Source organism: Pristis pectinata, chromosome 20 (assembly GCF_009764475.1).
Source record: "Pristis pectinata isolate sPriPec2 chromosome 20, sPriPec2.1.pri, whole genome shotgun sequence".
In the NCBI taxonomy this organism is placed as follows: domain Eukaryota; kingdom Metazoa; phylum Chordata; class Chondrichthyes; order Rhinopristiformes; family Pristidae; genus Pristis; species Pristis pectinata.
In genome coordinates, this window is record NC_067424.1 from 35121105 (window position 1) to 35265283 (window position 144179).

At 49.5% G+C, this 144179-nt stretch overlaps 2 protein-coding genes across 46 annotated transcripts; one reads left to right on the plus strand and one right to left on the minus strand.

Moving 5' to 3' along the window:
• The first annotated feature begins 7629 nt into the window (after positions 1-7629).
• LOC127580681 (ras-related protein Rab-44-like) lies at positions 7630-115132 on the plus strand. Of its 45 annotated transcripts, none has more exons than XM_052034382.1 (47): positions 7630-7665; positions 15765-16023; positions 17803-17914; positions 21084-21255; positions 24011-24157; positions 26720-26810; positions 29080-29175; positions 33133-33317; positions 33807-33864; positions 35136-35290; positions 35896-35953; positions 36992-37023; positions 37860-38067; positions 42743-42909; positions 44533-44590; positions 48818-49002; positions 49757-49814; positions 51276-51460; positions 51954-52011; positions 53623-53807; positions 54188-54245; positions 55130-55314; positions 55999-56056; positions 56609-56775; positions 57863-57920; positions 60180-60364; positions 61141-61198; positions 64334-64518; positions 67867-68098; positions 69142-69308; positions 70466-70523; positions 71320-71504; positions 73411-73468; positions 77185-77369; positions 81934-82132; positions 83690-83874; positions 85550-85727; positions 88627-88811; positions 91051-91249; positions 91833-92017; positions 97178-97325; positions 100289-100418; positions 102721-102802; positions 105115-105229; positions 109512-109613; positions 110635-110711; positions 111202-115132. In XM_052034382.1, the coding sequence occupies exons 2-47, from the start codon at positions 15793-15795 to the stop codon at positions 111287-111289; spliced, it is 6153 nt and encodes a 2050-aa protein (XP_051890342.1). In that variant the 5' UTR covers positions 7630-7665; positions 15765-15792; the 3' UTR covers positions 111290-115132. The 45 variants fall into 45 exon arrangements, with proteins under 45 accessions (XP_051890342.1, XP_051890341.1, XP_051890345.1 ...); XM_052034381.1 differs by having other exon boundaries at positions 7648-7790; XM_052034385.1 differs by having other exon boundaries at positions 7648-7790; positions 67867-68065.
• A 16641-nt stretch (positions 115133-131773) lies between these two features.
• Positions 131774-133518, minus strand: apof (apolipoprotein F). Its single transcript, XM_052035113.1, has one exon. It carries the CDS (start codon positions 133394-133396, stop codon positions 131774-131776), a length of 1623 nt encoding a protein of 540 aa, XP_051891073.1. The 5' UTR covers positions 133397-133518.
• Positions 133519-144179: the final 10661 nt, after the last annotated feature.

Genomic DNA, 144179 nt, shown 5'->3' on the forward strand with positions numbered 1-144179 from the left:
CGTGCCCTCAGGCGGGTATCTTCTACCCGATGGAAGAGAAGAGAAGAGAGAATGTCCCGGATGGGGGGGGGGGGTCTTTGATTATGCTGGCTGCTACACCAAGGCAGCGAGAGGTAAAGACAGAGTCCAAGGAGGGGAGGCTGGTTTCTGTGACGCACTGGGCTGTGTCCACAATGTTGTGTCAATAAATATCGATATTTCTGAATGTCACGGACCTATCTACATCAGCATTAAAATGCATGGAAATCAGCAATTAAAAATTGAAGAACACTTCAGAACAATTAACAACATTGAAATAGATAGAACAATTTAAAAAAAATTACATTATTATTTGTCGTAATTCATCACAACTGTCTCCCTCAAGGGTGGGGCAGGAGCTGGCAAGTGATAGGCGCATCCAGGTGAGGAGGGGTGATTGGCCAGGTGGGAGGGGTTGCGACAGAGGCTGGGAGGTGGTACGTGGAGATGACAAAGGGCTGCATGTTATGGAATCTGATAAGAAAAGATGGTGACAAGTGGAACAAGCTAAGGGAGAGGGATGGTGGTCAAATGGGGACGGATTAGGGGACGGCGGGAGGAGTGTGTGGCCAGATAAGGTGGGTGGGGGAGGGGGAAAGAAACTGGGTGATGGGGTTTGGGGGGGTGGCATTGGAAAGAGGGGTGTGTGTGTGTGTGTGTGTGTGTGGGAGGACCTGCGTAGATCAGAAGGAGAGAGAAAAGTGACAGAGGGGGAGCAGGTTACTTGAAATTGGAGAATTAGATGTTCATGCTGTTGGGCTGTAGACTTCCCAGGAGGAACATGAGGTGCTGTTCCTGTCTGCCCTCGCCCTGGCAGTGGAGGGGAGGCCGAGGACAGACAGGTCGGTGTGGGAATGAGGAGGGGAATTAAAGGAGCTTTCAACCAGGAGCTCCCGATGGCCGTTACAGAGCACAGGTGCTCAGCAAAGTGTCTGGGGTAAAAATAGGGGGCGATGTGGGAGGGAAGGGTTAGATAGATCTTAGAGCAGGATAAAATGTCGGTACAACATTGTGGGCTGAAGGGCCTGTACTGTGCTGTAATGTTCTATATTCTATTAAAACACCGAGGAAAGATTGGGCAGACTGGTCTGGTAGCGGCTGGAATTTAGAATATGAAATATATGCTTTAGTTAAAGGTTTTCAAGCTTCAAAGGGACTGATGGAGCAGATGTGCGACAGGGAACCAGAGAACGTGGTTTAGTTTAGAGCCAAGCCCTTCAGTAGGGTTTGGAAACTGATCTGCACAGAAAGGGTGCAATTGCAAACTCCACACAGACAGCACCCACCCCTGTAGTGGTTGATATTGGATCAATTGTTAATTTTATGTCTCGGGGCTCCCCGTGACTGCGTGGGTTTCCTCCGGGTGCTCCGGTTTCCTCCCACGTTCCAAAGACGTACGGGTTAGGAAGTTGTGGGCATGCTATGTTGGCGCCGGAAGCGTGGCGACACTTGCGGGCTGCCCACTGAACACTCGACGCAAAAAAAGATGTATTTCACTGTGTGTTTCGATGTACATGTGACTAATAAATCTATCTTATATATAAAAAAATCATTGAAAACCATGGACAATTAAGGATATGGAGAAAAAGATGTGTTAGTAACATAAAACTCAGCAGGAGTAAACCACCTGGCTCTTTGAGCCTGTTCTGTTACTCATCGAGTTCATGGCTGGATTCCCTTAGTATCCAGAAATCTTTCGATCAGTTTTGAATGAACTCAGTGACTGAACCTCCACAACCTTCTGGGTTAGTGAGTCACAACCCTATGAATGTGGAAATATTTCTTCATCTCAGACCTAAATGGTCCCCCCCCCTTTATATTGAGACTGTGCCCCTTGGTGCTAGACTCCTTAGCAGGGAAAACACCCTCCCTGCACCCGGCCTGTGGAGCTCTGTAAGAATTCCGTAAGTTTCAACAAGATCTCCTCTCATTCTTCTGAACTCTCGGGAATACGGGCCTCGTCTACACAATCTCTCCTCTTGCAGCATATCTGCCACCCCAGAATCAGTCTGGCGAATGTCTATCACGCTTCCCCTGTGGCTGGTATATCTTTTGGTAGATAAAACCAAAACTATACACAATATGCATTTTTTGTCTCACCAAGGCCCTATACAATTGTAGTGGGTGAGGTTAAAGATCAGCCATGGTCTCACTGAATGGAATAAAACAGATGAGAACAACTAAATAGACTGCAGAAAATTGTACAACTCACAGTTTCATGGTGCAATGAAAAGCTGATGTTGGGAACAGCTCGGTAAATCATATAAACCGCAAGGAAAGATCTAACGTCCATCCATCTTTGCAGACAATCTTGCAATGCAGATCGAAGACAGAGGGTTTGAGGTAGCCGGTGTGAAAAAATGAAGGAGACACTGACTAGGAAGGAGGTGCATTCCAGTGAATAATCACATCTAGGACCTGAGGTGTCCTTCACATTCATTTTATGAGTTGTGTGGCTTGAACGGGATCTTGAAAGGGGCAGGGTTTCCCTATAACAGGGCACTGTGTGGTTAAAGCAGACACTGTTTCTAAGTCATCCAATAGCTTGGATTAACTGCTGCATTTTCTCACGTATCCTGATACTTCCTCACAAGACAGAAGGAGGCCATTTAGCCCATCGGGTCTATGTTGGTTCTCCGAGCAATCCCATCGATCCCACTTGCCCACTTATTTCTCTCTAACCTACTCCCTCTCACGTTCTGATCATCCCCCCCACCTCCTAGTTCTCCTGACTCCCACCTACACAAGTGGCAATGCACAGTGATCATTTAACCCACCAATCCGCACATCTTTGGGATGTGGGAGGAAACCGGAGCACCCGGGAGAAATCCAAGCGGTCACAGGGAGAACGTGCAAACTCCACACGGACAGCACCTGAGGTCAGGATTGAACCGGGGTTGCTGGGACTGTGAGGGAGCAGCACTAACTGCTGCAACCAATGTTGACAGGGACGCTCATGCATGAATGCCCCATCTGACTTAAACCTGGATCCTCGGTAATGGATCTGTGTCAAGTGAGGGGGGCAGTAAGTATAAGCTTCAGCCCCAGTGGTGGGATGAGAGGAGCTGTCACTCGGAGTGAGTAGTGCTCATAGTTCACAGTGGACTCTCCCACAATGGCCGCAGAGCTGCTGTCACTCATGTTGCACGGATCTGGTCAACACTAGTGACCACACCCTGAGCTGCAAACTTGCAGCTGACAGGCTCTCTGTTCGCACACAACAGCCAACCGTTCTTTGTGGAGAGCAAGGTGTTCCCCAGTCGCACGCCTGTCCCAGGGAATGGATGGTCTGCTCCCAGTAAGACTGGAACCACACACAAAACGCTGGAAGAACTCAGCGGGTCGGGCAGCATCTGTGGAGGGAACTGGACAGTCAACATTTTGGGTCGAGACCCTTCACCTGGACTGGTAGTGCAGATGAAGGGTCCTGAGCCAAAACGTCGACTGTCCATTCAACACACAAAATGTTGGAAGAACTCAGCAGCTCAGGCAGCAGCTATGGAGGGAAGGGGACAGTCAACGTCCTTGCTGCCTGAGCCACTGAGTTTCTCCCGGGTCATTCTCTCTTCTCCCCTCTCCCATCAGGCGGAAGATACAGGAGCTTGAGGCACATACCACCTGGCTCAAGGACAGCTTCTATCCCACTGTGATAAGACTATTGAACTTTGCTTATATGTTGAGATGGATTCTTGACCTCACAATCTACCTTGTTTGACCTTGCACCTCATTGTCTACCTGCAGTGGACTTCCCTGTAGCTGTGACACTTTACTCTATACTCTGTTATTTTTTTACCTGTACTACCTCAATGCACTCTGTACTAACTCAATGTAACTGCACTGTGTAATGAATTGATCTGTACGATCAGTATGCAAGACAAGTTTTTTACTGTACCTAGATACAAGTGACAATAATAAACCAATACCAATGTTTTGTGTGTGGCTCCAGATTCCAGCATTTGCAGTCTCTGGTGTCCCCAATAATACTGATCTGTTCCCATTGTGGAATCTCTGTCCCAGAGGAATGGACAACCAGCTCCCACCAATACTGATTCATTCCCGTGTGGAATCTCTTGATTCCTTAATGATCCTGGGTGATGGTAAACCAGGTTCTCATTGGCTTTGTCTGGGACTGCGCGTTGACCGAGACTCCAGGCATCCTCTGCCTGTGCTCTGTGGAAACGTTCACTGGGTGCTGTAGCGCAGGTGTATCAGTGCTGGCTGGCACAGAAGTCTGGTCCATTTCTGACGTGGGCACGATGCCCTGCTGGACCACATAAGCTCCTGTGCAATGCTGACAATGGGTTCTCCCATGTTCTTAGGCAATCCCTCAGGTAGGCCTTTGGCAAGTCACCATCTGGATCCACCTGTCGCCGCCAGCTCCTGCTCCACCCCTTCCCTTCACCTCTTTATACTGTCTGTCTCCCCTTTCTCTTTCAGTCCAGATGAAAGGTCTGGACCAAAAACGTCGACTGTCTATTTCTCTCCACCGACGCTGCCTGACCCGCCGAGTTCTTCATCATCTTGTGCGTTGCTCCAGATTCCAGCAGCTTTCCACGGATCCTCTCCCACTGTTCTTTGGGGGGAAGTACCTCTTCCACCAGGGAGCCAGCACGCCAGCTTCCCCTGCCCTTGTATCAGAAGGCTGCTTCTGATTGGGGTCAGGCACAACGAGGAGGTCCAAGTCCTTCTCCACCGCCTCTCCCTCCCTCCTCCTCTGCAGGTGTGTGTTGTTCCTGTGTAGGAAGTGGAGGAGGGAGGGTTGTTTGTCTTCCCCCTGTGCGCTTCAGCGTTGAAGATGCAGATGGGTATGTTTCTGGGGAGTGTGCATGGCACTTTTTATCGGAGCAGGTCACACAGCTGCTGATGCACAGAGGCAGAATGATCTGTGTCAAGAGGGAGGGATGAATGTTCAACATCGAGAACAAACTTGCACATCGGGGAGAACTGGGGCTGCGTCAGGGCAGGTGGGGAGGGGAGGGGAAAATGCAACCTCTGAGCCCCGGAGAGACCCTCCATTCTGCTGAGTCTGTCGTCTGCCCTGCGGCTTCGGAGACGAAGGGGAAGGGGTTGTTATTTCAAAGTGCAACATTGATATAGAGGTCTTCTTTGATTTGTGTCCATGTCTGTGTGTGAGAGAGCATGCACACGCATGTGTGTGTGCATGGTGTGTGTGTTTGCTGTGTGTGTGTTCTGGCACTTTGTGTGTGTGTGAATGCTTGCATCTGTGTGTCTGAGAGAGACTCTGTGTGTGTGCATGTGCGTTTTTGTGTGTGTCTGTCTATGTGTATGTGTGTGAAAGGGTGGGTGTTGGATGGGGTACTGTCTATGTGTGTGTATGTGACTCTGTATGTGTGTGTGTGTGTGTGTGTGTGTGTGTGTGTGTGTGTGTGTGTGGGACTGTGTGGGTGTGTTTGTAGGTGTATGTATGTGTGTATGAGTGTGGGACTGTGTGTGTGTGTGTGTGGGACTGTGTGGGTGTGTTTGTGTGTGAGTGTGGGACTGTGTGTGTGTGTGTGTGTGTGTGTGTGTGAGTGTGGGACTGTGTGTGCGTGTGTGTGTGTGTGTGAGTGTGGGACTGTGTGTGTGTGTGTGTGTAGTTGTAGCTGGCATGGCCCCACAAGCGCTAGTCACCTCCCTCCTCATCTCCCCCTCGTGCTCAGTCTCCGCCCCTTCCCTTCCCATGCCTCTGCTTCCCATTTCGGTTTATAAACCCTCAGGACACATTCCCGACAGCGCTATGTCTCGCTGGAGACCACTTTCCAAGAGGGAGCACCGACATGCTTTATCAATGTAAGGTGCTGTCAGATGCACCAACTCCAATCTGGAACGTGTCACATTGCACAGAGGGAACCACAGGGCACAAACGTCACACTAGGACTGCAATTCAAAGCTGCCCCAGCCTGTGCTGATAGGCATTGCCCAAAGCGAGCTTCACAGCACTGGATCAGTGCTGTTACTCAAGAGCAAATGAGCATCTCCCCTTACACCTATCTTCTGCAGAACCATTGGGTTTAACTTTCATGGGTGAGATACCTCCAACTGTTTTAATAAGCAGCTGTAATATGGCTGTTTCCTGCGCTAAGTCACAGACCCACAAGCTGCTATTTATTCTGAGTTAAGTGTGAGAGGAAGGCAGGCTGTGAGTTAACTGAGCGATTAAAATAACCGAGCTAAACCCTTCCAGTCTTGACCAGGTGAGGCCAGTCCCAGACCCAGTCCCAGTCCCAGTCCCAGTCCCAGTCCCAGTCCCAGTCCTGGTCCCGGCCCCGGTCCGAGTCCCAGCCCCAGCCCAAGTCCCAGCCCCAGCCCCAATCCCAGTCCCGGTCCCAGTCCCAGTCCCAGTCCCACTCCGAGGTTGGAAATAGAGATCTTTTCACTGTTAGCAGAACACAACTCAGATATTAGCACAACAGAAAACACCAGGAAATGACCACAAAGGATCACAGGAAATCAGATGGAGACAAGTGTGTTGTTACGTGAGCGCCCTGTCCCACTCATGACTTGCTGCTGTGTTTCCAGCGGTGGTTCATCTGGGAGCAGATTCCTCTCTGTGCTGGAGGGTTGTGGGTTTAAGTCCTACTGCAGTCAGCTGTGCCTCTTATTGCTGGTTATCTTCCAGCACTGGTTTCATGCTGGCCTGTCGCTGGTGCCGTCTTCCAGACGAGAAGTGTTCACAGGTGGTGCTGCTGAAGGAGAGGGGAAGGATTTCCCCCAGTGTCCTGCCCAACACTTATATCTCTTACAGAGTTGCAAATGGGTGTTAGTTACTAACACGCTGCTGTTAGTGAGCCTGCTGTGTGTCACTTGGCTCCTGTGGTTTCTGCATTGCAAGTGTGAGCACTTCACTGGCTGTGGAGGGCTTTGGAACATACAAGAGCTTTATGAATATGGAGTCCTCTATCACAGCTCTCAGTGAACAAATGCACCGCCCTTGTGTGTGAGGAGTTGTCGGACAAGCTCCTCTCCAGCAGGTCGGTGGAAACCAAGTGCTGGCGGCCTGGAATGGTGGGCTTTCTTCACTGCAGTCTCACCAATGGCCTGGCCTCTGCCTTTGTCCTGTGGCAGGCTAGTCAATGGGATCTATGCATCAGCATGCAGGCAACAGGCGATCCAGCGGCCCACTCTGGTGGGAGGAATGTACTCTATGGCACCTGTCCATCCACACTCTACTGGACGAGTGTACAGTCCCAGGTACTCCAGAGACTCGACCATCCACACTCTGGTGGACGAGTGTACAGGCCCAGATACTTTAGAGATCTGTGCATCCACACTCTACTGGACGAGTGTACAGTCCCTGGTACTCCAGAGACCCGACCATCCACACTCTGGTGGATGAGTGTACAGGCCCAGATACTTTAGAGATCTGCCCATCCACACTCACACTCCATACACACAAGTGTACAGGCCCAGGTATTCTTTGGGATTTCTCCATCCCCACTCTGATCTGAACACAAAGAACTGGTGACAACAAATCATAACCACAACTGATACTGCCCTTCCCCCTCCTTCACAGGAAGTGTCACTGGCTGCCGTGGTTATTGCTTAAACTCAACTTGATAAAATCAACGGAAAAACTGATGCAAGTCATGACTCCGGCATTTCTCCACAGCACAGAATGCACACAGAGGACACAGAGCGTGCACCAGGGTAAGCACTGCTCCTGATTGACACACAGCTACTGGACACACTGCCGCAGTTCCAGGGAGAGAGAGAGACTGCACTTCTTGCCTGAACACATGACTGCGTGTCCGGGGAGCATGCGTGTGCACTGAGTGAGTTGTTCTGTGTGTGAGTATAAGGACCTGTGCTGGCGTGTGTTAATGCATGTATGTTTGTTGAATGTGTATTTATATGCATCCGTGTGCAAGTTAGTTGTGAGTGGCTACCTGCTCTGTGCATTTTTGGCAGCTGGTTAGCTGTGTGTGTCATTGTTGAATAGTAGAGGGTGTGTGTGTATGTGTGTGTGTGTGAGGGTGGTGCATGTGCACATGTGTGTGCATATCAGTATGCCTATGTGTGCATATGTAATATGTCTGTGTGTGTGTGTGTGTGTGTTAATAATTCCAGATATTGAATCCTGATGATGATAGCTATTTGGGTTCCAATGGCGATGTTTTTTGTTGGGACCTGTCAGTAGGCCCTACAGATGAATCCTGTTAATCAGGTCTATTGGACCCCTTGGTGATTCCCATTGTTGGGACTTGTTGGTGATTTCTGTTGTTGGGGCCTCTTGGTGATTCCTGTGTTTGGGGCCTGTTGGTGATTCCTGTGTTTGGGGCCTGTTGGTGATTCCTATTGGTGATTCCCGTGGTTGGGGCCTGTTGGTGATTCCTGTGTTTGGGGCCTGTTGGTGATTCCTGTGTTTGGGGCCTGTTGGTGATTCCTGTGTTTGGGGCCTGTTGGTGATTCCTGTGGCTGGAGCCTGTTGGTGATTCCCGTGGTTGGGGCCTGTTGGTGATTCCTATTGGTGATTCCCGTGGTTGGGGCCTGTTGGTGATTCCTGTGGCTGGAGCCTGTTGGTGATTCCCGTGGTTGGGGCCTGTTGGTGATTCCTATTGGTGATTCCCGTGGTTGGGGCCTGTTGGTGATTCCCGTGGTTGGGGCCTGTTGGTGATTCCTGTTAATGCCAGATGTGGAACCCTGGTGTTGATTCATTTCAATCCCTGTCAGTTGGCCCAACTGTAAACTATTGTTATTTCCTGCTTTTGGCTATCTTTGAATTGTTGACGGATATCTTAATGGTATTGTTCAATATAGTCAAACATTGAGTAATAACACCACATGATTCAACTGTTAAAACTCTGCAAAGGAGCCACCTTTTTTGTATATTAATCTGCAAGGTTTTTCACTGTACCTCGGTACAAGTGACAACAATAAACCAATACACCATCGAAAACAATTGGAATACAACACAAGGTTCTCCAGGGGATATTATTTCTTCTCCTTAACTTGGATGAAAACATACAAAATGGATGATCAAAAATGTCCGATATTAGCAACAAGACTTCCCTATATATAACTTCAGGCTGGTGGTTTCTAGTTGTGACACCGCTCAGTTTTTGCAAGGACACCACCTGGGTAGCACTGCGATGGTAGGTGGTAGCGCTGCGTTCTGAGGTGTGTCCACCTTCTCTGTGGCAGTTCCAGCAGAGGGTGAGGACCTCAAAGTGACAGTCTCAGCTCCGGCCTCGTGTTCTTCTATCTGTCTTCCTCCTTCCGACCGTCTGTTCCTGCATCACCAAGTCCAGGAGCCCTCTCTGCCGTGTCTCCCTGCCAGTACCTCAGCAGGTGTCTGTTCTGTTGTAATATGAGGGCTTTCTGGTGGTGAAACATTTGTCTCAACTTCACCCCCACTAATGCTTTCCAGTCCTCCTTTCACCGCCTGAACTGTCAAGCCATTTGAGGCTGGGTGTACACACGCTTGACTCCTTTCTTATCTTTACTTTTGACATACTGTGTCATACACTCTGTCCATGGTGGCTCACCACAGCAATTGCCCCACTTGTTTCCCAATGACCTATTCTTTCTCATTTGCCTAACACTCCCCCCCCCGCCCCAGATTCTACCACTCAGAGGCAACTTATAGTAGACAGTCAACGTACCAACCCACTTGTCATTTGGGTTCCCCCGAAAACCCGCGCAGTTGCAGGGATAGCGTGCAAACTCCATGCAGGCAGCGCCCGGGGTCGGGATCAAACCCAGGTCTCTGGTGCTGCGAGGAAGTGGCTGTACCCGCTGCACCACTATGCCGCCTGTCTGAGGAAGTCAGCAAGCTCAGCTCTAGAGAAGCTGCCTCTGTTGTCTCTCAGAGGTAATTCTGGAAGCCCACGTTCCACACTCTCAATTCTAGTCTGAGATGCGGCCGTTTCCATGAGAACTGCTTCTTCCCATTTCAAATGTGTAGCTTGGGCACTTTTCCAATAAATGGGAATGAGTGGTGATCCACATTAATATCTCGAGCACGATGTGATTGGTCAAGGCCGTGGGTCAAGATGAGTCACCGATAAGTTCTTGAGCCTTTCCTGCCCTTGCTTTTGTCTCTCCTCTGCGCTCTGGTCGTGATGGTCTTGCCGTACACACATGGCCTTTCCACGAAGAATACCCTACCCCTAGCAGTCCAGGTGCAACATCGCTCCACACTCAGATGAGGCCTCGATGCAGAATGAACCGGTCACTCATCTCCATTCTCCACACGGTGTGACGTCACTGCGCGAAGCCTGTAGCCAACGCATCACAAGCACGGCTTCCCTGATTCGCGATGAACAAGGACCCATGAGTTCACCGGCGGGCTTGTCATTCATCTCTCGTGAGGAGGCCTTAATTGTGTGCCAAGGAGCGTCCGTCTGAGCTGAGCAGTCCAACTCTGTTTAGTCGGTGAGGTTTGGTGCATCCGGCACTGTCTTGGCCTTGTCCTCAACCAACTCCGTCCTTATACCCCAACTCTGAGGCAGCAGAGGCACACTTGTCTTTCCTCAGCTGTACTCCTGCTCCCCAGAATGGAAGCACCTCTCTTTGGTTCTCCTTGTATTTCAGTTCAGGCTCTCTACCCTGGAGGGATATTTGTCTCTCATGCCTCAACCTTACCTGAACCACCTCCCTTAACTCATGTTGCTCCCTACAGCCACGAGCTACATAGAACACAGAACAGTCCAGCACAGGAACAGGCCCGTTGACCCGCAATGTCTGTGCCGAACATGACACCAGATTAAACTAAATCTCTTCTGCTTGCACTAGGTCCATTTCCCTCCATTCCCTGAGTATTCATGTGTCTACCTAAAAGCCTCTTAAACGCTGCTATCGTACCTGCTTCCACCACTACCCCTGGCAGCTTGCTCCAGGCACCAGCCGTGCAAAAAAATTGCCCCGCACATCTCCTTTCACTCTCTCACCTTAAGTGCACGTCCTCTAGTACTTGCTATTCAGTCGATACTCTGCCTTGTGTAAATGTACCTGACATGGACCCAAAGCACTGTCTCTTTGAAGTCACCCTTTCTTTACCTGCCAAGGCAGGTCTCCATCTTATCCTGCCCAGATCCTCACCCCTTTGAAATTATCCTTCTTCCTACTAAGTTTCAAGTCAAGTTGAGTTCAAGTGGAGTTTATTGCCATATGCACAGGTACAATGAAAAACTTACTTGCAGCAGCATCACAGACACATAGCATCAGAGACACAACATTCAACTAAATAACATAAATTATACAAAAATTCTGTAAGAAAGAACACAATTAGAATAAAAATGACCAATGTAATGCAAAGCGGTCATAGTGTTCATCTATAAGAGGCGGTTCCTCAGGGAGGTGATGTCCATCATTAAGGACCCCCACCATCCGGGCCGTCCCCTTTTCCCAATGCGGCATCAGGCAGGAGGTACAGGAGCCTGAAGACCCCACACCTCAAGGTCCATGAACAGCTTCTTCCCCACTGCCGTCAGGTTCTTAAACCAACTGATAGAAAACTGATAAGCTGATAGAAAAATAGGGGAGCTATGTGGGAGGGAAGGGTTACGTGGATCTTAGAGCAGGATAAAATGTCGGCACAACATTGTGGGCTGAAGGTCCTGTACTGTGCTGTAGTGTTCTATGTTCTATGACCTGAAAAACCCTAACACTGCCTCGGGCTATATTTCCCTCAACTTGTACTAATGTTGTTACATATATGTTTGTTTTTGTTTATGTTGACCTGTAAGTTATGTGTAATTTACGTTAATTGAAATTAATGTGATTTGTCATGTCTGTAATATACTGTACTGCTCCAGCAAAAAACTAATTTTCATGCCATTTATACCCTGGGTATGTACGCCTATGGCAACAAACCTAGAATTGGAACTTGAGCTTGAATCTCGTTGCTATACCGAGATAGTGATTAGGATTGTGCAGGTTGGTTGATGCCCACCCAGCTTCTGAAATATTTGAAGTATTGCATCCACTTTCACTTTTATTGGCTGCCAGGGACATGTTGCTGAAACAAGAAACTACTTTTCCCCTTTCTTTATCAGAAGTCACAATTATTCTCTGGCTTTCAACAATTTATATGCAGTTTGCATGTAACCCAAGGAACCCAGGGCTACGAGCCTGACTCAAATGCAGTGTAACAGGGACCCAATGATCTGTTTTAATGATGTTGGTAGCAGGATCAATATTGGCCAGGATACCGATTAGAACTCTTTATTCTTCTTTTTTATGGCGCTGCATTGCGGTTTAAAAGTATCCGAGAGAGCAGTCTGGATATGTTTTTAGTAATTCACTTAGAGGAACGGAGTTGACGACATAATATTGCTCTGTTTCTATTGAGAAATTATAGTGCAGTTTTTTTTCTGTTTTTTTTAAAAAAAATTTTCTTTAGCTCGATTGGTTTGATATATTGTTTATAATTTTTCTTATTGTTTTGGGAATTTTTTTTCTTTCTTTTATATTTTATAATAAATCCTTCTCTTTTATATTGTATTCATTCACTAACAGATTGTTGGATCTACAGATTTCTTTCATACTTTATTGTTCTTTATGATTATCCATGTCATGATTGTTCTCCTGATCTCTTTGTATTACATGTATAAACATTGATATATTAAGCTGCATTAATTTGAAAACTAATAAAAAGATTGATAAAGAAAGAAAGTAATTCACAAAATCACAAGACAAAGGAGCAGAAGTAGGCCATTCAGTCCATCGAGTCTGCTCCATGAGCTAAACTAATACTATTCCTATCTAGCCCCAATTCCCAGCTTTTTCCACAAATCCCTTGATACATTGACTAATTAGATACCTATCAATCTCCTCCTTAAACACCCCCAATGATTGGGCTCCACGGCTGTGTGTGGCAAAGAATTCCATAATTTCACTACCCTCTGGCTAAAGAAATTTCTCCTCATTTCTGTTTTAAACCTGTACCCTCTAATTCTAAAACTGTGCCCTCCAGTCCTGGACTCACCCACCAAGGGAAACAACTTAACCACATCTACTCTGTCCAGTCCTTTCAACATTCTAAATGTTTCTATGAGGTCCCCTCTCATTCTTCTGTACTCCAATGAATACAGTCCAAGAGCCGACAAAAGCTCATCATAAGTAAGCCCTTTCATTCGGGGAATCATCCTCGTAAATCTTTTCTGAACCCTCTCCAACACCAGTACATCCTTCCTAAGATAAGGGGCCCAAAACTGCACACAGTATTCCAAATGAGGCCTCACCAGTGCCCCATAGAGCCTCATCAACACTTCCTTACTTTTATACTTTTATACCTCTCGAAATGAATGCCAACATAGCATTTGCTTTCCTTACCGCCGATCCAACCTGGTGGTTAACCTTTAGGGTATCCTGCACGAGTACCCCCAAGTCCCTTTGTACTTCTGCACTTTGAATTTTCTCCCCATCTAGATAATAATCTGCCCGTTTATTTCTTTTTCCAAAGTGTACAACGACACATTTCTCAACATTGAATCTCATCTGCCATTTCTTTGCCCATTCTCCTAAACTATCTAAGTCTCTCTGCAACCTTCCTGTTTCTTCAATACTCCCAACTCCTCCACCTATCTTGGTGTCATCTGCAAGCTTAGCCACAAAACCATTTACTCCATAATCCAAATCATTAATGTACAAGGTAAAAAGAAGTGGTCCCAACACCGACCCCTGCGGAACACCACTAGTAACCGGTAACCAACCAAAACCCTGATCATTTTATTCCCACCCTTTGCTTTCTGCCAACCAGCCAATGCTCCACCCATTCCAATATCCTACCTGTAATTCCATGAGCTCTCATCTTATTAATCAGTCTCTTATGTGGCACCTTGTCGAAGGCCTTTTGAAAGTCTAAATACACAACATCTACAACTTCTCCCTTATCCACCCTACCTGAGATTTCCTCAAAAAACTCCAATAGGTTGGTCAAGCAGTATCTTTCCTTCACGAAATCATGCTGGCTTGGACCTATCTTGCCTTGCACCTCTAGGTATTCCATAACCTCATCCTTGAGGATCGATTCCAATAACTTTCCCACCACAGGTGTCGGACTAATAGGTCTGTAATTTCCTTTATGCTGCCTCCCACCTTTCTTATACAGTGGAACTACATTTACGACCCTCCAGCCCTCCGGAACCATGCCAGAGTCTATTGATTCCTGGAAAATTATCACCGATGCCTCCGCAATCTCTAAAGCCACCTCCTTCAGAACCCGGGGGTGCACCTCATCTGGTCCGGGAGACTTATCTGTCTTTAGTCCATAAAGCTTCCCTAGCACCTTCTCTCTAGTAATCTTGACTGAACTCAGTTCTATCCCCTGAGACCCCTGACTATCAGGTATATTGCTGATGTCCTCCACAGTGAAGACTGATGCAAAATACTCATTTAGTTCCTCTGCCATCTCTTTGTTATCCATTATAATCTCTCCCACACCGTTTTCAGTTGGTCCTATATCAACCTGTGTCTCTCTTTTACTCTTCACATACTTAAAAAAACTCTTAGTATCTTTTTGAATGTTATCTGTCAACTTCCTTTCATAATTCATCTTTTCTTTCCTAATGACCTTCTTAGTTTCTTTCTGTAAGTTTTTAAAAGTTTTCCAGTCTTCCGTTTCCCCAATAATTTTTGCCTCCTTGTATGCCCTCCCTTTTGCTTTTATTTTAGCCTTAACCTCTCTTGTAATCCACATTTGTGCCTTTTTTCCATTCATAATATTCTTTTTTCTTGGAATATATCTATCCTGCATTTTCCTTATTTCTTGTAGAAATTCCATCCATTTCTGCTCTGCCGTCCCTCCAACTAGCTTACTTTTCCAATCAATTTGGGCCAGTTCCTCTCTCAGGCCACTGTAATTTCCTTTGTTCTACTGAAATATTGACACATCTGATATCAGCTTCTCCTTTTCAAGTTTGAAACTGAACTCAATCATATTGCGATCGCTAGTTCCTAATGCTTCCTTTACCTTTAGTTCCCTAATCACCTGAAAGATGGAAGTTCTGGTGGTGGAGCAGCGAGGTTAGGTGTTCAGATCCCCGGATTAGACCTTGATCTCAGGATCTTCCATGTTAGCATCAAGACTGATGCCACCTGAGCCAAGTTTACAGTCAAGCCATCCTCCATTTCCTCTCTGCTGCTCTCAGTTGCAGCTGCTTGAGGTAGGATACCAAGTGAAACAGCTTCGTGTCTAAGGTATGAACCAGCAGATTCTTTACACCTGAGCCTGCTGTGGAAGTGGTTGTGGAAATAGTCGGCCTTTGCTATTTTAGAGGCACGACAATGTATAGCACAAAAATAGGCCCATTGACCATCAACCACCCATTTACACTAATCCGACATGGATCCCATTTTCTTAATTCTCCCACATTCCCATCAACCCTCATATTCCGCCACTCACCTACGCACTAAGGACAAGTTACAGCAACCAATTAACCCACCAACCTGCTCATCTTTGGGATGTGGGAGGAAACCGGAGCGCCCCGGGGGGGGGGAACCCACGCGGTCACAGGGAGAACGTGCAAACTTCACACAGACAGTGCCTGAGGTCAGGATTGAACCCGGGTCTCCAGCACCGCAAGGCAGCCGCTCTACTCGCTGTGCCACTGTGCTGTCATTTTGATCAGGCAGATCTTGGTTGAACACACTAATATTTTTCCTTAGTTAATCACTTCTCAACATATTTATGGAAAGTGCTTTTTTTTCTCTTGTACCCTTTATATAATCCAATTAATAATTTGCATTGAATCACACCGGTTGCTCACCACACAATCAACTCCCTTTCTCCATCTCCCACAAAGGTAGGAAGAGGAGGATTGGTCTGATGGGATGGCAGACCACAGGAGCCCCACTCCCAAAGCCAGGAAGTTCGCCAGGGATGCGCGGAGGACAGCAAGGCGCAGGAAGGGGCTTCCTGAATTCCAGGATCCCGAGGTCGAGGAGGACACACAAGCGGAAAAGTGGAGCTCCGGAGAAAAGTTTATAATGGAGAAGGTCCATGAATTCTTCCAGGAGTGCGGTGGGGGTGAGCGGGGTTTCATCACGCGGGAAGACATGAAGGTAAGAAAGACCGCATCCTATCCACATTCCAACTCCTACCCTGGAGTCACGGAGACCTGGAGGGATCCAACATAACTCATTAAATTAAATTAAATAACTCATCAACACCAAAGAATAAGAGGTGCAGAATTATATAAATTAACACATGAAGTTATTCGAAATTCAAAAAACAGCAGGCACCAGAAATCTAAAATAAAAACAGAAGATTTTGGAAGTACTCAGCAAGGTCAAACCATTTCGCTTTTTTCTTTTCTACCTTCTGGGAGAAGGTACAGGAGCCTGAAAGCTCAGACATCCAGGCTCAGGAATAGCTTCTTCCCCACTGCTATCAGACTCCTGAACCACTTCCCTCTCTCACACCCCCTTCCAGATGAAGGACTCTCAACCCAAAACGGCGACTGTCCACTTCCCTCCTTAGGTGCTGCCTGACCCGCTGAGTTTCTCCGGCTTTTTGTGTGTTGCTACCAACAGTGGCATTCTGTTAACTTCCCTCATTACCTCTGTACCTGCATGCCAGTCGTTTGTGAACCATGCACTCCATCGCACGAATCCCTCTACAGCTCAGAACTCCACAATCTCTGAGCATTTAGGGTAATATGCTTTTTAAGAAAAATTCCAACAAAATTTCAATTTTCTCCACATTGAGACTCAAATTGTCATATCTTTGCCAACTCACCTAACCTATCTATATGCTGTTGTGGCCTCATTTGTCCTCTTCACAGCTCACTTTCCTACCTATCTTTGTGTTGCCAGCTAAATTTAACAACTATTCCTTTGTTGCCTTTATTGAGTCAATTCCATACATTGTAAAAAGTTGAGGCTCCTGCACTTATCCCGTGACACACCACTTGCTACAACTTGCAACCCAGAGAAAGGTCAATGTAACATATTGCCTTCTCGAAATCTTTCACATCCCCTTCACTGTGGTGCTGCCACATTCTCGAACCTTTAATCCTACCTCTTCCGTTACTGTCACTTTAGCATTTCTTTTTGCTCTACTTCAGTTTGCAACACGATACTTTGCACCATTCAGCTACTTTGTGCTCATCAATGTATTTATTGTTGTATTTAGTAATACCATGTACACTGTTTACTCCATGACCTACACACCAGCAAGGAATTTCATTGCACAATTTATGGCAATAAAATAACCTGAGTCTGAATCTGAATCTAAATATAGTACAACCACTGGTTCCCCCTTATCTACATAACTCATTGCCTCTTCAAAGAACTCCAATAAATTGAACAGACATGATTTCTCTTTTACAAAACCATGTTGGTTTTGCCTGATTACTTTGAATTTTCTAAATGCTTTGTATGTTTTTGTCTATGTGTGTGTGTGAGTATATGTGTGTGTGTGTGTGAGTGTGTGTATTTGTGTGTATGTGTGTGTGAGTGTGTTTGTGTATGTGTGTATGTGTGTGTGTGAGTGTTATGTGTGTGTATATGTGTGTGTGTTTGCAACATCTGTGCATATGCGTGTATGTTTTTCAGTGCATGTCAATACATTTGTGCGTGTCTATGCATGTATGCATGCCTGCATATTTCTGTGTATGTGGAACCTGCATTTGTGCAGGTATGTGTATGCATGTGTGTGTCAGAGCATGCATCTACATATGTGTGTATACCTTATTGTTTCTGTTTTTGCAGCATCTGTTTTTGTGCGTGTGTCAGAGCATATATCTATGCACGTGAGCATGCCAACGTGTTTGCCTGCGTGCATGTCTCCCTGTATGTGAATGTGCACTTTTTTACTGCTGTGTCTTTTTCAATCATCAGAAGCTCCAGCAGAAGTTTCCTTTCAGTTCTGAGGAGCTGGAGATGGTGTTCGATAAACTGGACGTTGACACCAATGGCATCCTGACCCCTGAGCAGCTAACTAAAGGACTGAGTAAGTTCAAAACATAAACTCTGCAACCTGCCCTTGGATGGAGCTCCTGTGGGTCTGGGGGTGTGGGATCTGGAATACTAGATACACAAAGGTGTTGTGCAACCCTTGGATCTTTCACTGTTGTAGGCAGCACCTGTAGGTGAGTGCCTGCAGGAGAGATGTTTCAGTAAGTGCTCACTTGACGCTAGAAATGTTGGGCTCTGATTAAAGAATAGCTCTTCCAGCATAACTCCCCTCGCTCCCACACACAGTTGTTCTCCCCTGGTTCGAAATGGCCAATAGCACAAACCAATCCTTTATCGAAGTGGGAAATCTTGTTACCCACTGCGAGACCTGCCCCACGTTCCCCACACATTCCGTGAGTCTCCCTGCCGCTCAGTCCCATGTTCCATATCAACACTGTAACCACACACTGTGCACCCATCACCCACACTCGCAACACCTTCCACAGTCCCATCCCTCGACCGACACCCTCACACCCATCTACTCCAGCCCCAGCCCACTCACCCCTCAACTACCCTCCCAACACCGTTCCCGCTTCCTCATCTCCACTCCCACCACACTCACTCCTCAACTCCACTTCCTGCCTCAACCCCTTACTCCAGTGTGTGAGCAGTGAGGGGGGTGTGGAGAGTGAGGGGGTGTGTGGACAGTGAGGGAGTGTGTGGACAGTGAGGGAGTGTGTGGACAGTGAGGGAGTGTGGACAGTGAGGGGGGGTGTGGACAGTGAGGGAGTGTGTGGACAGTGAGGGAGTGTGTGGACAGTGAGGGAGTGTGGACAGTGAGGGGGGGTGTGGACAGTGAGGGAGTGTGTGGACAGTGAGGGGGTGTGGACAGCGAGGGGGGGTGTGGACAGTGAGGGGGGGTGTGGGCAGTGAGGGGGTGTGTGGACAGTGAGGGTGTGTAGATAGTGAGGGGGTGTGTGGATAGTGAGGGGGTGTGGACAGTGAGGGGGGGTGTGGGCAGTGAGGGGTGTGTGGACAGTGAGGGGGGTGTGGACAGTGAGGGTGTGTGGATAGTGAGGGGGTGTGTGGACAGTGAGGGAGTGTGTGGACAGTGAGGGGGTGTGGACAGTGAGGGGGGTGTGGACAGTGAGGGAGTGTGTGGACAGTGAGGGGGTGTGGACAGTGAGGGGGGTGTGGACAGTGAGGGGGTGTGGACAGTGAGGGGTGTGTGGACAGCGAGGGGGGGTGTGGACAGTGAGGGGGGGTGTGGGCAGTGAGGGGGTGTGTGGACAGTGAGGGTGTGTGGATAGTGAGGGGGTGTGTGGATAGTGAGGGGGTGTGGACAGTGAGGGGGGCTGTGGGCAGTGAGGGGTGTGTGGACAGTGAGGGGGGGTGTGGACAGTGAGGGTGTGTGGATAGTGAGGGTGTGTGTGGACAGTGAGGGTGTGTGGATAGTGAGGGGGTGTGTGGACAGTGAGGGGGTGTGGACAGTGAGGGGGTGTGTGGACAGTGAGGGGGGTGTGGGCAGTGAGGGGGTGTGTGGACAGTGAGGGTGTGTGGATAGTGAGGGGGTGTGTGGACAGTGAGGGGGTGTGGACAGTGAGGGGGGGTGTGGGCAGTGAGGGGGTGTGTGGACAGTGAGGGGGTGTGGACAGTGAGGGGGTGTGTGGACAGTGAGGGGGGTGTGGGCAGTGAGGGGGTGTGTGGACAGTGAGGGTGTGTGGATAGTGAGGGGGTGTGTGGACAGTGAGGGGGTGTGGACAGTGAGGGGGGTGTGGGCAGTGAGGGGGTGTGTGGACAGTGAGGGGGTGTGGACAGTGAGGGGGGTGTGGACAGTGAGGGGGGTGTGGGCAGTGAGGGGGTGTGTGGACAGTGAGGGTGTGTGGATAGTGAGGGGGTGTGTGGATAGTGAGGGGGTGTGGACAGTGAGGGGGGGTGTGGGCAGTGAGGGGTGTGTGGACAGTGAGGGGGGGGTGTGGACAGTGAGGGTGTGTGGATAGTGAGGGAGTGTGTGGACAGTGAGGGGGTGTGGACAGTGAGGGGGTGTGTGGACAGTGAGGGGGGTGTGGGCAGTGAGGGGGTGTGTGGACAGTGAGGGTGTGTGGATAGTGAGGGGGTGTGTGGACAGTGAGGGGGTGTGGACAGTGAGGGGGGTGTGGGCAGTGAGGGGGTGTGTGGACAGTGAGGGGTGTGTGGACAGCGAGGGGGGGTGTGGGCAGTGAGGGGGTGTGTGGACAGTGAGGGGGTGTGTGGACAGTGAGGGGGGTGTGGACAGTGAGGGGGGGTGTGGGCAGTGAGGGGGTGTGGACAGTAAGGGGGGGTGTGGACAGTGAGGGGGTGTGTGGATAGTGAGGGGGGGTGTGGACAGTGAGGGGGGGTGTGGACAGTGAGGGGTGTGTGGACAGTGAGGGGGTGTGGACAGTGAGGGGGTGTGTGGACAGTGAGGGTGTGTGGACAGTGAGGGCGGGTGTGGACAGTGAGGGTGTGTGGACAGTGAGGGGGTGTGTGGACAGTGAGGGAGTGTGTGGACAGTGAGGGGGTGTGTGGACAGTGAGGGAGTGTGTGGACAGTGAGGGGGTGTGTGGACAGTGAGGGGGGGTGTGGACAGTGAGGGAGTGTGTGGACAGTGAGGGGGTGTGGACAGTGAGGGGGTTTGTGGACAGTGAGGGAGTGTGTGGACAGTGAGGGGGTGTGTGGACAGTGAGGGGTGTGTGGACAGTGAGGGGGTGTGGATAGTGAGGGGGGAGTGTGGTGGGACTGTGAGAGTGGTGATGAATACAGAGCAACACACAAAGTGCTGGAGGAACTCAGCCGGTCAGGCAGTGTCTGTGAAGGGGAATGGACTGTCAATGTTTTGGGTCGAGACCCTTCATCAGGACTGGAGAGGAGGAAAACTTCTTCAAAGTCAAATGGCCCAGAGGAAGGGTCTCGGCCCAAAACGTCGACTGTCCATTCCCCTCCACAGATGCTGTCTGACCCGCTGAGTTCCTCCAGCATTTTGCGTGTTGCTCCAGATCCCAGCATCTGCAGAATCTTGTCTGCCCGTGAATACAGATCATCTGTTTACATAGTTATCCTGAATGATGATTGCTTGGATTGGATTGATTCGATCCACACACCCTTAGGTTGACGAAGGTTTGATTTGCTGCTTTGAGACCACTGCGACGTCCTGTGGAGACGTTGCCTTTGAACCAAGCCACGTCTGTTTCTCCTCTCATCGTCAGGCCACTTCCTCAGCGACCAGAAGGAGGACGCGGGTGGTGCCCATCTGAAGGATCCTCCCGAATCCCTGTACCAGTCCCAAAGCCTCCAGCAGCAGGTGGAGGCTGAAGATGAGGAGAAGCAGCAGTTTGCCGCACTGATGGGAAAGCTGGGAGCCGGTGCCATCTTTGAAGAGTAAGTGGGTAACCCAAGGGCTCCTCAGGCAGGTCAGGGCTCTGGTCAGTGACCGGGAGCACTTCCATTCTTTTCCAAGGGACAGATAATCCCCAAAAGTGGAAGAGTTGTACGGCAGTGACCCAACTGTTCCAAAACTCCAAATATTGGTGGGTTCCATCTGGAAAGCTGACGTTATAATTAGCTGTAGTTTTCCACAGAAGATCTGCTTAAGCTTGGCCTGGGGTTTGCTCATGGTGTTATTAGAGAGCATTATTGATGGTGATCACAGGGTATGACGAAAGAGACCGGGGATACCAGTCTGTTGGGAATAGCACGGTGACAGTGGTGGTGTGAGATACTGTGTATTGTAGTGTGAGTGAAGGTCTGGTGTACAGCACATTGTTACGCTAAGCAGTTGGGGAATATCACACTGGAACAGTGGGGTTGTGGTGTACATGTTAGCCAAACAGGGGGGTAATGGGGGATATCGCAGTGTAACAATAAGTTTGTGGTGTATATCATTGGAGAACAGGGAAAGTGTGAGTATCAATCACATTATAACACCGAGGGCATGGGGAATATCACAATAGAACTGTGAGGATATGGATACCACTGTGGGTACCAGTGAAGGTGTGGGGCATTTCAATGTTATTATGTGATATTCCCCAGCCTTCTCCCGACAGTGTGAAGTGCCCCCTTCCTTTCAGTGTTATACTGTAACATTCCCCACATCTTCACTGTCACAGCTGTAGACAGCACAGAACCAGGTCCTTTGGCCCAACTAGTCCACAACAACAGTGAATCCTATCCATGCTAATCCCATTTGCCCTTATTAAGGCTGTATCCCCTTACACCTTTCGTATACAAGTGCCTTTTAAACATTATAGTTGTATCTGCCTCCGTCACCTCCTCCGGCAGCTCATTCCATACAACCACCTCTCTCTGTGTGAAAAGCTTACCCCTCAGTTCAGTGTGCTATTCTGCATTCCATCATTGACATTCCCCACACTCTCACCCTGCGGGGTGATGTACCCCACTCCCTCACTGCTCTACCATAATAGTTCCCAACACCCCCAATGTTATACTGCGACAGCTCTTCACATCCTCATTGTTACACTGATGTACCCCAGTCCTTCAACAGGGTATGCTGTGATATACCCCAATAACAGTGTGGGGTTCATTATGGTGTAAAAGTGAAAGAGCAGGATATATCATACTGTAACAGAGAAGGCATGGGGATTATTAGTGCATTATTTAATATGGGATTATATATGGGTGTATATATTTTTACATTCATTTTCAGGATCTGGATGTCGCTGGCAACATCAGCATTTATTGTTCATCCCTTGAGAAGGTGGTGATGAGCTACGTTCTTGAACCAGCACTGTCCTTCTGGTGAAGGTGCTCCCACAGTGTCATTGGGCAGGGAGTTGCCGCTACAATGAAGGCCCGGCAATGTACATCTTACTCTCCTCCAACCTGCTCACCTCTCACTTCAAATCCTTGTCCTCTACTGCCCCTCCAGACGCCACCAAAACTTTCTCACCAGGGTACCTTCACCAGTGTTGTGCATCAGCACCAAGTGACTTCTCATCCTCAGTGACTTCAACCTCCATCTCAATTCTCTGTGCTCGCTCCTCACTCCAAACATTGCCCTTTTATCTTCCCTTAATCTCTTCCCCACTTCAACTTCCTAACCCTTATTCCAGTTCATCTCAAGTGCCCTTGGTACCCCCTTTCATCTCAGTCACAGTTCAGGCCAACTCACTCAATATGTGTTGGCTATGGACACCTCCCATTTCCTCCTGGCATCACTTCCCACCCATATCCCCTTTCACCTTCCTCACTTGCTCTGTATCCATCCCAGAAAAAGAAAACACATCTGTCAATAACAACTGCATCTTGCAAGCTCCAGATGCCCAAACTTAGACCCTTTCACCATGACATTTCTTGCAGTTACCAATACCTCAGTAATACCTCACCTCCACCATTGATGCCCAAGCCCCCATTAAACAAGGTCGTCTTTTCAGCCTAGCTATTCCCGCTCATTCCTGCTCCTCATCCACAAATAAAACAGACTTCGGTGGATATATTGGATATTCATTTAACCATCCACAGTCAGATCTGCTTGGATCACCCAAAACATTGTCCTCTTCTGCCCAAACTGCCTGTTATTCCATGATTATACTAGAACGCGAAGACGCCAATGGCTTTTCATCTCTACTGCAGTCAGTTTTCGTAAAGAGTTGATATCTGCATTCCTCTAATTCTGGCCTGTGTAGCAGTCACTGTTTGGTTTTGGTATTGGCATTGGTTTATTATTGTCACTTGTACTGAGGTACAGTGAAAAACTCGTCTTGCATACTGATCGTACAGGTCAATTCATTACACAGTGCAGTTACATTGAGTTAGTACAGAGTGCATTGAGGTAATACAGGTATAAACAATAACAGTACAGAGTAAAGTGTCACAGCTACAGAGGAAGTGCAGTGCAATAAGGTGCAAGGTCACAACAAGGTAGATCGTGAGGTCAGAGTCCATCTCATTGTATAAGGGAACCGTTCAATAGTCTTATCACAGTGGCCCTCAGTTCACCATTGTCTGCAGTTCTTTTTCACTGAACTGTATTCTTCATACTTAGTTACATCAGCGTGTTTAATGTGGGATACGTGGTATGTTGAAGTTTACTCGGAGAGCGGGGGTCAGTTAGTGATTCCACTGATTCTCTCTCATTATTTGTCCATCTCTCTCTCGGTCTCTCTCTCTCTCTCAGTAAGTCAGAGATCTGGAAGCTGTGGATCCAGCTTCGACGTAATGAACCCAACCTGCTCGGACACCTGGAGGACTTCCTGTCCAAAGTAACTGGTCAAATTCAGGAGACTCTGCATGAGAAGGAGGAATTGGAACGGACCCTAAAAAAGTGAGTAAAGTCTCACCAGCTACAATCTAAAAATAAAGGGATGCAGATGTCAGAAATATGAAATAAAAAACAGAAAGTGCAGGAAATGCTCAGCAGGCCAGGCAGCATCTGTGGAGAGAGAAGCAGAGCTAATGTTTCAGGTCAATGGTATTTCTTAAACCTGAAACGTTAACTGTTCCTCTCTCCATAGATGTTGCCCGGCCTGCTGAGTATTTCCAGCATGATTTGTCTTTATCTCACCAGCGTTCAACATTGTCCCACCTCAGTCTTTTTCTCCACCTTATAAATGTTTCTCTTCTTAATTGTTTGCTGCATCTTTGTGTGAATTGGAGAACACACCTCAGGGAGTATGTATCAACTTTGCAGAAGATGCTGTTTAGGTTCACCAAGATTACAGAGAGTCACAGAGTTATACAGCATGACCCTGAAGCCCAACTCGTCCACACTAACCAAGGTGCCTACTTGAGTGAGTCCCATGTGCCTGCGTGTAGCCTATACCCCTCTAAACCTTTCCTATCACGTACCTGTCCAAACGTCTTTTAAACGTAATTGTACCCACTTTACCGCTTCCTCTGGCATCTCATTCCATATACCCACCACCCTCTGAGTTAAAAAAACTTGCCCCCTCAGATCCCCCTTAAGTATTTCCCCTCTCACCTTATACCTATGCCCTCTAGTTTTAGACTCCCCTACCCTGGAAAAGGACGGTGGCTGTCCACCTTATCTATGTCCTTCATAATTTTATAAACCTCTGGAAGGTCACCCCTCAGCCTCCTTCGCTCCAGGGAAAACAGTCCCAGCCTGTCCAGCCTCTCCTTATAATTCAAGTAGTAACATCCTTGTGCATCTTTTCTGCACCCTCTCTGGCTTAATCACATCCTTCCTATAGTCTGGTGACCAGAACTGCACACATTGCTCCAAGTCTGGTCTCAGCACGAGGACCTAAAGAGTTAAACTAAGCCTACAACTCTTTCATTTTCCTGAGCTTAGAAAATGGATGGATAAGGTCATTGAAGTAACTGCTTAATTAGTTGGAATGAAATAAAAACACTCTGATTTTAAATTTCTGGTGTCAGCAGCTTTTGTGTTTAACTACTCGGACCCATTGGATTCAAACACAGCCCTTCCTCTCTCTCAGGAAGGGCTGCCTGTCTATTCAGTAGTGGTGGGAGTGAGCTCTCTGTGGACCACCACTGGTTTAACATAGAAACAGGTATCCACGGTCTTTTGTTTCCATGTGGATTTATCATGCTTTGAGACCGATGGTTATCTGAGATAATCTACAAATGGTGTTAGCTTTATACCCAGATATCTGTGTGTTTTTAAGACAGAAACATAAAAGGTAGGGACAGGAGGAAGCCATTCCACCCTTCTAGCCTGCCCAACTATCCTATACAATCATGGCTGGTCCCCTACCTCAATACCATGTTCCCACTCTCTTCCTGTGCCTCGAGATCCCTTTGGGCCTTGAAATGTATCAATCCCCCTTTCACAAAAACCTGGCCTGTATGGGAGCCACTTCCAGAGATTCTCCACCTTCACCTCGTCTAAATCTCCTGCCTTTGAGACTGTGACCTTCCCCTCCCCCCTTGTTGAAGACCCCCAGCCAGGGGAAATATCCTCCCCACATCCAGTCTGCCCATCTCCAACAGCAGATGGTACCCAGGAGCACCTAGGCCACATTGAGGCTGAGGCCTGACTCGGAAGTTGGGGAGCAATGAACAATCTGCTGGAGGAACTCAGCAGGTCGAGCGGCATCTGTGGAGGGGGGGTGGTGGTGGGGGGAAGCCCTGCACCAGGACTTAGTTGAACCACCAAGTTCCTCCAGCAAATCGTGTATTGCTCCGGCTTCCAGCCTCTGCGGTGTCTTGTGTCTTCAGAGTTAAAGATGTGGTGATTGTACATTCTATCCACTTTTCCTTCATCTGTTTCATTCACTCAAACCTCCCATTGGTTCAGATCCTGAATGGTCCTCTGATAGATTATATATTCCGTTCACTTTTCCCACCGGGGAGAATGTTGTGGTAAATGACACATGACACTCCTTAGTGGCTGATGCACAAGGCAAGAGCTACAATGCATGGGTCTCACTGTCCCTGGGCAAGGAAAGGTGAATCTCAGAACACAAGGGGTGAGCGGCCCACACAGGAGAATGGATTATGGTAATAAACTGAGGATAAATGAGGAGCTTGCTGAGGCTGGAGCTTTGTCGAAAAGCAAGCTAACTGCAGATGCTGGAGATCTGAAATAAGAAAATGTCGGAAACACCCACCAGGTCAGGCAGCATCTGTGGAGAAGGGAAACAGAGTTAATGTCTCAGGTCAATCACGCTTCATCAGAACATCATGGACCTGAAATGTTACCTGTTTCTCTTCTCCACAGATGCTGCCTGATCTGTTGAGTATTTTCAACACATTGTCTTTCGATTCCTGTTACTACTTGCTATAGAAAGCAAAGCGTTGTTTGAAAATCTTCTTTTAAAACCCCAAAGGTCACAGCTGGTGTGAGATTGCCAGATGTTGGGACCCCTGTCCAAAACTGATGTCCCTTCTTGTTCCTCAGGAAGATGGTGGAACACAATGCAGATGTGCAGAGACTATACGAGGAGATGGAGCTCCAAATCAACAACGAGAAGGAAAGGATTGAGACTGAAGTGAGTACTGCAAGCTGCCAGGCTGAGCCTTAAGTAAGCTCATGAATAGACCTAGCTCAGCCACAGCCTGGGCAGTTGGCTGGGGGTTGGTATATATAATTAGATATCACCACATGTACTGAGTTGAGTCCTTACTGACATCCAGTTGGGATGTTAAACAAAGTCAACAATGGAATGAAGATATTAGATCTAATTGGTCCATTTATTCAAACCAATGCCCAAGTCAAAACTGATGCATTAATTAATTTCAGTTAAAGGGAGGGTCCTTAAAGATACAGTTCATTGACGGTTCTAAAGATTAAGAAAAAAGTTAATTTTTTTTACTTGTATTAAACTTGCGTTATCAAAAATCTGGTCAAAAACACAAGGTAGCAAAGAAAGATAAAAGGAACCAAAAGTCATTTTCTTGCTCCCATTTTGAGAAATGATTAACTGGTCCAATAAGGGGCATCTGATCAGAGAAAGTTAGAAATGGGTTTCATACCTTTTAAAGGCGTTAAAATGGCATTGTTTGTCGTTCTAATGTTGTTGGTCGAAGTCCCAGGTGATCATCAAATGTAAGAGCCCCAGAAACTGTATGTAACTCAACACTGCATCAGTTTGAGAATGGTCCACTCTGTTGATGTCTGTTGATCACTGGTTGCAAACCCGGCAACTGGTCATTGATGTGACCTGCCACAGTACAAACACCACTCTTCCAGCTACTGGAGAGTGATGCTGCTTAAAGCACATGGTTGCATTAAATGGGAGAAGGAAGGAGTTCTTCCAAGGTTGTGGAGGGACTAGGACATGTTGGTGGAGAACAGACCTAAAGTGGGCTTGATCTTTGTACAAGGGGGCCACCATGAGTAGACACTCCTGCCAGGAAATTGCTAGGGAGGTCTCTGTAAGGAGGAACATTACATGGATGCAGGTTACGATTTCCTGTACTTTGGAGAAGCATGCAAGTATAGCAAATCCCTATGCAAGCTCCATTTGGCTAAAGCAGAAGTATAGGTATTGGTATTGGTTTATTATTGTCACTTGTACCGAGGTACAGTGAAAAACTTGTCTTGCATACCGATTGTACAGGTCAATTCATTACACAGTGCAGTTACATTGAGTTAGTACAGAGTGCATTGAGGTAGTACAGGTAAAAACAATAACAGTACAGAGTAAAGTGTCACAGCTACAGAGAAAATGCAGTGCAATAAGGTGCAAGGTCACAACAAGGTAGATCATGAGGTCAGAATCCATCTCATCTTATTAGGGAAACATTCAATAATCTTATCACAATGGGGTAGAAGCTGTCCTTAATCCTGGGGGTACGTGCCCTCAGGCTCTTGTATCTTCTGCCTGATGGAAGAGGAGAGAAGAGAGAATGTCCCGGGTGGGTGGGGTCTTTGATTATGCTGTCTGCTTTGCCAAGGCAGCGAGAGGTAAAGACAGAGTCCAAGGAGGGGAGGCTGGTTTCCGTGATGCACTGGGCTGTGTCCATAACTCTCTTGTGGTCCTGGGCAGAGCAGTTGCCATACCAAGCCGTGATGCATCCAGATAGGATGCTTTCTATGGTGCATCAGTAAAAGTTGGTGAGTGTCAAGGGGGACATACCGAATTTCCTTAGCGTCCTCAGGAAGTAGAGGCGCTGGTGAGCTTTCTTGGCCATGGCATCTACGTGACTTGACTAGGACAGGCTATTGGTGATGTTCACTCCCAGGAACTTGAAGCTCTCAACTCTCTTGACCTCAGCACCATTAATGTAGACAAGTGCATGTGTAGATGCTCAAGTGTGGAGCTTGGGTGCAGCAAACTTAGACTTGTTGTCAAGATCAGCAGACTCTTTCTACCCCTACTCCCCTTTCCCAATTGCTTCCCACTTACATCCGTGCCTTAAGCACAATCTGCCCTCAATGTCCATTCCAAGTTGCCCAGAAAAGGTGGTGGCAGCCAATTCCCTTGGTCCATGGGTTGATTGGCCATTTTGGAGGACAGATCAGGGGCAATCATGTGGCATGGGACATGGACAAATCTGAAGCCCAGACTGAACGAAGACAGTAGTTTGCTTTCCACAGAGTTTATTAAAGGGGTGAGAATGTTCTCTGAGACAATCCAACAGCTTCACAGACAATTTTTGCGGTAGCAGCCCTTTATTATTTGTTGAGTTCTCAATATTATGGTGGGTTTTCATCTCATGCTCTCTGAATTATTAGTCTAGAGGTGTAACTATTCTTTTACTGCACTTTGTACACACAACCAATCAGTGACGGTACATCTTCCGCCTTCCTTTCAGAGCGTTGTGAAGTTCCAAGCCCAGGGGCAGGACCTACAAAAGGAGTTAGACAGCAAACAGGATGAAGTGCAACATCTGGTTCAGATGCAGACACAGGTAAACCAGATGTGTATCCCAGGTGCTACTTCACATGTTATCTTGCAGTGTGTTCCCGCCCTGCATCCCCACCTCCAGATGAGGCTCATAAACTGGGAACTGCTGTAAGTTCTGCCAGCCAAAGACAAGTGGTTAGCTTGGGCTGGAAAATCCTTCGCAAAATTCCAAAAGGGATTGAAAACAAAAAGCAGACTCCAGATGCTGGAGATCTGAAACTTAAAAAAAAGGCATAATGCTGCATAATGACTCAGCAGGTCAGGCAACATCTGTGGGGAGAGAATGACCTTTCATGAGAGCTGTTTCTCTCTCCACAGCCCCTGCCTGACCTGTTGAGTATTTGCAGCATCTGCTGCTTTTACTTCAGATGTCCATCAAGGGCAGTTCTTTTTGCTTTGCGGTCACTGAAGTACCATAATGGCCTTGAAATGGTGGCGATAGTGTGATCCCCATGATGGGGGCAGTCCAAGCCTGGGGCCAGGCTGAGCTTGGATGGCAGGAGGAGGACCATCCACCGGGCATTGGGTGGCATCTGCCTGGACTGCAGTGGAGCTGCAACCTCTGCTGTTAGACAATGCACCAAGGGTGGCTTCTGTCTGCGGACATCCATTGACAGGATGTGGAAAGGAAGGGCTTCAGGCTCTGTACAAAACTATGTGCAAGGTTGGAGCTGCAGAGCCTCATGATCCAGCCAGCACTGGTTATAGTGGTATTGGTTTATTTTTGTCACTTGTACTGAGGTACCATGAAAAACCTGTCTTGCATACCGTTCGTACAGATCAATTCATTACACCGTGCATTGAGGTAGTACAGGGTAAAAGCAATAACAGAATACAGAGTAAAGTGTCACAGCTACAGGGAAGTGCACGGCAGGCAGACAATCTTTGCCTGTACCCTGCCTGAGTGCTCAGGGACAGAACTGCACGTGACCGCGCTCTCTGCAAAGCCAACACGAGTCCCACTTTCTCCTCTGCTAATGTCTATTGACGCATCGCATGCAGATCCTGCCTCCGAATTGCTCTGTCTGCCAGGGTGCAAGCTTGGAATGCATACGGGAGAAGCAATGACATGGTGTGTTGCCACCTTCCTCCTCTCAGTTGGCACAGTGGCGCAGCGGGTAGAGCCGCTGCCTCACAGATCCAGTTGCCCGGGTTCGATCCTGACCTTGGGTGCTGCCTGTGTGGAGTTTGCACGCGCTCCCTTTGACTGCATGGGATTCCTCCAGTTTCTTAGAACATAGAACAGTACAGCACAGGAACAGGCCCTTCAGCCCACTATGTTGTGCTGAACTAATTAAACTAGTAATTAAATGCCTGACTAAACGAATCCCTTCTGCCTACACAATGTCCACAACCCTCCATTCTCTGCACATTCATGTTCCTATCTACAAGTCTCTTAAACACCTCTATCTTATTTACCTCCACCCCTACCCCAGCAGCTCAAACCAGGCACCCACCCCTCTCTGCGTAAAAAAAACTTGCCCCGCACATCTCCTTTGAACTTACCCCCTCTCACCTTAAGTGCATGCCCTCCCACAGATGTGTGGATTGGTAGGTCAATTGGGTGCGGGGCAGGAGAAATGGGGAAGGGGGCAAGTTGATGGGCAGAGGAAGGAGAATAGATTAGAGGGAAGTGTGGTTGAATGGGGCTGATGGGATTTCTCTGAGAGCCGGCATACATGGAGGGTTGAGTGGCCTCCTCCTACGTTGTAGGGAAGTAGAACGATTATATAAGGGTAATGAGTCAATCTGTAGAGAGCAGCTTGCAATGAGTCGCCACGGTCCGGCGCTGTCTTCCTGTGGCTCCTCATCCAGCTGGGAGTACCTGCCTACCCGAAAGGAGAAAGGCACAAGGGCATGGTGACGGAGGGGTGAGAAGGAGGGAGGTGGTCCAACCTTCTGGTCAAAGACACGATGGGATGAGGGGAAAGCGGGAGCTGAGGAGGAGGACTGGATGTGCGCGGGCCATTTATACACAAAGGCCTTCGATCCTCCGCGCCCACGGGCCCTGCGGCAGACAGGTACGCCCAAGTAAACGAACCCGTGGCCACGCTGGAGCCTCAGCCCCTCGGTAGGCCGCTGGTCCAACTTTCTCCTGCTAAAGAGAGGCAAGGGTGTTAGTGCAAGCACTGCGCACGGCTCACTAGCTGCAAGTGTGTGTGAGGTGTTGGATGCCCCTTGCGCTGGCCGCTGCTGTTGTCGACAGCGATGGGGGCTGTGTGAGCGCAGCACACTGAGGTTCTCAAAACCTCCCCCAGTGCTCCTTCTCCACCTTGACCAGCTGTGGGCCAGAGATTTTCAGGACACGGTGGGGTTGTCCAATTTCTTTGCTCTAATCCTGTTCACTTTACAGTACTGCTTGGTACTTCATACGTGAGGACCACTAACCTTCAAAAAAAAACACACACACAAAATAATATGGCAGGATAGCAGAGTCTGTGTCGACACTAAACCTGAGGAGAAATTATTCAACCCTAGCAACGTTTGTCAGGACTGCTCGGTGGGAGGCAGTAGGCAAGGAACCCTGTGCCTGAGCCCACACGTGTGTGAGTCAGTGTGGACACGTGTGCCACTAACACCTGAGCGTTAACACCCATGCAGCAGGGCCTGGTCTCCTTGAATCTTCCCCTGGTGACCCCTTCCCACGACAGAGCTCAGAATAGGGGTTCTGCTTCAGGAGACCGGGGGTCGGTTAACGAGGGAGCCTGCCCAAAGTAGCTGACCGAGTATAACTAGGGTCTCAGTGCTTGGGCATGAGGGAGGTCACAGGCATTGGCTCTCTTGCCCTCCTGTGTACCCGCTGCCTTGCCCTTTAAACTGGCGACCCCTGCCCCTGCTGCCTCAGTCGGGCGGATGTGGACGATGGAGTTCCCGAGCTATGACAACAGGACAGTGCTCAGACCAGCCGGCTGTTGAGATTGTCTTTGAAGGTCCCTGACAAACTGAACTTCATACAGTGCAGTGAAAGCTATCTGTGTCATGTCCTTTCATGTAGGGTAGACATTACACAGCAGCCGCCATACAGGCTTCACGGAGCAAGGGCTTGATCCAATGGTACGGGGGAACCAAGGCAACTGGAGACCCAAGCCCTGCTGCATTGGGCGTTAATGCTCACACATTAGTGGCACGCGTGTGGTTGCAGCCTGGTATGTCCACACTCACTCACACATGTGTGGGCTCGTCCACAGGATTCCTTGCCTACTGCCTCTCACCGAGCAGGCCTGACAAACACTGCTGGGTTGAATAATTTCTCCTCCGGTTCAGGGTCGACCCGGACCCTGTTTTCCTACCACATTATTTTGCACGTGTGTTTTGAAGGTTAACGGTCATCAGGTATGAGGTATGAAGCAGCATTGTAAGGTGTACAATGTAGCGGCTAGTGTAACGCTATTACAGCGCCAGCGACCCGGGTTCAATTCTGGCCGCTGTGTGTAAGGAGTTTGTACGTTCTCCCCGTGTGTCTGCGTGGGTTTCCTCCGGGTGCTCCGGTTTCCTCCCACATTCCAAAGACGCACGGGCTAGGAAGTTGTGGGCATGCTATGTTGGTGCCAGAAGCGTGGCAACACTTGCGGGCTGCCCCCAGAACACTATGCAAAAGATGCATTTCACTGTGTATTTCAATGTACATGTAGTAAAGAAATCTTATCTTACCTTATTATTTTGGCGTGAGGAAGGCCTGATGCAGTGGGATGTTGGGGCACTGGATCAGGGCACAGAGGTCCAAATTATACCTTCAGAATACCGGGCAGTACGTAGAGTTGTGGAGAGTAACATCACACAGATAAGGAGCAGTCAACAACTAGAGGAAAAAACATAAGATTGAAGGCAGGATGTTGGCTCAGTTACTGGAACGAAGAGATCGAACACAAGGAAGGGTCTTACTCCCATGAACCTATCCCAAGATTGAAGGATGTCTCCAGGGTTATAATCACAAGCTTTCCTGTCCTTCCCTCCCCTCCAGTTACAAGCGGAGCTCGCGTCTCTGCTCACGAAACAGGACGAGACCACCAATGAGAACCAGGAGCTCAAACTGACCAATCAGGAGATGACGTTGCAGCTGGAACAGCTCCAACAGGAGCTGCGGGAGGCCCGGGATCGGCTGGTGATCGTCCAGGAGGAGGCAGCTCACCGGGAGGAGAAAAGAGGGTGAGGGACCTAAAAGGGAACTAACCGGGGCATTGGGACTATTGGGGGTGTTGCCAGAGCTGGTACAGACTCAACAGGCTGAATGGCCTCCTATGTTGTAGGGGTATAGGAGAGAAACACAAAAGATATGAAAGAGATGTTGTTCAATGCTGCATTTCCTCAGTCTATGCCCACTCACCCTGCACTGTGGGTGCACACACCCCACACACTGCGCATACACCTCCATACTGTGTGCACATACCGTTCACACACAGCCCACACACCATGTGTAAACCTCATGCTCTGTGCACACACTAACATATCCCAGACACCGTACACAGGGACAGTGTGAACAGACAGACCCTGATGCACTAATACAGTGCACTCCTGTGGAACAGTGGACTTGGTCAGGGATTTGAGACTGAAAGGCAAATGAGAGAGGAAGTCTAAACTTTGCTGCTGGCAACCTTTCCATATGTCAGTGTCATTGATGTTCTCATCCTGTTGCAGAGAGTGGGACCAATCTCTCGGCAAAGAGGGGCCATGTTCGGAAGAAGCTGTTCAGCAGGTAATGAGGGGAGGTCACAGCCGGGAAAGGGACACGTCACTCACTGCCTACTTAAGGATGAAATCTGGTCTACAGCCAACACATATTGGGGAGAGCAGAGAGGGCCCATTATTCCTGCATGAAGCAGCACTGCAGGGAGGTTGATTATTGTGTGAGGCTGATCTGGATGTATCCAAAGTGGTGAAATGCTGGGGCAGTTGTTGAGGGTACAGGTGTATATGATCCAAATTTACCTTCACACACACAGAATGTTACACAGTCAGGACTGTGGAGATTTACACAGCACAGTTAGCAGGAACTGGGCCTTATCAAGAGTGCAGTCAGTGGTGCACCTTTTAGAGCTGCCACCTCACAGCGTCGGAAACCCAGGTTCGATTCTGACCTTGGGTGCTGCCTGCGTGGAGTTTGCACGTTCTCTCTGTGACCGCATGGGGTTTCCCCCGGGTGCTCCGGTTTCCTCCCACATCCCAAAGACGTGGGGGTTGGTAGGTTAATTGGCTGCTGTAAAATTGCCCCCGTTGTATAGGTGGGTGGGGAGGACCTGGGGGGAGTTGATGGGATAGCGGGGAGAGTAAAATGGGGTCAGTATAGGAATGGTGTATCACGGAATCATTCAGCACAGAGACCCTAGCGACCCACCTCGTCCATGCCGCCTGTAATGTTTATCTACGCTAATCCCATTTGCCTGCATTAGACCAGTATCACTCCCAATCCAAGTACCTGTCTAAGTTACACCGACTGTGCATCTGCCTCCACCATCTCTTCTGGCAGCTTGTTCCGAGTAGCCACCACCCTCTGTGTGAACTGCTTGTCCTTCAGATCTCCTTTAAATTTCTCCTCACTCACCTTAAATCTGTGCCCTCTAGTTCTCGACTTCCCTTCCCTGGAAAAAAGACTCTATCTATCCTGCCTATGCCCCACATAATTCTATAAACCTCCACACGGTCACCCCTCAGCCTTGTGCATTCCAGTGAGAACAAACCCAGTCTGTCCAATCTCTCCTTGTAACTACAGCCCTCCATTCCCAGCAACATCCATGGGCGCTTGACGATCGGTGATTGGTGAGGAATCAGTGGATGGAGCGACTGTTTCTGTGCTGTGTGAATCTATGACTGCAGCAAGGGCATGACACTGATGCCAGGATGTTGGCTCATTCCTAGAACAAAGAGATCAAGTGCGAGGAAGGGATTTGCACCCATGAACCTATCCCGAGATCTAAGGTAGACTGTGGTTATCCTGAGGTTTGTCACCACATTTCCTCCCCCCTCCAGTTACAGGCGGAGCTCGCGTCCCTGCGCAGTAAACAGGATGAGACCAGCACTGAGAACCAGGAGCTCAGAGCGACCAATCAGGAGCTGGAGACGCGGCTGGAGGGGATCGGACAGGAGCTGCGGGAGGCCCGGGATCGGCTGGAGGGGAAGAGAGGGTAAGGGACTTATACAGGTCTTGCGTGCTGTACACTCATCCTTCAACCTGTGTGTACACGGGACATGGTTTGCATGCACATACCACATGTAGCTCTCACACTCTGTGCACATACTACACAAACACATTTGCACACACCCTGCATGTTCTATGTAAGCCTCAAGGTCCATGTAAACACTGCACAGATACAGTGGAACATCCCGTACTCTATACATACAGTATACACTTGCAACAGTACAGTGTGTCCCCTCATGAGAGTAGAAACAGGGGACCTCATGGAACAGGTCCTTCAGCCTACCATATCCATGCTGACCATCAATCCCATTCACCAGCACTTGCCTTATAGCCTTCAATACCTTGGTGATTCAATCGCTTGTCTAGATACTTAAATGCTGTGTGAGTACCTGCCTCCATCAGTGTGTTCCAGCTTCCCGCCACCCTCTGCATCAAAAACCTCTTCCTCATATCCCCTCTAAATCTCTTACCCTGGTCAGGGACTTGAGACTGAAATACAAGTAGTGAGAAGATCTAACAAGAACGTGCCCAATGAGCCTCTCACTGCCACTGCCTCTCCCACATCTGCCTGACCCTTTGGTTTTATTACAGAGAGTGGACTCAAACTCCGGACAGTGAGAAGCTGCACTCTGAAGAAGGCGATCAGCAGGTAATGAAGAGTGGGTAGAGCTGGGGAATAGGGCAATTCCCCCTCTGTGTGTTGGACAGTGGACAGTGTTCTGGTGTGCAGTGGGGGCTCTCATTCCAGTGAAGCTCTTACTCAGTTAAAAAGGTGGAGGCATGAATTCATCACCTATAAGAAATAGACTGGTTCTAAATCAATGAAAAATTCTGTGGACTTTTATGAGGACTCAAACTAAGAGTAAATCACTCATAAAAGACTACAGTAAAACTCTGTTAATCCAGTACATTCGAGACTTCCCTCATGCAGGACCAGCAGATGTTATGGATTATTGGATGTTATTCCTTTGATAATCCAACACATTTCTAATTCGGCTTTTTAAGATATTACACAACAGAATGATAAACTTTCCAGTGAATGCAGTAAGCTCCAAGTGAGCGTAGGAATCAGGGCCCTGGTGGCCTGAGGAGATTGTGATGAAAAGTGATCAACCTTTGTTCCCTTCTCCACAGGTGAAGCCCTGACTAATGTGTTAAGGTACTGTAGCGTAGCGGTTAGCGTAACGCTATTACAGCATCAGCGACTTGGGTTCAATTCCTGCCGCTGTCTGTAAGGAGTTTGTATGTTCTCCCCATGTCTGCGTGGGTTTCCTCCGGGTGCTCCGGTTTCCTCCCACATTCCAAAGACGTACGGGTTAGGAAGTTGTGGGCGTGCTATGTTGGCGCCGGAAGCATGGCGACACTTGCGGGCTGCCCCCCAGAACACTCTACGCAAAAGATGCATTTCACTGTGTGTTTCGATGTACATGTGACTAATAAAGATAGCTTAATCTTAATCTCAAGTGGTAGAGATGGGATCTGTAGGTCAGGCTTTGAGGGAGGCCAACATCCCATAATTAAATGGCAACACAAATTGTGCTGTTTTGTGGAGAGCTCAAGTTAAATCTTCTTAAAACAGTAATGGAGCCATCGCAACTGCTGAAATGAGAAGGATGGTCAACGAGTAGAAGCATTCGAGGGACTGGGATCTGCCTTTTAGTTTATAATCACTAGCTTTTCCTTTCAGGAGGCAAGACGGAGGAATCTAAAGTCCGAAGAGTAAGTGATGTGTCTCTTTCTTCTAAAACCCTCCCCATTAAATAGAGCTGCCCTTGGCTGTGGAATAACACAGAGAGACAACTGACATTGGTCTCTCAGTGTTTCCAATATTACAGAACAGAAACAATTCATTCAACGAATCAGCTGCTCAGGCTCCTGTTATTCACCGCCGGCACCTGTAGCCTTTGGCTGTGTGAATTTCAGATCTCCGTGGTGTGAAACAGTCCTTCGTGTTTCTCTTCTGGGTCAGCTAGCTCTAAGATCACACCTCCTTGTTCTTAGAGTCACAGGGAGCTACAGCTCGGACTCAGGCCCTTCAGCCCACTGAGTCCGTTCTGACCATCAGCCACGCGTTTACACTGATCCGACATCAATTCCACTTTTATTCTGCCCACATTCTGTCAATTCCCCCCAGATTCTACTACCTACCTACACACTTGGCTAATCAACGCACGCGGGGGGAGACCAGAGAACCCGGAAGAAACCCACCTGGTCACGGGGAGAACGTGCAAACTCCACACAGACAGCACCCGAGGTCAGGTTCGAACCCTGATCAGTGGAGCTGTGAGGCAGCGGCTCTACTCGCGGCACCATTGTGCAGTGCACTTCATTCCCACTCAAGAAAACAGATTGTCCTCCACTCTGTTACGTCCTTCCAACATTTAAGCACATCAATCAGATCAACCGTTGGCCTTTTAAAGCGCAAACCACATTTATACTCCTGATCCTCTTAATTTAACCCCTCAAGCCCTGGAATCCTGCGAGCGGAGGCAACTGCTGCCTTCAGACTAATCCAAGTGCCCCGTTGTTTTGTAATCACTGTACCCTCTCGTCAGCCTTCAGTCCGGACAGAGAAACCTGGGCCACATAAGTCGCATCATCTCCATTGAAGAGGAGCCTCTGCCTCAGCAGGATCCTGGGACCCATGGTTCAGTGATCACCAGGCAGGAGGTCGGTGTGAGGGCTCTCAGCGGTGGAGATGCCGTCTTTGAAGAGGCAGCTGGGCCCCTGTGGAGAGATGGAGCAACGGATCCAATCGCAGAGGTAGAAAACGCCGGCCAGCTTCTTTCTCCGCTATTAAGCCAAATGGGCGGCACCTCCACCAGCTTTTAAGACACAAATGCTCACCCCAGGCTCCCGCTTGACTTTAGATGTAGAACACAGAATGCAAAACAGTACAGCACAGGTACAGGCCCTTCGGCCCACGATGTCTGTGCTGACTGATCTACCAAATTGAACTAATCCCACTTGCTTGCACGTGGTCTGTACCCCTCCATTCCTTGATGTTCATGTGTCTGTCTAAATGCCTCTTCAGCTCCACTAACACTGGTATTGGTTTATTATTGTCACTTGTACTGAGGTACAGTGAAAAACTGGTCTTGCATACCGAGCATACAGGTCAATTCATTACACTGTGCAGTTACATTGGGTTAGTACAGAATACATTGATGTAGTACAGGTAAAAACAATAACAGTACAGAGTAAAGTGTCACAACTACAGAGAAAGTGCAGTGCAATAAGGTGCAAGGTCACAACAAGGTAGATCGTGAGGTCAGAGTCCATCTCATTGTATAAGGAAACCGTTCAATAGTCTTATCACAGTGGGGTAGAAGCTGTCCTTAAGCCCGGTGGTACATGCCTTCAGGCTCCTGTATCTTCTACCTGATGGAAGAGGGGAGAAGAGAGAATGACCTGGGTGGGTGCGGTCTTTGATTATGCTGGCTGCTTCACCAAAACAGCGAGAGGTAAAGACAGAGTCCAAGGAGGGGAGGCTGGTGTCCGTGACACGCTGGGCTGTGTCAACAGCTCTCTGCAGTTTCTTGCGGTCCTGGGCAGAACAGTTACCGTACCAAGCCGTGGCTTAACTTCCAGCTGTCCAGACTTTAGACTTTTCCCCAAACCTTAAACTCTTCCCCAGCCCCCTGCTCCCCCAACTCTCCCATCCTTAAAGTCACTCCTTCCAACCAAGCTCAACTTAAGGTGAGAGGGGAAACCTTAAATTTAAATTTAATTTTATTAAATCAAATTTAATTAATAAAAAAATAAAATTAATTTAAATTTAAAACTAAAACCTTAAGGTCAAACCTTAAATCAATTTAAGGTGAGAGGGAAAAGATTTAAAGGCAATCTGAGGGACAGGTTTTTCACACAGAGGGTGGTGGGTGTATGGAACGAGCTGCCAGAGGAAGTGGTAGAGGTGGCTACAATTAGAGCATTTAGAAGACATTTGGACAGGCGCATGGAGACTAGCTCAGGAAGGAACCTTGGTCAGTAGGGACAAGTTGGCCTGTTTCCATGCTGGAAGGTTTCATGGCTCTAGCTCCCGAGATCCGGAGGTGGGAGGCAGCCACTCTTCTAGCTGTGCCTCTCCGTTGGCTATGTGACAGGACACAGCAGAAAGAGTAGAGAGAGTGAGCAGGTGAGTCAGAGCAAGAGACCGCGAGCAAATGTTCGCGAACGTATGGAGTGTTGGCCTTCATTAGTCGCGGTATTGAGTTCAAGATCCATGAGGTGATGTTGCAGCTCTATAGAACTCTGGTCAGACTACACTTGGAGTATTGTGTTCAGTTCTGGTCGCCTCATTATAGGAAGGATGTGGAAGCTTTAGAGAGGGTGTAGAGGAGATTTACCAGGATGCTGCCTGGATTGGAGATGAGGATAGGTTGGCTGAGCTTGGGCTTTTCTCTTTGCAGAGAAGGAGGATGAGAGGTGACTTGATAGGGGTGCACAAGATGATAAGAGGCATAGATCGAGAGGACAGTCAGAGACTTTTTCCCAGGGCGACAATGGCTAACACGAGGGGACATAATTTTAAGGTGATTGGAGGAAGTTATAAGGGGGATGTCAGGGGTAAGTTTTTTACACAGAGAGTGGTGGGTGCAAGGAACGCACTGCCGGCAGAGGTTGTGGGGGCAGATACATTAGGGACATTTAAGAGACTCTTAGATAGACACATGAATAATGGAAAAATGGCTATGTGGGAGGGTAGAGTTAGATAGATCTTAGAGCAGGATAAAATGTCAGCACAACATTGTGGGCCAAAGGGCCTGTACTGTGCTGTAGTGCTCTATGTTCTAAATAATGGGCTGAGTGATTGGGAGTCAACGAACTGAGGATCAGGGAGACAAGGGAACTGGTCGTGAATGTATTTTATCAGAAGATTTACTGATAATTGGTGAGTGCAGTCCCTGCCGCAGTATTTCTCTTATTCACTCTCTAAGGTAATAGAAAATACCTGGCCATTTATTTATGGAACCTTATTTATGAAACAGCTTAGAGTCAGCAGGCATCCTTATGTTTGCTTTCTTTCCAACAATCTCCTTCTGGAACTTTCTGCCCCAACACTGGAAGGTGTCAGTCAGATGTAACGTGTGGGTGGGGGTGTTGTCAAATGAACCTCAGTGTTAAAGGAATTGTCCATGGTCTAATATTAGATAAGGCACATATGTTACATCTTTAAATAAAGAAAGACAAAAGAAATTCAAAACATCCAAAGACCTATCCAGTTCCCGTGTGCTTTATTTTGGAGCAAAATCCTTCTGGGTCTGGTCCCGGCTGCCTGTGGTTCTCCCGGGGAACTGCAGTCGAGCTGTGGTGTCCTCACTCTGCAGGGTCAGTGCTGCCCCCTCTGGTGTCTCCACACGGGCTTCCATCGACCCCCTTCATAAGATAAGATAAGATAAGATAAGATAAGATAAGATAAGATAAGATAAGATAAGATTTATTAGTCACATGTACATTGAAACACACAGTGAAATGCATCTTTTGCGTAGAGTGTTCAGGGGGCAGCCCGCAAGTGTCGCCACGCTTCCAGCGCCAACATACACGCCCACAACTTCCTAACCCGTACGTCTTTGGAATGTGGGAGGAAACCAGAGCACCCAGAGGAGACCCACGCAGACACGGGGAGAATGTACAAACTCCTTACAGACAGCGGTGGAAATTGAACACGGGTCGCTGGCTCTGTAATAGCGTTACGCTAACCGCTACACTACCGTGCCTGCCTGAGATGGCTCCTGTGCCCCACTGATGGGGAGCACCCTGCTCCGTCAGGACCTCGTGTGGCCTGGGCTGTGGTGTTGACTCGGCTCTGCCTTCCTCCACGTCCCGCGTCAGCCTGGTGCGGGCCCGGTCCTCACTGCCCCTCCAGCTCTCTCTGGTCCAGGTCTTTGCCTCCCCTGATATAGTGCTGAGTCCAGCTCCAGTTGTCTGCCTGCACTTTTGGTTCACTCAGCCTTCGTGTTGTTGGGAGTGGAGCTCAGGTTCATCTGCTCACTTGTCACTGCCCAGGACAGTTCGCTGTCCCTTGGGTCAGGGTACTGGGGGAGGCCAGGATGCTCACAACTCAGTGACCCTCGTACCAATCTCTGGGGAACTCCACTGTACCCCTCCTTTCACAAGGTCTCACTCCTCTCTGCTTCTCACGTGTCTGATTGCCGATGCAGGCTGGTTTAGCCCCTTTTATTCCATGGCCTTCAATCCTGACGACAAGCTTGTTATGTGGCTCTTCATCGAATGCCTTTCAGAAGACTATACACGGCGGATTTCCCTCATCAACCCTCTCTGTTACTTCATCATAAATCATGTTCATTAGATACAATTACTAACATAGGATTAGTACAAACGGGTGGTTGATGGGCAGCATGGATTTGATGGGCAGAACAGCCTGTTTCCCTTCGATTCTATGACTCTAATTTGCCTTTAACAAATCAGTGTTGCCTTTTCCTAATCAATCCACACTTGTGCCAACTCTGTTCCTTATTATTGTTTTTTGAACCCTTCCCTCAAACGGGGATACACTGAAGGTGGTCTGTGGTTACCGGGTTTATCTAGGCATCTTTTATTTGACTAAATGTAAAACATTTGCAACTTTCCATTCCCCGGAGCCCCCTCTATCCCTCTAGAGGTTTGAAAGGTTGCGGCTAGGGCCTCTACAATTTCCCTCCTTTCTTTCCTCTGCATCCACGGTACATCCCATCTGGACCAGGTGACTTATCCACTTCAAGTAACATCTCAATAGAACCTGCTGTCTCTTGGCCATGTGTTATCTCAATTAGAGAGCGATCAGTGCCTGAATTTGGTATTTCAATTCAGGGATTGTGTCTAAATTTCATAATTTCATCAACCAGCACATCTGACAATGTGTTGCCGTGTCTCGGTTATTCACTCTCTGAGGTACCACTGTCAGTAACCTGGAGTCAACCAGCATCCTTAGAGTTGCTTTCATTGCCACAGCACTGCTTGGAACTTTCAGCATCATCGTGTTTCTCATCTAGATTCCAGCAACCACAGTACTTTGTTTCTCTACCCCCTGGAACTTTCTGTCCCAAACACTAAAAGCAATTATTGATATGAAACAATATTTGAATTTTTTAAATTTAAATTTAAATTTTATTTACCGTGTGGTAACAGGCCCTTCCGGCCCAACGAGTCCGCGCCGCCCATTTTAAACCCAAATTAACCTACCCGTACGTCTTTGGAATGTGGGAGGAAACTGGAGCACCCGGAGGAAACCCACGCAGTCGTGGGGAGAACGTACAAACTCCTTACAGACAGCAACGGGAATCGAACCCCGATCGCTGGCGCTGCAATAGTGTCGCGCTAACTGCTACGCTACCGTGCTGCCCCAAAAAAAGAGGAGTGGCATTAATGGGATAACTATTGTTAATGGATTGATGCACGTGTTACATCGAGTTCTGTGTGTTCCTCCCTCCTCCAGTTACAGGCGGAGCTCACGTCCTTGCGCAGTAAACAGGACGAGACCAGCACTGAGAACCAGGAGCTCAGAGCGACCAACCAGGAGCTGGAGATGCGGCTGGAGGGGATTCAACAGGAGCTGCAGGAGGCCCGGGATCAGCTGGTGATCCTCCAGCAGGAGAAGGAAGGGTAGGAGACCCTGCAAACATTGTACGCTCCATGCCCACAGACTGCACAGTGTGTGCGTACCTCCCACGTTGTGTACACACACTGGACACTGTACACAAACCACACAAATGGTTCACACATCCCACACGCGCCTCACATTGTGCACATCCCTGCAGACTGTCTGCACAGCTCACGTTACGCACGCCGCAGTTACGTTGTACACTCCGGGTACACCGTCCACACAGAGAATGGTGAGCCTCACACCGATTCAGTGGGTGACGAGTCTGCAGGAGTCCCTGCTGAAGGGATGCAGAGGACTTTGTTCTGGAATTTGGTGGGGAAATCTAACACACCACCAACAACCCCTACCCGTTTCCCTGTCACTGAGGGCCTGGGTCTGATCAGCCAGGATCATATCAGGTGATGGGATGGGCTTAAGGGGCCAAGTGGCCTAAAACCCTTCCTATTTTTATGTGTTCTCTCCCCATCCCCAACTAACTCAGAGCGTATGGGGAACGTTTCTGGGCCTGTACTCAATGGAGTTCAGAAGGATGAAGAGGGATCTCATTGAAACCTACTGGATACTGAAAGGCCTGGACAGAGTGGATGTGGAGAGGATGCCTCCATTAGCAGGAGAGTCGAGAATCCGAGGGCACAGCCTCAGAATAAAGGGACGTCTCTTTAGAACTGAGATGAGGAGGAATCCCTTCAGCCAGAGGGTGGTGAATGTGTGGAATTCGTTGCCACAGAGGGCTGTGTAGGCCAAGCGTATTTAAGGCAGAGATTGATAGGTTCTTGATCAGTAAGGGGGTTAAGGGTTACGGGGAGAAGGTAGGAGAATGGGATTGGGTTGAGAAAAAGAATCAGCCATGGTTGAATGGCGGAACAGACACGATGGGCCGAATGGCCTGATTCTGCTCCTATATCGTATGGTGTTATGGTGACTTCAGACCGCAATCTTCAGTTGAACATCTCATACGAAAGACAACACATTCCATAATACTGTTTGTCTTCAGTAAGACCCTGAGGGGTCTTAACGGGGAGGATGTGGAGAGAATGTTTCTTTCTCCAGGCAAACCTAGAACTAAGGGGTCATTGTTTCAACTTATTTAGTCCTGACCGATAGCCTGTCCCGGTCCAACCGTGGAGATGCCATGACCAAGAAAGTGCATCAGCACCCCTATTTTCTCAGGCAGCTAAAGAAATTTGGCCTGTCCCTGTCGACCTTCACCAATTTTTATCGATATAACATAGAAAGCATCCTATCTGCTTGCATCACCACTTGGTATGGCGATTGCTGCCCGTGACTGCAAGAAAATACAATGAGTTGTGGACACAATACATCACAGAAACCAGCCTCCCCTCCATGGACTCTGTCGACACTTCTCGCTGCCTCAGTAAAGCAGCCAATATCATCAAAGTCCCCTCCCACCCCGACATTCTCTCCTCTCCTCCCTCCCATCAAGCAGAAGATATAAAAGCCTGAAAGCACATACCACCAGGCTCAAGGACAGCTTCTATCCCGCTGTTATAAGACTAATGAGCAATCCCTTAGTATGATAAGATAAGGACTTTTGACTTCACAATCTAGCTTGTCATGGTCCTTGCACCTTATTGTCTTGTGACTCCTTCCTTTCATTACAGAGGCCGGGATCAACCCTCTGGCAGTGGAAGTGCAGATTCTGATGAAGCAGTTCAGCAGGTAAGGAGGCAGGAGGAGGGGGATTTCCTCCTGGTTATCCTCCAGTTAGTGCTCAGTACTCATGGGAGGGAGCGGTCGAGATTCATCCAGCACCCCTGGGATCGGCACTGATGCGGGGTGGGCAGTGACTGACCGCCAGGGACCAAGTCACTCTGACTGTGGGTGAGAATGGGGGGAGCAGACTGGGTGACTGGGTTCCAGATCTGTCATCACTGGGTGGTCATCTTAGAGACACAGGTATAGAGTCATTCAGCCATAGAAACAGGTCCTTCGGCCCACTGAGTCCATGCCAACCCATTTACGCTAATCATACACCAATCACATTTTCTTCTCCCCACAACCTCAGACTCTACCATAAAAAACAGAAAACGTTTGGATATACTCAACAGGTGAGGGAAGAAAAGCAGAGTTGACGTTTCAGGTCAAAGAATCTTCACCAAAACTGGGAAGGAGACAAAAGACAAGACAAGACAAGATATCTTAATTAGTCACGTGTACATCGAAGCACACAGTGAAATGCATCCTTTTGCGTTGAGTGTTTTGGGGGGCAGCCACAAGTGTCCGCCACACTTCCGCCGCCAACATAGCACGCCCACAACTTCCTAACCCGTATGTCTTTGGAATGTGGGAGGAAACCGGAGCACCTGAAGGAAACCCATGCAGTCACAGGGAGAATGTGCAGACTCCTTACATACGGCAGCCAGAATTGAACAGGTTGCAGGGATGGTGGGGAAAGGGGAAATCTCTGATAGGGTGAAACTGTAAGTGGGGTTATCCGGTCAGTGAGTGCATGGGAGCAGTTAGAGAGTGATAAAATAGACAAAAGAATGTAGGAGTTGCAAAATGCAGAGCAGGAGGACATGCCCGGCAGGTCAGACTGGACAAGTCCTCCACTCCCAGAAGGAAAGAAAAGGAAAAAAAAAAGTTGATTAAATATCACAGATGGCAACTGATACAGACAGAAATCAAGTTACCTGAAGTTGATAGAATTCAATATTGAGTCCAGAAAGCTGCAATGTATCCAGACGAAGATGAGGTGCTGTTCCCCAAGCTTGCGTTGGGCCTCACTGTGACAGTAGGAGGCCACAGATCGATAGGTCAGAGTGGGAGTGGAATGGAGAATTAACGTGCAGGCAACGGGAAGCTCAGGGTCACCCGTGGACTGAACACAAAGCGGGTTCTGCCACTCACCTGCACACAAAGGGCGATTTACAGTGAAGCAGCCACATACGTAACATTGGGTAATCCATGGGAAATTTTAGACCATTTATTGATGCTTGTGCTCAGGGAGGTTGCGACAGGTGGTCAGGTCTCGATCAATGGAACTGAGGGAAGCCAGTTGTTCCCCAGTCTGATTCCTGAAGTTGGAGCAGGAATAGACCCATACACTTCTCACGCCTCCTCCACCATCATGGCTGGTCAGATCACTGGCTCCACTTTCCTACCTGCTCACCATGACCCTTGAATCTCCTGCAGTTTGGAAATCTGCCTTATCCTTGAAGACACAGAAAGACTTCATATCCACACGTAGGATAAAATGTTCCTAAAAATTCTCAGCTGCTGGGAGCAGAAGTTCAGTCTTAATAGGCAATCCCTCATTCTAAGATTATGCTCAAAGCAGCTACACAGGTTGACTGTGGTTGAGAAGGCATATGGTGTATTGTCCTTCATCAATCAGGGAATTGAATTTAGGAGCCGTGAGGTATTGTTGCAGCTATATAGGTCCCTGGTCAGACCCCACTTGAAGTACTGTGCTCAGTTCTGGTCACCTCACTACAGGAAAGATGTGGAAGCCATAGAAAGGGTGCAGAGGAGATTTACAAGGATGCTGCCTGGGATTCAGGGCATGCCTTATGAAAGCAGGTTGAGGGAACTCGGTCTTTTCTCCTTGGAGAGACGGAGGATGAGGGGGGACCTGATAGAGGTGTATAAGATGATGAGAGGTATTGATAGGGTAGATAGTCAGAGGCTTTTCCCCAGGGCTGAATTGATGGCCACAAGAGGACATAGGTTTAAGGTGCTGGGGAGTAGATATACAGGAGATGTCAGGGGTAAGTTTTTTACTCAGAGAGTGGTGAGTGTGTGGAATGGGCTGCCGGAAATGGTGGTGGAGGCGGATACGATAGGGTCTTTCAAGAGACTGTTAGATAGGTACATGGAGCTGAGTAAAATAGAGGCCTATGGGTAAGCCTAGTAATTTCTAGGGTAGGGACATGTTCGGCACAGCTTTGTGGGCCGAAGGGCTTGAATTGTGCTGTAATGGTTCTATGTTCTATGTTCTATGCCCCAGTTTTAGGCTCCCCCACCACAGGTAACATCCTCACAGCATCTACTCATTATACCCCCAGAACCTTATAGATTTCAGTGAAGATCACCTCTCATTCTTTTAAATCATAAGCCCAATTTACTCTACTGATGCTCATGAGACAGGCATTTCACCCCAGGAGTCAACCTGATAAATCTTCTGTGCATTGCCTCCAAGGGAAGCACATTGTTTCTTAAATACGAAGGCTACAACTATACCCAGCACTGCCCAAGTGCCATCTCACCAAAGCCTTGGACGGTTGCTGCATAAAGTCCCTGCTGTTGTATTGCTCCCCTCTCCACAGGAGTGGGGAGAGAAAGCACAGGATACACCTGCATCTTCTCAACAATGGAGACGTTCACAGAACGCACTCATGTATCATTGCTTCTTGCAGAGACTCCCACTGATCACCTCCCGCAGGGAGCCTGTAGGGTTTCAATGGCCCGCTTACACAAGGGTCATGCCTCCCACAGCCACTGGTTCACCAACCTGTCCAGGCCCCTCTCACTGCCTGGAAAGACAGTCCCACCTGCCCCTCCCATCACCGTTAAAACAGCTCCAGAACAGGACCTTCGGCCCACGATGTTGTGCCGAACTAATTAAATTAGTAATTAACCGCTAAATAAAGTAATCCCTTCTGCCTACACAATGTCCATGTCCTACCATTTCCCTCACATTCATGTGCCCATCTAAGCTCCTCTTAAACGCCTCTGATCGTATCTGCCTCCACCACCACCCCTGGCAGTGCATTCCATGCACCCACCACTCTCTGTGTAAGAAACTTGCCCTGCACATCTCCTTTCAATTTACCCCCCTCTCACCTTAAGTGAATGCCCTCTAATATTAGACATTTCGACCCTGGGAGAAAGATACCGGCTGTCTACCCTAGGTTCTTAGCATGTGGGTTGAGTGTGACATCAGGTATGTTTCAGGCACTCCATGTGTTTACATGCATGATCCACTCTTGCACACGGAGGTGTCCAGGTATCAGCTGATTGGTCAAACGGTGTGCAACGCACATTTTGACATCCGGCACAAATTCCATTTTAACTTGTGCGCCCCCCCCGAACAATGATCACTGACCGCATGAAGGTGTCCGCTGGCAGGTGGATGGGGCATTTCGACCCTGGGGAAAAGATACCGGCTGTCTACTCCATCTGTGCCTCTCATAATCTTATAAACTTCTGTCAGGTCTCCCCTCAGCCTCTGCCGCTCCAGAGAAAACAACCCAAGTTTGTCCAACCTCTCCTTATAGCACAAGTGTTCTAATCCAGTGATAAGTTGTATTGACTCATTCAGGAGCAACACTCCTCTGTAACCGCTTGCACTGTGATATGCCCCTTTGAAGAGTGAAATGCAGAGAATGCACTTGAGGGCCACATGTTGACGTCTGTGAGAATTGGTGATGGACAGGATATAACTACCTGAAACTGACACAGTGTGATATTACCCAGGGAAATATCTGTGAACCTTCTCATTGAAGGTCTCCAATTTTACGGGTGTTCCACAACCGTTTAGGTGCTCTAATGCTCCCAGCCATGTTCTTATTGGATGGTGAAGCATCAAGGGGCCAAATGGCCCACTCCTTCTGTTTCTCCTCTTATATCCTAGGTCGACAATTTGGAAACATCCATTAACGTTAATTGGTGGAAGGAATAGGAGAGGAAGGGAGATGTCATTACGTCAGCAGTAACCAGGTCATCCTGTACAGCCATAACCAACAAGGCCATGGGAGTAATCAAATCACTCCATTTTGGCTAGTATGGCTGCAGTGGGCCGAACTACCTCCCTCTATCCCTGAGATCTTGATCCTTCTGTGATAAATTGGTGATTGGTCATTGAGTGATGGATTTGAATCCAATTTTATGCCTTTTGACTGCTGATTGGACTGGGTCCCTCTGTGTGTTCCCCCCCCCCTCCAGTTACAGGCGGAGCTCGCGTCCCTGCGCAGTGAACAGGACGAGACCAGCACTGAGAACCAGGAGCTCAGAGCGACCAATCAGGAGCTGGAGACGCGGCTGAAGGGGATCCAACTGGAGCTGCGGGAGGCCCAGGATCGGCTGGTGATCCTCCAGGAGGAAGCAGCTCACCGGGAGGAGAAAGAAAGGTGAGGGAGCCCACAAACACCACACACACTGCACACACCCTGCACACACCCAATGTACTTCACAGATTTCAAACACCCTGAGTAATGTGTACCGGCTCAGAACACACACCACTCTGACACCTGTAGCTTCAGGCCCACACCCCACACACCACACACCACACCATGCCTGCACCATGCACACTGTTCGACACACTGCCCACCAAGAGTACACCCTGCATTCCTTGCATTCTGTGTGCAATCCCCTGGTGCAGAGCACAGAGGCCTTACACATCCAAAACATGGCGTAGACATGCCACACAACACGTACCCACCATGAAAACATTGCACACACTTTGTAGAATATGTGCAACAAGTGCCAACTCTCTGCACCCTGTGCAGACAGCCAGACACTTCTCACTTAATGTGCATACACTGTGCACATTGTGTGCACACACAGCACACTGCACAGGCACACCAATTCTACGTGCACACACATCAGACACTGTGCACAAACACTGCATGTACCCTGTCACTCTGCAGGCACCTGGAAGGTCGAGTAGACACGGACAGCATGAATGGACAGACTCAGCCTCACACTGATGCAGTGAACAATTGGGGTTCACCCACCCTTAGATCCCTGATCAGCCATAAGGTCTGGGGATTGCTCTGGGATTTGGGAATGAGGCGATAATGGGAGAGGAAACCTAATGCTGCATGTCACTGGTGACCCCACTGTCACTGACCCTCTCCCTGTCTGTCTGGTTCCTCATTACAGAGAATCGGATCAATCTCCGGGCAGTGCGGGACTGCGTTCTGAAGAAGCTTTCCAGCAGGTAAAGTTGGTGCAGGGCACAGCATGGGGAAACGTTCAGAGAACAGGAGGATTTTGTCAGGGAGTTTGACTGTGTCCCTCTGTAAGTCTGTGGGATCAGTGACTCATTGGATTAAAGTTTGGGTCCGTGGTGGAAGGGAATGAGTGATATTCAGTGGGAATATCAGCGAGTGGAGGGCTGCGTGGAGAGGGGCCTGCGGGGTTCAGTCGTTGACCACTTGCTACTTGTGGCATTTATCTGTGAGTTGGCACTTTGCCCTTGATAGAAAAATGGGCAGTGTGGTCGTCTGTGAGGAAGGTTGCTCTCACTGGCTGGAAGTTATCAACGGATTCATTGGGCTGGCAGAAACGTGGCAAATGGAATTCATGGTGGGGATGTGTGAGGCTTAGGGAGGGCAAGCAGAGTGAGGAAATGCAGGATATGTGGCAGGATACTGGAACGTGGAGGGGAATAGAGAGACCTAGACCTGCAGCGCATGGATCCCTGAGGTAGTGGGACAGGTCAGAAGGTGGTTGATAAGGTGCACAGGGCACTTGTCTTTATTGGCTGAGGCATGGTGTGTATGAGCAGACAGGTCGTGTCAGCACTGTACAACACATCTGTTGGGCCACATCTGGAACTTGGCATCCATAGCAGGGTACCACACTGCAGGGCTATCACCGGGGGTAGGGGGTGCACTGAGCTCAGTGAGGACGTTGTCAGAGCTGGAGCGTTGTTGTGAAGAAGAACAGAAACACCAGGCCTCTGGAAATCTCAGAACCCTAAAATGCTGGAAATGCTCAGCAGGTCAGGCAGCATCTGTGGAGGGAGAAGCACAGCTAATGTCTCAGCCCACTGACCCTTCATCAGCAGTGAGAGGATGAGCACTGATGAAATGAGCTCCAGGTGTCAAGGGAGGTCATTGACATGAAACGTTCACCCTGCTTCCATCTCCTCAGATACCGCCTGACCTGCTGAAAGCTCTCCATATTTTTCTCTTTGTCTTCTGGGACCCTGTTGTCATGGGTAGAGACCGACAGCTGGGGTTACTTTACTTCGTCCACTGAGAGGAAATTTAATTGTGGTGTGTAGGACCATGAGAGACCTCGACAGTGTGAAAACGGGGGGGGGGGGGGGGGGGGCTGTTTCCCTTGGCGGAGGTTATCTCTCTGAGACATCAACTTCAGTGGGTGGGAGGAAGGGAGCTGAGGGTAATATGAGCATTCTATGTGTCTGGGGCTCACTGCCTGCGAGGGTGAGACAGGCAGAGAACTTCAGCTCAGTTCAGTGGAACGCAGATGGGATTTGTAGAGTCACAACCTACCAGGCCATGGACTGAGAGCTGGGGTGTAGGAGTAATCCATGGAATGCTATTTGGCTAGTATGACAGTGATGGGCCAAATGGCCTCCCTCTAGGCTGTACATCTCTCGCAACCTATGAGGAAGTGGTGATCATTCCCTCTGTGTGTTCCTCCCCTCCAGTTCCAGGAGGAGCTCGCGTCCCTGCGCAGTAAACAGGACGAGACCAGCGCTGAGAACCAGGAGCTCAAAGTGAACAATCAGGAGCTGGAGACGCGGCTGGAGGGGATCAGACAGGAGCTGCGGGAAGCCCGGGATCGGCTGGTGATCCTCCAGGAGGAAGCGGCTCACCGGGAGGAGACAGGCGGGTGAGGGAGCCCACACATACCACACACACTGTGCAAACACCCTGCACCCACCCCATGTACTTCATACACTTTTCAAACACCCCACATTCTGTGTACACACCCTGCCCACACGCACCACTGTGACACCCTGCACACTATGCACACACTGAATATGCACTGCACACACACTTTGCTCACTCTTTCCTTGTGATATGCACCATGTATACCCACACACATTGTGCTCACCCTGCATGCTGTTCATGTGCACTACACACCATGTTCAGACCAGGTAGCGTTTGCTCACACTCTGAAGGATAGGTGCAACATTTGCAGAAGTGCACACACCAGGCATTGTCTGGAGATTGCCCACACATACCTTGCTCATTACATGCACACACAATGCTCTGCACACACCCTACACAGACATAAATATATAACATCACATACCACTAGTGACCCACCGCACTGTCACTGACCCTCTCTCTCTCTCTCTGATTCTTTGGTCTTATTACAGAGAGTTGGATCGATCTCCAGACAGTGCGGGACCTTGTTCTGAAGAAGCTTTCCAGCAGGTAAAGTCAGTGCAGGGCACAGTATTGGGAAACGTTCTGAGGAGCAGGAGAAATCGGCCCTTCAGGTGGCAGGCTGATCAGAGGCAGTTGGCGTGGGTTTGTGAAGGTAGTTGCTGTCTGACCAATGGGATTGAATTTTTTTTGAGGACGTAGGAAAGAGTCTCGATAGGGGGGAGCGGTTGATGTGGTCTACGTGGATTTTATCAGTATGTTTGACAAAGTCCCACAGGGTAGATTGAAGAAGAACATAAATGTTCATGGGATGGGAGAATGAATTAAAGTTTGGGCCAGCAACAGAATTCAAAAGTTAATCGTCAATGGGAATATCAGTGACTAGGAGGCTGTGTGGTGAGGGGTCAGTGGGGTTCAATGATCAGCCGCTGACTTCTTGCGGTGTTTGTCAGTGACTTGGAGATTAATTCAGAATTGCAAAGAAACATTTTGCCAATGATAAGAAAATGGGCAGAGTGTTTGACTGTGAAGAATAACGCGCTTGATTGCTGCAAATTGCCAACGAATTCACTGGGTCAGCACCAAAGTGTTGAAGGGAACTGAGTGAAGGGACATGTGAGGTTTGGGGAGGGCAAACGAGGTGAGGAATTATAGGATACGTGGTGGAATTCTGGATTGTGGAGGGGGATTGAGAGATCTGCAACTGAAGTCCACAGATTCCTGAGATAATGGGACAGGGCAAAACCATTAAAGAGGTACACAAGGCACTTGTCTCTATTGTCTGAGACATTGTGTTTGTGAACAGGGAGGTCACGTCACAACTGTATAACACACTAGAATACTGTGTACACATCGGTCACCATTCGATGGGAAGGATGTGCCAAGGAGGTGAATGAGAAGCTCGCTGAGGTGGGAACAATGTTGAAGAGCAAAATAACTGCAGATGCTGGAGATCTGAAACAAAAAGAGAAAATGCAGGAAAGACACAGCAGGTCATTCAGCATCTATGGAGGGAGAAACAGAGCTAATGTTTCAGGTCAATGACCATTCATAAGAACTGGGAACATGAGTTCTGATGAAATGACTTCCAGTTCCAATGGAACTCATCGACCTGACACGTGAATTGTTTCCCTGTCTTCAGACACTGCCTGACCTGCTGAGTGTTTCCAGAATCTTCTGCTTTTATTTCTGGATCACTGGGGAGAGACAGCCGGCGAGGGTTACTTTCCTTGGGATACCAGATGGAGACTTAATTGAGTTGTGTAAGACCATGACAGATATTTACAGTGTGAACGTGAAGGACCATTTCCCTTGATGGAGGTTAATATCCCTGAAACATCAGCTTCAGTGAATTGGTGGGAGGGAGGAAGGGAGTTGAGGGAATTATTTCAGCTGAGGAGCAGTGTGTGTCTGGGGCTCACTGCCTGCGAGGGTGAGAGAGGCAGAGACCCTCAGCTCACTTCAGTGGAACACAGACGGGATTTGTAGAGTCACGACCTACCAGGCCATGGACTGTTAACTGGGGAGTGGGAGTAATCCATGGAATGCCATTTAGCTAGCATGGCAGTGGTAGTCCAAATGGCCTTCCTCTAGGCTGTACACCTCTCACCTTCTCTGAGGAACTGGTGATCATTCCCTCTGTGCATTCCTCCCCTCCAGTTACAGGCGGAGCTCGCGTCCCTGCACAGTAAACAGGATGAGACCAGCACTGAGAACCAGGAGCTCAAAGTGACCAATCAGGAGCTGGAGACGCGGCTGGAGGGGATCCGACTGGAGCTGCGGGAGGCCCAGGATCGGCTGGTGATCCTCCAGGAGGAAGCAGCTCACCGGGAGGAGAAGGGCGGGTGAGGGAGCCCACACACACCACACACACTGTGCAAACACCCTGTACACACACATCACATGTTCTTCACATGCTTCTCAGACACCCCAAATTTGTGAGCAATCCCTGCCCATGCACCACTGTGACACCCTGCACAAGATGTACACACTGTTTATGCAGTGCATATACGCTTTGCTCACCCTTACCTTGTCACATGCATCGTGTATACCCACAACACATTGTGTGCACCCTGCACTCTGTGTATATACACTGTACGCCATGTACAGACCAGGTGCATTTTATTCTCTCTGTGTAGGATATGTGCAACATCTCTGGTCACTGGTGACTCACCTCACTGTCACTGACCCTCTCCTTTTGTCTGATACTTTGGTCCCATTGCAGAAACTTGGATCGATCTCCAGACAGTGCGGGACCTTGTTCCGAAGAAACCTTCCAGCAGGTAAAGTCAGTGCAGAGTATAGTATTGGAAACGTTTCAGGGAACAGGAGGAATCAGCCTTTAGGGTGGTCAGGCTGATCAGAGGCAGTTGCCATGGATTTGTGAAGGTAGCTGCTGTCTGACCAATGGGATTGAATTTTTTTTGAGGAGGTAGGAAAGAGTCTCAATGAGGGGGGAGCGGTTGATGTGGTCCACATGGATTTTATCAGTGTGTTTGACAAAGTCCCACAGGTTAGATTGAAGAGGAACGTAAAAACTCATGGGATGGGAAGTTAGATTAAAGTTTGGGTCAGCATTGGAATTCAAAAATTAATGCAGGATATATGGTAGAATACTGGAACGTGGAGGGGAATACAGAGATCTGGAACTGAAGTCCACAGATCCCTGAGGTAATGAGACAGGGCAGAATGGCTAAAGGTGTGCACAAGGCACTTGTCTCTGTTGTCTGAGGCATGGTGTGTATGAAGAGGGAGGTCACGTCAGAACTGTGTAACACATCAGAATTCCGTGTCACCATACGAGAGGAAGGATGTGCCGAGGAGGTGAGTGAGGAGCTCACTGAGGTGGGAACAATGTTGAAGAGCAAAATAACTGCAGATGCTGGAGATCTGAAACAAAAAGAGAAAATGCAGGAAAGGCTCAGCAGGTCATTTGGCATCTGCGGAGAGAGAAACCAAGCTCACGTTTCAGGTCAATGACCATTCATAAGAACTGGGAAAGTAAGTTCTAATGATATGAATTCCAGTTCTAATGAACTCTGGCAACTCCACTGTGACCACACGGCAGCTTTGTGCTAAATGCTTCCCTTCTGCACCAGAAATCTCTATCACTGTATGAGGAATTGCTAATCTGAAGTGGTCCCTCTGTGCGTTCCTCCCCCTCCAGTTACAGGCGGAGCTCGCATCCCTGCGCAGTAAACAGGACGAGACCAGCGCTGAGAACCAGGAGCTCAGAGCGACCAATCAGGAGCTGGAGACGCGGCTGGAGGGGATCGGACAGGAGCTGCAGGAGGCCCGGGATCGGCTGGTGATCCTCCAGGAGGAAGCGGCTCACCGGGAGGAGAAGGGCGGGTGAGGGAGCCCACACATACCACACACACTACACACACACTGTGCAAACACCCTGTGCACACTGCACATGCTCCACACAACCTGCACGCTGTGTACACACACCACAATATGCATACACTGCCTCTGAACTAGGCACGCGCAATGCTTGCTGGTTTCATGCGCTGAACAGAATGTGCATCCACAACGCTCTGTACATATCCTGTGTAATGTGTACACATACGTGCTACACACCCTGTACATGCCCTGCATATTTTACACACATTGTACAACATTTGGACATGTGTGCATCCTGACACCCTGTGTTGAAAGCCCACACGCTCATTGTGTGTACATGCAACACACTGCACACATCCTGCACAGACGAGTCCAGCTCTGCACATGGGCTACACACATGCAACACATCACACAATGCGCACAAATGCAATGCCCTCTAAATGCGCCCTGCTCGCTCTGCAAGCAGCTGGAAGGTGTAGACAAGGACAGTTTGAATGGACGGACTCAGCCTTACCCTGATATGGTGAATGATTGGGGTCCCCCAGTCTTAGACTCCCTGATCAACAGTAAAATCCGGGGATCTGCTTTGGAATTTGGGTTGAGGTGTTAGTGGGTGATGAAATCCAGCATCTGGTATCTGTGGAGTATCAGCTCACTGTCACTGACACTGATTCTTTGGTTTTGCTACAGAGAGTTGGATCAGACCCCTGGCACTATGGGACCATGTTCTGAAGAAGCTATTCAGCAGGTAAAGGGCACATTTTGTTTCAATATCTGTGGGACAGGACAAATCAGTGTTAGACAGGTGCGTGTTAAGCAAGGGCAGTCTGTGTGGATCTGTGAACGAAAGTTCCGGTTTGACCGACTGGATTGAAACTTTGAGGACATAACTTGGAGTGTCAATGTCTGTGGAGCAGTTGATGTGGCCTATGTGCATTTTATCAAGGATTTTGACAAGGTGATGATGAAAGTAAAAGCCCACGGTACCAGGGGAATGTGGTACCTTAAACCAAAAGCTGGGCCAGTGGTAGAAGGCAAGGAATAATTGCCAGTGGGGACATCAGTGACTGGGGTCTGTGTGTGTTGGGGTACAGCACAGATCAATACCAGGCCCCATTAGATTACATGGATAAGAGTTGAAGAGCCTTGACCTACAAGGCTATGAAGTGAGAGCTGGGAAGTTGGATTCATTTTGGCTACCACGGGCATGATGGGCAGAAGGGCCTCCTCCTGTGCCATACGTGTCTTTCGTGCTGCAACGAATTGGTGATTGGTCATTGAATGTTCCTTCCCCCTCCAGTTACAGGCGGAGCTCGCGTCCCTGCGCAGTAAACAGGACGAGACCAGCACTGAGAACCAGGAGCTCAAAGCAACCAATCAGGAGCTGGAGACGCGGCTGGAAGGGATCCAACTGGAGCTGCGGGAGGCCCGGGACCGGCTGGTGAACATCCCGGAGGAGAAAGAAGGGTGAGTAACAGTGTTTCCCCTTCCCCCATCATACTCTACACGTACTGTACCCCGTTAAACACACTGCACTTTATATACACTACCTGTACTGCACAGTCTCTCTGCACACTCCACAATCCACGCACACACACACTACACTCACTGCTACACCCCTTGCACACAAAGTGAACACTTTGTACAAACATTGCGTACACTCCATACAATGCGTGCACTGTCCGCATGTTGTGTGTACATAGCATGCATTCCACATGTATCCTGCATACAGCCCACATCCACCCTGCAGTGTGCATTTAATCCACACAACGAGCACACACACTGCACAATGTGTAAACACTCTACACACAGTGAAGACACACCCCATACATACTGCACACTGTTAACACAATTGACAGACATGTCACACAGACTCCACACAGTCTGAATACCATGCACACACACCAGTACGTGCACAGAGTGCAGACGTTCTGCACGAATTCCGCAGATTCACTGCATTCTGCCTGCAAGCACACATGGTGCGCATTCCCTGCATATTGTGCACACTTTGCAAACTTTGCATACACCTTGCACAATTCCCATAAATCTGGCTAAGTGTGTATAAACACCATGTTCATTAACAAGCCCAGTCTCACCCTTTGTTTCTTCTCTTTTCTCCCCTTTTACAAACATTTATTTGCTAAAAGCACTACAAAAAGGCACCCAGTGCCAAAAATACTACAACTAACACAAGAATGTAGAAGAAAAACTATGCAAACTACATCTCTGCAGCAATAATGCTAACTAACAACCGCTAAATGCACCCGCAACACTGCAGATGAGAATCGCATTCTTGCCGTCCACAACACACGTGGTCCCCTGAGGGGTCTGCCGGTCGTGGAATTCCAACCAGGGTGCCCGCAGACCCAGTCTCACCCTCCTGCAGTGAGTGAACGCAGTCTCCAAACCACACGGGTTCCTGTTGGGGAGCAAGGACTTCCAATTATCATCGCCACCTCCACTCTCTCTCTCGCTTTCTTTCTCGCTCTCTCTCTCTCTGTCATTCTCACTGACGCTCTCCTCGGACCTGACTGACTCCTTCCCTTTATTACAGAGGCCGGGATCAACCCTCTGGCAGTGGAAGTGCAGATTCTGATGAAGCAGTTCAGCAGGTAAGGAGGCAGAAGGTGGGGGATCGCAGGCACAGTCCACTGTGCTCTGGTGAATGGCCAGTACACACAGGGGGGAAGCAATGTAGACCCGTTGCTTAGTTGGGACTGCGGGCAGCCAGAGATCGAGTCACATAAGAATTAGGAGCAGGAGTTAGGCCACTCGGCCCTTCTAGCACTGGTTGTAAATTCGCTGATGACGCAATAACAGGAAGGAAGTTGAATTGTGAGAAGGTTGCAAAGGGACATAGATGGGTTAATTAAGCGGACAAACTGCTGGGGGGAGGCTCAGCAGGTCAAGGATCATCTACTGAGGCAAAGAGATGGTCGGCGATTCAGGTCGAGACCCTGCACCTGCGACCTGAAACGTCGACCATCTCTTCACCTCCACAGATGCTGCCTGACTCACTGAGTTCCTCCAGCCGTTTGCTTTCGTTTTGCTCTGCATTCCAACATCTGCAGTCTCTCGTGTCTCCAAAGTTTTTGCAAATGAGGGAAAATGAGAAATTGTGCGTTTTGGTTGGGAGGAGAAATTTTAAAAAAGAGGCATGTTATCTAGATGGTGAGAGATTGCAGATTTCTGAGATGCAGAGGGATCTGGGTGTCCTGGTCCACGCTTTGCAAAAGGCAGTGTGCAGGTACAGCGAGTAATTAGGACAGCTTACAGAACAGCACCACAGAGTCACAGAGTTACATGACGTGGAAACAGGCCCTTCGGACCAACTCGTTCATGCCGACCAAGTTGCCGCCCTGAGCCAGTCCCATTTGCCTGTGTTTGGCCCATACTGTGTCCCTCTAAACCTTTCCTATCCATGTACCTGTCCAATTGTCTTTTAAATGTTGCAATTGTTCCTGCCTCTACCACTTTGTCTGGCAGCTCGTTCCATGTATGCACCACCCTCTATGTGAAAAGCTTGTCCTTCGGGTCTCCTTTAAGTTATTTCCCTCTCACCTTAAAACTGTGCCCTCTGGTTTTAGACTCCCCTACCTTGGAAAAAAATGATTGAGACCGCTTACCTTATCTAAGCCCCTCATGATTTGATTAACCTCTATAAGGACACCCCTCAGCCTCCTATGTTCCAGGGAAAACAGTCTTATCCTATCCAGTCTCTCCTTATAACTATGGAATTTAATACAAAACATTTTGGTACATAGTACAAATGCTTCAGTTCTGTAGGGCACCAGTGAGATCACATCAATGTACTGTATTGGCCTCTCTGTTTAAGGAAGGATAGCTTCATTGGAACAGTTCAACAAAGGCTTATTTAATTCCTATCTGGAACAGCTGGATTGTCGGATGCAGGAAGGTTTGACAGAATTGGCTTGCAGCTGCTGGGTCTGAGAAGAAAGAGAGGGGACCCTGAGGAGTCTCGACCGTGTGAATACCGAGAGGACGTTTCCTTTGATGGGAGAATCGAGAACCAGGGGTCACTTTTTAAAAATTAGAGGTTGCGCATTTAAAGCAGAATTGAGGAAAATATTTTTCTCTCAGAAGGTCATTGGGCTTTGGAGCTTCCTGGAAGCAGAGTAATTTTAAGGCAGAGGTAGATGGATACTTGATAAGCAAGGGGGTGAAAGGTAATGGGGGCAGATGGGGATGTGGTTACAATTAGATCAAGCATGATCTTTTTAAGCAATGGAGCGGTCCTGAGGGGCCCGATTTTCCTTTCTTGCTCCTGATTGGTTGGTTTGACCATGGCTGAGAATGGCGAGATTAAACTGGGTGAAATACTGGCAGGAACTCCAGGTCAGATCCAGTCACCAAACGGGAACTTTGGCTGAAAGGAAATGCGTGTAATCACAACAGGGCTTCAGAAAGAAGGGTGGCAGGAATTCCATTTCTTTCAAATCAGTTCTCTGGAGATTTTCTTTCCTTTTGTTGCTAATGAGTGGTGAACGTGCAAAGGATAACGAGATAGTCCGATGGGTAAGCCAGGAATACCCTTCTTCTCATTTTTTTGTCCCATGTATTCAGGTGTTGTCTGCAGAAAACAACTTTGGAATTTCCAGATGGAGAAGATTGAGGGAAACCAATCTTCTCCAACTCTGTCTGGACCATTGTAGATTCCAAGCAGGATTCTTGATGCTGGGAGCGCGAATTTAAGATGTGAGTGGGAAGAGTGTGGGATAACATCTGGTTGTGGCTTTTGTTGGACAGGTTGCTATGGTGATGAGAGAATGTGAGAGAGACATGGAAAGTTTTGGAGTTCGTTCAAACTGCATGTTACAATGGATTTTAATTACCGCATTCCTCCCTTCCAGTTACAGGCAGAGCTCGCGTCCCTGCGCAGTAAACAGGACGAGACCAGCACTGAGAACCAGGAGCTCAAAGTGACCAACCAGGAGCTGGAGACGCGGCTGGAGGGGATCCAACTGGAGCTGCGGGAGGCCCGGGATCGGCTGGTGATCCTCCAGGAGGAAGCGGCTCACCAGGAGGAGAAAGAAAGGTGAGGGAGCCCACACACATCACACACTGTGCACACACACTGTACGTGGTGCACACACACCACACACTGTGCACTCACACTGTACGTGGTGCACACACACCACACACTCTGCACACACACTGTACGTGGTGCACACACACCACACACTCTGCACACACACACTGAACACAGTGCACATACAACACACACTCTGCACACTCAATGTACGCTGTGTGCACATACTCTACACAGTGGACACACACTCACTGAACTCTGTGCACCCACTGCTACACTGCACACTGTGCACCCACTGCTACACTGAACACTGTGCACACACCGCTACACTGAACACTGTGCACACACCGCTACACTGAACACTCAACTCACACTGGTTTAGAACAGCTTGCGCACACCCTGCATGTTGTCTGCTTCACTGCCCCAACACCACGTGCATCACCTCGATACCCCACACTCTCTGCTCACCTTGCCTGCACCATGCTCAAACCCTGACTACACTGTGTATGTTCCCAGCACGATGCATTAACCCTGTGTACACACCCTACACACTGCACCTCCAGACAGTGTGAATGGGCATGTCAAACTCCTGCACTGATACGGCAAGTAACAGAGCTTTCCAAGCCCTGGGAGTCCTTGGTGAACGACAAGAACGGGGGCTTTGGGGTTTGGGATTGAAGTTCCAGTGAGGAAGTGCGTCTAACAATTAACGTCATCATTAACCCTTCTCACTGTCCCTGATACTCCCTACTCGTCCCTCTGAATGTGTGGTCTCATTACAGAGAGCGGAGTCGATCTCTGGACAGTGAGCGGGCACAAGCTGATGAAGCTGTTCAGGAGGTAAGGAGGGACGGGTATGGCAGTGGAACGAGGGAACCCGGCCGTGGCCGTGTGGGTCTGAGGTTGAGCTCTGGGGGTGCAGTGAGGATTCACCACCGCTGGGCTCAGACGGCAGGCAGCAGGCGAGAACAAGGAAGGTGGACTGGGTGAAGCTTGGGGGAGCCTTCACCGCGTGGGCGCCATGGTAGGTAGAAAACGTGTGGGATCTGAGTTTCTGACTGGCAGTGGGGAACCTTCACCACCCTGCCTGAGAGAGGCGTCATGGGTAGACAGGCTGGTGAATAAGGTGTTTGGCTTGCTGGCCTTCATCAGTGAGAGCACTGAGTACGGGAGCTGGGATGTGTCGGATCCGGTTATTTTCAAATCCGCAGGTTCTTTCAGGAGTCCGAGAATGAGTTGTAAATGACTTGGTGCTTCACAAGGTTTTATTGGAAAAGTTTAAAACAAAGAAACAGTCACAGAGCACGTGGCACTAGCTTTACTACTGGGAGATGAGCCGAGACAAAAGGAACTAAAATGAGCTCGGGCCGGGGGGAGAAGAGAGCAAGAGAGAGACAGAGGCAAGAGAGAGACAGAGGCAAGAGAGCAAGATAAGCAAGAGAACAAGAGATGCAAGAGAGAGATTAACAAAAAAAACACCTTTTACACCTGAGATAAGAGGTCCTCCTTAGCTAACAATAGTCCAATCAGAAAACCTATTAGATACCTGTGGCAAAACCAACCAATGAGAAACCACGTGTTCACCTGCTGAACGAACCAATAAGCTAAGAAGCGGCCATTCCTTGTGCAGCCACTTGAGGTGTGTTAAACACTAAACATGTTAAAAATCTACTTAAAACAGTCAAATCCAACATGTTATGTTGCAGTTGTTTTAAGTCATTGGTGAGGCCGCACCTGGAGTATTGTGTACAATTCTGGTCACCCTGTTAGAGAAAGGACATCATTAAGCTGGGAAAAAGTGCAAAGGGGATTTACGAGAATGTTGCAGGACTCAAGGGACTGAGTTATCGGGAGAGATTGGGCAGGCTTTATTCCTTGGAGTGCAGGAGACTGAGAGATGATCTTAAAATCGTGAGGGGCATTGATAGAGTGAGTGTACAGTCAGCGAAAGGGGATCAAAAACTCAAGGGCACAGGTTTAAGGTGAGAGGGGAAAGACATAAAAGGGACCTGAGGGGCAACTTCTTCATGCAGAGGGTGGTGGGTATGTGGAGTGAGCTGCCGGAGGAAGGAGTTGGGGTTGGTACAATAACAACATTTAAAAGACATAAGTACATGGATAGGAGAGGTTTAGAGGGATGTGGGCCAAATGCAGGCAAATGGGACGAGCTTAGGTGGGTACCTTGGTCAGCATGGACAAGTTGGGCCAAAGGGCCTGTTGCCGTGCTGTGCGACTCTATGACTCTCTATCTACATTAACACTGTGGCTTCAGGATGAAATGACTCAAATCCTCTTTCAATTACCTGCCTCTGTGTGGGACATTTGCTTAACTTTGCTCTTGGACCAACGGTTATAGAGACAGGGGGCAGCCAGTGTAGCAAACTTTGAGAGATAATCCGTTGTGATTCAAGGGGGGAAATTTTTGGTGGCGGTGGAAGTCAGGTGAAACATTTTCCTCTGGAGTCTGACTCCATTCCCAGCACCATTCCTGAGGGGAGGACCAGGAGATTGAGCTCAAAGGTTGGATTGTGCTGACGGGGGTCAGATCTGTGATTTGATTGTGGCTGGGAGGTTGCTCACAGAGAGCGAGAGCTGGATAACATTCCGATAAGTGGCCCACACAATGACCTCCTCCAAGTGGCAGAGAGTCTAAGCAGCATTGCCATCACCGTGACCAGATCTTCCACTGCTAACCTGCTGGCGGCCACCATTGACCACAAACAACACCAGCCCTGCCACATAACTAGCCTGGCTGCAGGAGTCTGTCAGATGCTGCTCCTGGGTGTCCTCTGGAGCAAGTGACTCACTGAATGATTCCACAAAGCCTCCTAACCATCTGCGAGGGACACACACACTGAATGCAGCTCTAACAATACTCAAAGAAGCTCAACACCATCCAGGATGAAGCAGCCAGCTATATAACATCCCATTTTCATCCTAAACATTGACTCCCTCCAGTATCAACTGCTGTGTGTACCGTCTACAAAACACACTGCTGCAAGACGTCTTCAACAGGACCTCCCAAACAAGCCAGTCCTGCTGTCTAGTTACATAGAACATGGAACATAGAACATGACAGCACAATGTTGTGCCGACATTTTATCCTGCTCTAATATCTATCTAACCCTTCCCTCCCACATAGCCCCCTATTTTTCTATCATTCATGTGTCGATCTAAGAGTCTCTTAAATGTCCCTAATGTATCTGCCCCCACAACCTCTGCCGGCAGAGCGTTCCATGCACCCACCACTCCCTGGGTAAAAAGACTTACCTTTGACATCACCCTTAAACCTTCCTCCCATCACCTTAAAATTATGCCCCCTTGTGTTAGTTGGAGAAGAGCAGCCAGGGGTTCAGAACACCACCATCTCCCAGTTACCCTCCAGGACACGCACCATCCTGATACTTAAATACTTGGCTGTTCGTTAGCAGTAATCAGTCAAATCCTGCACAGTGTAGTTAGACTGTGGGAGAAACTTCTCCAGACTGACTGTGGTTGCTCATAAGGTCATGAGGTGGCTCCCTGACACATCCTCCAGCACTACAAGGGATGAGCAAGATAGAATTTGAACCCTACTTCCTAGGAGTCAACCATGAATGAATCATGTGGAAGACTCTGATATGGGCCTCAGAAAGTCAGTGAGGCTGAAAATCTGAGAGGGGAGGGAGAAAAAGAGGAAGAGGACAGAATACAGAGAGAGAGAGAGAGAGTGACAGAAAGAGAGCAGAATAGATATATTGAGAGAGAGCAGCAAGAGAGAGAGAACATAACAGAGAGAGCAGAATAGAGAGTGAGAAAGAGCAAAATAGATAGAGAGTGATAGAGAAAAAGAGCAGAATAGATAAATAAAGAGAGAAAGAGTGGAGTAGGTAAAGGGAAAGAAACTGAAGATGTGATTAGGAGAAGGGCAGTTGGCTTTGAGTCGACTTTGAGACGACTTACCTTAGACTGCCTCTGTGTGTTCCCCCCCTCCAGTTACAGGCGGAGCTCACGTCCCTGCGCAGTAAACAAGATGAGACCAGCACTGAGAACCAGGAGCTCAGAGCGACCAATCAGGAGCTGGAGACGCGGCTGGAGGGGATCCAAGAGGAGCTGCGGGAGGCCCAGGATCGGCTGGTGATCCTCCAGGAGGAAGCAGCTCCTCGAGAGGAGAAAGAAGGGTAAGAAATTCCTTAGGTGATTTGTGGGACATGGAGCATTTGCATTCCAGTTTTCCCAGTCCTGGTGTTTCCAGCTCTTTCCCTCAGGGATTCCTGGACATGTTATTAGCTGCTTTGTGACCCACTTTCTCTGGTGCTCAACAGCATGGAGTGCAGGTCGCACCTGAGCTGAAGTTTGTGGTGCTGTGGCCTATTTGTCCATTCATTGGATTCATGGCTTAATCCAAGAAGTTCTGAGCTCTGAGTTATTCTTGGGTTCACATATCTCACTGGAATCCCACTTCCCTACAGTGAAAACCAAGTCCACATTTAACGATCACTTCTGACTATAAAATTGGGCGTGAGATCCTGTTTTCCTTCAGTGCTGGGGCACTAAATTGCTTGCAGTTTTGATTCCAAATCGTGTGTACACATTATTAGCTACTTATTGAATCGGAGGTAGGCTCATATAATGAAGGAGTCCAGGTCAAAAAGGTCTCGGCATTATTCAAGTGTTGGGTTATAGAAAGGACAAGTAAATTTGAGTCACACATAGGTCAGGCTATGGTCATCTTGAGCACGGAAGAGGACTCTGTCATTGGTTCACATAATCCTTCCAGTGAATTTGGAGGATTTTGCAGAGGTGGTGTTGGTGGTACTTTTCCAGTGCCTTGAGATGTCTGATGTAGGTAGTCCAGGTCTTAGAAGCATATAGGAGGGCAGGGATCACTGCTGGCTGGTAGACAGTGAATTTTGTGTCAGGCCTGAGGCTTTGATCTTCAAATACCTTATTTGGTAATTGGAATTGGTTTATTATTGTCACATGTACCAAGATACAGTGAAGAGCTTTTGTTTGTGTGTCATCCAGACAGATCATTCCATACATAAGTACATCGAGATAGTACAAAAGGCAAACAATAACAGAATGCAGAATATAGTGTTACAGAGAAGATGTAGTGCAGGTGGACCAATAAGGTGCAAGGGTCACGATGAGGTAGATTGGGACTTTAAGGGTTTATCTGTATCATATAAGATGTCCGTTCAAGAATCTTATAACAGCAGGATCCAAGCTGTCCTTGTGCCTGCTGGTACGTGTTCTCAAGCTTTTGCATCTTCTGCCCGATGGGAGGGGGGAGAAGAGAGAATGACCGGGGTGGGAGGGGTTCTTGATTATGTTGGCTGCTCTCTCGAGGCGGCAGGAAGTGTAGACGGAGTCAATGGAGGGGAGGGTGGTTTTTGTGATGGACTGGGCTGCGTCCACAGCTCTCTGCAGTTTCTTGTGGTCTTCAACAGAGCAGTCGCCATACTGAGCTGTGATGCATCCAGATAGGTTCATCTGTAAAAATTCCTCAATTGACCAAAGGCTATTGTATTGAAGGTGGAAGTGAACTTCATTACCAATGTCTACCTTAAGCAAGAGCTGGCTTCCGAGATATGGAAAATGGTACTACATTATCAAGATCTGCTGTAAACAACTATAGCTGGGAGCTGCAGGGTTAGGTTAGCAGAGGACTTGGTCTTGCTAGTGTAAGGACCATCCTCAGGTATGCTTCAATGAAAGAGTCAACAATGGGCAGGCGTGGTAGTGTAGCAGTTAGCATGACACTCTTACAGCGCCAGCAACCTGGGTTCAATTCTAGCTGCTGTCTGTAAGGAGTTTGTATGTTCTCCCCGTGACTGCGTGGGTTTCCTCCGGGTGCTCCGGTTTCCTCCCACATTTCAAAGACGTACGGGTTAGGAAGTTGTGGGCATGCTATGTTGGCGCCGGAAGCGTAGCAACACTTGCGGGCTGCCCCCAGAACACTCTACGCAGAAGAAATATTTCACTGTGTGTTTCGATGTACATGTGACTAATAACGATATCTTATCTTATCTTATCTAATGTCTTGGGAGTTGGTCCCTGAGTGTGGGCAATTGCAAGTGTCAGCCGCATACTGGGCTCCACCGTTGAGGTTTGGGTGACTATGGTTCTGGAGTGTGGTTGCTGTGGGTTGAACAGTTCCCCATCAGTTCCAAAGATTGATTCCACCCCATCGGGAAGTTTGTTGGAGGAGAGGTGAAACATCAGGGTGAGAAAGCGTTGGGGCAAAGTGAGGTGATGCATTTGGGCATGTGCAACAAGGCATGGGAATACACAATAAATGAGAGGACGGGGAGACGGGGTGAGTGTGTGAACACAGATCCGTAAAGGTAGCAGGACAGGTCTATAAGATAGTTAAAAAGTCACAAGGGTTTCCTTTATTAACCAAGGCACAGAACATAGGGGCAGAGAGGTTACTGTGGAACAGTAGCTGGATCAAAGTTTATGTTCTGTGGTGTGTTCCCGATCTCTATGTTGCTAGAACAGACCGGATTTCACTTGAGTGGGTACAGAGGAGGTTTATGTGGATGTTGTTGGAACAGGAAATTTGCAACCGAAACCTAAGACTGAGAAAGTTCGGATTGTTTTCCTTGGAACAGAGGAGGCTGAGAGGAGACTTAATTGAAGCCGACAAAAGTGATCTGGATAGAGTTAACATGAAGGACCTGCTTTCCTTAGCAGAAGGTTACAGGGTTAAAGTTGTAGGTGGACAGGTTAGAGGGGAGGTGAGGTAGCATCTTCTCACCCACAGGGTGGTGAAGGTCTGGCACTCAGTGCCTGAATGGGTGCCACAGGCAGAAACCTTCACGACGTTAATCAAGTGGGTGTGTATTTGAGGAGCCGTGACTCTGGATCTGTGGGCCAGGAGTGGAGGCGGGGTGGGGGGGGGGGGGGGGGTGCGGATATTAGCTTGGCAAGCTCTTTTACAACCAGTACAGTCATGATGGGCCAAATGGCCTCCTCCTGTGTTGTAAGTTTTCAATGATTCACTCATTCTTCCACACGAGCAGCATCCTAATCATCTGAGCCTTTTCTGCGTCTTCATTATTCCTCACATCCAGAGCAGGGAGGGCTGGAGGCACTCAGGTCAGGCAACATCCATGGGGAAAGAAACAGAGGCAAGGTTTCAGGTCAAGGATCCTTCACTGGAACCAGAAATGGTCTCTCCACCCCTCCCTCCCACACAAAACGTGCTTCTTTGCTCATTTTTCCTGTTCAGACCTTGACCTGAAAGATTGAATCTGTTTCTCTCCCCACAGACGCTGCTCGACCGGCTGAGTAACCAAGCACTTTTGCATCAGCTTTCCAGCATCTGTGGATTTATGGTCCCATTAGCCTTCCAGGTGAACCAGCTCTCTACCTCATCCTGGTGTAGGGCGGAGCTCCCTCTTAATCATGGGATCACCCTCTCATCCAATAGCGGGCCACCAGCAGCAATCGCTATCCTACACTCTCTGGCAGTCAACACAGACTAATGCTCTCCTCCCTCTGTAACCCCTGTCCCACAGGCTCCAGAGAACTCGCTCCATCCGACGCCGTGCCGCTGCCAACACTTCGAGCAAACCAGACACCCGGGGAGTGGACCCTGGACTCCCCCACCTGATGGTCGAAGGTCAGGACGTGACCCCGGAAGGAGGCGGAGATGGAGCCCACGAGGAAACAGCAGTGGCCTCGGCAAGAGACGGAGCAGCAGAGAGAATCGAAGAGGTAGCTGGGCCCGGGAAACAAACCCCCTCCACGGTTAGAGCAGCAGGAATGTCTCTTCCTGCAGGAACCGGGTCCCACAGTATTGTCCCCACAGAGGGACTCAGGTCGTCTCACAGAGAGACTGGGGTCCCAGCCACACTCAGAGCTGCCCCCATTGTGAATAAGCCTGTTAGATTTGAGTCTGATGGAAGATAGTTGGGGTTGGGGAGTTCAAAGCCAAAGTCGAGTTTGTTCTCATGTGCACAAGTACATGTACGCACAGGTGCAATGAAAAACTTACCTGCAGCAGGCACTTGCATCAGAGACACAACATTCACAAGAAAACCATAAATAAAACAAAATTATACAAGAAAGAACACAATTAGAACAAAAAAAAACAAAGTCCATTGGTAGTGCAAAGTGGTCATAGTGTTGCAATACTGAGGTAGTGATTAGGGTTGTGCTGGTTGGTTCAAGAACCGAATGGTTGAAGGGAAGTAGCTGTTCTTGAACCTGGGTGGTGTGGGACTTCAGGCTTCTGTACTTCCTGCCCAATGGGAGCTGCGAGAAGATGGAGTGGCCCGGATGGTGGGGATCTCTGATGATGGATGTTGCCTTCTTGAGGCAGCGCCTCCTGTAGATACTGCCGATGGTGGGGAGAGAATGTGCCTGTGATGTATTGGGCTGAGTCCACTACTCTCTGCAGCTTCTTGTGTTCCTGTGCATTCGAATTGCCGTCCCAGACCGTGATGTAACCGGACAGGATACTTTCAACAGTACATTTGTAAAAGTTGGTTATATTGTTTGGTGACATGGCGAACCGCCTTAACCTTCTTAACCTTCAGAGAGATTGAGAAGAACTGAGAGAGAGAGAGAGAGAGAAATAAAGCTTGAAAAGAAGGGAGAGAGGGAGTCAAAGACCAGGAGGAGGATAAAATGGAGAGCAGGGGGAGGAGGAGAGACATAGATCAAGAGGGATTATATGAAGTGCTGGATTCCAATGGGGGAGGGTGAGTGATACATGGTGGTGGTTTCAAGTCACCCTCTTGTTCTGATTTGCCTTTTGATGTGGTTCATCCCCCCCCCCCCCCCTCCAGTTACAGGCGGAGCTCGCGTCCCTGCGCAGTAAACAGGACAAGACCAGCACTGAGAACCAGGAGCTCAGAGCGACCAATCAGGAGCTGGAGACGCGGCTGGAGGGGATCGGACAGGAGCTGCGGGAGGCCCGGGATCGGCTGGTGATCCTCCAGCAGGAGGAGGAAGGGTAGGAGATGGTTCCGCACAGGAAGCTCCCTGCATACACATCCTGCATATTGTACATCAAACTGGCACACTCGCATACCTCCTGCACACTATTCACACACCGACCTCCGTGTATCCACCCGGTATGTACACTGAACACTGTGCACACCTTGCACACACTGCATCCATCCTACTCCTGGCATACCCAGGGGCAATTCACAGCAGCCAATTAACCTCCCAGACAACGTGCCTTTGGCATGTGGGATCGTGCAAACTCCGCACAGACAGGTCCAAGGTCAGGATCAAGCCTCCAAAGTCCAGCGTCTCCAGGATTCAGTGCCTGACTTGGCTTCCCGTAGCCTGGAAAGGGGAACAATCTGGGACTTGGGAACGAGTGGACTGTGTGGTGACGAAGTTTACCTATTACTGCCACCTGTAACCCTTCTCCCTGCTCTTGTCGCCGACGCTGTCTCTTTCCAGTTTAAGTCAGAGAATCATACAGCATGGATACAGGCCTTTCGGCCCACCACATCCATGCCAACCAGTGGGCACCCATCTGTATTAATCACATCTTCCAGCACTTGGCCTGTAACCTTCTCCACCTAGGTGATTCAAATGCTCCTCTAGACACTTAAATGCTGTCAGCAACTCTGCTTGCATCACTCTATCCGGCAGTGCGTTCCAGGTACTCACCACTCTCTGGGTGAAGGTCTCCCTCAGATCCCCTCTAAGTCTCTTACCCCTTACCCTAAATCAATGTCCTCTAGTTTTATCTACCTCTGATCTGGGGAAAAGTTTCCTTCAGTCGACCCTATCTATACCCCTCATAATTTTATATATCTCAGTCATTTACCCTCTTAACCTCCTCCGCTCCAGGGAAAACAGACCTCACCTCTCCAGTCTCTCCTCATAACTGAAACGCTCCATCCCAGGCAACACCCTGGTGAATCTCCCCTGCACCCTCTCCACCGCTATGACATCTCTTCTACAGTGTGGTGACCAGACTGCACGCAGTTCTCCAGCTGAAGTCTGGCCAACGTTTTATAAAGTTGGAGCATTCCTCCCTGCTCTTGTATTCGGTACCTTTACTATTGAAAGCCAGTGTCCCATATGCCTTCTTAACCACGTTATCTACCACTTTGAAGAACCTTTGCACTCAAGTCTTTGATTTTATTTCAGAGCATTGGATCAAGCTGCCAGCAGCAGGAGATTGCTTTCTGAGGAAGCTGCTCAGCAGGTAATCAGGGCTGGGGGTGAGAAGGGAAGAGGGAAGTCAGTCACTAACTCGGCACCTGATGAGCTCTGGCTCAGGGACAGTACACACTGAGGTTACACGTACTGTTAGCAAGTTTATACAGTGGATGGGAACGCACTGCCCACTGTCTGACTGTGGATAAGGATTCAGGGAACTGTCTGGGTGAAAACAAGCAGGAACTGGGTCAGAACTGTCGTCACTAAGCGGGCAGTTTGGCTGAGGGAAAATGTGCACATCTCAGCACTCTGATATGTTGTAAAGTGGGGTGGGGCGGCCGCAATTTTCTATCGTCTTTGTATAAGGTTAAGGTGAATTAATCGTCTTCAATTGAGCTGGCTCTGTGCCAGAGATCTCCTTTGTTATTGTCACGTAGAAAATTGGTGAAATATGACATAAGTGTGGGCAATCTGTGAGAACTGGGCTTCCTCTGTAATTGTTACCTGTACACAGGAGCAAGCTGCCACAGGTGGTCAAGTGCTCTCTGAAGGGTTTGCAGAGGGGAAACCAAACACACTGAATTGCCTGTGGAGTCTCGCTATGGGTCTCAACCCGATCACTGTTGGTGGATTTGGGAAACTGGTCAGGAGCTGAAAAACTGGATTGAGCCAACAGGGATCATGCCTGTGATTAGCTTCTGTGGGACAGGGATGAGAGGGAACGCCAAGATGCAATCGCAAGTCAGAGAGCAAGAGTTTGAGAGGAACCCGGTCGGCTTAGGATACGTCTTATGAGATGATTTACTTTAAATTGGTGATTGGACGTGTTCCCTCCCCTCCAGTTACAGGCGGAGCTCGCGTCCCTGCGCAGTAAACAGGACGAGACCAACACTGAGAACCAGGAGCTCAAAGTGACCAATCAGGAGCTGGAGACGCGGCTGAAGGGGATCCAAGAGGAGCTGCGGGAGGCCCGGGATCGGCTGGTGATCCTCCAGGAGGAAGCAGCTCACCGGGAGGAGAAAGAAGGGTATGAAAGATTGCACACATCGTGCTAACCCTGCACATTGTGCACACACCAAACATGTGTGCACACACAGGACAAATATTGTGCATACCCTCCACACTCTCCCTGCCAACACTCCGCACATGATGCACAATCTCCAGACACTGTGCATAGTCTCTGGAACTTATGAACACTGTGTATACTATGCACACACCCTGCATGGGATACTCCCTCCATCTACTGTAGACTCTCTCTGGACACTGTCCACAATTTCCATGCACTGTATTCATATGTATACACGCTTTGTACATGTTCTACACATACTGTCAGCCAATCAGCATGGCTCGGTCCCAGAAACTCAGCTCCTGCCCAGTGTCTGAGCCCAATGCTGGTACATCAATCTGCACTGCTTTTACTGCACACTGCAGGTTTTCTACAGTGTATGCTCCATGCATATTGTGTTCAGTCTCTGCACGCCGTGCTCACTCTCCACATGTTAAGCACATTCTTTGCACATTGTATATATTACCTCTTGAACTTTGTCAACTCTCTCTGCACACAGCCCACATACCTTGGATGCACACACACACTCTCTGCGTGCTCTGCATGCACCCTGCATTATCTCCACTCTTTTGGCACACTGTGCACATAGGACAGTACAGCACAGGAACAGGACCTTCAGCCCACCATGCCTGTGCCGAGCATGATTCCAAATTAAACTAATCTCTCCTGCCTGCACATGATCCATATCGCTCCATTCTCTGAATATTCTTGTGCCTAAGAGCCTCTTAAACACCACTATCATATCTGCTTCCACCACCACCACTGATAGCATGTTCAAGGCACTCTGTATATATAAAAAAACTTGTCCTGCACATCCCCCTCTCACCTGAAAGCTATCCCCTCTTGTATTTGACATTTCTACTCTGGGACAAAGATTCTGACAGTCTACCCTATCTATGCTGCTCATAATCTTATAAACTTCTATCAGGTCTCCCTTCAGCCTCTGACATTCCAGAGAAAACAGTCCAAGTTTGTCCAACCTCTCCTAGCTAAAACTCTCTCATCCAGGCAACATCCTGGTGAACCTCTTCTGCACCCTCTCCAAAGCCTCCACATCCTTCCTACAGTGTGGCAACCAGAACTGCTGCAATCCTCCAACTGTGGCCTAATTGGAGTTTCATACAGCTGCAACATAACTTGCCAACATTTATACTCAATGCTTCGACCGATGAAGGCAAGCATGCCATATGCCTTCTCTACCACTCTATCCACTTGTGTTGCCACTTTCAGGGAGTTGTGGATTTGCAGCCCTCAATCCCTCCGTACATCAATGTTCTTAAGTGTCCTGCCATTTACTGTATACTTTCCTCGTGCATTTGACCTCCCAAAGTGCAACACCTCACACTTGTCCAGATTAAACTCCATCTGCCATGTCTCCGCCCATATCTGTAACTGATCTATGTCCTGCTGTATCCTTTGACAAAATTCTTCATTGTCCACAACTCCACCACTTTTTATGTCGTCTACAAATGTGCATGTATTCTCTTCCCTCTCTCTGCACCCCCCCCAACTTTCTTCCCTCTATTATACAATTCACACACACACGTGTACACACTCCATACTCTCTCCACTCCCTCTATCCATGCATGCACAGACACACCTTGCACTCTCTCCACTCCCTCTATCCATGCATGCACAGACACACCTTGCACTCTCTCCACTCTCTTTGCACATATTGTACGCACTCTCTACTTTTTTCCTTCTCTCTATACAGTGCACACGTACACACCCTGCCATCTCTCTTCACACTGCACGCACACTCTGAAAGGCACAAGATGAATGCAGCAAATAATGCCAGCAATAACACTTCTTTGTAACTTTCCCTGAAGCTCTTTCCCGTCTACCTGATTCTTTAATTTTGTTCCAGAGTGTTGGATCAGTCTCCAGGCAGTGAGGGAGTGCTTTCCCATGAAGCTGTTCAGCAGGTAATGAGGGATGGACTCTGCAGGGAAAAGCGGGAATTCAGCCCCACCTCTGGGTGATGGTCAACAAAGGGGACCCAGGAATCACTACTGGGTTCAGACAGTGGGCTCAGTCACATGGACGGGATGAGAATGGGGAGAGTCAACTTGATAAAAGAAGAATGGACAGTTAGTCTGGGGTTCCAGCTGCAGGCAGCACACATTGTCTGAAAGAAAGTGCACAGCAAGCTGATTTCTAACACATCACGGAATGGGTGATGGGGTGGAAACTGTACTGTGTGCCGTTGACTTTTGGTAGATCGTCCAAATCCAATGAGCTGCTTCTGTGCAGGAACTTGCTTTATATTTATTATTGATGAATAAGGGGACAATGTCATCAGGATGCAGACCTTCGATGCCGGTAGTACCAACACCCCTCTGGTGCCTCACAATATTCCCAGCATGTTTTTTGTTGGAGGTAGGGGGTGGATATTGGACAAGGAGTTTCAATAACAGATCTGGCAGCCTGTGATAACATCTGCAGTAGATTCTCATGCTCAGTTGGTTGCAGGTAAGACCTGAACAATATTGAAGTACGGGCTGATATCTAGTAAGCTTCAACCATCCAGGACAAGCACAAATCATTTGTGCCACACAGTTCCAGGTAATGATCTCCTCTAACAAAAGAGAGTGTAGCCCCCCCACCCTCCCTCCTGATTGTTCATTTGGAATACCACCAGCAACACTCCTGTCATCAATCTCCTGCGCAGTGGCGTTGGGGAGGGATTGGTGGTTACTGCTGACTGGAGCAGTTGGCCAAGATTCAAGTCCTTGTCAGGTGTTGTCTGTCTGGCAGCTGGTGATGCATCTTCTTACTTCCCAAAGTCTTTCCACCATCTGCATTGCCTAAACATGATGGATAAATGGTGCTTCATGCATCCAGGACAAAGCAATAAGTTTGACTGGCCATCCTAATGCTTACTCCATCCACTCACACTACAGATCACCCGGCGTTCACCACCCACATTACATGAAGTCTCCTTCAGCACCACCTCCTAAGTCCACAAACTCTACAGTGGCAATAAGTTCATGAGAGCACCACCACTGATAGGGTACCTTCCAAGTCACGCACTTGTAAATGTACCCACTGTGGCTTCATTACCACTGGGTCAAAATCCTGAATCCCAGCTCTTTCAACTGCACTGTGGGAGAGCCTTCACCGCCAGACCTACATCAGACCAAGATACCAATTCACCTCAAGGTTTCTGTTCCACCACAGTATCAAATCAGCTTTGGATGTGACTGCAGCAGAGGTCGTCGATCTCATTGACATTTTCCCACTGTCCTCCTCCAGGGCTTTGCATCCCTTGCCCAACCAGATGGCAAGCCACTCACCGGTTCCATTCGTATCTCTCCTGTCATGGCAGGGGAAGCACCGACAATGGTTTCTGTTTCCACTGCCTCATTATCCCCTCCCATCAGCGTTACGTGAAAACTGATCCTTTGTTCCCCTACCTCCCCAACCCCCCATTTCTCATCTACAAGTTGGCTGTCAATGACATCATCAGAAAACATGGCGTTGGTCTCCAAAGTATGTTGGTGTTCCTCAACTTTGCCTCACCACCAACTTTCTTGACCCATCAAATATCTCTAGGTTGCCCAATGGCTGAGGTGACATCCAAAGCTATTTAAGCCAAAGTTTCCCCTGCCTATTGAAAAAATAGTGAAGCCATTGACTTTGTGGCCCTGGTTCAGGCTCCATTCTAGCCACTGCGTCGATTTCCCCATGGCAACCCTCTGAAACTGTTCACAACTTTGCTCACACTCGGGGAATGTTGAGGGTCTGAACTTGAATTGGTGTCATTACCAAAACTGCCCATTTTGGCTTCTGTTAAAGAAACAAAGGACCAGAGATGCTGGAACCTAGATGAAAAAAACAACAAGATGCTGGAAGAACTCGGCAGGTCAGGCAGCGTCCGCGGAGAAAAACAGACGGTCAACGTTTCAGGTCAGGTCCTGAAGAAGGGTCCTGATCTGAAACGTCGACTGTTTTTCTCCATGGATGCTGCCGGGCCTGCTGAGTTCCTCCAGCATCTTGTTGTTTTCTGGCTTCTGTAAAATTGCCCAAGTGTGGCCTCACCTCATCTCCTTGTCCATTGGTATTGGTATTGGTATTGGTATTGGTATTGGTATTGGTATTGGTATCGGTATTCTCCCTGGCCCTACACTCAGCTCTGGAGCATCTAGACAGTAAAGACACCTATGTTAGACTTTTGTTTATTGACTACAGCTCTGCCTTCAATACAATAATCCCAAGCAAGCTCGTCACCAAACTCCGAGACCTAGGACTCAACACCTCCCTCTGTAACTGGATCCTTGACTTTCAACAAACAGACCGCAATCAGTGAGGATAGGCAGCAATACATCCAGCACGATTATTCTCAACATTGGTGACCCACAAGGCTGCGTCCTCAGCCCTCTACTCTACTCCCTATACACTCATGACTGTGTGGCCAAATTCTGCTCTAACTCCATCCACAAGTTTGCAGATGGTACCACCGTTGTAGGCTGTATCTCAAACAGCGATGAGGCAGAGTACAGGAAGGAGATAGAGAGCTTAGTGGAATGGTGTCATGACAACAACCTTTCCCTCAATGTCAACAAAACAAAAGAGCTGGTCATTGACTTCAGGAAAGGGGGCGGTGTACATGCACCTGCCTACATCAATGGTGCTGTGGTCGAGAGGGTTGAGAGCTTCAAGTTCCTGGGTATGAACATCACCAACAGCCTGTCGTGGTCAAATCACGTAGATGCCACGGCCAAGAAAGCTCACCAGCGCCTCTACTTTCTCGGGAGGCTAAAGAAATTTGGTGAGTCCCCTTTGACTCTCACCAGCTTTTACTGATGCACCATAGAAAGCATCCTATTTGGATGTATCACGGCTTGGTACAGCAACTGCTCTGCCCAGGACCACAAGAAACTGCAGAGAGTTGTGGACACAGCCCAGTGCATCATGGACACCAGTCTCCCCTCCTTGGGCTCTGTCTTCACCTGTCGTTGTCTTGGTGAAGCAGCCAGCATAATCAAAGACCCCACCCACCCGGGACATTCTCTCTTCTCTCCTCTTCCATCGGGTAGAAGATACAGGAGCCTGAGGGCACGTACCACCAGACTTAAGGACAGCTTCTACCCCACTGTGATATGACTACTGAACAGTTCCCTTATACGATGAGATGGACTCTGACCTCACAATCTACCTTGTTGTGACCTTGCACCTTATTGCACTGCACTTCCTCTGTAGCTGTCATACTTTACTCTGTACTGTTATTGTTTTTACCTATACTACCTCAATGCACTCTGTACTAACTCAATGTAACTGCACTGTGTAATGAATTGACCTGTACGATCGGTTGGTAAGACAAGTTTTTCACTGTACCTCGGTACAAGTGACAATAATAAACCAATACCAATAAACCAATACCAATACCAAATCAAGAAGGTCATTAAATGCCAGTGACATCCATATCTCTTGTATGAATAAAGGAAAAATCAGTTTGGAGGGGAAAGTGAGACACTAGGGGTGAAAGTGTGAGATAGAGGGAGAGTAAAAGTGAGAGAGAGAGATAGAGAGATAAAGAGTTATACAGAGAGAAAGGGAACTGGATTTGAATACATTGTGAGAGGATTTACTTTAGACTGCTGATAGGACAGAGTCCCTCTGTGTATTCCCTCCCCTCCAGTTACAGGCGGAGCTCGCGTCCCTGCGCAGTAAACAGGACGAGACCAGCGCTGAGAACCAGGAGCTCAAAGTGACCAATCAGGAGCTGGAGACGCGGCTGGAGGGGATTCAGCAGGAGCTGCAGGAGGCCCGGGATCGGCTGGTGATCCTCCAGGAGGAAGCGGCTCACTGGGAGGAGAAAGAAGGGTAAGCATTTCCTCAGAAGAGTAGCGTCACGTGGTGCATTTTCCTGCCAGATTTCCCAATCCCCATGTTCTCAGCTCCTCCCTCAGGGATTACCGGAACATTATTCACTGTCCCGCCCTCCACTCTGTCTGGCGCTCAACAGCACGGAGCAGAGGTTCTACCTGAGCTGGAATTTGTAGTCCTGAATGTTCTCCCAACAGCCTCATGTAGGAACAGAGATTGGTGATCCAGCACTTGGAGCCTGTTCATCCATTCATTGGATTCATGGCTTGATCCAAGAAGTTCTGAGCCCTGAATTTTTCTTAGGTTCCCTTATTTAACTGGTATCCCACTTCCCTGCAGTGAAAGCCAAGTCCACATTTATCTAATTGCCTGTCTCCTTCCTGTAACTATCATTACAACTGCATTTGTCTCAAATGGGCCCCATGACTGCACTTTCTTTTAATTCTACTGATTTGATATTCCTTCTAGTTTTTTTTATTGCTAATCCTTCCCACGCCAGCTCTTCCAGTCTGCTGGCTTTGCCCTTTATACTAACTGAATATTTCCTTTGGTTTATTGACCAGTGGAGCTCTTGCCTCTTTGGGTTGTTTACTGAATTTGTAGCACACTGATTCCTCCTGTGTTCTGTCCGCAGGAGTGACCTTGAGCTCCCTACTGCCTATCACTTCAGTTCTCTGCCCTGCTTCCACCATGACCTATTGATCGATGGCCTCCTGTACTGTTACAAAGAGGTCCGATGCAGTATTGAGGAACAGCACCTCATCTTCCGTTGCAGCCTTTTGGACTCGAGATTTAGATAGTATAAAATATTTAGAAGTGCTGGATCACCAACCTCTGTTCCTACATGAGGCTGTTGGGAGAACATTCAGGACCACAAACTCCACCTCAGGTAGAACCTCTGCCCCGTGCTGTTGAACGTCAGAGAGAGTGGAGGTCGGAGCACTGAATAATGTTCTCCAACATTAGGTAACTCTCTTTCTCTGTATCAGACCTGGCCATTTCTGCAGTAACTCATCCATCTGCGATATTGGCTCAATTTTTTTCTCTCCGTTGGTACAGCCTGACCTGTTGGGCATGTCCTGCTACTAGCTTCACATAATGCAAACAAAGGCACATAATCACCTCTAACTGCCCTCACTGCATTTGACCGTGTCTCACCCTGTCACATACATTCCCTTTGTCCTAGCTATCTCTCCCCATCTTCTCTCCAACTTAAAACCATCTTTTTTTTATCACCCTCCCCATTCTGATGAAAGGTCTCTGCCTGAAATACCAGCTCTCTTTCTCCTTCCACAGATACTGCCTGACCTACTGAGTGTTCCCAACATTTTCTGTTTTTATTTCAGATTTCCAGCCTCTGTGGGATTAAAAAAAATTTTTTCTCTCTCAATACTTCCCACATCCAGTTTATCAGTAACAACCTACTACAGTATACAGTGGTCAGTTAATTGCATCTTCATTTAAAGTTTGCAATGCTTACATATTAAAACTTGCTTTGCAACTTTTTTTTCAATCTAATATTAAATTCAAGAACTGAATAGTTTCTGCTTGCAAGACTTTGCTTTACCCTTGGGGTTCTACTTTTGATTTGGTGCTCTACACTGAATCTGGTTTGACCAGTTCCTGTGTTGGTTTTGAAATACATCAGCCCGGAAATTTGATCTCATGGTGTTGTTTACTTCAGAACTACATGTGTGAAATTCAATTATTTCCAGATTAAACTGCAATAAGTTTCCAGCCTGCTTCATGCAGCTCTGGAAGCCCAACCAGCTGATTCCCGTAGGGAATGGTATGTGCAGGTGATGTGTTTTCACGTCACATGCCTAACTAACGATTTCTTTCCTAGTGCAGCGCAGTTTTTAAGCATTGCCTGGTTGAAATGTGTCCAACTTCTTCCAAACATTTCCAGTCACTGGCCACTCTCAACACAGCTGTGTGTTCACAGAGCTGCCTGCTCCGTGATTGCACTGTTTAAAGGGCCACTGCCACCTTCAATTCTACCTTCTGCGGTCTGCTCCACCACAGAAGGTGGATACTCAATCCGAAGCCATGTTCCTACTGCCCACGGAGACCTCCAATGAGATCCACTGGCCATGTGAACACCTGAAACCTCTTTAGTGTTGGCGCTTGTGTAGTGCTCCTGTTAGTTCTACTGGGACACTTGCAGTTGAGAGATGAGCGCTATAGTGGTGCAGCGGTGGCTGAGGACCCCGGGGGAGACAGTGGAGAAGTGCTCATATTCACAGACCCTGTCACTGAGGAGTCTAAGGGACCCAGACTCCTACCTCGATCTCTCTGAAGAGCAATGTTATACGAGGGTAAGGTCTGCAAAATTATTTGTCATGGACCTGTGTGACCTTCTGTGGACAGATCTCATGACCCAACACTAACATAAAGAGGCAAACGGGAATAAATGAGAGCAAAAAACAAACTGGAGGAGGAATTCAGCAGGTCAAAGAGCATCTGTGGAGGCAAAGGGATGGTTGACGTTTCAGGTCGAGGCCCTGTGTCAGGACTAGGAGGTAGCCAGTATAAAGAGGTGAGAGGGAGGGGTGAGACAGGGGCTGGTAGGTGATAGGTGGAAGCAGGTGAGCTGGGGGGTGATGGGCAGGGGGAGGCAGGTGGGGGATGAGAGGGAGAAAGTAGAGACAGAGGCTGGAAGGTGATGTGGAACCAGATAAGGGAGGGATGCTGGGCAGATGGAGGGGGGGAGGAGGTGGTAGGAAGGGTAGGGCAAGGGAGAAGAAACCCAGGTGGCTGGGTGTGTGGGTGATGGGCAGATAGAGCCAGTGGGGGAGGGTAACGGCTTGAGGTAATTGGGAGGAGGGTGAACAGAGTGAGAGAGAGCCTGGGCGGACCAGTGGGAGTGGGAACGGAACACAGAGAGTGCGGGTTTCCTGAAATCGGAAAACTCAGCGTTCCTGCCACTGGGCTGTAGGATACCCAAGTGCAATATGAGCTGTTGTTCCTTAAGTTTGCATTTGGCCTCACCATGGAAGTGAAGAAGGCCAATGTCATGCGGTGAAATGACATGCCACTGGGTGCCTGAGATGTTCATTGCAGACAGAGTGCAGGTGCCCTGTCGCCCAGTCTGTGCTTGGTCTCGCCGATGCAGAGGAGGCCACATCGAGAGCTCTGAATGGAGTAGGTGAGGTTGGAGGAGGTGCAGAGAGATAAATGGGTAACTTTCAGGTTGGCAGGCTGCAACCTGTGGGACTTCAGTCTGTTTATAACTGGACGTATGTTTGATATTCAGGGAATCAAGGGATAGGAAGTTAATGAAATACAATGGCACCGAGACACTGAGATTAAAGTTCTGCCATAATTATACTGAATGGCAGAGCAGATCTGAGGGTGTGAATGGCCTATTCCTGCCTTTATTTCTCATGTTCTCTTATTTATACAAGATGAAAGGGTAGAGTATATTGCATCCAAGTTTGCTGATGATACAAAGAAGGACAGGAAATAAAGTTGTGCAGAGGAATAAAAAATTGGATTAGTGTAGGATTCCTGTAACTGGGTGGTTGATGGTCGGCACGGACTCAATGGGCCGAAGGGCCTGTTTGTGTGCTGTACGTCTCCACGACACTGTCTCTACAGCCAAAAGGCAGAGGTGAAGCGGCCAACACAATACCTGATGGAGGATGATGTGGGGAAAGGTGAGGTAGGGCGAATAGAATTGTTTAATCGGTGTGAATGCTGGTGTTCAGAGAGGGGTGGCTGTAGAAGGAACAGAGAAAGCAAACACTCCCCACAGGAGTCTGCAGCCTGGTGAATGAAGATCAAAAAAACTGCAGTCTGGAAGTCTGAAATAAAAACAGAATTAACGACCTGGTGAAGGGTGTTAAACCTGAAACATTAACTCTGTTTCTCTCTCTCTGGATGCTGCCTGACCTGCTGAGTGTTTCCAGCGTTTTCTGTTCAAAGTGACCTGCTCCCTACCCTCTCTATTGCCTCCATTTCCCATCTGTACAGTGGAGCTCCCGAGATCCATGCGATCGCCCTTCCAGCCAATAGCTTTCCCACTGTGGTGAACGCAGAGCAATGCTGGAGAAACAAAGGACTGCAGATGCTGGGATCTCGATAAAAAACACGATGGTGCTGGAGGAACTCAGCAGGTCAGGCAGCACCCGTGGAGAAAAGCAGGCGGTCAATGTTTCGGGTCAGGACCCTTCTTCCGGACTGATGATAGGAAAAGGGGAAGCCCAATATATAGGAGGGAAAAGCAGAGCAGTGATAGGTGGACAACAGAGGGGAGGCAGGGTGGGCACAGGGTGGTGATAGGTAGATGCAGGTAAGAGACAGTGATGGGCAGGTGTGGGGGAGGAGGGGAGGACGGATCCATGGGGGGATGGGGTAAAGGTAAGGAGAGAAATGAAAAAAAAGGTAGAAAAAAGAGACAGGCTAGGAAAGGGAAGAAGAGAAGAAGCGTGGTGGGGGGGGGTGTGTTGAAGGGGGGTGGGGGTTACTTAATGTGGGAGACTTCAATGTTCATGCCGTTCGGCTGCAAGTTTCCAACACAGGGTAATGCTATCCTCCCTCTGTAACCTCTGCTCCACAGACTCCAGAGAACTCGCTCCATCCGACGCCGTGCCGCTCCCGACTCTTCGAGCAAACCGGACGCCCTGGGGGAGGACCCTGGGCTCCCCCACCTGAGGGTCGAAGGTCAAGCCGAGACCCTGGGAGAAGGCGGAGACGGAGCTCACGAGGAAACAGCAGCGGCCTCGGCAAGAGACGGAGCAGCAGAGAGAATCGAGGAGGTAGGAGCTCCCGGGAACCAGACCCCCTCCACGGTTAGAGCAGCAGGAAGGTCAAATCCTGCAGGAACCGGGTCCCACAGTGTTATCCCCACAGAGGGATTCGGGTTGGCTCACAGAAAGACCGGGATCCCACTCATATTCGGAGCCACTTGGAAATAGAGTCAGGCTGTCACCTGGTTGGTTTTGGCTTTACAAGTCACAGAATAACATGGGAGGAACAACTGAAAGAACAGCCAAAAGTTGGTGGAATAAGAGGACAAAAACGGGGCAAAAATAGGAGGCAGACGGCGGTGGAGAAGGGATTCTTTTCTGCTTAGAGGCCTGTGACCAGTGGTATACCACAGGGATCAGTGCTGGCACCTTTTTGCTTGTGATATATATTCAATAACTGGGCCTGAATGGAGGAAGTCATCCATGTTTGTGGATGACACAAAAATTTGTGGTGTCGTGGATCGCAAAGAAGGTCTGTTACAGCTGGAGAGTTGGGCAGAACATTGGCAGATGGAATTTAATCCCGACAAGTGCAAGGTGATGCATTTTGGAAAGTCGAATAGGGGTTGAACGTTCACAGTAAATGGTAGAGTGATGGTGAACAGAGACCCCTTGGGCTACAAGTTCATAGTTTGCTGAAAGTGGCAACCCACATGAGTGAAGAAGGTGTACGACGTGTTTGCCTTCCTATGGGGTAAAGAATATAAGGGTTGGGACATCACGTCACAACCTTATGGAACATTAGTGAGGCCACAGCTGGAGTACTGTGCGCAGTTCTGGTCACCACACTGCAGGAAGGATGTGATTGTGCGGGAGGGAGTGCAGAGTAGATTCACCAAGGTGTTGCCTGGATTGGAGGGCTTTAGTTATGGGGAGAGATTGGAGAGGATGGATTAGTTTTCCCTTAGAGGTATATAAAATTATTGAGGACATCGATAGGGCAGATGGTAAGAATCTTCTTCCCATGGTTGGGATCTCTAAAACAAGAGGACATAGGTTTAAGGTGAGAGGGAGGTTTAGTGGTGATCAGAAGGGAAAGTTTTTTGCACAGAGTGTGGTTGATATCTGGAATGTGCAGCCAGACGAGGTGACGGAGGCAGATACAACCATGACATTTAAGGTGCTTGGTATTTGACTAGCCAAGGAATAGAGGGCGAAGCATCCAATGTGCGCAAATGGTATTAAGACAAGTATGTACAAAGGTCAGCAGGGACGTGGTGGGCCGAAGGGCCTGTTTCTGTGTTGTATGACCCGATGGTTCTAAATATCTCAGGAGATTCCCAGAGTGATGGTTGGGGATTTACTGGGGGATATGACAGGCTGTGGGGAACTCACCAACTGCATTCTGGAGCTTTACATCGCTGGTTGGAGTCTCATGAGTGTGACGTGGTGAGAGAAATGGGGAGAGAGAGAGAGAGGTGGACAGAGTGAGGCAGAGACTGGAAAAGTTGAATAGAGATAAGGATTAAGTGGGGCAAGAGGTACAGAATGATGGATTTGAATCCTATTTTACACCTTTTGACTGATGATCCGACGGGGTCCCTCTGTGTGTTCCTCCCCCTCCAGTTACAGGCGGAGCTCGCGTCCCTGCGCAGTAAACAGGACGAGACCAGCACTGAGAACCAGGAGCTCAAAGTGACCAATCAGGAGCTGGAGACGCGGCTGGAGGGGATCCAAGAGGAGCTGCGGGAGGCCCGGGATCGGCTGGTGATCCTCCAGGAGGAAGCAGCTCACCGGGAGGAGACAGAAGGGTAAATGATGCCCAGGACATATTGTACAGCATGGAACATCTGACCATCCCTTTCCTTGCAGTTCTCAGTTCCTCCAGTCCAGATATTACCAGCTCCTCACTCAATGGTCCTTGGACAGATTGTTCACTGCTTGGTTCTTCTGTCTCCCCCATGTACAGCAGATGTTCCATCAAGTTCTGAAATGAAGTTTAACGTCCTTAATCTTCTCCCTTCAGTCTCGCATGGGGCAGCATAGAACAGCATAGCACAGTACAGGCCTTTCAGCCCATGATATTGTGCCGACCCATATAAACCTACTCCATGACCGATCTAACCCTTCCCTCCTACACAGCCCATAACCCTTCATTTTTCTTACATCCATGTGCCTATCCAAGAGTCTTCTAAATGTCCCTATTGTATCAGCCTCTACCACCACTCCCGGCAGTGCGTTCCAGATGCCCACCACTCTCTGTGTGAAAAACCTACCTCTGACATCTCCTCTAAATTTTCCTCTGACATTTCCCCAAAACTTTAAGGTCAAACTGATGTCCTCTGGTATTGGCCATTGCTGCCCTGGGGAAAAGGTGTCGGCTGTCCATTCTACCTACGCCGCTTATAATCTTGTACACCTCTATCAAGTCACCTCTCATCCTGCAGCACTCCAAAGAGAAAAGCGCTAGCTCGCTCAACCTTTCCTTATAAGTCATGTTCTCTAATCCAGGCAGCATCCTGGTAAATCTCCTCTGCACCCTCTCTGAAGCTTCCACATCCTTCCTATAATGAGGTGACCAGAACTGAACACAATACTCTAAGTGTGATCTAACCAGAGTTTTATAGAGCTGCAACATTACCTCACAGCTCTTGAACTCAATCCCCAGACTAATGAAGGCCAGCACACCATATGCCTTCTTAACTGCCCTATCAACTATCTATGGACTTGGACCCCAAGATCCCTCTGTTCCTCCACACTGCTAAGAATCCTGCCGTTAACCTCGTACTCTGCCTTCAAGTTCGATCTTCTAAAGTGTATCACCTCACACTTGTCCGGATTGAACTCCATCTGCCAGTTCTCCACCCAGCAACCTTCCAGCTCTTCAATTCCCTTCTGCCTTCATTGAACTCATGGCTTAATCTAATAATATTTGGGATGTAGACTATCCGTTGGACTGGTGTGGTGTTGGAAGACAGACGGTCCAGTTGAATGCTGCCAAAGGCAAATATCCCCTGATTTCCCCCCACCGCCCCCCCTCCACTTATCTATGGTTTAATGTCTACTGCATATGATCATAGGACAGTCGGAGCAATGAAGTTCTCTGTTCTGTGCTGGACCACCAGAATCAACATGGATACAGTCACCTCCCACCCTGCATCAGCCTGAGGTGTCGATCATACATTCACAGTGTTATTAAGTCAATACAGTCATTGTGCCGTTAAACCAATACATTCCATGTACAAAGCACCAATGCCACTCGTGGCCTCTTTGAGAGTCTGGAGTCACTTTTCCACAGGGTAGTTAAGGATGGCAGATTTCCTTCCCTGAAGGACATTAATGAACAGTTTGGGATTTTCTCCACTCCACTAACTCTGTGGTCACTATTACTGCAGCAAGCCCTTACCCTCTCAACGTATCCTGTCGTTTCCTTTGCTGTCGAACACAGAGTAATGCTATCCTCCCTCTGTAATCCCTGCTCCACAGACTCCACAGAACTCGCTCCATCCGACGCCGTGCCGCTCCCGACTCTTCGAGCAAACCGGACACCCTGGGGGAGGACCCTGGGCTGAGAGTCGAAGGTCAGGACGTGACCCCGGGAGAAGGTGGAAGTGGCTCCCACGAGGCCTCAGCAAGAGACGGAGCGGCAGAGAGAATCGAAGAGGTAGATGGGCGCGGGGATCTGACCCCTCCACAATTAGAGCAGCAGGGAGGTCTCCTCCTCCCGGGTCCCCCAGTGTTGTCCCCACAGACAGACTCAGGTCAGCTCACAGACCAGAGAGACTGGAGTCCCAGCCACTCGGAACCAGAGTCAGGCTGTCAGCTGGTTCACATCTTCAGTCGGTTTCAGCTGTTCCTTCATTGAGTCATAGAGTCATACAGCGCGGAAGCAGGCCCTTCAGCCCACCTCCGTTCACCAAATGCCCACCATTTGCCTGCATTTGGCCCGTATCCCTTTAAACCTTTCCTATCCGTGTACCTGTCTAAATGTTTTTTTAAATGTTGTAATGGTACCTGCCCCCACCACCTCCTCAGACAGTTCATTCCATATACCCACCACACTCTGTGTGAAAAACCTGCCTCTCTGGTTCTCCTTTAAAGCTTTCCCCATCTCATTTTCAGCCTATGCCCTCTAATTTTAGACTGCCCTACCCTTGAAATACGACTGTGACCGTTCACCTTATCTGTGGCCCCTCATGGTTTTACAAACCTCTGGAAGGTCAGCCCTCAGCCTCCTTCGCTCCAGGGAAAACAGCCCCAGTCTGTCCTTGTAACTTAAGCCCTCCAGTCTCAGAAACATCACTGTGAATCTGTTCTGCACCCTGTCTGGCTTAATCACACCCCTCCTACAGTATGGCGACCAGAAAGCCACACAGTACTCCAAGTGCAGTCTCACCGACGTCCTGTACTCCTGTTATGTGACACCCTGGCTCATGTACTCAATGCCCAGACTGATGAAGGCGACTGTACTATTTGCCTTCTTCAACGCTCTGTCTAAATGTGTCGGCACTTACAGCGAACTATGTACTTGTACCCCTAGCAACACACACAAAATGCTGGAGGAATTCAGCAGGTCAGGCAGCATCTATTGGAGGGAAATAAAAAGTCGATGTTTTGGATCGAGACCCTTCATCAAGATTTTCAACCAGTCCTGATGAAGGGTCTCAACCTGAAACATCGACTGTTTATTTCCCTCCACAGATGCTGCCTGACCTGCTGAGTTCCTCCAGCATTTTGTGTGCGTTGCTCCAGATTCCAGCATCTGCGGAATCTCTTGTGTCTCCTACTTGTACCCGTAGGTCTCTCTGTTCTGCAACACTGCCCAGGGCCCTGTTATTCACTCTGTACATCCTGCCCTGGTTTAACTTCCCAAAATGCGTCGCCTCACACTTGTTTGATTTTCCCCAGTTGCTCTCGATCCTGTTAGGATCTTAGGTAGTGTTCCTCACCATCCACCGCACCACCAATTTTGGTGTCATCCGCAAACTTACTAATCACACCACCTGCATTCTCATCCAAATCATTAATATATGTGAGCAACAACAGGGGACCCAGCACCGATCCCTGTGGCTCACCACTGCTCACAGGCCTCCAATCTGAAAAACAACCCTTCATGACCACCCACTGCATCCTCCCACCAAGCCAATCTTGTATCCAATTGGCCAGATAAGATTTCTTTATCAGTCACATGTACATCGAAACACACAGCGAAATGCACCTTTTGCGTAGAGTGTTCTGGGGGCAGCCCGCAATTGTCACCACGCTTCTGGTGCCAACGTAGCACATCCACAACTTCCTAACCCGTACGTGTTTGGAATGTGGGAGGAAACCAGAGCACCCGGAGGAAACCCACACAGACACGGGGAGAATGTACAAACTCCTTACAGGCAGCGGCCGGAATTGAACCCGGGTCACTGATGCTGTAGTAGCGTTACGCTAACCACTACACTACCGTGCCTGCCTACTACACTATAGTGCACCATAGTTCCCATGTGATGTAACTTTTCAGACCAGCCTACCAGGCAGGACCCTGTCAAAGGCCCTGTAAGGTCCATGTAGACAACGTCTATCGCCCTGCGCTCGTCAATCCTCTTGGTCACTTCTTCAAAAAACTCAATCAAATTCCTGAGACATGATTTCCCATGCCCAAAGCAGTGCTGACTATCCCTAATCAGTCCTTGCCTTTCCAAATGCAGATAGATCTGGTGTCTCAGAATCCCCTCCCATAACTGTCCCACCACTGATGTAAGGATCACCAGCCTATAGTTCCCGAACTTGTCCTTGCAGCCCTTCTTAAATAAAGGCACAAAGTTATGCACCCTCCAGTCTTCCAGTAGCTCACCCGTGGCTAACGAAGATACAACGTTCTCTGCCACAGCCCCAGCAATTTCTTCCCTTGCTTCCCACAATGTCCTAGGGTACACTTGGTCGGGCCTCGGGGACTTCTTCACCTTTATGCACTTCAAGACCAACAACACCTCTTCCTTCATAATGTTTCTATGTTGTTCTGAGAACATCACTGTTCCCTTCCCTGGACTCATGAGTTTCCATGATCCTTCTCCACAGTAAACGTAGAGGAGAAGTATTCATTTAAGACCTCACCCATCTCCCATGGCTCCACACATAGACGACCACACTGAACCTTAAGACTTCTCTAGCAACCCCTTTGTTTTAAATATACTCAAGAGTCAAGTCAAGGAATAATGATACTGATTGAAAGAATAGCCAGAAACCGAGCCATCAAAAGTCTCAGGAGATTCCCAGAGCGATAGTTGGGGATTTACTGGAGGATATGACAGGATGTGGGGAAGTCACCATCTGCATTCTGGAACTTCACATCATTGCTGTGTTTGGAGTCTGATGAGTGAGAGAGGGGGAGAGAGCGTGTGAGAGGGGGAGATGGAGGGAGTGAGGCAGAGACTGGGAAAGATGGAGATAAATTAGGAGTATGGAGGGTGAGAGGTTAAGAGTGATGGATATGAATCCATTTTAGTGCTGCATTGCCTTTCGACCGCTGATTGGAAGGAGTTCAATGTAATTGGATGTGTGTTCCTCCCCTCCAGTTACAGGCAGAACTTGTGTCCCTGCGCAGTAAACAGGACGAGACCAGCGCTGAGAACCAGGAGCTCAGAGCGACCAATCAGGAGCTGGAGACGCGGCTGGAGGGGATCGGACAGGAGCTGCAGGAGGCCCGGGATCGGCTGGTGATCCTCCAGGAGGAAGCAGCTCACCGGGAGGAGACAGAAGGGTAGGCAATTCCCGGGATGTATTGTACAGCACGGAGCATCTGACCATCTCTTTCCTCACCGTTCCCAGTCTCCTCCAATCCAGATATTACCAGCTTCTCACTCAATGGTCCTTGGACAGATTGTTCACTGCTTTGTTCTTCTATCTCCCTCATGCAGATGTTCCACCAAGTTCTGAGCTCTTCTCCCTTCAGTCTTACACAGGACAGCCTTCCACCTCTCCAAGTCCCTTTGGCCTATATTGATCTCATGGTTTAATCTAAAAGTATTTTGGATGTAGAAGGTTAACCCTGATCCCAAAACAACTGGGCCGATGTGTTGGAAAACGGAGGGTCCAGTTGACTGGTGCCAAAGGCGGATATCCCCTGAGCCCCCCCCCCCACTTATCTATCGTAGGAATGGACTTCTCTGTTCTGCACTGGACCCCCAAAGACAATGTGGATACAGTCACTCCCACCCTGCACCAGCCTGCAGTATAGTTGAACCCCCTTCCCATGCTGCTTGTTGGCTCTATGCCCCAGAAAGAGGGGAGAAAGAGGGGAGAACCTTCAAATACCGGAGGCCGTAGCTTTGAGGTGCATGGGGGAAAGTTTAAAGGGGATGAGCGAGGCAAGTCTTTTACACAGAGGGTAATGCCTGTAATGTGCTGCCAGGGGTGGTAGTGGAAGCAGATGTGATAGTGGTGTTCAAGATGCTCTTGGATGGGCACATGAATATGCAGGAAATGGAGGGATATGGATCCTGTGGAGGCAGAAGGGATTAGTTTAATTTGGCATCGTGTTCAGCACAGACGTGATGGGCTGTACTGTTCTAGGTTCTATGCACCATGAGCTTCCTCTCTTCAGCTGGAGAAACTCAGGCACCTTCCTCATGTGACACGCTGCACGTATCACCAGCCTAGGAATAGCCCCAACATAAGACATTGAGGGCCACTGAAACCTTCACAGCCACAAGCAAAGTGACCCCCTCAGATGGGGCTGTGGCCTACGGTGGATCACCTTCCTCAGCGAGGCAGAGTCTCCAGGACAGTCCCGATGGTCTCGACCCGAAACGTCAACTGTCCTCCCTCCACGGATGCTGCCCGACCCGCTGAGTTCCTCTGGCCTGTGAGCAGCTTCCTTCTGAACAAACTATGAACTGGGAACCCCTCTCCCCACTCTCGTTTTCTCCCTCTGCTCCTGCCCTCCTGCAGGGAGAAAGAGCCACCAATGGGCCCATCCCCAGGAACCAGTGGGATGTGGCCAGAGAAACGATGTGAGAATGGGGTTCAACCCCACTGCCCTCCACTCGCTGTGGTCATCGGGGAACGTTACCGCTTCGTAGAAGCCAAGCTCACCGGGTCCCCTCCAGGGGACTCAACTTCAGGTCAACTACTTTCAAAGCAGCAAGTTTACACAGCGCAGGGAGGCAGTGAGGGAGGGGGGTGCGAGAGAAGGGGCTGTTTCCTGAAGTTAATTTAATGCTTTTGTAATTGATGGTTGTCATGTCTGTAACGGACTGTGCTGCTGCTGCAAAAGGCTGATTTTCACGGCATTTATACCCTGGGTATGTTTGCCCATGACAATAAACTTGAACTTCCTCCAGTGTCACATTTCCTGTGGCATTCACGTGGTGTCAGCCGCATCGTTACAGCTCTGATATGAGGTCCCACGTCACCAGTCTGGCATGAGTGCGTGCTTGCGATCCCTGAATAACATTGACGCTGGTACCCCTGAACAACAGTGCCTGGTGTCTCGGGGCACTTTATTCCGGAGGTTACCTGCCTTTATTCGTTGACCTGTTGCTCTCAGTCGATGTGCCTCTCGCCAAGAGACAGTCTCCTGGGCCCCACCCTCTGTGGACCGGTCCGTACAGTTTGCTTGCCACCCCTGTTGCTGAACCACTTCAAGCTCTGCCAGCCTTCCATCGGATCCTGTGGTGATCAACCAATTCTCTGGGACAAGGAATCACACAAAAATTACAGCAGAAGAAAGAGTCGGCTTGGCTGAACTCTCAGTGATGGGCATTTACCTCTATACCAGACACATCCTAATCCATTTCTGAAACTTTCTGTGCATTAGTATTTCCCACAGCAGACTGCCCTCCCAGTAGACCTGCTGCCTACCCTCTCTATTGACTGCAAATCCTGGCTGTACAACAGAGATCCTTATATCCACTTGATCACCCTCCCAACCAATAGCTCGCTCACTGGCAGTTAACACAGAGTAATGCTCTCCTCCCTTTCTAACCCCTGTCCCACAGACTCCAGAGAACTCGCTCCATCCGACGCCGTGCCGCTCCCGACTCTTCGAGCAAACCGGACACGCCGGGGGAGGACTCTGGTCTCCCCCAGCCAAGAGTCGAAGGTCAGGACGTGACCCCGGGAGAAGGCGGAGATGGTGTCCACGAGGAAACAGCAGCGGCCTCGGCAAGAGACAGAGCAGCAGAGAAAATCGAAGAGGTAGCTGGGCCCGGGAACCAGACCCCCCTCCACAGTTAGAGCAGCAGGAAGGTCAAATCCTGCAGGAACTGCGTCACCCAGTATCGTCCCCACAGAGGGACTCAGGTCGGCTCACAGAGAGACGGGGGGTCCCAACCATGCCTGGAGCCGCCCAGAATCAGAGTCAGGCTGTCACCTGGTTCACGCCTTCAGTTGGTTTCAGCTGTACCCTCAATAAGGGTCAAGTCGCAGAATGAATGGGTGGCCCTGTTGAAAGAACAGCCAGAAAAAGTCTCAGGAGATTCCCAAAGCGATGGTTGGGGATTTACTGGGGTATATGGCATGATGTGGGGAATTCACCGACTGCTTTCCAGAGATGACACCGTTGCTGTAATTGGAGTCTGAGAGTGTGGGATAGTGAGATAGATAGATAGGGAGAAAGATAAAGAGAGAGAGAGAGAGAGAGATGAAGGAAATGGTGTGGAAGATGGACAGAATTCAAGAGGGGGTATAGAGGGAGATGATGAGCAGGATTGGGGAGGTGAGAGATTCAGAGTGAATCCATTTCCATGGTGATTTGCCTCAGTGTGTTCCTCCCCTCCAGTTACAGGCGGAGCTCGCGTCCCTGCGCAGTAAACAGGACGAGACCAGCGCTGAGAACCAGGAGCTCAAACTGGCCAATCAGGAGTTGAAGGCACAATTGACGCAGATCCAAGAGGAGCTGCAGGAGGCCCGGGATCAGTTGGTGATCCTCCAGGAGGAAGCGGCTCACCGGGAGAAGACAGAAGGGTAAACGATGTTGTCCCTGTCCCTTGCTCCCATCCCGCACACTGTGCACACGCCTGGTCCAGAGTTTACAGACCCAGCACACTGAGTGGAGTCCCAATGCTGTGCCCATATTACATGCACTGGGAACCCACTCTGTGCTGTGAGCACACCCTGTGATGTGAATGTCTGGGACACTGCAGACAAAATCCTGGAGACACAAGAGACTGCAGATGCTGGGATCTGGAGCAACGCACACAAAATGCTGGAGGACCTCAGCGGGTCAGGCAGCATCTGTGGCGGGAAATGAACAGTCGACGTCTTGGGCCGAGACCCTTCATCAGGACTGGGAAGGAAGAGGGCAGAAGCCAGAATAAGAAGGGGAGGGGAAGGGGGAGGAGCACGAGTTGGAAGGTGAGTCCAGGTGAGAGAGGGGGCTCACAATATCCTGCACCCTCTTCACACACGACGCATCATGGTGTTGCATACAAATCACACACACCCTGTGGACTGTACAGACGTCCTGTGCACCATACACGCACACTTCACCATCTTTTATTTGGTACGCAGGAAGTGTGTGTCATGGACAGGCAAACCTTCATTGCCCTGCAGTACCTGCTGACAGTGTAGGTAGTCAAGCCATCTTCTCGAACCACCACAGTCCTCCTGGTGAAGGTACTCCCACTGTGCTTTTGGACAGGGAGTTCCAGGATTTAGACCGAGTGACAATGAGTGACCAGTGGTACTCCTCCAAGTCAGGATAGTGTTCCACTTGAAAGGCAACCTGGAGATGGCAGTGTTCCTGTATACCTGATGACCTTTCCCTTCTTGCTGATGGAGTTCTCATGTCTGGAATGTAGTGGCAGAGTACAAGACACTGGCGAGGCCACACTTGGAGTACTGCGTTCCGTTTTGGTCACCCTGCTATGGGAAAGATGTTATTAAGCTGGAACAAGTGCCTGACCTGCTGAATTCCTCCGGCATATTGTGTGTGTTGCCCCGGATTCCAGCATCTGCAGAATCTCTTGTGTCTGAGCTTCGCAAGGATGCAGACAGGGCTTGAGGGACTGAGTTATAGGGAGAGGTTGGACAGGCTAGGACCTTATTCCTAGCTGGAGCGTAGGAGACTGAGAGGTGATCTTATGAAGGTGTATAAAATAATGAGGGGTGTAGATAGAGTGAATGCAGTCTTTTTCCCAGGGTTGGGAAATCAAGAATTAGAGGGCATAGGTTTAAGGTGAGAGGGGTAATCTTTAATAGGAACTTGAAAGACAACTTTTTCACACAAAGGGTGGAACGTTAATGGAACAAGCTGCCAGAGGAAGTGGTTGGGGCAGGTACAGTAACAACTTCTAAAAGATAGTTGGACAGGTACATGGATAGGAAAGGTTTAGAAAGACATGGGCCAAAAGCAGGCAAATGGGACTAGCTTGGATGGGCATCTCGGTCAGCATGGATGAGTTGGGCCGAAGGGCCTGTTTCCATGCTGTAAGATTCTAAGACTCTACGACTAACCCAAGAAAGTAACTACAGTACACTCTGTTGATGGTGTACACTGCTGTTACTGTGTCCTGCTGCTGGAGGGAATAAATATTTAGAAGGGTGGACAGTGTACAATCAAGTGGCTGCTTTGTCCTGGATGGCATGGAGCTTATTGAGTGTTGTAGCTGCAACTATCCAAGCAAATCCACTTGACATGCCTTATAAATGTGGTAAAGCTTTTGGGTGTCAGGCCACAATGCATTCACCACAGGATACGTAGTCTCTGACCTATTCCTGTAGCCACAGTAATGGTGTGGTTTGTCTAGCTGTGTTTCTGATCGGTGGAGACCTCGGGATGTCGGTGGCAGGGGACACGGTAATGGTAATGCCATTAAATAGTGAGGGCAGGTGGATAGACTCTTCCTGGTTGGAGATGGTGAGACAGAGATTCACCTGCACCTCCCTTAATATCATCCATTGCATTCGGTGCTCCAAGTGTGGCTTCCTCTACATCGGTGAGACCAAACGCAGACTAGGTGACCATTTCGCAGAACACCTACACTCTGTCCGTAACCGCGGTCTGCATCTCCCCGTTGCCAGTCACTTCAACTCCCCCTCCCACACTATCACTGATATATCAGCCCTCAGCCTCCTCCACCGCCAGGAGAATTCCAAGCACAAACTGGAGGAACAGCACCTCATTTTCCGTCTTGGAACCTTGCAGCCTAACGGCATGAACATTGAATTCTCAAGTTCAAGTTCAAGTGATACTTTATTTGTCATTCACCCAGATGCTGTAAAGCACATGGAGGAACAAACTGTCATTTCCTCCAGACTCACACAACAGAGGACATACGTAGAACAGAGGACATACAATAAATGCAGACAGAAAAATTGTGCAAGCACAAATAGTGCAAAAATGTTATATACAGGATACAAAATTAGTGCAAGGTTCTCCTGCCTTAAGTAATCCCCACCCACTTCCCCACCACACCCCCCCCCCCCAAACCAGGCTTCTTCTTCCCTTTCCTCGCCTCTTTTTTTCCCTCTCTCTCCTTCCCTTTGACCCATCCCCCGGTGGATCTGCTCTCCCCTCCTCCCCCGCACCTGCCTATCTCTACCTCTCACCTGCATCTGCCTATCACCACCCTGTGCCCATCCCTCCTCCCCTCTTTTGTCCACCTATCACTGCTCTGCTTTTCCCTCCTATATATCGGGCTTCTCCTTTTCCTATTTTCAGTCCTGAAGAAGGGTCCTGACCTGAAACGTTGACCGCCTGCTTTTCTCCACCGATGCTGCCTGGCCTGCTGAGCTCCTCCAGCTTCATCGTGTTTTTCATCTAGATTCCAGCTTCTGCAGTCTTTTGTTTCTTTGGAGATGGTCATTGCCTGGCGGTTCTGTGGCATGAATGTTACTTTCTAGTACCAACCTGTGCCTACTTATCATCCTGACTGCTTTGTTATCTGTGGATTTATAAATGGAACTAAACGTTGAGCATTCAGCTGTGAGTACTTGCACTCAGCCTTACAATGGAGGAGATTCATTGACAAGGCAGGTGAGGATGGTTGGTGTCTGGGACACTGCCCTAAGGAACTGCTTCAGGGATGTCCCAAGGTGATGCAATTGACCTCCAACAACCACAGGGGCTGTTCCCAGGGACACACACAGAGACGGACATCAACTGCTGCTGGAAGGTCATCAACTCAGTGAAAGATGCCCTTTGGTCTGCCTGAAACTTGTTGGTCTCCCAGCACTGCGAGATGTCCGTAAGGGCATGCTGCTGACTGGCACATTCCAGGTTGCAGGAGTACGTGCTGAGGGACGCACTGAAGCTGGGTGCAGCCAACGCAAGGGCTGGGTGGGGAAGGACCACAGTTTAGGGTTCTTCTGCCACAGGAAAGGGAGGGGCGGGGTCAGGCGAGGAAGCCCCTTAAGTATCATAAATATAGGATTGGGGTAGCATCCCAGGGAGCCACAAGAGTGGCATCGGTGCTGTGTTTTTTATATAAAAAGGTAACACTAATGACGGATCCGTACACGAATGTAAAGGTTTGCAGTGTTTTGTTGTTGTATAAAGTTTGTTTTTTATGATGGATAAAGTTTATTCTGGAATAATAAAAAACAACCAGAACCATGTTGCCCTGTGGGGCAGTAATCAGGCAGTTTTCCCAATGATATCCATTGACTTCAGCTTCACTTGGTCTCCTGTTACAGCTCCACTTGGTCAAATGCTGCCTCACTGCGAAGGATAGTCACTCTCACCTCTCCTCTGGAGCTTAGTTCTTTTATCTATGTTTGCACCGGGGCTGAAGTGATGTCAGGAGTCTACGGACCCAATGGAGCCCAAAATGTGCCAATGTGAGCAAGTCACTGCCAGCTTTATTGCTGACCCCCCCCCCCCTTCCAGTGCTCAGCTGATTACTGAGAGCACCCTGATTCGCTGCAAGCCAGGTGGGATAAATGTATCCGGCCTTTTGTGGACAGGGTGCACTGGGACAACTTTGTACTTTGCCAGTAAACGCCATTGTGTCTAAGCGGAACTGAGATAGCTTGGCTAGAGACGTAGCTAGTTCTAGGGGGCTTTTGGAACCCTTCAGCCTTGTTGTGTCTAACGCACTCATCCATTTCCTGATATTAAGTGAAGTGAATGGAATTGGTTGAAGACTGACTTGGGTGATGTTGGGGTCCTCAAGAGGTGAATCAGCCCCTCAAACACTTGGTTGAATGTGGTTTTGAATGATTCTTTGTATTGTACACTTGTGTAGTGGACAAGGCGGAAGGGGGTGTTCATGCAACTTCCTCCCCTTGTTAGCTGTTCATTGTCCACCACCACTCATGACTGGGTGCAGCAGCACTGCAGAACTTTGTGAGATCCCATAACACTAGAGGAAGCTGCTTTAGCTATTTACCCTGTGTAATGAATTGACCTGTACGATTGGTATGCAAGACAAGTTTTTCGGTACAAGTGACAATAATAAACCAATACCATGTGTCCTAACTTTGCCATGTTGGCATCTCATTTCTTAGATTAGACTGGCTTGTATTAATAAACTCATCGAACTAATGCGGCACGGTAGCGTAGCGGTTAGCGCGACTCTATTACAGCGCCAGCGATCGGGGTTCGATTCCCATCACTGTCTGTAAGGAGTTTGTACATTCTCCCCGTGTCTGCGTGGGTTTCCTCCGGGTGCTCCGGTTTCCTCCCACATTCCAAAGACGTACGGGTAGGTTAATTTGGGTTTAAAATGGGGGGGCTCGGACTCGTTGGGCCGGAATGGCCTGTTGCCACTTTGTAAAAAAATAATGCTGAACTTATGACTTGATGGTTAGCCATGAGGATGCAAACTAGGGTAAAATACAGTTCTGCTGCTGTAAAATCCCTCATGAATCCCACAACTTCTCTGAACAACACGTTAAAGGTGCTCTCCATCACATGGAGGGGGTCCCTAAATGATGAGAGAGGATCTAATTAAAATGTAAAATGTTCTGACAGGGGTCAAGAGACTGGACGTGTCTGGCTGACGAGTCCAGAATGAGGGGTCGTACAGGACATTCATGAATAGTTTGGGATTTTCTCCAATCCACCAACTCTGTGGTCACTATCACTGCAGCAAGCATTTTACCTCTTGATGTATTCTGTTGTTTCCTTTGCTACTGAACACAGAGTAATGCTATCCTCCCTCTGTCACCCCTGCTCTACAGACTCCACAGAGCTCGCTCCATCCGACGCCGAACCACCCGTGACACTTCGAGCAAACCGGACGTGACCCCGGGAGAAGGCGGAGATGGAGCCCACGAGGAAACAGCAGCGGCCTCAGCAAGAGACGGAGCAGCAGAGAGAATCGAAGAGGTAGGAGCTCCCGGGAACCAGACCCCCTCCTCAGTTAAGAGCAGCCTCATCCAGCAGGAGGAAGCTCCTCCTCGATGGGCTCCAGAGACGACACAGATTTCAAGCAGGAAAACTGACTGAAGCCAGGAACTTTGTCCTCGTTTGTTTGTGGCTGAGAATTTAGAAGACTCTGAGTGATAGAATGTCATTGAGTTCTAGCGAAAAGTCAGGCATCTGCATTGTCCAGGATTAGTGTTGGAGACGGCGCAGAGGACACTGGCCAGGATGTACCTGGGGTGGAGTGTTATAGTTATGAGGAGAGACTGACGAGACTGGGTCTCTTTTCCTTGGAGCAGAGGAGGTTGAGCAGGGACATGGCTGAGGCATAGAATGTGGCAGGGTGTGGAGAGGGTAGACTGCAGGAACCTTTTCCATTATCCAAGGTAGAGGATATAGATTTAGATAAGTGGTAAGAGATTTAGAGGGGATCTGAGTGGGATGTTTTTCACCCAGAGAATGGTGAGTAACCTTTAATGCACTGTTGGAGAGAGTGATGAAAGCAGAATTGATCATGGCATTTTTCTGGACAAGCACCTGAATTGACTAGGCAGAGAAGGCCATGGGCCAAGGGTTGGAAGAGGTGATTAATACAGATGGGTGCCCACTGGTCAGCATGCATGTGGTGGGCCGAATGGCCTGTTTCCCTGTTGTGTGACTCTGTGACTCTAACATATCACTGATCAGTGCAATGCCTTGACTGGCACACACCCTCACACATCCTCTCCTGTAAATTTTTAAATCTCGCTCAATTTATTTCACGCTTCTCACAGGAATTTGATCAAAGATCCAATTGCTAAGTGTGATCAGGTTAGCACATAGAACAGTACAGCACAGGAACAGGCCCTTCAGCCCACAATGTGCCGAACTAATTAAACTGGTAATTAAACGCCGAATTAAACTAATCCTTCCTACCTACACAATGTCCGTATCCCTCCATTCCCTGCACATTCTTGTGCCGATCCCAAGGCCTTTTAAACGCCCCAATCGTATCTGCCTCCACCACCACCCCGGCAGGGCATTCCAGGCACCCACCCCTCTCTGTGTAAGAAACTTGCCCCACATGTTGAACTTACCCCCTCTCAAATGCAAGTCCTCTCATATTGGACATTTCGACCCTGGGAGAAAGATACCGGCTGTCTACCCTAGGTTCTTAGCATGTGGGTTGAGTGTGACATCAGGTATGTTCCAAGCACTCCATGTGTTTACATGCATGATCCACTCTTGCACACGGAGGTGTCCAGGTATGAGCTGATTGGTCAAACGGTGTGCAACGCACATTTTGACATCCGGCACAAATTCCATTTTAACTTGTGCGCCCCCCTGAACAATGATCACTGACCGCACGAAGATGTCCGCTGGCAGGTGGATGGGGCGTGCTTCTACCTGGAGTCAAGTGGAGGAGGCTGAGCTGGTCCAAGGTCCTGAGGTCAAGCCACAGGGGTTGTTGTTCATGTTGGAATCCCTTGAGAAATATCCTTACCCTTCACTCCCATCAGCCCGCTCCCTGCAGGCTGCTCTTCAGGCCTCCTTGACCAGACCCTGGGTCTATCCAACCTCCAGCTGCCCCCTCCGCCTTCACTGACTCAGCCAAGTGCGTCCGTGACCCAACGGTACAACTGGAAGCCTCGCCATCCCGTTGCCCTGAATAAACCCTAGCGATTCCATATTTCCCTCCCACCCCATTGAAGGTCCCATCCACCCTAGCCCAACTCACTGTGGCCCCTCTCAGTTGCACGCTCTTCACCAACCCTTGATCACTGACCAAGCTGAACTCTTCCAGAGTGGTGGAGCCAGTGGGGGTAATGTGTAGAGCAGGAGCCAGGCAGTAGAGGCTGTACAATGGCTTATTTCCCAGTTTGTTCTCCACTGCTGCATTAGGGTTGACACTGGTGCTCTCTGCTCAAGGTAAAAGTGCTACTGTATGTCTTTGTTTCCTTGGGCGGAGGCCAGTGCTGGGGTGGGTATGAAGGTTGTGAGCTTCCCTAAGGCTTGAGGAATGACAGACTGCACTGAGGTTCCCAGTGAGGACTTATATCCCTGCATGAACCACAAGGGGCATCACCCCCAACTGGTCTGTGCCAATCAGCTGCACAAGTAAATGCTTCCCAAAGTAAATCCTTGATCATGAGATCCCAAAGCCATGTGGTGTCAAGAATGGTCATTGTTGCCCCAGTTGTTGCCACCCTGCCTGAGTCCAGAGCCAGCCAAGGTTGTGGAGTTGTAGTCACAGAAACGGGCCCCCGGACTCATCCGGTCCGTGCCGAAATTCCTTAAAGTCACTACTTTCCGGGGAGCTTGGAAAACTTCTCGATCCAGCTTTTCCATCACATTCCAGCTGTTCTTCCTCATGGAAGGCTGTCTGTAGGAGAACATGGGCTGTTCCTTTATGACTCCTTGTCCATTGCTCCGGCCAGTATAACTGATGTTAATTCACTGACTTAATGTTAGCTCATTACCCAATGTTAGTATAGTGTCTGGAATTAGCATTCTTCTGTATTCCCACCATATTTCTTGCTAGCAGACTGTTTACGGTGAGTGTATCTGAGCGGTTTATGTGGTGTTCAGTTGCATTCACAGATCCTTGTGTAATGAAGCCCTCTGCACCCACGTGCGTCAGAGCCTGGACAACCTTCAGGCATGGGCTGATAAGTGGCAAGTAACATCCATGCCACACCTTGCTGCTTCACACAGGAGAGAGTCTAACTCGACCCTAACCCCTCTCCACCCCACCCTGTGTGATACTAAGTGGCAAGATGATCACCAAGACGTGCCACCTGGGGGTGGAGAGTCTGTCAGTGGTTAGTAGATTGTCTCTAGGATCATAATCCCAGCTGTGGAGGTGCTGAACTTGTAGCCCCCTCGGCTGTTGCAGTGAATTGGATGCACGTTCCCCGATGACCAACGCTTTCACCTCCCTTCCACAGGCAGAGAGCTCCAAGAACCCCGATCAGGTCTACAATGTCATGTTTGTTGGGAATACCAATGCTGGGAAAACATCCTTCATCCAGCATTTCTGTGATGGCAATTTCCAGCCAGGATTACCTTCCACGATAGGTATGGTGACATCGGTCAAAGCGGATCGTTTAAAGGGAATGTATTTGTTGTACGGCCACAGTCTGTGGGAGAGATACCCTGTCAGGTGGTCCTGGCTAGTTCCACAAATCACATTAAACTACGTTTCACTGAATGCCAAGTCACACAGATATCCTGTTCATATTTTCCCTCCAAATGAGCAAGTAGTTTCAAGCATATTTACCTTGATTGTTCTACATTTTATCCTCATTCATCCACCCAATCAGACCATAACTGATAGCAGGCTCACTGCATGAACTACCAGCTGTGGAAATGGATTCCAGTGCTTCACAACTCAGTAGAGGTTACTCCTGACTTCTTTTGTAATCACCTTAGTTGGGTACTTCATAGAAGGTAGAACAGTACAGCACAGGAACAGGCCCTTCTGCCCATGATGATGCACTGAACTAATTAAACTAGTAATTAAATGCCTAACTAAACTAATCCCTTCTGCCTACACAATGTCCACATCCCTCCACTCTCTGCACACTCACGTTCCTATTTAAGAGCCTCTTAAACGCCTCTGTCATATTTGCTTCCACTTAACGTCACTTCTTTAAAGGCTCTTCAGCAACAGGAGGCTTCTCTGGGTCTAGGGTCAGAAATGCAGTCTCCACACTTAACCTCAAATAGTTCGAAAGGAGAAGTGGGGGTGGCATTATAACCCAGAGGGAGCCGCACCCTAAAGCAAAGAGTCAATGTGCAGTCACCATAGCCTGGAGCACAGTGAGTTACGGTGACAGTATTAGTTCTCCCTAAGCTGCAGATCAGAGGTACACACCGGGTCCCAGACACAGACCCGGGACAGGGGTACACACCAGGTTCCACACACAGACCCAGGACAGGGGTACAGACCGGGTCCCACACACAGACCCGGGACAGGGGTACACACCCGGTTCCAGACACAGACCCGGGACAGGGGTACACACCAGGTTCCACAAACAGACCCAGGACAGGGGTACACACCGGGTCCCACACACAGACCCGGGACAGGGGTACACACCGGGTTCCACACACAGACCCAGGACAGGGGTACAGACCGGGTCCCACACACAGACCCGGGACAGGGGTACACACCGGGTCCCAGACACAGACCCAGGACAGGGGTACACACCGGGTCCCAGACACAGATCCGGGACAGGGGTACACACCAGGTTCCAGACACAGACCCGGGACAGGGGTACACACCTGGTCCCAGACACAGACCCGGGACAGGGGTACACACCGGGTCCCAGACACAGACCCGGGACAGGGGTACACACCGGTTCCCAGACACAGACCCGGGACAGGGATACACACCGGGTCCCAGACACAGACCCGGAACAGGGGTACACACCGGGTCCCAGACAGACCCAGGACAGGGGTACACACCGGGTCCCAGACACAGACCCGGGACAGGGGTACACACCGGTTCCCAGACACAGACCCGGGACAGGGATACACACCGGGTCCCAGACACAGACCCGGAACAGGGGTACACACCGGGTCCCAGACAGACCCAGGACAGGGGTACACACCGGGTCCCAGACGCAGACCCGGGACAGGGGTACACACTGGGTGTCAGACACAGATCCGGGACAGGTGTACACACCGGGTGCCAGACACAGACCCGGGACAGGGGTACACACCTGGTCCCAGACACAGACCCGGGACAGGGGTACACACCGGGTCCCAGACGCAGACCCGGGACAGGGGTACACACTGGGTGTCAGACACAGATCCGGGACAGGTGTACACACCGGGTGCCAGACACAGACCCGGGACAGGGATACACACCGGGTCCCAGACACAGACCCGGAACAGGGGTACACACCGGGTCCCAGACAGACCCAGGACAGGGGTACACACCGGGTCCCAGACGCAGACCCGGGACAGGGGTACACACTGGGTGTCAGACACAGATCCGGGACAGGTGTACACACCGGGTGCCAGACACAGACCTGGGACAGGGGTACACACTGAGTCCTGAAGTACAGTGTGGACTTTCCTGTGAGTGTTTGGACTGGGGGACAAGAACACATTGATGAACCAGCACACTGCATGGTAATACTAGGCAGTACTCGGCAGCTACCAGTATGTTTGGATCTGAATCCAACATCCTCTGACTCAGAGATAAGAGAGGAACACTGGGTTATAATGACTCTGTGACAATGGCATTTGAGAGCAGCAGCAAGCCGAGTCTGGAGTCAAACCACATCCCGCCGTGGAGAGTTAGTCCTTCAATTCAGGAGGTGTGAAGCTGTCATCATTGTTTATTAGTTAATCCGTTCTCCCATTACTGCAGGGATAGACTATCGAGTGAAGACCCTGAAGGTGGAGAACAGGCACATCGCCCTCCAATTGTGGGACACTGCAGGTCAGGAGCGGTAAGTGAGTCTCCAACAGGAAGCAGATGCCACTGGTTGTCCGGTTAATAAGTCATGGCACAAAGCAAAAGATTGATCATCTGTACATCAGGGAAGTGATGCTGAGGGTGGGGGCGGGGGGGGGGGAGTGTAATGAAAGAGATAGGAAGAGAGAGGGAGGGAAAGAATGTGTGTTTGAGTGTTTGAGAGAAGATCTGTGTGTGTGAGAGAGAGAAAATGTGTGTGAGAGAGAATGTGTGTGAGAGAGAGAGAATGTGTGTGTGAGAGAGAGGGAGAGCATGTGTGAGAGAGAATGTGTGTGAGAGAGAGAGAGAATGTGTGTGAGAGAGAATGTGTGTGAGAGAGAGAGAATGTGTGTGTGAGAGAGAGAATGTGTGTGAGAGAGAATGTGTGTGAGAGAGAGAATGTGTGTGAGAGAGAGAGGGAGAGCATGTGTGAGAGAGAATGTGTGTGTGAGAGAGAGAGAATGTGTGTGAGAGAGAATGTGTGTGAGAGAGAGAGAGAATGTGTGTGAGAGAGAGAGGGAGAGCATGTGTGAGAGAGAATGTGTGTGTGAGAGAGAGAGAATGTGTGTGAGAAAGAATGTGTGTGAGAGAGAGAGATAATGTGTGTGAGAGAGAGAATGTGTGTGTGAGAGAGAATGTGTGTGAGAGAGAGAATGTGTGTGAGAGAGAGAATGTGTGTGAGAGAGAGAGGGAGAGCATGTGTGAGAGAGAATGTGTGTGTGAGAGAGAGAATGTGTGTGAGAGAGAATGTGTGTGAGAGAGAGAGAGAATGTGTGTGAGAGAGAGAATGTGTGTGAGAGAGAGAATGTGTGTGAGAGAGAGAGGGAGAGCATGTGTGAGAGAGAATGTGTGTGTGAGAGAGAGAGAATGTGTGTGAGAGAGAATGTGTGTGAGAGAGAGAGAGAATGTGTGTGAGAGAGAGAATGTGTGTGTGAGAGAGAGAATGTGTGTGTGAGAGAGAGAATGTGTGTGTGAGAGAGAGGGAGAGTGTGTGTGAGAGAGAATGTGTGTGAGAGAGAGAGTTGTAAGGAAATTTGGAACTGGGAGGGGTCAGAGGGACTTCCAAGGGAGACTCCAAGTTGGGGGAAATTTTTGGGGTGTCAGGGAAACATTGATAGCGGGAGAGAGAGATTGGAGATTTGGGAGGGTTGACGAGGTGAGACTGGGTTAGACATTGACCAGGAGGGGCTGGGGAAATCTGGGTCCAGGCCGACATTGGTGGGAGCCCAGGGAGATAAGTGGTTGGGGGTGGTGGTGGTAGTTTGATGGGTGAGTCAGAGCGAGCTGGGGAGGGGGAGATGCTGGGGTCCCTGCAAGACCCAAAGTGGGGCTCCAGTTGTCAAAGTCAAAGTCGAGTTTATTGTCATGTGCACAAGTCCATGTGTGCACAGGTGCAGTGAAAAACTTACTGGCAGCAGCATCATAGGCACATAGCATTGTATAGGCAGCATTAACAAGAAAAACATAAATTAAATATAAATTATGCACAATTTTTACAAGAAAGAATATAATTAGAACAAAACAAAACAAAGTCATCTCTTTTATTAAGCATCTAATTAATTAATTAAAAATAAAAATTAGTGCAAAGTGGTCATAGTGTTGCTAAACCGAGGTAGTGATTAGGGTTTTGCCAGTTGGTTCAAGAACCGAATGGTTGAAGGGAAGTAGCTGTTCCTGAACCTGGTGGTGGGGGACTTCAGGCTCCTGTACCTCCTGCCCGATGGTAGCTGCGAGAAGATGGCACGGCCCGGATGGTGGGGATCTTTGATGATGGATGTTGTCTTCTTGAGGCAGCGCCTCCTGTAGATACTGCCGATGGCGGGGAGGGATGTGCCCGTGATGTACTGGGCAGAGTCCACTGCAGGGAGGACATTCAGTTACCTCGATGAGCTGGAACAAACGTTCCACCCCACCTGGAGCACTGGCAGTGCTGGACGTGTACACACCTACAAATCCGAGGCTCCCTTTAGCTGCCGGGTTTCCAAGTCATGGGTAGCACCATCAGCCGAGGTTAAAGGTGGAATAAAGGGAAACAGAAGGAGGTGTGCAGTCTTGTCAACACATTAGAATTTGTCCTCAGCTCTTAACAACCAGATGAATTTCTTAAGAACCAAACTTCCTTTAACTGCAATTATCCCCACTCATGGCAGTTTAGTTTTCCCTTTTAATCCCAAATCTTTGCTGCTTCCCAGTTAAAACACTCTGTGGATCTGCAATGGAGGGATACGTGATTCCCCATCAGTCTTTGGGCAGTCTATAGTGTCGTCCATGCCCCCTGTTTGATGCCATCTTACTGTCATCTCACAGGTTCCACAGTGTGACCAAACAGTTCTTCAGGAAGGCTGACGGGGTGATTGTGATGTACGACATTGCATCCTCGAGCTCATTCATAGAGGTGCGCTACTGGCTGTCCTGTGTCAAGGTAAGGAATGCAGCCCTTGTCCTACTTAGGCCCTAGAAATAACCTGGATTAGATGCTGGAGCCAGGGCAGGTCTTAAAGATACGAGGGGCACATACGTCCTCCGCTGCTAACCGAGGTAAGTCAGAACATTGATCCAACTGTGGTTAAGGGAGGTTTTAAGCATGCAATGCCGTGTTGAGTTTGACAATGCAACTTCTATTTATACAGTCCCTTGAATATCAAGCAAAGTTTAAAGCAGAGACACGAGGTAATGTGAGGGCAGGAGGCTGTAGGTTTTGTCAAAGAGGCAACCAGGAGAGTGTTGTCCCAGTGGCAAGGAGTTGGAAGGTGACTCTATAGTCACCCCTAATGAAGGTAGCAGATAGACTGAGAAGGGCAAGGAGGAATGGGTTATTCTTGCCTTCATCAGAACCAAATAGGATGTAGTTCAAGTTCATTGCCATGGGCATACATACCCAGGCTATAAATGCCATGAAAATTAGCTTTTTGCAAAGGCAGCACAGTACGTTACAGACATGACAAACGTAAGGTCAAATTAACATAATGTACACAACAAAATAGACAAAACTTAACACATCAGTGTAAGTTGAGGGAAATATATTCCGAGGTAGTGCTAGGGTTTCTCAGGTCAGTTCAAGAACCTGACGGCAGTGGGGAAGAAGCTGTTGATGAACCTTGAGGTGTGGGGTCTTCAGGCTCCTGTACCCCCTGCCTGATGACAGCAACGAGAAGAGGGGACGGCCCGGATGGTGGGGGTCCCTGATGATGGATGTTGCCTTCCTGAGACTGTGCCTCATGAGAGAGCTGCTTCTGGGGCTCAGGACTGGATTATACAAGGATACGGTGTAATTGGTTTATTATTGTCACATATACCGAGATACAGTGATAAACTTTGTTTTGCATGCCATCCATACAGGTCATTGCAAGACATCAGTACATCGAGGTAGTACAAGGGAAAAGCAATAATCGAATGCAGAATGTAGCGTTACAGTTACAGAGAAAGTGCAGTGCAGGTAGACAGAGGGGGGGTGTGGGTGGACGGTTAGCGGAAGGGGTCCAACCTGCGAGGCAATGAACGAAAAGCGGAACCCTGGAAGAACTGAGCGGGTCAATCAGCATCTGTGGATGCAAAAGGTTTAAGTTGACGTTTCGAGTTGACACCCTGCAATTGGATTGAAAGGGAGTGGGAAAGATTGCCTGTACATAACAGTACAAGGGGTCGGGAGGTTGGTAAGTGATAGGTGGAACCAGATAAGGAGGGGACGATGGACAGATGGAAGCAGGTAGGGGGAGGGGATCGGAAAAGTAAACAAAAGGGAGAAGAAAGCTGAGCGGTCAGGCGAGTGTGTGTGGGAGCAGAGCACTGGGGATGTGGGATACCTGGAACATTTAATGTTCACACCATTGGGTTGTAAGCTACCCAAGTGGAAGATGAGGTGTTGTTCTTCCAATTTGTGCTTAGCCTCTCCGTAGCAACGGAGAAGGCCGAGGACAGACCGGTCAGTATGGGAAAGGGAAGGAGAGTTAAAATGACATCCAACCAGGAACTCAAGATGGCTGCTGTGGGCAGAGGATAGGTGCTCCGCAAAATGGTCGCCTAGTCTACGCTCGGTTTCACCGATGTAGAGGAGGCCACATCGTAAGCATTGAATGCAGTCGACCAGGTTGGAGGAGGTGCAGGTGAACCTCTTATCTCCACTGGAAAGTCTGTTTAGGTCCCCGGATGGCGGTGAGGGAAGAGGCGGAGGGGCAAGTGTTGCACCTCCTACTTTTGCAGGGGAAGTTACCAGGGGAGGGGTGGTGGGGAGGGTTGAGTGAAGCAGGGAGTCATGGAGTGAGTGGTCGCTGCAGAAAGCAGAAAGAGGGAAAGCTGTGACTGGTGGTGGGATTGTGTTGGAGAGGTTCCTTATATGGAAGGAGATGCTGGGGGAGAATGGAATGGCCTTGAACACAGAAGGAGTGAAGGAGTCTCCAGCTGAGATGGACACGGAAATGACCGAGGACGAGAAGTTGCTCAGTGCAGAGGCTGAGAAAGGGAAGGTATCCTGGTGAGGAAGTTTTGATGAGGCTTGGATGATCGGTTGAGAATGAGGACTCGAGGGGCGAGAGGGGGGGAACAAGACGCATTGGTCAGGGCTGGGTACTGTCCCAGACGTCAGGAGAGTGAACGAGGTGTGAGAAGGTGATGAACTCACCCAGCACCAGCTCACATTTCAGTGCCAGAACCTCATCCTGCCAGTGCCAGCATTGTGCTGGCACCAGCCTGTTGGATGCCCGACTGGCTGGCGAGAATACAGATCCTGTGGCAAGGCACAGAAGGTAATGGCTTCAGTCTCCATAATATTGAGCTGCTGGAAACTGTGACTGACCAGAGGTGGGATGTCCAGCAGCGTCCTGGAATGGAAGGACTGAGTTGGAGGTGTGGGGAATGTGGGCAGAGGGGTAGTGCTGGGTACTATTGGCTCATTCCCACAGCTTATAAACAAAACAGTCACTTTTACGGTCGGAATATCAACATGTCACAGTTGCTGGAAACCTGAGATAAATACTGGAAATGCTCAGCAGGTCAGGTAGCATCTGTGGAGAGAGAAATGTTTCAGATCAATGGCCTATTGTCTGAAGTGGCAAAGGTCTGTGTGTGTGTGTGTGTGTGTGTGTGTGTGTGTGTGTGTGTGTGTGTGTGTGTGTGTGTGTGTGTGTGTGTGTGAGAGAGAGAGAGATAGAGACAGAGAGAGGCAGACAGACAGAAAGAGTGAGAGAGAGAGAGAGAGAGATACGGAGAGACAGAGACAGAGGGAGACAGAAACAGAGACATACAGAGACAGAGAGACAGAGACAGAGAGAGACAAAGAGAGAGAGACAGACAGAGAGAGGAGAGAAAGAGCAGGTTGTAAACAAGTTCAGAGGCATGGAGAAGGAGTAGAGAGTGACAGTCTGTGATGAGGCAGTAGTTGGGTTTGATTAAATGACGGAAGAGATGGGTGTAAAACAAAGTGGGTGATAATGAGGCAAGAAAATTTGGGTCTAAAGGAAGTGCAAATAGGAATAAGAGGATCAAAATGTGAAATGGTTGCTGAGTAGGGAAGACTGTGATGTGCCAGTTCGAAAGGTAACCTGCTATCCCTTGAACTAAAGCTGTCCACCGTCAGAGTGGTGAAGGAGACAAGGACGAAAAGATCCGACTGGGAGTAGGACGGGGAATTAAAATTTGAGGCAACCAGAAACTCAGGGCCATTCTTGTGATGTTCCAGAAGGGGTCTGGTCTCTCCGCTGTCAAGGAGGCCAAAACACAGGGGGAGAATACAATGAATAAAATTGGAAGGAGTAGAGGTGTTGCAGGAGGATTGATTGGAGGCTGGACAGTGGGAGGAGAGGAGGACAGGTAACGGCATCTTCTGTCCTGGAACAGCAAGGTGTGGCTACAAGAGAAGGGATACTGGTGGTGAATGAGAAATGAATCAGAGATGGACATTCCAGTGCAATACAGGGTGTGGGTGAGCTGTTCAACTGAGGCCCTTTGGATGGACAATATAGACCCCGTGGCAGAACCGAAAACCAGGAGAGCTAGAATTTTAAGGACAGGAGAGTGTACTGGTCAATACTTACCCCTCAGTCAACGATCACCATCAATTGGTTGATGGTAAATTGGCTTCTGTGTTTACCTGGATTGAACAAAAATGGCTTCCATGTGCTGAGCATATAGTAGGTGCAATAATTAATTTACTAAATAAGCTATCAAAGAGCAAACCCCAATGACTAGTTCATCTTAAATTATCAATTGCCAGTTTCAAGAACATGCATGTAACAAGGCTTCCTCTCCCTAGCTCCTCTCTTTCCATCTCTCCACCTCCTCTGTATTTTTCCTTCTCTCTTTCCATTTGTTTCTCTTCCTTTTTTTTCTTCTCTCCCTCTCTCCGCCTTTCTCCCTTTTGTCTTTCTACCCCTCTGCTTTCTCTCTGTCTTGGTGCCCTCTCCTCCATCTCTCTCACTTTCTATGTTGGGACATTTCGCTCCCTGCTGCCTCTCGCTCTCTCCCTCTGCTTCTCTTCAGTTGTTTAATTCCTTTTTGTTGTTTATTTGTCTCTTTCTCTTTCTGCATTCCCCCTCTCCCTCTCTATTTGTTTATTTTACCATCTTCATCTTTTTCCCTCCCTCTCTCTCTCCTCTCCTTTCTCTTCCCCTCACTCTTTCATCTCTTCTGGCACTCCCTCTATCCCTGTAGTGCTCTCTGTCCCTCTCTCTCTGTTTCTTATGCACATCTCTCTTTCTCTCCTCCTTTAGGAAGCGGCATCTGATGAGGTCTGTATTCTCCTGCTGGGAAACAAGCTGGATGAAGCTGCCCACCGTCAAGTCACCAGATCTGAGGGAGAACGACTTGCTCAGGTTGGTTGAAACTGGCATCTCCACCACCATCTTTCCTCCGTCAACACTGCACCGCTGAAGGTGCTGACCCATTGCAGAGACCGAGACCCCATGGGTGGGCCCAAGGAATGAGTGAGGGCAAATTATTCATCTTCAGTGCTGAGGCCTCGACTGATGCCACACATCCCGTTGGAAGTGTGGACTCCAGGTAGCCCTTAGGAAGAGGAGTTTGTCACCTTGACCTGAAGCCGATCTTCTTCCAATGGACTTCCAACTACCTGAAGCGGAGCCACAGGCTTCCAGTTGGAATGAACCCTGCTGAGGGAATGCTCACCCAGCCAATCATGAGTGAGCAACACACGAGATGCTGGAGGAACTCAGCAGGTCAGGCAGCATCTGCGGAGGGAAATGGACCGTCGACATTTCGGGTCGAGGCCCTTCATCTGGGTTCCCACGCTGACTGTCCATTTCCCTCCACAGATGCTGCCTGACCCACTGAGTTCCTCCAGCATCTTGTGTGTTCTGCGATCTCTCGTGTCTCCAAATCACTAGTGAGACTGGAACACCCCTCTCCCACTGCACTGGGTACGTTGACCTTGAGCAACCAGGTCCTACTAGCAGGCATGCATTTAAGGTGAGAGGGGTCAGTTCAAAGGAGGTGTGTGGGGTAAATTTTTTACACAGAGAGTAGTGAGTGCCTGGAATGTGCTGCCAAGCGTGGCAAATATAATAGAGGCTCTATGAGGCTCTTAGATAGGCACAAGAAAATGCAGCGAATATAGGGATATGGACATTGTGTAGGCAGAAGGGATTAGTTTAGTAAGCTGTTTAATTAGTTCGGCACAACGTCATGAACCATAGGTCCTGTTCCTGTGCTGATCTGTTCTATGTATTACTGGTGGAAGGGGTGCTAGCGGTAACCTGAGTACCAGGTTGTGAAGTAGTGATCATGTTCCAGTGACTATATGCCTGATTCAACAACTGTGCAGTGTGGGAAGTCCTCACCCCTTCTCTCTCTCTCTCTTTCTCTCTCTCTCTCCAGGAGTACAACATTTTGTTCTATGAATGCAGTGCATGCACTGGTCAAAACATCATCGCCTCCATGGTTCATCTCTCAAAGTAAGTGAAGCAGGGTGGGGTGCAGAGTTTCCTGTGTGATGCACGGGTCACTTTTGTTGCTTTCTGTGGCTTGCCCCTGCCGTCTGGTGCTGACACACTTCCTGGTGCTCTCTGGTCTTCACCATAATCTCTGGGTGGCAGAGTGGCGCAGCGGGTAGGGCCGCTGCCTCGCAGCACCAGAGACCTGGGTTCGATCCTGACCGCAACCGTTGTCTGTGCGGAGTTTGGGTATACTTCCTGTCACCGTGTGGGTTTCCCTGGGGTGCTGTGATCTCCTCCCACACGTGGGCTGGTAGGTTAATTGGCCAGTGTAAATTGTGCCTCGTGTGCAGGGGAGTGGTTGAATCTGGGGGAGTTGATGGGAGTGTGGGGAGAATAAAATGGGATTAGATTAGTGTCAACTGGAAGTTGATGGTTAGCATGGATTCGGTGGGCTGAAGGGCCTGCTTCCCTGTTGTGTCTCTTTATGACTCCATGGATGCCTTTACAGATCGCTGAAACAGCAGGAAGAGAGGATGCAAGGACTGCCGGTGGAGCTGGTGAAGAGGCCTGAACGGAAACGGAAATGCTGCACGTAGTCCAATGACAACCCTCAGCCGTGGGATGGGACACAATGCTGAGATATCGTCACACCACACTGTCCCATTGCGGTGGGGTGGGATGCAATGCTGAGATATCGTCACACCACACTGTCCCATTGCGGTGGGGTGGGACGCAATGCTGAGATACCGTCACACCACACTGTCCCATTGCGGTGGGGTGGGACGCAATGCTGAGATACCGTCACACCACACTGTCCCATTGCGGTGGGGTGGGACGCAATGCTGAGATACCGTCACACCACACTGTCCCATTGCGGTGGGGTGGGACGCAATGCTGAGATATCGTCACACCACACTGTGCCATCGCGGTGGGACACGGCGCTGAGATACCGTCACACCACACTGTCCCATCGCGGTGGGACACGGCGCTGAGATACTGTCACACCACACTGTCCCATTGCGGTGGGACACAGTGCTGAGATACCGTCACACCACACTGTCCCATCACGGTGGGATGGGACGCGGTGCTGAGATATCGTCACACCACACTGTCCCATTGCGGTGCGGTGGGATGCAATGCTGAGATACCGTCACACCACACTGTCCCATTGCGGTGGGATGGGACGCGGTGCTGAGATACCGTCACACCACACTGTCCCATTGCGGTGGGGTGGGATGCAATGCTGAGATACCGTCACACCACACTGTCCCATTGCGGTGGGGTGGGATGCAATGCTGAGATACCGTCACACCACACTGTCCCATTGCGGTGGGGTGGGACGCGGTGCTGAGATACCGTCGCACCACACTGTCCCATCGCGGTGGGACACGGCGCTGAGATACCGTCACACCACACTGTCCCATCGCGGTGGGACGCAATGCTGAGATACTGTCACACCAAACTGTCCCATCGCGGTGGGATGGGACACGGTACTGAGATACCGTCACACCACACTGTCCCATTGCGGTGGGACGCGGTGCTGAGATACCGTCACACCACACTGTCCCATTGCGGTGGGGTGGGACACGGTACTGAGATACCGTCATCTTACCCCCCCACCCTGTCCCTTCCTTCCACCTATCCCTTTCCCCTGTCCTGTCACTCCATCCCATCACTCCGTCCCACCACCCTGCCCCGTCACCCTGTCCTGCCACTTTGTCCGGTGATCGTTCTCTTGCCACCGTCTCACTACATTGTCCCATCTCACCGTTCCATCACCACCTGACTCAGTCTCTGTCTCACTGTCCCATCCCACTCCCCTGCTGACTACCCTGCCTCACTGTCCTGCCACACTCTCCTAGCACCAAGTTCTCCCGCCTGTGTCGGAACACCCTCCATTACACCGTCTTACAATTGTCTTATATCACAAGTCCCTATTGCACCGTCCTCTCCCTGTGTGATGTCCCACTGTGGATTATCCAGACCCAGTGTAGAATTCCCCACAGTGCCATGGTGCAGTGTATCCAAGCTCAGGAGGGTACTGCACGCATTCAGGGATTACATGGCCTTACTTATAGAACCATAGAACCATACAGCACAGAACAGGTCCTTCGGCCCACCATGTTGTGCCATCCATCAAACCACCCTCACACTACCTAACCCCTTCCTCCTGCATATCCCCCCATCCCACACTCCTCCATATGCCTATCCAACAAGCTTTTGAACCTGTCCAATGTATCTGCCTCCACCACCACCCCAGGCAGTGCATTCCATGCACCAACCACTCTCTGGGTGAAAAACCTCCCCCTGACATCTCCCCTGAACCTGCCACCCATAACCTTAAAGCCATATGTCAATAAATTGGAGGAGTTGGAGATACAAAGCGTGTCCCAGTGGGTTCTGGGCTCCCTCCAAAGTGTCAGAGTTACACTATTGGTGGAACCTGCTTCAGCATCAGGTCAGGATAAACCCTGGGCAAGCCTCTTGATCTGTACCCCTGTCCATGGACTAGATGACCACTTGCTCCAGCAGCAACACTCTGCGCTGTCCATCTGCAGGAGGCCTGGCACTGACTCACCAAGGTAGCGCCTGCCCTTTCCCGCTGAGTTACATGGCATCCGGAGTTTTCAACCAATAACTAGTCCTGCATCAGCACTGATTCCAGATCCTAATGTCTTCCACAAACACCTTCAGCACACGTCACTGGAGTGCAGTGACACCATAAGGCTTCGCTAGTTCGCCAGCACCTTCATAAGGGCAATAAGGAATGGCTATTAAATGCTGGCTTGGTAGCAATGCCCACTTTCAGTTAAAGCTAGAACCTCCTCCTCTGTCCCTCTTCTCTCTCCTCCTGATCTACCCAGTCCCTCAGCCCCCATCACCCCAACTCTTCCCCCTCCCCCCACCCTCGCCACCTGCCCATCACCCACACTCTCCTCCCACTGGTTCCCCTCCATCCCCCCCCCCCCCCATTGTTCCCACCTGCCCTCCCCACCTCCCTCACACGATCCCACCTTCCTCTCCCATCAGATTCCACCCTTGGTCACCTCCACCAGTCACCTCCCAGCCTCTGTCGCCTCTCCCCTCTCCCCTCCTCCATCTGTCTATTGCCCCTCTTCACCTGGATCCACCTATCACCTGCCAGCTCTTGCTCTGCGCTCTGGCTATCTCCCCTCTATCTTTCAGTCCAGATGAAGAGTCTCGACTTGAAATGTTGCCTTTCCATTTCCCTCCAGAGATGCTGTCTGTGACTACAGATTCCAGCATCTGCAGTGTTTTATGTCTCCACCCCTACAGGTGTACCAGTTCAGTGGTTCACCAAAGGCCGTTTAAGAGTACCGCTGGGTGGTTCAGGACTGTTGAGCCCCAGGGAGTTGTGGGTTACTGAAATAAATGACCTTTCAGAAGGAACAGCCTTTCCTTTGAGGTCTGCACCAGTGTAGAAGGAAGCCACCTCATGTCTGGGGTAAGAATCCCATTGGATGGGGAAGGGGAATTGAGGTTCAGGGCCGATGGATCGGCAGTGGGATTGAGGTGGGAGTTGGCTATCAGGATTGTGGTGTTAGGAGTAGGATCAACATTCAGGGTTGTGGGGGGGTGGGGGGAAATAGTCGGAGGAGGGAATCGGAGAGGAGCAGTCAGGTGATAGGATTGGCAGTCAGTGGTAGTTACCAATAGTCACGGTGAGGTCGCATTAGCTGGGGCTGTGCAATCAGTGTTTGTGGGTGGTGGATGCTGGGGGAGGGATGTGTTGGGTCAGTAGATTGTTGGGAGGAGGAAAACAGTTCAGATGAAGGTTGTGAGCCTGCGTTGCCTGGGAAACGGTGGGTGGTGGAGAATCTGAAGGAGACTTCCCAAAGAGAGCCCACCGAATTAGTTTCCACAACCTGCCTGGGACTTGCCCAGATGGGTTGCCGTTAAACCACACACACACACACACACACACACACACACACACAGACACACACACACACACACACACACACACACACACACACACACACACGCAGGATTTGGCTGTGGTGACCTGTACACTGTGGGATATCATGTGGCGCTGAAGGTCCTGAACATGGCATCCAGCCACATGTAAACCACTGTATAACCCGGACACGCACCATGGTCACAAACTTTGTGCAACTTGTAAGAAGTTATCTTTATTTTATCATTGAAATTGTATCACAGAGCACTGAAAGAAATGATGATACCAGTCCAATTCTAGGTCTAACTTGTGTACAACTGTTAAAGTTAATACTGTATAGAATCCTGAGTGACTTATTTCTATAGCATGCAGATGTGATTCCTGATTCGATGCACGCCTGGCCCCTCATTTACTCGGTATCTCACACTCCCACATGCACAGGTCATGCTTTCACTGGTTCTGTATCCTTGGTAAATTTGCTGTGTTTGAAAATATTTTACAGAAATAAAAGTGCCTTTGATCCGTTCAGTCTACTGTTCCTCTCTGATCAGGCTGTCAGTTCGGATGTGGCCTCCAAATACAAACCAGGGAAAGGGTCAGTGGCAATCTGCTCAAGGATTTTTCTTGACAGATAAGCTTAGCCAAATATTCCGTAGAAAGTGGAGAAACACCAAAGAAATTCCCAGCTGTGGAGTCTTCTGGGTACAGGGTTTATACTGTAGATAAACAGAGACCCTTATAAAAAGATGGCTTAATACTTTGGGTCTTTTGCTTTGATCATTTATTCAGCCCTGTATCCCAGCAACATGATGCAGCACAGTAGCACAGCGGGTAGAGCCACTACCTCACAGCGTCGGAGACCCGGGATCAATCCTGACCTCAGACACTGTCTGTGTGGAGTTTGCCCGTTCTCCCTGTGAGGGAGTAGGTTTCCTCTGGGTGCTCCAGGTTCCTCCCACGTCTCAAAGACGTGCGGCTTGGTGGGATAATTGGCGGCAGTAAATTGCCCCTTGGGTGTAGGTGAGGGGTAGAATCTGGGGAGAGTTGATGGGAATGTGGGGAGAATAGGTTACAGGGAAAACTAGTGAGGAGTGAGATTGCAGAGTGAGCTGGCATAGATCAATGGGTTGAATGGCCTCATAGATTCATGTCGTACGGAAACAGGTCCTTCAGCCTATCGAGTCTGTGCCGACCATCGAGCACCCATTTAAACTAATCCTACACCAACCCCATTTGGCGGGCAGGGGGAGGGGTGTGCGATTAGGTTGGGGAGGTGAGAGGTTCGCCGGGGGGGGAGGTGGTGGTGGAAATGTTCCCTGTTTTTTTTCCCCTTTTACAGAGGAGGTTTATTTGGTGATTACCACATCGCATTGTTACAATACTTCAGTAGTCCATGGTTCACACTATTTACAGTCAATAGCTTCAATTTACCACACAGCCCATCTCTCTGTCCAGAACGCACTCGAGCCCCTGTACCCATGTACCCGAGGATACCACGTGCTCCTTCTCCAGGGACACACGGGTACACACATAAGCCCGGAAGGGGGGCAGGCAATCAGCTCGGGCAGAGCCCTCGACTGCCCGCTGCCTGGACCCGTGAGTGGCCGTCTTGGCCAGGCCCAGGACCAAACTGACCATGAGATTCCCCCCTCTGAGCGACACACCCCCACTCCCCCCACTGCACCGGGTGACCGGAGATCAGGAGCGTGGGGCTGAAGTGCAGCCAAAACCCGAGGAGCAGCCCCTTCAGATACTAAAATAGAGGCTGCAACCTCTCACACTCCCGACACACACGATACATCGACTCCTCCCTGTCGCAGTACTGCTCTGTCAACGGCGATGTTCCCTGTGATGTCTTTGGTGGTTCTCCAAGGCGGTCCGGGACGTCCTGAGCCGTGAAGGGGTGTCCCTGCGACACACGAGCCGCTCCCCAGGAGAGGCGGGCGGTGGGTGCCCTGTCTCCTCCAGTCCAACAGGGGGCGAGGGGGCTGGAGCAGAGGCGGTGACCCCGGCTCGGGTCGAGGGTGGGGGATCGAGCAGCCCAGGCGCTCGTTGCCGGGGGTGAGTTGGTTGGGGACGGTGGGGGGGGGGGGGGGCGGGGGGGGAGAGGGAGAGGGGAAGGGGCAGCCCAGTGAGGGAGGACCTCCCTCCCCACCAACCCCCAGGAGCCCTCCCAACACACAGCCCACAGGAGGAGCTGGGGCCCGGGACTGTGGTGGTGCCCATTACACAGGAGGTAATTCGGCCCATTATCTCTGCTAGCTCCATGTACAACAACCCCTTCCCCACAACAACCCCTTCCCCACACCCCGGGTTGTGCCTGCCAATATCCCCTGGAAGACGGCGACCATGAAGATCCTTCGGCGCTGTGCAGCTGGAGAAAGGATTAACCTGGCGTCAAGGATTTCCTTTTTGTTCATTCAAGGGATGTGGGCTTCGCAGGCTGAGCCAGCATTTAATGACCCATCCCTGGTTGCCCTTGAGGTGGTGGTGAGCTGCCTCCTGGAACTGCTGCAGCCCTTGAGGTGTGGGTACATCCACAATGCTGTTAGGGAGGGAGTTCCTGGATTTTGACCCAGCGACGGTGAAGGAACGGCGATGTACTTCCAAGTTGGGATGGTGTGTGGCTTGGAGGGCAACTTCCGGGTGGTGGGGTTTCCCATGGCTTTGCTGCCCTCGTCCCTCTAGCTGGTAGAGGCGGTGGGTTTGGAAGGTGCTGCCTACGGAGTCTCGGTGAGTTGCTGCAGTGCGTCCTGTAGACAGTACAAACTGCTGCTACTGTGTGTCAGTGGTGGAGTGAGTGAACGGTTGTGGATGGGGTGCCTGTCAAGCGGGCTGCTATGTCCTGTCTGGTGTCGAGCTTCTTGAGTGTCGTTGAAGCTGCCCTCACCCAGGCAAGTGGAGAGTGTTCCATCGCACTCCTACCTGAGCCTTGTGGGTGGTGGACAGGCCCTGGGGAGGTGAGTTCCTCACCACAGGATTCCTAACCTGCTCTTGTGGTCTCATTGTTGAATATTGTGCCATTTCCTGGCAGGAAATTTGACCCCTGACCTTCTAACGGGACGTATGATAGTCCAGAAGTGTAGTTCTGGCCTCACTGTCTGAAGATCTTTAGAACATAAGAACATAAGAATCAGGAGCAGGAGGAGGCCATCTGGTCCATAGAGCCTGTCCGCCATTCAGTGAGATCATGGCTGATCTGGCCATGGGCTCAGATCGACCTACCTGCCTTTTCCCCAGAACCCTTAATTCCCCTACTATGCAAAAATCTATCTAACTGTGTCTTAAATATATTTAATGAGGTCGCCTTTACTGCTTCCCTGGGCAGAGAATTCCACAGATTCACTACTCTCTGGGAAAAGCAGTTTCTCCTCATCTCCGTCCTAAATCTATTCCCCTGAATCTTGAGGCCACGTCCCCGAGTTCTAGTCTCACCTACCAGTGGAAACAACCTTCCTGCCTCTATCTTATCTATCCCTTTCATAATTTTATATGTTTCTACAAGATCCCCTCTCATTTTTCTGAACTCCAGTGAGTATGGTCCCAGGCGACTCAGTCTCTCCTAATAGGCTAACCCCCTCATCTCTGGAATCAACTTGGTGAACCTCCTCTGCACCACCTCCAAAGGCAGTATTTCTTTCCTCAAGTAAGGAGACCAGAACTGCACGCAGTACTCTAGGTGCGGCCTCACCAGTACCCTGTACGGTTGCAGCATAACCTCCCTGCTCTTAACTTCAATCCCTCTAGAAATGAAGGCCAACGTTCCATTTGCCTTCTTGATAACCGGTTGCACCTGCAAACCAACCTTTTGCAATTCATGCACAAGCACTGCCAAGTCCCTCTGCACAACAGCATGCTTCAATCTTTCACAAGTTAAATAATAATCTGATCTTCTGTTTTTCCTTCCAAAGTGGATGACCTCGCATTTACCAACATTATACTCCAACTGCCAGACCCTTGCCCATTCACTTAACCTATATTTACTGCATATCTCTCTGCAGACTCTCCGCATCCTCTGCACAATTCGCTTTTCCACTCAATTTAGTGTTATCAGCAAACTTAGATACGATACATTCTGTCCCATCTTCCAAATCATTAATATATGTTGTGAACCGTTGCAGGCCCAGCACTGACCCCTATGGCACCCTGCTCACCACTGATTGCCAACCAGAGAAACACCCATTTATCCCAACTCTCTGCCTTCTATTGGTTAATCAATCCTCTATCCGTGCATCCTTACCCCCAGCTCCATGCATCCTTATCTGGTTGTTCCTGTGTACTCTCAGGACAACCTGCTCTTGCTCCCCAGGGCTCTCTGAAACACTGACATCCCAGGGGCCTGCACTCAGAGGGTATCTTTGCCAGGTTAATTCTCTGCTTACACAGCACACAGCTCACACTTAACTCTGAGCCCAAAACGTTTATTCGTTAAAAAACACTACAAAAACAACCAACAGCAAACATGCTGCATCGAGTACAGAAAGAAACAACCCGGCTGAAACCAATACCCGTGCAACACTACGCCCGCAACCGCAAAACGCACGACACTTCACACCAGAATCGCGTCCGTCTCGTCCACCACACATACGATTCCCTGAGGGGCCCACCGAGCGCGGAACTCAACCAGGGTGCCCGCGGAGACCGCGCGCTCCCTCTCCAAATACACCGGTGCATCAGTACCGCCCCTTTTTTTTAATAATAAACGTTTATTCACTAAAAGCACTACAAAAGACAACCAGTGTCAATACACGACTTCTAATACAGAAAAGAAGAAACTACGCAACGACATACTACGGTAGAGAATGCAAACTAATACTACCGAAACACACACGCGACTCTACACCCGGCAACGCGACACCTCAAATAAGAATCGCGTCCGTACCATCCACGACACACGTGATCCCCTGAGGGGCCCACCGAGCGCGGAACTCGGCTAGGGTGCCCGCGGAAACCGCGTGCTCCCTAACTCTGAGCCCCTTTTGCACCTTCACTAACTTTCTGCACTTCTGTTTGTCGACACCTTCAGCGCAATGTCACGGAAATGGTCCGCAGGTGTCAGGCGGGAAGCCATGGGAACTCTGTGCAAGGAGGCCGAGAGGTTCTCAACACCCAAGACCTTATGCCCACAGAGTTTGCAGTGTCACATGCTTATAGCTCTAAGGAGCAATGCTGACACAGGCCAAATTTCACCAAGATTGGTAATTGATAATTGGTTTATTATTGTCACATGTACTGAGATACAACAAAAAGCTTTTGCTTGCCTGCCATCCAGACAGACCATTCCATACATAAGTACATTGAGCTAGTACAGGAAAAAAGTAGAATGCAGAGTAAAGTATTATAGTTGCAGAGAGAGTGAAGTGCAGGTAGACAAACAAAGTGCAAGGGCCACGACGAGGTAGATTGAGAGATCAAGAGTTTGTCTTTATTGTCTTATAACAGCAGGGTAGAAGCTGTCTTTGAGCCTGGTGGTACATGTTCTCAGATTTTGGTATCTTCTGCTGGATAGGAGGGAGGGGAAGAGAGAATGTCCGGGGTGGGAGGAGCCCTTGATTATGTTGGCTGCTTTAGCGAGGGGACATCATTTTAAGGTGATTGGCGGAAGATATAAGGGGGATGTCAGGGGTAAGTTTTTTTACACAGAGAGTGGTGGGTGCATGGAACGCACTGCTGGCGGAGGTTGTGGGGGCAGATACATTAGGGACATTGAAGAGACTCTTAGATAGACACATGAATGATAGAGAAATGGGGGGCTATGTGTGAGGGAAGGGTTAGATAGATCTTAGAGCAGGATAAAATGCCAGTACAACATTGTGGGCCGAAGGGCCTGTACTATGCTGTAATGTTCTATGTTCTATGTTCTTTCCCGAGGCAGCAGGAAGTGTAGACGGAGTCAATGGAGGGGAGGCTGGTTTTCCTGATGGACTGGGCTGCGTCCAGGACTCTCTGCAATTTCTTGCACTTTCTGGCAGAGTGGTTGCCTTACCGAGCTGTGATGCATCCAGACAGGATGCCTTCGATAATGAATTTGTAAAATTGGTGAGGGTCAACAGGAACATGCCGAATTTCCTTAGCCTTCAGACCTCACAAGGGTTTCCAATCTCTTGCAAACTCACAGACAGACTCATGCGTGCCTGGACTGCTTCATCTGTGGAGGTCAGAGCCACAGTCACTTTCAGCTTCCCAGCCTCAGTCTCATCCCCAGCCGCCACTGGTGATCTCTGCCACATCTCACAGTTTGCTCTTCACTGCTGCATTAAAGAGGTCACCCGAGCTGTGTGCTCAAGGATAGAAGACGACCATCAACTGTCCATTTCAGCCCATAGGAGGAGACAGAGAGAACCCAGGAGGGCCTGCATCAGAGTTTCCTCAAAGTGCAGGCATTCATCCACTAAACTGTTTCACTATTATCTTACAGAGACCACCCTGGTATAAATAACCCTGGACGATATCTGTGGCTCCTTTTCACATCATAAGATACAGGACCAGAATTAGGCCATTCGGCCCATCAAGTCTGCTCTGTCATTCAATCATGGCTGATTTTTTTTCAACCTCATTTTCCCACCTTCTCCCTGTAACCCTTAAACCCCTTACCAATCAAGAACCCATCAATTTCTGACTTAAATACAACTAATGACTTGGCCTCCACAGCCCTCTGTGGCAACGAATTCCACAGATTCACCTCCCTCTGGCTGAAGAAATTCCTCCTTGTCTCAGTTTTAAAGGGACATCCCTTTATTCTGAGGCTGTGCCCTCAGATCATGGACTCTCCTACTAATAAACTCATACAGTCACAGGGAGAATGTACAAACTCCTTAGAGACAGTGGCCAGAATTGAACCCGGGTCGCTGGTGCTGTAATAGCGTTACGCTAACCGCTACACTACTGCGCAAATTAGAAATTATGAGAGACATAGATAAGGTGGACGGTAACAGTCTTTTCCCCAGGGCAGGAGAGTCCAAAACTAGGGGGAATAGGTTTAGGGTGAGAGGGGAAAGATTTAAAAGGGACGAGGGGCAACTTTTTCACGCAGAGGGTGGTTAGTATATGGAACGAGCTGCCAGAGGAAGTGGGTGAGGCGGGTACAACAGTGTCATTTAAGAAGCAATTGGATAGGTACAGGGGAGGGGTGGGGCTTGGAGGGATATGGGCCAAACTCAGGAAATTGGGACTAGCTGGGTGGGCACCGTAGTCAACACGGACTGGTTGGGCCAAAGGGCCTGTGCCTGTGCTGTATTGCTCTATGACTCTATAATGGAAACATCCTCTCCACATCCACTCTTTCCAGGCCTCTCAGTATCCGTGTTCATATTTTCTGTTGGTTCTGTTCTCCACCACTCTGTCAGGTCTGTCTGACCCCCTGGAAACTCTTCCACTCCTTTCTCCTACCATTGCAATGCCTCCAAAGAGGTAGGTGCTGCAATGCTTCCACTGGTAGGAGAGTCTCAAACAAGAGAACATAGTTGCAAGACGACAGAGTGGTCATTTAAAACCAAGGTGTGCAGGAATTTCTCCCCTCAGAGGTTGGTGAATCTCTGGAATTCTCATCCCTGGAAAGTTGTGGAAGCTGGTGAAATGTCAAGTGAAATTTAATGCAGGGAAGTGGGAATCTTTCATATCGATAGCAACAATGGGAGCCAAGTCGCGTAATCTTAAAGGGGGACAGGAGTAGGAAACTTGTACACAAATACTTGAGAATTGCAGCATAAGCTGCCCAGGTGCTTTGAGTAAAAGCATATAGGATCCTTACCCTTATAAATGGAGGCATCAAGTGAAACATCAAGGCAAAATGGAGTCCTTACAGGGAGAGGAGTGGGAGGAAGTGTAGCCATAGTAGCTAAAAGATAGTTGACATCCACCTCAGGTAGTAGTCAGGGTCAGTTTAACACCTCGTCTAAAGAAAGTCATCGCTGACACCACTGCAGTGCCTCAGTGGGATACCTGGGCATCAGCCAGGACTTTTGAGCTTAAATCTCTGGAGTGGGATTCAAAGGACTGTGTGCTGATAGAGAGCTGAATAACTGGGTGTCCTTGTGCACCAGCCCATGAGCAGATTTAACGGGAGGCTTAATAGAGATAAGAGTTTTGATTGAATACGTAGAAGAAATCCATTTCCATTGAGAGAGGGGTTTAAAGGAACCAGGGGAATGGAAAAGCCAGATATGCTTAACTAGGCAAGTTATTATGACTATGAAGGCACACTGGAACAGTGGTCAACACAGATTCAGAACTAACTTTCACAAGGGAAGTTACGTAAATATTGAAAAGGGGAAGGTTTGCAGTGTTGTGGGAATGGACAAGCCAATGGGACTATTTTGATCAACAAAACAATCTTCTGGAGGAACTCAGTGGGTCGAGCAGCACCTGTGGGGGGGAAGGAACTGTTGACGTTTCAGGTTGAGATCCTGCATCAGGACCGAGCCTGGGGTGAGGGATAGCCTGAATAAAGAGGAGAGGGGGAGTGGGGAGGCAGAGGCCAGAGGTGATTGACGGGCAGATCAAGCCAGGCAGGGGAGGGCATTTTGACAGCATCTTCAAAAGGCAGGCACAATAAGCTGAATGACCTCTTTCTGTGCTGGAAGCATTCATTATTCGATATATTACAGACCCAAGTATGGGCAGGCACAGCAGTGTATGGGCAGGCATGGTAGTGTAGCGGTTAGCGTAACGCTTTACAGCGCCATCAACCCAGGTTCAATTCCGGCCGCTGTCTGTAAGGAGTTTGTACGTTCTCCCTGTGTCTGCGTGGGTTTCCTCCGGGTGCTCCGGTTTCCTCCCACATTCCAAAGACGTACGGGTTAGGAAGTTGTGGGTATGTTATGTTGGCGCCGGAAGTGTGGCGACACTTGTGGGCTGCCCCCAGAACACTCTACGCAAAAAAGATGTATTTCATTGTGTGTTTCGATGTACATGTGACTAACAAAGATCTTATCTTATCTTATCTTATCATGGTTATATCTTCTCCTCTACCACCCCCTCCTCCTCTACCACCACTCTACCTCTCCCCAGAACAGGTGACTACTGACGCCAAGACGCTTCCAGCACAAGCAAGATGGCTCCATGGATGTTGCTGCTCCTGTTGACCACGTGCCTGACCATTCGCCATCAGGGAGTGAGTGAGCCAGTGACGTACACATACACCGGGGGCATCTGCACCACCAGGTGCACCAAGCAGGGGCTGGAGTTCTACTGGTGCTACAAACGGGGAGGGGACCTGTCTGTCTGGGACTACTGCTCCCCCATCTCACAAGTGGATTACACCGGCAGCTACTGCTCCAATGACTGCGTCGAGGGCTTGCTCTACGCCCACTGGTGCAACTTGGAGAAGGGCGGCTGGTCCTTCTGCAGCCTTGTCATTGGATGTTGAAGTGGTCTGACACCCGCAGTCCACCCTCGGGATACCATTTCGAGGAGACCATCTCCGACTTGGTGCGGGCTGCCTCGATGTTACTTCAGGGATTGTTGTTTTTGTTGTTGTTGTAGTTTGATGGTGTGATTCACACCGGAGGAGATTCTGAGCCTGTCAGATGCAAACCAGCTCAGGATCTTTCATCGGGACCCTTCTTCCTGCTTGTCACCTGATAATTGCTCTGGTTTTATGGGGAATGAGTTGAGCAGTGACCAGGAATGAGTCGGCCCCGTTTCTACTTCGTACCCAGTGCTCTCCAGCAGTTCTGAGGAGCTGTTATTTCAAGAGGAGACCTCCCTGGTTCCCTGGACCAACCAACATCAGCAGAAAGAGAGTATCCGATTACACTTTAGGGGAACTTAGAGCAAATTGGCCTCTGCATTTCTCGCCGTATAAAAACGGCCACACTTCAAACCTACCTTCTTGACTTAAAGCTGTTTTGGAAATTTGATGGCATGAAAGGTGCTATATAAATGTAAATCTTGCACTATTCTTTCTGTGAGGTTCCTGGGAAGATTAGATGAATAAGCTGATCTGTAGTTTAAATGGGATAGTCAATGTCCTCATGTTAAAAGGGGAGAAATCAGCCCAAAACCAGACTGATTACATTAACTGTAATTACACAGAAGGCTATCCTCTCTGCAGGTCGTTATCCTCCGCCTCAGCTCGCGCTCTCTGTAACCTTTCCCTTTCTCTCTCATGTACTTGACTTCATAGAACATAGAACAGTACAGCACAATACAGGCCCTTCAGCCCACAATGTTGTGCTGACCTTTAAACCTCGCCTAAGACTATCTAACCCCTTCCTCCCACATATCCCTCTATTTTAAATTCCTCCATATGCTTATCTAGCAATCTCTTGAATTTGACCAATGTACCTGCCTCCACCACTACCCCAGGCAGCACATTCCACACCCCAACTACTCTCTGGGTAAAAAACCTTTCTCTGATATCTCCTTTGAACTTCCCACCCATTACCCTAAAGCCATGCCCTCTTGTATTGAGCATTGGTGCCCTGGGAAAGAGGCGCTGGCTGTCCACTCTATCTATTCCTCTTAATATTTTGTACACCTCTATCATGTCTCCTCTCATCCTCCTTCTCTCGAAAGAGTAAAGCCCGAGCTCCCTTAGTCTCTCCTCGTAATTCGTACTCTCTAAACCAGGCAGCATCCTGGTAAATCTCCTCTGCACCCTTTCCAACGCCTCCACATCCTTCCTATAATGAGGGCACCATTGCTGCTCACTACAGTGACTCCATTGGGAGCAGCATCCACAATCTAACTACTCTCTGGGAGGAGGTGGAATTGGGATTGGTAAAACAACCTCAACAGCTAAGGGTATGGCTGCCATCGGTAGGGCAGTGATCAAAGGGAATGATGAACAGGCCAGACTTGGAGGTACGGAGGAAGGTCTAAGGGTTTGGATTGCTTTACCCAAGCAGAGAGTGTGTGCAGATTTGGCAGTAACTGTTCGAAGGGAAATGGATAAGAGATTTGCAAGGGAAATATCTGCATGACTGTGACTAATTCGATGCGTTGTTCAGAGGTGTTTTTCGGAGCACTGAGTGCAATTACAGTGAAGTGTCCTGAACCTGGATGGGTCTTGAGTTCGTTTGATCAATCCCACTTCCTCCTCCTTCTTCTCCTCCCCCCTGCCGAATATCTCAACTGTAGGTTGGCAAAGGAGGTGGGAGTGGGAGCAAGCCTACGTTATCAACCTTAGAACCTTGGGATCATTCCCTTAGTGGTGGTCGGGGAGGGGGGAGGCAATTTAACACAGAGAGCCATTTGGCCCACGGTCCCTATACTAGCCCTTTGAAAGTGTGATCGGATTAGACCCAATTCCTTACGCTTTCTCTGCAGTCATACAGGCATTTCCCACTGATGGGTGGGGGTGGGTGTTGATGGTTGGGAGGGGCTGTTGGTTGGAGTAGGGTGTTGGTGCATTGGGTTGAGTGTTGTCTGAGTTGGGTGTTGACAGGTTGGGTTGGATATTGATGGGCCAGGGGTGGGTGTTGGTGCGTTGGGGTGGGTGTTGGTGGGTGAAGGGGAGAGCAGTTAAAGTGTCATTATTCACCCAATTTGTATTGACATAACACAATAAACATTCTGTCTAGCACCAGGGGAACTCTCCTGGATATTAAATTTGATACCAAAAGGAGATTTTAGAAGAGATCCCAAGGAGGATGATTTTACGGAACATTTTACAGGAGTGCAGGAGGGAGGAGAGGTTTACGTACAATGTACACAGCTAAAGCAGATCAGTCACCCTGTGTTTCCCAGTGTTTGTGTTCAACACAATCCCCTCCACACCTTCCTTATCCCGTGCCATGAATATATCCCTCTGTTCTTAACCCCTTTGTGTTTGTCCCGGCTCTTAAATGTAGCCTTTATGTCCATTTATAGTATTCAGTCCTACCGCTCCTCCTGGAAGTGAGAGTCACATTTTCATCATTCCCTATATAAGGGAGTTTCTCCAGAGTTCACTACTGGATTCATTCACAATTTATTCCTTGGTTTCATTCCCCTCGAGTGGATATATAACTGTGTCCTTCTTATTAAACCCTTAGGTGCCAATGATGTGTTGGCAGGTTAATTGGCTGAGGGAACTTACCCCTTAGTGTTGGTAAATGGGAAAATAATTAAAGGGGAGTTGTTTGTCATGTGGGAAAATACATTGCAAAAGGGCGGGGCAGGGAAATAATGAGAGAGGGAATGGGGCCGATTGGGAACCAGCAGGGAGCTGATAGGCCAAATGGCCTCCTTCTGTATTAGAATGTAGAAGTAAGCCTTTCTTGATCTGAAATACATCGATTATTTTATCCTTCAGCTTTTGTTACAGACAAGGATTCCACCTGTTCAATTCAGAAGGGTTTTCGCTGGATTTCTCTCAATTGTTGAATATGCTGAAGCCAATGAATCACTCCTTACAAAAGTAAATGTTTAAAACTTTTATTTGTAGGAACAAAAACTAGACACGTGTTCTACAGAAAGTAAACACAAAGAAGGTTTCAGAGAAGAAACGTTAACTGCCATTTAAATAATAACACCCAGGGTGGCATTCAGTACAAACAATCATGCTGTATGTGAGGAAGCACCTGTAAGGTCCTGCTGTAACTGGTATTAACCATATGGGGAAATGCTTCACCGTTTCTGTGGTACATCTGCCAGTTAGTGCAGGTTTGTAGAATTTCAGTCCCAGAGTTTAGAACATTTTGGAGCAGTGACTTGGAACCAGCATCATTATATATTTAGTGGCAATTCCCAGCTCCTCTGTCTGACGGACACATCTAAGGTGTCAGACAAATCATTAAAAAGCCAAGGTCCAGGATATCCGGACTCTGTACCAGGGGCTAAAGCCTGGTGCAGGACCTAGTCGCTGAACCTTATCTTCTTCTCTGGTCTGCTTCAAACCTGTTTCCATGAAACCTTCCTGCATTTTGGAACAGTAGAAATCCTGGTCCTGAGACTCCTGGAGTTGGAAAAAACATTGGGACAGCTGGCTCAGGGGAAGCTGGGAACTGGGACAATTGGAACTGAACCACCAACAGTTCTGGAACACCATATCCCGGATATCTGCATTTGGGACTTCTGGTGCTGGGACGGCATGAGCCAGGGCTCCCAGAGCTGGGACACATAAGGTTGGGACATCTGGACCTGGAAAACCAAGACTGGGACATCTGGAGTGAGGAAAACTTGAGTTTGGTCAATTGGAGGTGGGACACATATTGGAATTTCTGGAGACAGGACAACTGGAGCTTGGTCAACTGGAGCTGGGACAGCTGGAATTGAAAGACATAGATATCTATCATCCAAAGCTAGGGCACATGCATTTGGGACATCTGGAATTGAGATACCTGGAATGGGACATCTGGGGATAGGGCAATTTGAGCTGGGACTGCGGCACTTGGAGGAGGGGCACTTGTTGCTAGGACACCTGAAATGGACACCTGCAAGTGGGATACCTGGAGCTTGGGTACCCTGGGATGGCACAGTGGCACAATAAGTAGAGGTGCCACATCACTGCTCCAGGGATCTAGGTTCAGGCCTTATCTCCAGCACTGTCTGTGCAGTTTGCATGTTCTCACTGTGGCCGTGTGGGTTTCCCCCCGGATGCTCCAGTTTCCTCCCGCATCCCAAAGATGTGCGGATTGGTGGGTTAATTAACCACTGCAGACTGTCCCAGTGTGTGGTGAGTGATGGAGTGTGGGAGGAGTTGATGGGAATGTGGGGAGAACTGGTTACAGCGAAAATGACTGTGGGGTCTGGAAATCCTGGAGCTGGAAAACCTGGAACTCACACTTTTGGAACTGGGTGCCTGGAGTTGGGAATCCTGGAGGATGGGACTCCTCGGCCTGGAAAACCTGGAGCTGGGAATCCTGGAGCTGGGTGCTTGCAAACACCCTACCATCACATTCACTAATTTCATGCACATTTCTGCTATGGGCACTTCGGTGAGAGATTTTCCTGTTCCCCTGCACAGTTTATCCAGTGTCCTGCTCACCCAAGTGATGTCAGCAGTAGTGCAACACCCAAGGGTTTCCAGCCACGTTGGTCTGAATGATGACAGGCGTTAACCCACTCACAGAAGCAGCAGCTTCCAACAGCTCTGAAGCTCAGTTAAAGGGCCAGCGACACTGGACCTGCTTACATCGCCAGACCGCTACACACCACACCTCGCTCTGCGCACTGTTTAGACTCAACACTCAACCCTCCTTCAAGAGTTAACTGCATCCACATGTGGCTTTTGTCTGGACTTTAACACTCTGCTTCATGCCAGTTCAAACATCCCGCAGACAGGGACCAGGTCACCCTTACTCTCAACTTCCAGGCCCCAGGACCATTCTTGTCTCCTACGTACCTCATCTCAAAGTTGCTCACCACTGCACTATGGACTTAAGTCGCTCACCACTGCACTATGGACTTCATTCACTTCTCCCTCAGCGCACAGCACCCAGCCAGGGAAAATGCCCTGTGTTGTAGTCTTCCCCAAAGTGCAGGCACTCAGAGTGCTCTCCGCCAACTTACTGATTCCCTGTCAGTGGGTTGTTCCCTCATACAGGTAGCGTGACTCCCCCCAGGATCTTGGACTCAGTAGATCTGGGAGCAATCTCCCCGCCCTCAGGAATCAGAGGATTGCCACAGTGGCGCAGCTAGTAGAGCCTCTGCCTCACAGCGCCAGAGACCCTCTTTGGGACTGGGACATTTGGAGGAGGGTAACCAGTTCTCCTGGGTTCAATCTGGAGCTCGGGTGCTGTCAGTGTGGAGTTTGCATGTTCTCCCTGTGACTCCATGGGTTTCCTCCGGGTGCTCTGGTTTCCTGCCGCATCTCAAAGACTTGGTAAGTTAATTGACCACTGTAATTTTCCCTGGTGTAGGTGAGTGGCAGAATCTGGGGTGAGCTGATGGGAATGTGGGTAAAATAATGATGGGATTACTGTAAGATTGGTGTGAGTGGGTGCTTGGTGGTCGGCATGGACTCAGTGGGCCAAAGGGCCTGTTCGCGTGCTGTATCTCTATGAGCCATGGTGAAGAATTCACCAGTGGATGGAAGGGTGCTGGTGATGTTGTCTGCTGTGCCTTTAAGGGCTGGCCATTGGGCGCTCAGTTGTGTGCCTATGTGCTGGCGATCACACAGAGTGGGAGCAGGAACCTTGCTCTCCCTGAAACAGAGTGGTGTTACAGTATGGAGCCCAACAACAGTGTCTTGCAGCAGCATTCACGAAACTTGCAATTTTTAAAGAGCTGTTTAAAGCAGTGTTAACAAGCCACTAATTGGTGAATTAATGACCAGAACCAATGAAATATCTGAACACCTCATGGACTGGTTCTAGCCCTTTAGTTTCAGTTTGTGGATTTTCCAGTGATATTTTCTGCACTTCAGGGCAGAGGTTGGCTTGGCGAAGAACTGTGCTAGCCAAGTTGAAACGGTGATGAGGAGAACATCACTTTTTGGTGCTACTGATAGTGAGGCACAGTAGTGTAGTGGTTAGCGTAAAGTTTTACAGTGGCAATGACCCGGGTTCAAATCCGGCTGCTGTCTGTAAGGAGTTTATACGTTCTCCCCGTGTCTGCGTGGGTTTGCTCTGGGTGCTCCGGTTTCCTCCCACATTCCAAAGACGTATGGGTTAGGAAGTTGTAGGCATGCTATGTTGGCGCTGGAAGCATGGCGACACTTGTAGGCTGCCCCCAGAACACTCAACGCAAAAAGATGTATTTCACTGTGTGTTTCGATGTACATGTGACTAATTAAGATATCTCTTAGTGAGGACAATAGTCTTAGGTACAGGACAATGTTGAGCAGTGGGTAAATTGGGCTGAGCAATGGCAGTTGGAATTTAATCCTGATAAGTGCGAGGTGCTGCGCTTTGAGAGGACAAATAAGGGTAGGACGTACACATAAGAGTGTTAGTGCCCTGGGGAGTATTAAACAACAGAGGGTGGTAAAGGAGGTATACAGAATACTTGCCTTCATTTGCTGTGGCATTGAATATAAAAGCAGGGATGTTATGGTACAACTTTATAAAACATTGATTAGCCCACTCCTGGCATATTCAGGGAATCATATCATGGAAACATGCAGCAGGGAAACGGCCCCTGCAGCTCACTCTGTCCGTGACTATCTACACTCGTCCCATTTGCCCACATTGGACCTATATCCCTCTATGCTTTTCCTATCCAAGTACTTGTCCAACTGCTTTTAAGCATTTTAATAGCATCTGCCCCCACCACCTCCTCTGCCAGCTCGTTCCAAATATTCACCACCCTCTGTGTGGAAAAACTTAGATCTCCTTTAAATTTCTCCACTCTCACCTTAAACCTGTGCCCTCTAGTTCAAGACTCCTCTGCCCTGGGAAAAGGATTCCAACTATGTATCCTATCTACTGTGTGCAGTTCTGGTTGCCCACATTGTAGGAAGGATGTGACTGCACTGGAGGGGGTGCAGAGGAGATTCACCAGGATGTTGCCCGGAATGGAGCGTTTCAGCTATGAGGAGAGATGGGAAAAGCTGGGTTTGTTTTCCTTGGAGCAGAGGCGGCTGAGGGACGACCTGATAGATGCAAATAAAATTATGAGAGGCATAGGTAAGACAGATGGTAGGAAACCTTTCCCCACAGCAGTGGAATTTGAACTTAGAGGGCATTGGTTCTGGATAAGGTATAAGAGTTTTAGAGGGGTTCTGAGGAGGAACTTTTTCACTCAGAGGGTAGTTTGGAATCTGGAATGCACTGTCTGAGGTAGTGGTGGAGTCAGGCAACCTCACACATTTAAGAAGCATCTAAACGAGCACAAATCGCGAAGGCCATGGACTAATGGGATTAATGTAGAGGGTTTCTTTCTGGGAGGCATAGACATGATGGGCTGAAGGGCCTGTTTCTGTGCTGTGTGACTGGAGGACTCTGTGATCTCCGGGACATGTGGCTGTGCAGCTGGTAACTCTCTGTCAGGGGTTGGTCAGGTAGAGAAAGCAGAAGGTGCCAGAGACATCACAACTGATGCGGGCCATCTTTCTGTCCAACTGAGAGAAGCAATGTCGATGGCTTTAGATGGCACTTCTCTGCTGTCCTGGGCCTGCCTCCCAATCCTGCTCCAGACCTTCCCATGTCCCTTGGTCTGGAGAAAGACAGGGATGGCACAGGATGATTTGTGCTTCTGCCAATCTTAATGGGAACCCCCTCACCCCCACCCCACCCCCTCTTAGCCACACAGGACAAGAGCACCACCATTGTGCAGTGGCAGGAGGGTGCACACTTTACCCTCTGTGCCCACTGTGCTCGTGTTGCGGCTGCTGCTTCCTGCCGTGGTGCAGACCCAACCCGTGCTTCCCGCCCGGCCCGTGTGGCGGCCTTCCCTCCCGCCCGGCGCCCTCCTGACACTTCCTCCGCCTGCCCTCCGGGTCGCCCCCGCCACGGCAGCCGCCTAGGCCGGGCAGCGCGGAGGCGTCCTCCACCGCGCTCTGGACGGCCGCCTGCAGGCCCTCCTTCACCGTCTCCGTGCCGGCGTGTCCCCCCGAGGCGTGAAGCTGCTGGATGGTTGAGAGGGCGTCCTGGGCCACCGACCCAGTCAGAGAGTTGGCCAGGTCTGGCCCCAGCTCTTGGATGATGCTCTCCACTCTCTCCCCTGCCTCCCAGTAGCAATTGACAGAGTAATAATAAATGGAGGTGGCGAGGTTGTAGAAGTAACTGATGTAGGGAATGTACTCTACTGTCTGATAGATCTGCTTCTCCACCTCGATGCTGCATTGGGAGCTCACTTTGAGGGATGAGATGGTGTTGTCCCAGGGGGCACCCAGGTTCTGGGTGGGGTTGTCCAGGTTGGTGCAGGTACCGGTGAACCCTGCACCGGTGCACACGGTAATGATGCAGCCGTCGCACGCCTCCACCTTCAGAGAGGAGATGGAACCGTTCCACCCCTCGCCCACGGACCCCACGCTCTCCGGGAGGACGGCCGACTCCCCCTGGAAGCCGGGCAGCTCGTAGACGGCGACCCGCCGCTCGGAGCTCCTCCTGCCCGGCCGCCGCCGGGGAGGCGGGCCGCCGGCGCAGTCGTGGATCCAGGACCCTCCCTCCCCGGCGCGCCGCGCCAGCGCGTAGCTGCCGCCCCTGCCCACCACCGCGAAGGAGCCGGGCCGGCGCTGGCGGAGCCCGGCGCAGGCGGAGCCCAGCTCCCGGCACTCGGCCTCCGCCGCCTCCCGCGTCCCGTGGGCGCTCAGGGCCTCGCCCCTGAGCGAGGAGCCGTCGGCGTAACGGATCCCGAAGCAGGGCCCGGCCCCGGTGCCCGACCGCTCCCCGGCCATCTCCAGCAGGCAGCCGGTGACCTGCTCGACGTTTAACCGCGCCCCCAGGGACCGGGACCGGGGCTGGGACCGGGCCCCCGCTGCCCAGTGGCGGGCCGCTGGCGGGCTGCCGGGACGCTCCGCCACGCTGGCGCCAACGACCGCCAGCAGCGACGCGGTGAGGTCGATGCCCATGTCGTCGATGAGCTCGGCGAGGAGGGAGCCTGCCCGCTCCCTGCAGCCCAGCGCCCCGCACAGCAGCACCATCACCAGGCCGCACAGGTCCCTGGCCAAAGGGGGCAGGACGAGGTGGAACTGGGCCAGGCCGCCGCAGCTCAGGTTGGACCGAAGGAGCCGAGGCCGGAGGAAGCCCGCCTGCTCCGTCACGCTGTCCAGGAGGAGCTCCTCCTCGCTCCTGGGCCTCGGTCGGTCCTCCGAGCTCCCCCGGGGGAGAAGCCGGTCCCCTGCGCCGCTGGGACCGTCCGCCTCCTGGTCCGAGGCCGGGGAGAGCTGGTTCCCAGTCGCCGCCCAGCAAGCGGGCTCTGCCAGCAGCAGCAGCAGCAGCGAGCAAGACCTGACCACCTTCCGCGCCAGGGTCATCCTTTCACCGTCCGCCAGTCAGCAGCCTAAGGGGGCAAGAGCACACGGGTCAGCCGGGGCGGTGTGGGCGAGGGATGCGAGGCCGAGCCACCGACGGGAGGGAGCCGATCCCAGATGTCAGGCAGTGCTCTGGGTGGCTGGAGGGGGGAGAGAAGTCCGCTGCCGGTCGGTACAAGTCAACCTCTCGAGGCTGAGGTCTCTCCACCTTAACTCAGGTGAGAGGTTGACTGGAAACAGGGGCCGGAGCATTTGGATGGGAATGTTTGCCTCGCCTGCAAAGGCTGTGTCGGCCCCTGAATGGTAGTGAGGAGGGGAGAGGTGTAGGAGGAACATGAGGACACCTACCACCAGACTTAAGGACAGCTTCCACCCCACTGTGATAAGGCTATTGAATGGTTCCCTTATACAATGAAATCGACTCTGACCTCACGACCTACCTTGTTGTGACCTTGCACCTAATTGCACTGCACTTTCTCTGTAGCTGTGACACTTTGTACTGTGATTGGTTTTACCTGTACTACCTCAATGCACTCTGTACTAACTCAATGTAACTGCACTGTGTAATGAATTGATCTGTACGATTGGTTTGTAAGACAAGCTTTTCACTGTACCTCTGTACAAGTGACAATAATAAACCAATACCAATACCTCCTCAGGTTACAGGGGAAAGTGCCTGGGGAGGGGATGGGATGGATGGGGAGGGATGAGCGGGCCAGGGAGTCCTGTGCGGGAAACAGGAAGGGGGCAGGGAGGGGAAGACGTGGCTGGTGGCAGGATGACGCAGCGAAGGCTGGCGTGCCGGACGCGTAGGCGGCTGGGGTGAGGCGTGAGGACCAGGGCAACTCTGAGAACTTGCCTCCTGGGTTCAGTAGGAAGCGGCGGAGAGATGTGCAGGCCGGCAGCAAGATGGCATCTCTGATCGGTTACCGCACGCAAGGAGGCCGTCCTGTGTCCCAGCATCTCCTGCTCCCCTCTTCTGTTGCCAGAGCTTGGAAAATTCATTCCTTTCAGACTTCCTTTTCTGCCTCCATATTGTTCCTGGTGATAGATCCTACATCCTAACCACTTGCTGCATAGAAGAAGCTTTATTTGTATTTTGCCAGTCTGTTCCATTCAATGTCCTTCAAGTTCTTGACACTTCCGTTAATGGGAGGAGTTTCTTGCTATCTACTCTGTCCAAACTCTAATGACTGTAAACACCCTACCAGATCTCACCGCAACTATTTTTGTCCTGATCTAGCCACACAACTGAAGTCCCCCATCCACGGAATCATTTAGTAAATCTCCTCTCCGCCCCCTCTATAAATACTCCAACTGTGTTATATAAAGGTTCATCATCACTTCCTTGCTCTTGTACAATGCCTCCAACTATAAAGCTCTGAATCCCATATTCTCTTTTGATCACTTTCTCAACCTGCACCACCACCTTGAATGAACTATGCCCATGTACTCCCTCCACCCCAGATTTCTCCTTGTACCCACCAGGTACGTTGACTGGCTGCTGTAAAGTGCCCCAAGTGTGGGTGGGTGGGAGGAGAAACAGGGTGGAGTTGGCGGACATGTCAAAGGAAGTGAGGGGATGGGATTAATGGAATTGCTCTGGGAGAAACAAGGCCTTGATTGGCTGAATGGCCAGCTTCCCTGTTGTGAGGACATTTGGAAATAGACTCTTTTATTGTCCGGCCTCTTTCTTCCCCACAAAATGTAACACTTCACATCTCCTGGGCATTCAGTGTCAGTTGCCAGTTATCCACCCGTTCCACAAGATTGTCCATATCTCCGTGAAGTCCACTACAATCCTCATGGTTCAGTATAACCCAGAATATTGTGTTGTCCGCAAATGTGGAATTTGAGCTCCTTACACCCAAGTCAACACATATTCAGGAAAGACGTGGTCTTAAGAGTCAGCCCTGGTGAGCTCCACTCTGCGCCCAAAAACAACCTTTCGCTTATACTCTGTTTCCTGTTACTCAGCCTTGCCATGAAAGTCCTTTTGTTTCACGATGCTCAGTTTTGATGACGAGGAGAGCTACAGCACAGAACCAGGCCCTTCAGCCCACTGGGTCTGTGCTGACCATCAATCACCATTTACGCTATCCTGCACTGATCCCATTTTACTCTCCCTGCATTCCCATCAACTCCTCCCCCCCCCCCAGGCTCCACTCACTCACACACCAGGGGCAATTTACAGTGCGAGACTTTGAGACGTGGGAGGAAACTGGACGAAACCCGTGCAGTCACGGGGGGAACGTACAAACTCCTTACAGACAGCGGCCGGAATTGAAGCCGGGTCGCTGGCGCCGTAATAGTGTTAAGCTAACCGCTACACTACTGGGTATTTTGTTGGTTGCTAAACCTTTTGGGGTGGTTGAGAAGGCAGCACCAGAGGTCGGGATCGAGCACCTTATCGAACGTCTGTTTGAAGTCCCTGTATACCACATCAACCACATTTCCCCTGTCAAAACTATCCCTGTCAAGTTAATTAGATATGCTGGAAGCTCTTCTTTCGTGGCTGTGAGTGGATTTATGCCAGCCAGTTGGTTGCATTTACTCATGAACAGAGTCAGCGTTTTGTTCTTGTCCAACTCCTACATCCAAGAGGTTGAGGTGGTGCCCCAGATTTATCACACTAAGCATCACCCCAGTGATCTGAGTGAGGCTGAAGTTCACTGTTCACTATGGGTCCGAGGTTGGAGAGGTCAAACTACCTCGGGACTTGCAGTGGGAGCGGTACCACTGGCCTAAGATCTCACTCCAGTGGCGGCTTCATTTAACTGTGCCACGTCCCATTAAAAGTGCTGAATTTAGGATGTGCTCTCTTCCTCAAGTGAGGAAGCACAAAATCAGAAGAGAAGATTGTTCCCCATGAATGACGGGAACTAAATCACAAGCAGAACGTGGTGAAGTTGGCACAGGCCTGGGAGTGTTTAGGAGGGAGGGATTACTGGGCTTGTCTCTCGCGATGGGCATCTGTGCCATTGCCTCTGTCACGTTCTGGATTTAACACTTAGAGTCAGGGCTTAGCAGAGTCATAGAGCCATACATACAGGCCATTTGGCCCACCATGTCCCTGTCAACCAGTGGGCACCCATCCGCATTACTCCTGCCTTCCAGCACTTAGCCCATAGCCTGCTATGCCTCAGTGATTCAAGTGCTCCTCTAGGCTTGTTGTCAGCTCTCTCTCCAGCAGTTCCGGGGACTCACCACTCTCCGGGTGAAAGACGTCCCCCTCAGATCCCCTCTTCAACTCTTACCCCTTGTCCTAAATCTGAGTCCTCTAATTTTATCTACCTCTGATAAGGGAAAAGTTTCCTGTGGTTTACCCTACCTGTACCCTTCATTATTTTATACACCTCAATCATGTCCCCTCTCAACCTCTGCTCCATGGAAAACAGACCCAGCCTCTCCGGTCTCCCCTCATAGCTGAAACACTCCACCCCAGGCAGTGAATCTCCTCTGCACACTCTCCAGTGCTATCACGTCCAACATTTCTCTTACCAGTTCACCCAGAGTTTTCTGAGGTGTCTTTAACACCGCCTTGTCTAATTAAGTGTCAGAGCACTAGGTTAAACTTGGGTAAAGGAACCTCCTCCTAATTACCATCTGCCATGTTCAGTCTGCTGTAGAACCCTTCATATTGAGCGTCACTTGGAATGACACACACTACGTACTCTGTGTGGGAGACTTCATAATGCACCACCAGGGATGGCTCGATGGCATCAGCACTGAGTGAGAAGGTCATTGTGTGGAAACCTGACTGAAGGAGAGCTCTTGTTCCATAAACCTCCTCCACTGGGAACAGAGGGAGATAACCCCATGGAGGGAGGGCTTGCCCATGCTGGCTCTTCAATGAGAACATCAAACCTTCAGCAAGGGAGAGAACACCAGCCCTTCACCAAGTGGCCCACAGTGATCACCTGCCTGTGTATCCCAGAGGCAGGGTCTCGTGGAGAGGAGCTCAACACACACAGGATGTGTGAATGAGAGAAAGAGAGAGAGAGAGAGGGAGAAATAGAGAGATAGGGTGTGTGTGTATCTGTGTGTGTGTCTGTGTGTGAGTGTGTGTGAGAGTGAGTGTGTCTCTGCATGTGTCTGTGTGTGTGTGTGTGTGTGTGTGTATGTGTGTCCGTCCGTGTGTGTGTGTGTGTGTGTATCTGTGTGTGTGCATTTGTGTCTGTGTGTGTGTGTGTTTCTGCATGTGTCTGTGTGTATGTGTGTGTGTGTGTGTGTGTGTGTATCAGTGTGTGTGTGTGTGTGTGTGAGAGTGAGTGTGTGTCAGAAAGAGACAGAAACAGACAGAAACAGGGAGGGTATGTGAGTGTGTGTGTTTGTGAGAGAGGGAGAAATATATATGTGTGTATGAGAGAGACGGAGGGAATGCATATGCGCTTGTGTATGTGAGGGAGAGAGAAATTGAGAGAAGGAGAAAGAGAGAAGAGAGAGAATGTTTGTTTCTGTATGTCTGAAAGAGGGAGTCAGTAACTAAATAATTGGAGGAGGACAAATTATGATGTTCTTAGGCAAGAACTTGGGAGTGTAAACTGGGAGCAGATGTTCTCCGGTAAAAGCACCGCAGAAATGTGGAGGTTGTTTAGGGACCACTTGCATGGGGTTCTAGATAAGTTTGTCTCGCTGAGGCAAGGTAAGGATGGTAGAATGAAGGAATCACGGTTGACAAGAGAGGTGGAAGGTTTATTCAGGGAGGAAGGATGCATATTTAAGGTTTAGGAAGCAAAAATCAGACTGGGTTCTTGAGAGTTATAAGGTAGCCAGGAAGGAGCTTAAAAGGGGACTTAGGACAGGTAGAAGGGGACATGAGAAAGTCTTGGCAAGTAGGGTTAAGGAAAACCCCAAGGCGTTCTACACGTATGTGAGGAACAAGAGGATGACTGGATTGAGGGTCGGACCGCTCAGGGATAAGGAGGAATAAGTGTGTCTGGAGGCGAATGAGGTAGGGGAGGTCCTAAATGAATATTTTGCTTCAGTGTTCGCCAGGGAGAGGGACCCAGATGAAGGTGAGGTTAGTGTAGAACAGGCAAATGTGTTGGAGCATGTCAAGGTTAAGGAAGAAGCAGTGTTGGGGCTACTAAAAAGCATTCGGATAGATAAGTCCCCAGGGTTGGACAGGATATACCCCAGGTTACCTTGGGAAGCGAGGGAAGAGATTGCTGGAGCGTTATCGATGATCTCTGAGTCCTCCCTGGCCACAGGAGGGGTACTGGAGGATTGGAAGATGGCAAACGTTGTTCCACTGTTCAAAAAAGGTAAAAGGGATAATCCTGGGAATTATAGACCAGTGAGCCTTACATCAGTGGTGGGCAAACTATTGGAGAGGATTCTTAGGGGTTCGATTTATGAATATTTGGAGAAGCATAGTCTTATTAGGGATAGTCAACATGGCTTTGTGAAGGGTAAGTCGTGCCTCACGAGCCTAATAGAGTTTTTTGAGGAAGTGCAAGACAAATTGATGAAGGTAGTGCGGTGGATGTGGTATGTATGGATCTTAACAAGGCGTTTGACAAGGTTCCCCATGGTAGGCTCATTCAGAAAATCATGAGGTATGGGATCCATGGAAAATTGGCTGTGTGGATTCGAAATTCGCTTGTCCACAGAGGGCAGAGGGTGGTTATAGAAGGGGAGTATTCGACCTGGAGGTGTTCCACAGGGATTTGTTCTGGGACCCCTGCTCTTCGTGAATTTTATAAATGATTTGGATGAGGAAGTGGAAGGATGGGTTGGTAAATTTGAAGATGACACAAAGGTTGGTGGTGTAGTAGGTAGTGAAAAAGGTTGTTGGAAGTTACAATGGGATTTAGACAGGATGCAGAGCTGGGCGGAGAAGTGGCAGATGGAGTGTCTGTGTGCATGTGAGAGTGTGTGTGTGTGTGTGTGTGTGTGTGTGTGTGTGTGTGTTTGTGTATGTGTGAGAGAGAGTGTCCATGTGTGTATGTGAGTGTGTGTGTCTCTATGTTTGTCCGTGTGTGTGTGTGTGTGTCAGTGAGTGTGTGAGAGAGAGTATGTGTATGTGTGTGTGCGAGAAACTGTGTGTGTGTCCATGCGAAGTGTGAAGTGATACACTTTGGAAGATTGAACTTGAAGGCACAGTACATGGTTAATGGCAGGATTCTTAGCAGTGTGGAGGATTAGAGTGATCTTGGGGTCCAAGTCCATAGATCCTTCAAAGTTGCCACGCAAGTTGATAGGGCAGTTAAGAAGGTGTATGGTGTGCTGGCCTTCATTAGCTGGGGGATTGAGTTCAGGAGTTGAGACATAATGCTGCAGCTCTATAAGACTCTGGTTAGACCACACTTGGAGTATTGTGTTCAGTTCTGGTCACCACATTATAGGAAGGATGTGGAAGCTTTGGAGAGGGTGTAGAGGAGATTTACAAGGATGCTACCTGGGTTGGAGAGTATGTCTAATGAGGAGAGGTTGAGCGAGCTCAGGCTTTTCTCTTTGGAGCAACGGAGGATGAGAGGTGACTTGATAGAGGAATATAAGATTATGAGAGGCATAGACAGAGTGGACAGCCAGCACCTTTTCCCCAAGGTGGCAATGGCCAATACCAGAGGTCACCCATTTAAGGTGCGTGGAGGAAAGTTCAGGGGAGATGTCAGGAGTAGGATTTTTTACGCAGAGAGTGGTGGGTGCCTGGAACGCACTGCCGGGGGTGATGGTAGGGACTGATACGATAGGGTCATTTAAAAGACTATTAAATTGGCTCATGGACTAAAGGAAAATTGAGGGTTATGGAAGATGAAGTAGAGAGGGGAATAGATTGAATGGGATAAGGTTTATATAGGTTGGCACAACATTGTGGGCCGAAGGACCCCTACTGCACTGGCAGGCACTGTAGTGTAGCAGTTAGCAGAACGCTTTACAGCGCCAATGACCCGGGTTCAAATGCGGCTGCTGTCTGTAAGGAGTTTGTACATTCTCCCCCGTGTCTGCGTGGGTTTCCTCCAGGTACTCCGGTTTCCTCCCACATTCCAAAGATGTACAGGTTAGGAAGTTGTGGGTATGCTATGTTGGTGCCGGAAGCGTGGCGACACTTGCGGGCTGCCCCCAGAACACTCTACGCAAGAGATGTATTTCACTATGTGTTTTGGTGTACATGTCACTAATAAAGATATCTTATCTTATGTTCGATATAATTAAAATGACCCATGCACATGGACAATGCTTTCACATGCTGAAAATGGCAATGGAAAATCAAACCCACATTAAAGTGAACAGTGCCCAGAATGGCCTGGTCCAATTTCCCAATGGGCATATTGCTTGCCAGAACAAATCAGATAAATATTGCTTTTTGTGTGCGGTTTAGGATGGGTCCAGTTTCCGAAATGAGCTGCCTGCAGCTCATTGGTTAGATGATGCTGAGCTCCAGGTGAATCCCAGACCTGCCCATTCAAGGGAGGGGTTCATTCCTTCCATCTCCTGTCCTCCTTGAATGTCACTCCACTGTTTCCTATTTGCTCAAACCTTATCTCTCTACACTTTACAGGGGCACTTAAAGTTATTGGAACCTATTAAAGAGACCAACGCCAAGGCCACCAAGAGAAGCCAGCAATCAGTCATGGAGTCATTCAGCACGGAAACGGGCCCTTTGGCCCAACTCGACCACACCAACCACAATGCCCATGTAAGCTAGTCCCATTTATTCTCTCACACATGCCTATCAACCCACAATCCCTTTTTTTACTTTGTCATTTACTGATGATAGGGGATAATTTATAGTAGCCAATTAATTTACCAGTATGTCTTTGGGATGTGAGAGGCAACCAGCGCACCTGGGGGAAACACACACAGTCAAGGCGAGAATGTGCAAACTCCAGGCAAACAGCGCCTGAGGTCAGAATTAAACTCAGGCGCCCACTAACTGTTGTGCCACCATGCCTATGGATGTCACCTCTCCCAAGGATGTTGTTTTATTTTGGGGTACACTTCCAGAGGGACTGCATATCTTTAGTGCTTCACTCATAGATCCTGATGTTGGGTGCTGTCGACAGAGAGTTTGCGCATTCTTTCTGTTCCATGTGGTTTTCCACCAGGCGCTCTGGTTTTTTTTTAATAATAAACGTTTATTCACTAAAAGCACTACAAAAGACAACCAGTGTCAATACACTACATCTAATACAGAAAAGAAGAGACTAAACAATGACATACTACGGTAGAGAATGCAAACTAATACTAACGAAACACACACGCGACGCTACACCCGTTAACGCGACACGCGACACTTCAAATAAGAGTCGCGTTCGTACCGTCCATGACACACGCGATCCCCTGAGGGCCCCACCGAGTGCGGAACTCAGCTGAGGTGCCTGCTCCCTCTCTAAACACACCCGCGTGCGCACGTAAGCGCGGAAGACGGGCAGGCAGGCCGACCTGCCGGTACCCTCGGCCGCCCGCCGCCGCGCCAGGTGCTCCGGTTTCGTCCCACATCCCAAGGATGGGCTGCTGGGTTAATTGGCCATTGTAAGTTACTCCATAGTGTAGGTTAATGGCAGAAATGACCAAAGGGGAGTTGGTGGACATGTGGGAGAGAGCATAAGTTGCAGCAGTAAGGGGAAATAAGGAGAGGGGGAATTGGACTAATGGGATTGCTCTCCTGGGAGCTGGCATAGCCCCGATAGGCTGAATGCATCTCTCTCTGTCTCAATTTTTCCTCTCTATCCCTCACTACATTTTTCTCTCTCCCTCTTGCAATCTCTGCATCTGCTGAGCTACTTTTCTCTCTCCCTGTCTCTCTCTATTACTCTTCCACTTTCCCCTCTTGCCCTGTCTGCACATCCGCAACTGTGTCTCGCTCACACATCTTCACTGCTTTCCTTTTATCTCCTACCCGTCTCCCATCCTCTTGTTTTCCTCATGGTGACCGCACTCATTTACACCAAACCCATTTTATTCTCCTCATATTCCTGCCAGATTCCACCAACTCACCTACACACTCGAGGATAATTTACAGCGGCTAATTTACCCACCAACCTGCACGTCTTTGGGACGCGGAAGGAAACATGTACACCCAGGGGAAACCCACAAGGTCACAGGGAGAACATGCAGACTCCACACAGGCAGCACCCGAGGTCGGGATCGAACCCGGGTCTCTGGAGCTGTGAGGCAGCGGCTCTGCCAGCTGTGACACTATGCCACCCAGTGGGACAGAGCACCAGCACAGGGCAACGGACCGGGGACTGGGGGCTTTGTAAGCAACTCTGGCCCTCGTATGCAGTCACGGTTCTTACCTCCTGCCGCTGTGTGCGTGGCTCTGCTTGCGCTGCCCTCCTGTGTGGGGTGAGTGAGCTCTCGCAGCTGCCTTAAGTACGGGGACAGAGGGATGTGAAACACCCACATTTACTCACTCAGGTGAAGCGAGGACAGTCCAGTGAATGGGGGCATTGACTGCAGCACAGATCTCTTTCTGCCTGAGATACTTCTGATTGAACAGCGGAACCTGAGTCAGGAGCTGGCAGGCCACAACACTGAGGGAACAATGCCGAGAATTTTCCATCGTAAGCAACCACCTAAAGGTCACAAGTTTCTTCAGACCCCAACCTCAAACATCATAAGGAGGAGTCTCATGTTTTTGTTTAACTGAATACTTCATAGAAAAATCCATGCACACACACTTCTTGCAATGATAGCCAATTTTTTTTGCACATGTTTATAATCCACATGTCATGCAGAGGAGGTTGGATGGGCCAGCTGTATATCAGAGCCTTGCTCCTCAGTGTTAGGGATTGTTACTCATGGGGCATCCATCAGAAATGATGTGGCTAGCAGCCATTAATGCAATTGATATGACATATAAGATAAGATATCTTTATTAATCACAGGTACATCAAAACACACTGTGAAATGCATCTTTTGCGTAGGGTGTTCTGGGGGCAGCCCGCAAGTGTCTCCACACTTCCGGCACCAACATAACATGCACACAACTTCCTAACCCGCACGCCTTTGGAATGTGGGAGGAAACCGGAGCACCCGGAGGAAACCCACGCAGACACGGGGAGAACGTTCAAACTCCTTACAGACAGCGGCCATAATTGAACCCGGGTCGCTGGCGCTGTAAAGTGTTACGCTAACCGCTACACTACCGTGCCTGTAAGTGAGACCCAGTCTTCAGAAAACCTGTTCACATGTAACATCCATCAATTCTGTAAGGACATCGAAACCAGCCACTGAGTGTGGGGCATTCTAGTTTTACATTATTATAAATTACGCAGGGCAAAACAATGGGTGAATGTTCTTGTTAGTGACCCACGTTGAAACTCCCAGGACGAGATCAGGGAAGCGATTAAGTGGCCATGTTGTCAATTACTTCATATTTTCTCTGTCAATCAATATTTAGGGTGTTTGTGTATCCAGGGAGCCATCACTCAACACTGTAATAAAAGAACTATATTTTGTGCAATCTGGATTTTGTGCTTAGAACCCTTTAGACCATTCACTCGTGTTTGAATATTCAAAGATGTCTTGTCAATTGAGATGTGTTCCCACTGTAAATATGTAACTCTACAAAGTTTCTTGTCTACGCTCAAAATGTTGAATTAAATCATGTAATTATAATCATTCAAACTGTATTTAATGACCTACAGTTATGTTTGTGCTTAAAGAGTATAAAACATTAATTTACTTTTGTGAGTCTCCAGAGTTTCTCTCGGAGATTTTCCTCCAGAATGCAGGCTTGTCATACTGATTAAAGACCATGTGACATTGACAGCTCCAGTCTCCATGTGGCCCATTCCCAGTCACAGCAGGTGGGATCTCGGCTGGGTTTGTC

Excerpts from the sequence above, each read along its gene's own strand:
- LOC127580681 (XM_052034382.1), top strand. The coding sequence starts at position 15,793 with ATGGCAGACCACAGGAGCCCCACTCCCAAAGCCAGGAAGTTCGCCAGG. Across the intron at positions 17,915-21,083 it reads GCAGCTAACTAAAGGACTGA|GCCACTTCCTCAGCGACCAG; the intron begins GTAAGTTCAAAA and ends TCTCATCGTCAG. Across the intron at positions 56,057-56,608 it reads CTGAAGAAGCTATTCAGCAG|TTACAGGCGGAGCTCGCGTC; the intron begins GTAAAGGGCACA and ends TTCCCCCTCCAG.
- apof (XM_052035113.1), bottom strand. The coding sequence starts at position 133,396 with ATGACCCTGGCGCGGAAGGTGGTCAGGTCTTGCTCGCTGCTGCTGCTG.